The 144,179-nt window shown below is 41.5% G+C and overlaps 4 protein-coding genes and 1 non-coding gene across 10 annotated transcripts; all 5 read right to left on the bottom strand.

Annotated features, from left to right (window-relative positions):
- Positions 1-4,462: 4,462 nt before the first annotated feature.
- LOC127676649 (cytochrome P450 2C44) lies at positions 4,463-28,168 on the bottom strand. Of its 3 annotated transcripts, none has more exons than XM_052172309.1 (9): positions 27,989-28,168; positions 21,907-22,069; positions 16,825-16,974; positions 15,942-16,102; positions 15,263-15,445; positions 13,936-14,071; positions 12,152-12,339; positions 6,575-6,716; positions 4,463-4,993 (listed from the first exon to the last, which is right to left on the bottom strand). In XM_052172309.1, exons 1-9 carry the CDS (start codon positions 28,166-28,168, stop codon positions 4,812-4,814), a joined length of 1,485 nt encoding a protein of 494 aa, XP_052028269.1. In that variant the 3' UTR covers positions 4,463-4,811. The 3 variants fall into 3 exon arrangements, with proteins under 3 accessions (XP_052028269.1, XP_052028268.1, XP_052028270.1); XM_052172308.1 differs by having other exon boundaries at positions 13,936-14,077; positions 15,269-15,445; XM_052172310.1 differs by lacking the exon at positions 15,263-15,445 and having other exon boundaries at positions 13,936-14,077.
- Positions 28,169-36,902: 8,734 nt separating this feature from the next.
- On the bottom strand, positions 36,903-72,292 carry Erlin1 (ER lipid raft associated 1). 2 transcript variants are annotated; one of them, XM_052185334.1, is made up of 12 exons: positions 72,127-72,292; positions 71,819-71,942; positions 70,171-70,252; positions 66,000-66,046; positions 64,765-64,826; positions 61,468-61,593; positions 58,578-58,651; positions 50,095-50,153; positions 49,253-49,344; positions 42,569-42,658; positions 41,049-41,128; positions 36,903-39,098 (listed from the first exon to the last, which is right to left on the bottom strand). In XM_052185334.1, the coding sequence occupies exons 2-12, from the start codon at positions 71,929-71,931 to the stop codon at positions 38,877-38,879; spliced, it is 1,047 nt and encodes a 348-aa protein (XP_052041294.1). In that variant the 5' UTR covers positions 71,932-71,942; positions 72,127-72,292; the 3' UTR covers positions 36,903-38,876. The 2 variants fall into 2 exon arrangements, with proteins under 2 accessions (XP_052041294.1, XP_052041302.1); XM_052185342.1 differs by lacking the exon at positions 72,127-72,292 and having other exon boundaries at positions 70,171-70,265; positions 71,819-71,885.
- Positions 72,293-75,388: 3,096 nt separating this feature from the next.
- On the bottom strand, positions 75,389-114,024 carry Chuk (component of inhibitor of nuclear factor kappa B kinase complex). 2 transcript variants are annotated; one of them, XM_052185315.1, is made up of 21 exons: positions 113,854-114,024; positions 109,707-109,801; positions 106,680-106,794; positions 105,239-105,308; positions 103,776-103,864; positions 102,417-102,506; positions 102,178-102,302; positions 101,884-101,991; positions 100,880-101,015; positions 94,715-94,909; positions 92,994-93,096; positions 92,210-92,333; positions 91,385-91,536; positions 88,552-88,613; positions 86,846-86,955; positions 85,293-85,342; positions 82,139-82,235; positions 81,541-81,688; positions 80,689-80,822; positions 78,733-78,832; positions 75,389-76,616 (listed from the first exon to the last, which is right to left on the bottom strand). In XM_052185315.1, exons 1-21 carry the CDS (start codon positions 113,956-113,958, stop codon positions 76,587-76,589), a joined length of 2,238 nt encoding a protein of 745 aa, XP_052041275.1. In that variant the 5' UTR covers positions 113,959-114,024; the 3' UTR covers positions 75,389-76,586. The 2 variants fall into 2 exon arrangements, with proteins under 2 accessions (XP_052041275.1, XP_052041283.1); XM_052185323.1 differs by having other exon boundaries at positions 80,706-80,822.
- Positions 114,025-116,826: 2,802 nt separating this feature from the next.
- Positions 116,827-142,958, bottom strand: Cwf19l1 (CWF19 like cell cycle control factor 1). Of its 2 annotated transcripts, XM_052185278.1 has the most exons (14): positions 142,852-142,958; positions 140,140-140,224; positions 139,236-139,314; positions 138,430-138,531; positions 136,191-136,405; positions 134,406-134,524; positions 130,983-131,067; positions 129,216-129,356; positions 128,277-128,388; positions 127,323-127,402; positions 120,860-121,069; positions 120,033-120,152; positions 119,359-119,456; positions 116,827-117,443 (listed from the first exon to the last, which is right to left on the bottom strand). In XM_052185278.1, the coding sequence occupies exons 1-14, from the start codon at positions 142,872-142,874 to the stop codon at positions 117,299-117,301; spliced, it is 1,614 nt and encodes a 537-aa protein (XP_052041238.1). In that variant the 5' UTR covers positions 142,875-142,958; the 3' UTR covers positions 116,827-117,298. The 2 variants fall into 2 exon arrangements, with proteins under 2 accessions (XP_052041238.1, XP_052041248.1); XM_052185288.1 differs by lacking the exons at positions 138,430-138,531; positions 139,236-139,314; positions 140,140-140,224; positions 142,852-142,958 and having other exon boundaries at positions 136,219-136,315.
- On the bottom strand, positions 120,337-120,482 carry LOC127676596 (small nucleolar RNA SNORA12). The gene has a single exon (XR_007976052.1). It is a non-coding gene; the product is annotated as a small nucleolar RNA SNORA12 (small nucleolar RNA).
- Positions 142,959-144,179: the final 1,221 nt, after the last annotated feature.

Below are 144,179 nucleotides of genomic sequence, written 5' to 3'. Positions count from 1 at the left end.
TCTTGTCATAGGATGTGTTTAAGCCTGAGATCTGGGTAAATGGGGTCAATTTCTTATCCTCTGAGCTTCGGGGTTTCACCAGATGTATCTCACAGCACTGGTGGTTAAAAGGAAGGAAGACAGCCACCTGCTCAGTTGAGTGGAAGGTGCTATTTGTCATAGGCCCATGCCTCCCTGTGGGAGAATGCTTTCAGAATCTCCTGAAGATGTCATGCTAGGTCACAGGATGATCTTCAGAGCTGAGAGAGACTGTAAATTTACATAATACAAGTAACTATATATAACTTCATACTCATCCCTGATCATAGCTAGAGAGCCGTTGTTTGAAGTGCTTTGCCCTGGCTTCTTCATTCTGCTGTGATATTTTTCACCAGCAAGTAGGATAGATGGAAACTAAGAAAGCAAAGCCCCTGAACTAAAGGAGAGGAAAGAGAGGGACAGCAGAAGAGAGTCAGCTTGGAACAGAGGAGTGACCGCGGGGGGATTCAAGTCAGAGAAAGAAGAGAGTTGCAGGCTGGAGGGAGGCCAAGTTCTGGGCCATGAGAGATGTCCACAGGTAGTTTTACAGAAGTTTTGCAAGGTGCATGGTTGTTCTTCCCTGCCATATACTCAAGGAATCCTCAGTGAAAGTCTCTACTGCATGCTGCATGCACACATGAATGCACACACACACACACACACACACACACACACACACATCACACATGAATGCACACACACATATACACATGCACATCACACATGAATGCACACACACACACACATGAATGCACACACACATACACACAGGAATGCACACACACATACACACACATCACACATGAATGCACACACATGAATGCACACCCACACACATCACACATGAATGCACACACACACACACACACACACGCACATACACACACACACACCACATGCTTGCACATGGGAGGCTAGAGGCCTCCCTTAGGTATATTTCCTGGGTGCTCAGAGATCCACCTGCCTCTGCCTCCTGAGTGCTGGCCTTAAAGATGTGTACCATCACCAGTGGATGAAAACCTATTTCGTTTGCATAATCAATGCTGAAGTCTAATTAAAGCAAATGAAGGACTTGATCTCCGGTAATGCAGCAGGCTGATTCCACATGTCCAAGAGCATGGGAAGAGAGGAATCTACGTGAAAAGAGGCACAATTCCCAGGAGCTGCAAAAAACAAAAACAAAAACAAAAAACAAAAAACCCGAGGAGGGTAGGAGGAAGGCAAGGGATGCTTAATGTCAGTCATAATAATAGCCTGGCATGGTACACTTGGGATAATCACAATCCCAACATTCAGAGGGGAGTGGGGTGGGGAGAGTGGGGACAGGAGGATCAGGAGTTCAAGGCCATCGTTTGCCACATCACTCACCAGTTTGAAGCCTAGCTGAGCTGTGTGAGATCCTATCACAACAAACAAGACAAATACACACAAAGCCACTGTAATCATCAGCTCTAGAGGGAGCTGTTCCGAACTCCTCACCTCTAAAGCTAAGAGTACCTCAGGAACACTCTTTACACATAACACAGCTTAGACCTTCTTCACCACTGGGAAGCACCATTCCCGGGACACTTGTGGACATTTGTATGATGGTGCAACTGTCTTGCATCATATCCAGATAGAACCTTTTTTATCCTCAGTGAAACTTGGTCCCCAGTGAAGACCTGCTCCGTTTCCCTGTTCCTGCTTGGTAGCCACTAGCCTAGTCGGCCTACGTACCTCAGGTAAGTGTAATCATGTCTGTCCTTTTGCAACTGGATTGTTCTTTGATGTCCTTGGGGTTCTTCTGTGCTGTAGTATACATCAGAATCTATTCCCATTTAAAAGCAGAAAGTAACCAATTACAAGTGTGTGATACATTGTATCTATCTGCGGTTCTGCTGATGAACATTTCTGCTGCTTCCACCTTGTGCTGTTGGAAAAAAAGCTGCAGTGAGCATGTGTGTGTGTTAGTGTCTTTCCACACCCTCAGGCTTAACTCCTTAGGTTATATGCCTAGAAACTCTGCTCTACTTTTCAAAATAAGCTATAAGATGGAGCTTAATATCACTTTCTTTTTAAATAGTTGATTCCTCTTTTAGATTTCATGTGTACATGCCTGCATGCATGTCCGTGTACCATGTGCATACCTACTGCCCAAGGAGGCCAGAAGAGGGCATCAGATTCCCTGGAGTAGTATGAGTTACAGGCAGCTGTAAGTCACCACGAGGGAGCTGGGAACTGGGCGTGGGTTCTCTGAAGAGCAGCAAGTGTTTTTAACCACTGAGCCATCTCATCAGCCCCAGATTTTGTTTTTCACAGAGGGCTCTTAGGTTCACAGTAAACTTGAGCAGAAGGTACAGCAATTTTCTGCATACTATACATGCTCCCATACCGTGTTTCTGCTATACTATCTTTCTGCTCCTATACACTGAACAGTCCCTCACTGAGACCCACCAACATCACTCGCTGGAGTAGCACCTTTGATGCTTCTTCACTGACATAGCATCATCGCCCAGAGATCACCCGGAGCCAGTAGTTTTCATTAGAGCTTAATGTGTGTGTGGCGCTTCCCGTGGTTCTGGGTAGACACGTACTGTTCTGGCTCCATGACTATGCACCGCACGGAACATTCTCAAAGAATTCTAAAAGGCCCCTGTGTCCCCTCTATCCACAAGTGGCTACTTTCACCATCTCCAAGGCTTTGTCATTTCATTTCTTGTCAGTACCAAATAGTAAGTACCCTGTTGTTGGGATGTGCCAAAGTTGACCTGTCCACTCATGTGCTAAAGAGCAGCTTGGTTGATCTTACATTTCACAATTACAAACTAGAGTTGCTCTAAGTGTACACATGTTGGTGTTTACTCATTTGTAATTACATTGTATGTCTGTTGGGGTGGTGCAAGTGTGTCCAAGGAAGCCTGAGAAGGCATTGGATTCCCTGAGGCTGGAGTTACAGCTATCAGGTGCTGGGAACAGAACGGAGGTTCTCTACAAGGGCTTTGTGTGCTTGCACACTGAGCCGTCCTCTGGCTCGTATGGTTTCGGTCTAGCTAAAGCTTCAAATCTTTTGGGTAAAGGCAAGGACATCAGTGCTGGGTTGTGTGAGGGAGATACGCTTAGCTTTGCAAGAAACACTTCGTAGGAAACACCTAAGCTATCTGCCAGGGTAGCCGCATGACTCTGCATGCCGACAGCAGGGTCCTGTTACCCCAGCTTGGCATCTCCCTTGGTGTGTGTTCCAGATTTCTGCATTCCTAACCTCTGAGAACCTGCACTCACCTTGACCTAGCTCGTGTCCCTTTGATGAGGGGGGACACCTTCTCACTGGTTTGCCTGCTGTATATCATTGGGGGTGAGGAGTCTTGTTTAACTAACTCTTTTTTAAAAAGATGTATTTGTTTGTTTGTTTATGTATATGAGTACAGCTGCACTGATGGTTGTGAGCCATCATGTGGTTTCTGGGAATTTGAATTCAGGACCTCTTCTCGTTCTGGCCATAAGATTATATCTAAGTACACTGTGGCTGTCTTCAGACTCACCAGAAGAGGGCATCAAATCTCTTTACAGAGCCACTATGTGGTTAAGGGGATTTGAACTCAGGACCTTCGGAAGAACTGTCAATGCAGCTCTTAAGCCTCATATTTAACGTTCGTTTCAATTTCTTTTTTCTCTTTATTTCTTTGTTTATTTATTTATTTATTTATTTTGAGACAGGGTTTCTCTGCGTAGCTCTGGCTGTACTCACTCTGTAGACCAGACCAGCCTCTGCCTCTTGAATGCTTGGGTAAAGGTGTGCACCATACTGCCCAGCTCCATTTCAATTTCAAATCAAGTTTCAAGCGTTGAATGTTTAAGATGCTCATCCTTTCTGAGATGCGTCCTTGGAGAACCTTTTCTCCAATCGGTGGCTTGTCTTTTCATTCTCCTGCCTCAGCTCTATCTTTACAGTCCTCTCATTTCCAGTGTTGCCAGAGTGAGTAGTGGTCAGGCCTGGCTGTTGTTGGCTTTCAGCCCAGTGGCAGCTGCTGCTCACTGGACTCAGCTCGGCTATTTCTAGGGCAGCCATCATTCGTGCCCCTTGTGTGACCACTGTTCCCTTGGCAAGGTGTAGGCTTTCTGTCTCTTGCCCTCTTGTCCTTTGCCCATAGTCCCACCCCGGTGTCTGTCCAGATGGCCCAGTCATGACCATCTGCACCTTAGCCCTAGATAACTTCTTAAGGATGCTCTTTGGACCACATGCAAACCAAAGATGCAAATAGATGGGGCGAGGGAGAGTGCTGGGGATTACAATTGGATTCTTTATTTATCTTCTTATAGATTACAGGCCAAGAAAAGGGTTTGGGCTTTTCTTGTTTTTGTTTTTGTTTTTATTTTTGTGTTTTTTGAGACTTTAGATAGTCAAACATACAAAGAAACTATTGTTAGGGTGAGAATTTATTTTGTGAATATGACTCAAGCCACATAAATGAGAACAGGAGAATGTGTGGGGGGCATTATATTAATTTCTCTATTGAAACAATGGCAGAAAAGAATTCTATTTCTGAAGCCATGGAAGAACATGCGTTGCTCCTCACAGGCGATGTTTGATGGGGGCCTTGTGTGCCCGGTGTCTATCGTGCCTGGGGCCTGGTGAGGAACACAGACACACTGCCTGTGTCCTGGGAGCGTTCAGGACCCAAATTTTTAGATGGAAACAAATGCCCATGTGGTTTTAATGAGTGATGTCTCTGGCCTAGGCAGTACTTAGCATAAAAAGACTGTTTATAGGAAAAGGAAACAATTACTTTGGCTTGAATGATCACAGGGATAAACTCTTATCTCGGAACAAGGCATAGCTTGTAAGGTGGTGGCAAGTTGATAAACCCAGTAGCAACGGGCTTGATATCAAGGTCCCTTGGCTCCACCAGAGACTTTAGGGAAAACTTTTGCAGAATGGTGGTGAAGAACAGGAACAGCTCCATACGGGCCAAACTCTCGCCAAGACAGGAGCGCTTCCCTGGAAGGAGAAAACATCACAAAACACCAGTTAGCTCTCCCCACTTTCAAATGAAGCAGGAAAGCCATTGAAAATGCCCATCAGAACCCTCTAGAGGACAGTAAATTAGAACTTACAAAGAGTTCTAGGGGCCAGGGATGGCCCAGGGTTACTGTCCTGCTTGCTCTTGTAGAGGACCCAGGTACCCAGCACCAACCTGGTGGCTCACAAACAGCTCTAAGTTCAGATAAAAGGGCTCTGACACACTCTGCTGGCCCCTGCATGCTCATATATATCCATATACATAAAATGAAAAAAACTAAAAAACTTTTCAAAACACTCAAGAAATATTCATCTTCTATGCACTTCCAAGGAGTTATCTGAAAGAGTTAGCAAGGCTTTGAGGCCAACACTTGTGTCATTTTTTTATATGATATTGTGGGACTGGATGACACCTAGACCTGGCTCTATCAAGGACTGGTTAAGCAAAGCCTTATAAGCCTCATTTACAATGCAACTAGAAGATTTTCATGGAAGATGATTTAATATCTTTTATCACAGCATACTATGTAAAAGCAGATTATTGCAGACTGTACAGAATAAGCCAAGTTTAATAATAATCAATGCTAAATCCAACCTGTGCATTACATATACCATGGTACAGTTTGAAGTATTTGTGATAAGACCGTAAGCGAGTATCTCTATAATGGGAAATTGCAGGTAGTTTTATTTCCCTCTCTTCTTCTGGTTTACGGAATTTTTATGTTGGATATTTGTTATCATTGTAGTTAGAAATGATGCATATTAAACTTACTGATTTGTTATTTATTGATTTATTTTTGCAGGCCTACAGATCAAACCTGGGGCCATACATCCTATAGGCAACTGGTTTACCCCAACAATCTCCAGCTCCTTAAACTGCTTATTTAAAAAAAAAAATGCTAGGCCGGCAGTGGTGGCACACACCTTTAATCCCAGCACTTGGGAGGCAAAGAAAGGAGTATTTCTGGATTTGAGGCCAGCCTGTTCTACAGAGTGAGTTCCAGGACAGCCAGGGCTATACAGAGAAACCCTGGCTCGAAAAACCAAAAAATAAAAAATAAAAATAAAAATAAAAATAAAATAAATAAATAAAATTTATAATAAATAAATTTATTATAAATGAAATTTATAATAAATAAATTTATTATAAATGAAATTTATAATAAATAAATTTATTATAAATGAAATTTATAATAAATAAATTTATTATAAATGAAATTTATAATAAATAAATTTATTATAAATGAAATTTATAATAAATAAATTTATTATAAATGAAATTTATAATAAATAAATTTATTATAAATGAAATTTATAATAAATAAATAAATAAATGCAACAGTGAGTTTCTTCATCGGCAGGCAATAGTTGGCATCTGAATTTGATTAATGTTTATTTTCTTTAAACACTTGCAATTACCTGCCACACAATCTGTTATATAGACATAAATGTCTCTAGCTAGACTTGAGAAGTTAGGACCGTTTGACTCTGCATCAGTGGGTCACTCAAGCAAGACATCCTTCAGGGATGCTAAAAGATGCCTGAAACGTGTATATTTACCAAGGGAGAAGGGGACAAAGTAGTCTGTTTTCTTGAAGCAGCCATTTTTATCCAGAAAGTGTCCTGGGTCAAACTTCTCTGGGTTGGGAAACTCCTTTTGATCCAACAAGATGGAAGACAGTAACGGGAATACTGCGGTGCCCTGGAAACAAAACATGGAGAACACAGAGGTAGCCAATAGCTCACAGGCCGGTCAAAGCTCTGAGTAACAGTGGATTTAACAGGGAGATACTCACGGGCTTCCCCGATGGCCATCTTGGGTTATAGCTGCTACATGCTTACCTACCAGCACGACAGTTCTTTGTGGTAAAAGTGAGAGCCAGCATTCAAGAATCAGTTGCTGAAAATCCGAGGCAGCAGCTCACAGTGCCCACACATGCGCTTTTTGTGGAGCTGAAAGACTTACTTTGGCATGTTTATATTATTCCTTTCTGGATTCTGATGCAAGTGGAAGGAAATGAACCTCAGGTCTATACAATGGAACCTCATTTCCCTCCCTTGTAAAATGGTGTAATAAAAACAGGCCTTGTAGGATTAGATGCTTAGATTCCAGCATCTATAACTATGGGTTTCAGTTCCATGAGCGTGGGAGTCCTGGTTCGGTTTGTTTGTCTGTTTGTTTGTTTGGTTTTTGTCCTCTTGTCAATCGAGCAGAAAGAATCTCAACTGGGAAAATACCAGCCAAGGGGCGTTTTCTTGACTAATGATTGACGTAGAGAGGTCCAGCCCACCGTGGAAGCTCCACCCTTGGGAGGAGCAAGCGAGTAAGCCGTGTTCCTTCCCGACTTCAGCTGCTGCCTTGAGTTCCTGCCTGAGCTTCCCTCAATGGACTGTGACCTGGGATATGTAAACTAACCGTAAATAAACTCTTTCCTCCCCAAACTGCTTTTGGTTACAGTGTTATCGCTGCAATATAAAGCAAGCTATCAGAGAGGGAACTGCATGCGAGCTAGCAACAGTTTCTGGATACACAAGAATCCAAAATGTAATCAGAATCCAACATGCAAAGAATCTGGGGCATGTCCGGCAGTCCTTCCACGGGTGGCGTCCTGTGGCTTCGCTGCCGTCCTGTCCAGACACAGCGTGTGCCCTGCACTGAGCATGCTGTCACACCACACAACTCCAGAGAACATGACCTGAAACACCTCAGCTGAGATGCAAGACTACTGCAAGCCCTGGACTGCAATCTTCCTGCTGTAAGCACGGGTTTTCTGCGCTCATAGAAACAATGGCGTAACTAGGGGAAAACAAAAACTTTTCAGTCTTTTCTGTCTTCCTTCAGCCTACAAGTCTAAAATTAATGTATCTTTGAATTGTGTTAGAAAGGATGGTTGGTTTTAAAACCTGCTGTTTGAGTCACCGATTTGAGTGTCGCTAAGATATTGTTAAAGCAGTTTTGTAAGGGTGGGGGAGGGTTAATAATGTCTGAAATAGCAGTAAACAACCTGCGGCTTTTCTGTGCTGAACGTTTATGCAAAATGTCCCAGCACTGACAATTATAAAATCCAAATACCAGTTAACTCTGAAAAATCACCAGAGAATGCCCTCCTACCTACAGGATCAAATATTCACCTCACATTTCATTCTTTGTGTAAAACTGAAAACACACCGATGAAAACACACATTAGTATGAGCTGTCTCATACTATTAGTATGCAAATTTGGCTGTCTTTAATATGGTGTAAAATTATACCTATAGCAAAAATGGTTTTAAGTACATTTATGGGTTTATCACCAGAAAATGTTTAATGTGTATACCTATTTTCTAGGCCTATATGCAAAGGTCAAAGGTTCCCTGGTAGGGAAGGGGTGTGGGTGAGGAATGTTGAAGAAGCTTCGCCGAGATGACAAATGCTAAACGATGGTCGGCCGCTGTTTACACAGGAAGCCTCGCATCTGCCCGACACTGTGCTGAGCTGTTTATAAACCTCGGTGGACTCTCATGCCAACGGAGCACAGAGGATGCTTTTTTAGCTCGCATTATATAAACGGGGAAGCCGAGGATCAGAAAGGAGAAGTGTTTGCGTGTGGCCAGCAGCGCAGCTGCAACCAGATCCAAGCTCCGTCTGCTCGTGGAGCCCCCCCCCCCCCCGCCCCCTTTGGCTTAGCCAAAAGTTAGCTCTTTCTACCGTCACCTCGTGTTCCTTCAAATGTTTGTGCAAGAATTGCGAATGACCTTGCAGTACAGAACAGCACCGTGCAGGAGACTGTGAATTGTCATCTCGGAGGCTTACTGCTGAATGAGCTCACCCTTGCTAGTTCTTTCTGAGCTCAGGCTGGCTGGTTCAGATCTGCTGTTCTGGCTCAAACTCCTCTCCAAGCTGACTGATTCAGTCTGGCTTCTCTCAACTTCTCACTGAATTGGTCTGTGTGGCCTCAGGCTAACTCATTCTAATCTGGTTCCTTATTCTCTGGCCTCAACTGCCACTGCTAACCTGCACTGAATGGCGTCAACTCAGGAAGGAACTCCATTCCACTGCACTGGTTACACTCACACACACACACACACACACACACACACACACAAATACACACACCCCAGCTGACCAAACTCCCACTCACAGAAGTACAGACTGACCTCACTTCATTCTCCAAGGGCTGGTCTTAGCCTTTCGTCTTGGAGTTGGGCGTAGCCTGTCTCTGACTCATTCTGTCGGATCTTTCTCTGATTTGTCACTTTGTCTGCCCCTTAGACTTATATTTTGGGACCGGAAGGTATGTCCTAAGGGCCTGTCTGCATTCCAGACAGATGACAGACCTAGAAGGTCTTTGGATGCGATCAGAGCAGCCATGTTGCTGGATTAGAATTCCTCTACTGTTTATCTGTTTGTTTACATCCTCCTGCAGAGGTGTGCATGTGGAGGTCAGAGGGCAGTTCTTTCCTTCATCATGTGGGTTCCAGGATTGCACTCGGGTCATCACTTGGCAGCAAGCACCTCTTTACCTACTGAGCCATCCCACTGGCCCCTCCCTCCTTTCCTGAACTGACTCTTCACAGACTTCTCGCCTGATATAATCACTTTTACCAGATTACAGTTGTCCTCTGGAAGATTCCTTATGAAATGCAAGAAGACATACACAGCCCCCACTCTTTCCATAAAGAACCTTTGGTATTCTGTAGCTTGCACAATATTCTACTTTATAGAAATAGCAGGATTTTAAATGTTTGTGATTAGTGAGCATCTTTTTAAATAGGAATTTTCTAACCCTCAAATATAAAATACATTCTTTTAGTTTGTGTTTTGAGCCAGTCTCAAACTCATTATGTAACTGAGACTGGCCTTGAACTCTGATTCTGGAGTTATACTGGGGTTATAAGTGTGTGCCTCCACTTGTTTTTAAATACATATATTCATATTAATTTATTACATATAAAATAATAATTATTAATAATTAATTCCATATCAAGATGGTCATCTGTTAGTTGGTTCCAGAAAATGCATTGTTATTTTTATATATTAATATAAATACATTTTATATATAATATAAACATGTTATTTTTTGTAGATAAATTTCCCTTGCCTAATACAGAATAAGTCTTTTGATTTCTTAAAAGTTATAATATAATTTTTATATATTGTATATATTTATATAATTATAATATATTAGAAAGTCTTATTTTGAGGAAAATCTACACAAAATCAAAGTCTTAGTGGTGGGAATGATATGGAGCTGTGAACTTCTGGAGCTGGGGTCACACAGCCTTCTGCAGAGGTTGTCTTTGGTACTGCCACCAGCAAGAATGACTACTGTCCCTCAGGCGGGACTCTGCCAGCTCCACCATGGTCTGGACCACGCAGTGAGTTCTAGGCCCGCCAGGGCTACATGGTGAAATCTGCCTTAAAAGTTTTCTTAAATATCCAGTCCATATAGTTTGATAAATTAAAGCATGAATCCTCATAATTTTTATTTTCAGTCTATTCCGTCCTGTGGGTCTATTTTATATATTCATTAACCATTTATAATAACCATACATAAAAATAAATAAAATTTGTAATAAATTTTTAAAAACTGTGGATTTGGGTTTTATTTACTTGGTATTTATTTATTGCTGAAACAGGTTTTCTCTGTGTAGCCCTGGCTGTCCTGGAACTCACTTTGTAGATCAGCTGGCCTCAAACTCAGAGATCTACCTGCCTCTGCCTCCCAAGTGCTGGGACTAAAGGCATGCACCACCACTGCCCAGCTCCAATAATTTATTTTAAATATTTTAAAAATTTCATATCAAAATTGGAATCTGTTAGTTTGGTTCCAGAAAAAATATATGGTTATTAATATTAATACATCTTATATATGTAATATAAACAAGTACTTTTATTTATAGATAACTTATTTTCCTAGCCTAACACAGAATAAGCCTTTTGATTAAAAACTTGTATAATTTGGCATTCTAAACTTGAAAATATCTTTAAATCTTTAAAATCTTGCAAACTTCCTGCTTCCCCTGAGTACTTTTACCTTGTAATTGTTTTTTTTAATCAATGAAAGTTTTCTTAGTTGGACTGGTGATGAACACCTGTAATCGCAGCACACCAAGGATTATGGTTTAAGGGTTGAAAGATGGGGGTCAGTTTAGGCAGTGTAGTGAGGATTTGTTCTATTAGAAGGGAAGGAAAGGCCCAGTGATGCTCCTGTCTTTGCCCACTACAGTGCCAGGTTACATGTGCATGTTGTGCTTGGCTTTATACACGGGTGCCGGGATCTGAACTCAGGTCTTTGTGCTTGCACACCAAGTGCCCTCCCTCACCCACCGAGCCCCTTGGTTTTTCTTATGATGTATATCCTGGTTTTAGACTACTGAAGCCAAGGGCCAGTCCCACGTCAGCCGTGCAGACTCACACTTTAGCAGGCTAGACAGGAAGGGTGGCTTGAATTTGGTGGTGTTTTTGGTCACATTTGGGATCTTTTCTGCACCTTATGAGTTACAGAGTCCCTTAAATGTAAATGCCGAAGGCTTTCTGCATCCATGGCATGCACGGATTGACTGTGAGGGCAGCAATCGCCTAACTGAGTGACTGAACATTGCGATTAAAGGCAATGATTCGGCTCAACATTAGAACTGCTGCCCCTTCACAGTGAGGCCCTTTTTAACACCCCGCCATGAAAATCAGGCGAGCTTCTTCTGCATCAAAGGCACTGCTCATTTTATGCATGTGACGTGAGAGTAGGAAGGGGCCTGGGAAACTTCAGGTCAGCGTCCCACATTCTACAAAGCCGAAGACAAGGCCCAGAGGTGACAGAGTGTCTGCGGCTCTTCGTGTTCTTTGGGTGACTCTAACCTGTTTCTCTTCCAGCCCCAGAACTGAGCGCCATTGTTCAAGCCCGGAAGGTAACCATGGTATTAGAAGGGAATACCTCCTTCCCCTCCTTCCCCTCCTTCCCCTCCTTCCCCTCCTTCCCCTCCTTCCCCTCCTTCCCCTCCTTCCCCTCCTTCCCCTCCTTCCCCTCCTTCCCCTCCTTCCCCTCCTTCCCCTCCTTCCCCTCCTTCCCCTCCTTCCCCTCCTTCCCCTCCTTCCCCTCCTTCCCCTCCTTCCCCTCCTTCCCCTCCTTCCCAGTCATCTTTGCAAACACATCTAACCTTGGGGATGACATAGTGCCTGAATTTCGTGTCCCTGACCACAGCATGGGGCAGACTGGAAGGAAGGAGAGTGATGTATCGTTGAATCTCATGCAACACAGCATCGGTGTAGGGCAGCCTCATCTTGTCCTTCATGCTGGGGGCTTGGTGGCGTCCAATCACTCGATCGAGTTCTTCTTGAACTTTGGCTACAGAGACACAGTGAGGGCTCCTCAGGCCTATATTCCCAGGAGATCTGGAAATACTTGCGAGGAGTGATAGAGAAGGCTTTGGTAGGGGGTGAGCGGGGTTGGGGATTCAAAGGTGTGCTGCTAGGCAGCCCCGTTTTGCTGAAAATCCCAAAGATGTGGCACTTGGAAACAAAGGTTGGGGCAAGAATGCGCACAACTGCCATCGTGGTTAGGAAAAGACCCCGGCAGCCCCAACTGACCACGTGATTCCCGGAAAATCAGTCCTAGAGGGAAACCATTTGCTCTTTATTCTGCTGGGTGCATCTCTATCAGCTTCTCCCACTTTCCCGTACCTCCTGTGGGGACTGTGTTTTGTTGAGCAGTAAATACTGACTTCCTACAGCTTGTGCCCTGAGAAATGGCTTGAGGTTATCCTTTGAATTTCACTTTAAATTCGTGATTGAGACCCACCTGGTGATCTGTACGCAGTTAGTGGTTGCTGGAGGAGGGAGAATTGTCTTCAGGGGTGTAGTTGCCACCCACTCGCCTGTCAGAAACCCCTCACCTGATCCCTGTCAGGAACCCCTCCCCAGTGTCCTTCCAGTAACCCTTCCCCTCTTCCTGGATCAATAGGAGTGGGAAGTGGGAGAACTGAATAGTATCTATAAACATTATATACATGCATGTAAAGTGAATAGGATCTATATACATTATATACATGCATGTAAAGTGAATAGGATCTATATATATCATATACATGCATGTAAAGTGAATAGGATCTATATATATCATATACATGCATGTAAAGTGAATAGGATCTATATACATTATATACATGCATGTAAAGTGAATAGGATCTATATATATCATATACATGCATGTAAAGTGAATAGGATCTATAAACATATACATGCATGTAAAGTGAATAGGATCTACATACATTATATACATGCATGTAAAGTGAATAGGATCTATATACATTATATACATGCATGTAAAGTGAATAGGATCTATATACATTATATACATGCATGTAAAGTGAATAGGATCTATATACATTATATACATGCATATAAAGTAAATAGAATCTACATACATTATGTGTATGAATGTAAAATGAATAGGATCTCTATATATTATATACATGCATGTAAAATGAATAGGATGTATACACATTGTATACATCCATATAAAGGCATAATGAAACCCATCATTATATGAAATTAGTATATGCTAAGAAAAAGAAAAATTCCATCAGAGCTAAGAATCTGCCTTGAGGGGTTTGGTGCATTTTTAAGGCGGGAAGTAGAAGCCCACAAGATGAGAGAACGTGTGTGTGGTCACACAGGCCAGTGCTGGCAGGTCCGGAAGTGGTTCCAGCATGGAGCCCAATACATTTTTTGCTCAGTTATAGCTCGATTTTTGTCTCCTTTTCTAACATAGGAGGTTGGAGATCCATAAGTTCTGATTCTGAATTTAAATGATAATCTTTTAGTCCCTAAATGCCTCTCTTCCTTAGCAGCATCATGGGACACAATTCTGTCCCTCAAAGGCAAGGCCCTTCCCATGAAGCATAGCGGGGCCCCCAACCGCCTTCCTTGCTCGGTCGAGTACCTTGCACCTCTGGATACTTCAAAAGGAGCAGAAGCCCGAATCTCAGGGTGGTGCTGGTCGTCTCGGTGCCTGCCGTAAACAAGTTAGACCCACAGCTGGCCAAGTTCTCCAGGTCAAAATCAGATTTCAGGTTGTGCTTCTCCTGCAGGTGGAAGAGTTATGGGCTGTGTGAGCTAAAGAGGAGGCAACGGTTTCTTCCAATCCCACCACACAAGACTTTACTCCTGACAAGATGTCCCCTTAGCCTCATAACGCTCCAGCAGAGACTGGAGAGTTAACAGGCGGGAATTTCTCAGAACAACACCCTGCATACACAAATAGTTGGAGCATGATAAACTCTTGTGCAGTATTAATGAAAGAGACTAGTTTGATAAGCTCTGTTTGAGCCCAGTGCAGGAAGGTCACTGGCGCATGACTGGCCGTTTCTCTACCCAGCTGTGTGGCTGTTCTGTAACACTCACTATTGTTAGTAGCACTTGTTTGCTCTGTAGACCAGGCTGGCCTCAAACTCAGATTTACCCACCTTTGCCTCGTGAGTGCTGAGATTAAAGGTGTGTACCACCACACCTTGATAGTTTTCTTTTTCCCCAGAGACTATGGTCCTTTAACATTCATCGGAATGACTAGGCCCTTGCGGTGGACCTCTTTGGTAACACAAGTGAGTGTAAATCTCAGGAAACTCAGGGCAGTGGAACGTACAGCATTCTCTTCTTCTCAGATATCTCCTCTGGGGAACCTGGCAATGCATGTCAGTCCCCTCGGGTGGTAGAGTTTATTATTATGGAAATATGTGCATTTAGGATAGTCAACTGGCATTTTCCTCTCATCTTCATAGATGGCTGGGGGACTCTGTTTGTTTGTTTGTTTGTTTTTGAGTCTGGGTTTCTCTGTGTAGAAACACACTTTGTAGACCTGGCTTGACCTCTAACTCAGAGATCCACCTGTCTCTGCCTCCCAACTGCTTGCTAGGCCTAAAGGTGTGCACCACCACTGCTCAGCTTAGCTGGGGGACTCTTAACGTGAACAGTGCTGAGTTTCAGAGTGCTGAAACTGGCTTTCAGAGCTGGAGCTCTAGATGTGACTGTAGAACCATACTGTTTTCTCCAGTCACACTGCTTCCTGTTCCAGTAGCGCTCCAAGTACCAATGCCACGCCACAGCCATTATATTGGATATGCCTAACATCACTTACAGTTTATTTACAGTGTATTTGTTTCAAATCCTTTATCCAGCAATCCTTCCCAGGATTACAACTACCATCACATGTGACCTCTCTCCTGCATCTCCATGAGGGCTAAAATATATCAAGAAAAGAGGTTCTTCAGGGCCTGTACCTCCTCAATCTTGCTGAGGAAACAGTCGATGTAGTCCCGAGGGTTGGCAGGGTCCAGGGACTCCTGGTGCTCCCTCACTTTTTCCATAATGAAACTCTTAACATCATCCATTCTTTTGAAGAATTCTTTGTGCTTCCCAGGGATATACTTCATGATCGTCGGCCATAGGTTGTACATCTAAAAATGAAAGTGAGCAAACACAAAAAGGGTCAGTAAGTCCCGTGGGAGGAGTGGTGTGGCCAGCCAAAGGCAGGGGCGGGTAAGCAGAGAGGAGTGTCCCTCCCACCGATGGCTTGTCCTACCTCTGCTCAACCCCAGAGTCAGGGAGTGGAAATGTACCGAGAGGCTGTCCATGGAAGTGACTGGGAAAGTCCTTCTTGGATCCCTCCCTCCCTTCTGTCTTTAGTTTGCAGTGCAGACCATCAAACCCCTGGCCTCACTAACATTAGGCAAGTCTCTACGGCTGAGCCACATTCCTAACAGACCAGCTGGAGCAAGCTGAGAGGGCAAGCTTGCCCAGTCGCTGCACTAAATGTTACTCATTTACTCTGAATGCACAGAGGGAAGGACACTGTGCTCACAGGTCAAGGGAGCCCAGAGCCTTTTACTGTGCAGTAGGTTTCCAGTAGACCAGCGAGGACTGTGACAAACACGGGTAGGACCCAGGGCTTACCTGGCACCATATAGAGTTCAATTGGTGAAAATTTTTATTTAAAAGATCCATGAGGTTGAGGAATGTCTTGTCGTTGTATTGGAATCGGTCATTGAAAAGGATGGAGCAGATCACGTTGCAGGGAGCACAGGCCAGGATGAAGGTGGGGTCAAAGGGCTGAGCTGGTGGGGGAAAGAATTTCAACACTGAGACTCGTGGTCTGCGGGGCTAAGGATTGAAATCAGGGCCTCGCCCATGCCAGGCAAGTCTCTTTCACTGAGTTATAGTTCCAGTGTCTTAACAATGAGCCATCCTAAATTAGGATTGTAAGACCTGGCCTCTTTTCACAGGGCCTCTTCATACACATGGCTTATTCCTCTAAACTTCCTTTATTAGGATGTAAGCATCTTCTAGTCATCTTAATTAACATGCATATATTCGCATAAATAGTGTATATGCTATTAGTATATTCCATTGATCTTATTATAGCACGAGTTACTATATGCTCAGTATAGTATTATACTATAATTATAACACATTTTGTTATTATATGTATTTATAATAATGGCGACAAGCAATATTATGGAGCATTTATAAACATATTAGATATTATGCAAATGTTTTTCCTGAATCATTAAAATCTTTCAATTGGGTTTGATTTGCAGCCTAACTCTTTTTTTTCAAATAATGAAAAGGTATCTTCAAAACATGTAGTAATTTGTCCAAATGTAAATCTAGTAAAGATGGTTAGAATGCGAATCCATCTGAGGCATTGCAGAGCCCTGACTAACAGTTTTGCGGATGATGCTCCTGTTCTGGCTAATGTCTTCATAGACCAGGTAGACCCCGGGCCAAGGGACCCCTCAAGGACGAGCAAGGATTAGGGGCAGGCTGCAGGTTTCACCTTCCGTTTTCTGTAATTCCTCCACAAGGCACCGGGCTTCCTCCTGCACCCTCTCCTCTAGGCTTCTCTTCCCCATCCCAAAGTTCCTCAGCGTCATGAGGGAGAAGCGCCGCAGGAGTTTCCATCTCTCTCCTTTACTGAAAATAAGTCCTGGGCAGAGAAACAGAAGGGCAAGTGTCACGGATCGCAGAGGCCAGCTTCCCTGCGCCCCTCTCTTGCCTGCCCTGACTGTGCCTGTGCTCCTTATCCGGACAGACAGCAGGCAGGGCAAAGCACATGGGGGTACAGTTCAGTTGGAGCGTCTGTCATAGAAAATGAAAATCTAAGCTACGGTCAAAAGGAGGCCGAAATGAACACAGAGGGTTGTTGGTGGGGGAAGAAAACCCCCATCCGTGGAAGGGACTTTTATCTGGCTCTGTTAAAAAAAAAAAAATCAAAACTGCTGTGTGATCTCATGGAGTTCTGTTCTGACACTTGTCTTAGTTAGGGTTTCTATTGCTGCCATGAAACACTATGACCGAAAGGCAAGTTGGGGGTGGAAAGGGTTTATTTGGTGTATACTTCTAGATCATCTAAGGAAGTCTGGACAGAAGCTCAACCAGGGTCGGGACTGGGAGGCAGGAACTGAGGCAGGTTGTGGAGGGGGCGCTGCTTACTGGCTTGTTCTTCATGATTTGTACAGCCTGATTTTTTATAGAACCCAGAACTACCAGCCCATGGGTGGGACCATCCAGAATGGGTTAGCCTCCACCCCCTTGATCACTAACTGAGAAAATGCCTTATAGTTGGATCTTATGGAGGCATTTCCTCAGGTGAGGCTCCTTCCTCTCTGATGACTCTAGCTTATGTCAAGTTGACACACAAAACCAGCCAGTACAACTGACCCCTGGCCAACTTGGCACACAAACACATCACTTCCACATCACCACAAATCTTCCTTTCTTACTCACCTCCAGAATCTACATTAAAAAACATAAATAACTTTAAAAGTCCCACAGTCTTTACAAATTCAAACCCATTAAAATCTCAGTCTCTTTAAAATATCCAAAACCTCTTCTTAAAGTTCAAGGTCTTTCAGCTGTGGGCACCTGTAAAAATCAAAATTAGACTGAATACCTTCTTCAAGAGGGAAGAACCAGGACACAGTCACAATCTGAACCAAGCAAAACTACACTTGATCTTAGCCAGAAGGCCAAGAAGCAATAAAGCAAAACTAAACTCCAATAATATAAACAGCTCACTATCCAATGGCTAGGATCCACATATGATCTTCTGGGCTCCTCCCAAGGGCTTGGGTCACTTCTCCTGCTCTGCTCACTGTAGCACACACAGCTTGTCTTCTATGCTGTCTGGCTCCACTCCACTGCTGCTGCTGTTCTTGGCGGTCATCCCATGGGACCGGCCTCTCCAAAACTGCTGGGGTCCCTTGCTGCAACTGGGCTCCTCGTTCACCAATAGCCTCTCATAGGCTTTCTTCATTGTGCCAAACCTTAATTCTTTTGCATGGCCCCTTCAGTACTGAGCCTTTATCTGCCACTGGGGCTGCACTCTCACCAATAGTCTCTCCCAGCCTCTCCTGGTGCCAAGCAGGTCAGCTGCTCTCCATGCTTTCAAACCTAGGACCACCTGGGTGACTCTTACACATTACCAAATCCAGCTCCCAACACCATGAGTCCAACCATGGCTCTCTCTGGAACATAGCTTCTCTGTGCTCTCAGGAAACTTCTCAGATTTCATCTCAGTGATGCTGGGCTTTCTTTGCCTCCTCCTCCTCCTCTTCCTTCTCCTCCTCCTCTTCCTTCTCCTCCTCCTTCTTCTCCTTCTCCTTCTTCTTCTACTCCTCCTCCTACTCCTTCTCCTCCTCTTCCTCTTCTTTTCTTCATCATTTTTAAATCATTATTTTATTTATTTACATTCCAGCCGTTGCCTCCCTTCCTGGTCTCCCTTCCCACAGTTCCTCATCCTATTCCTCCTCCTTCTTGCTTCCAAGAAGGTGTTCCTTCCCCAAGACCCCTGCTTCTCCGGGGCCTCTGAGTCCAGATCAGGCAGTTCTTTTCTATATCTGTGCCATGGGCCTCAGACCAGCCTCTCAATCACTGCTGATTTCTTAGCTCCAGTTAACTGGCATCGACTATCCCAGTAACACAAAGGTTTCACTTTAGGGGTTCTGGTACCTTGTTAATCACAGCTGATTCTTCAGCCCACTAATGGCAACTACTTCTGGTGAGCAAATCAAAAAACTAAAGATTTGAACGGTTGCCACTAGCAATGATATAAATGTTTAGGGATCAAAGAGGTAGGGAAAATATTGAGTTGATAATTACCAGGAAATATTTCAACCATTTGATTAGTTACCACACATTGTGGCAATCTGTAGCAGTTGTTGTTCAAAGTCAACAGAAAGTCAGTTAGAATTTCAGCAGCTATTTCACTGAGCAAAATATTATTTACTGAGTTGCTACCCTTCCCCAAAATACTTTGGTAAGCTAACCCCCAGTATCTGTGAATGTGATTTGACTTGAACAGGGTCTTTACAGAGATAATCAAATTAAAATGAGGTCATTGGATAGTCCCTAACCCGATGTGACTATCCTTATAAAATGGGGACACACACACACACACATGATGTCACATGAACTTGAACACGGAGGTTAAGGTGATGTAGCTATAAACCAAGCTGTATTAAAGATTGCCAGAAAACCACCTGGAGCTAGAGGGCAGGGATGAAACAGATTTTCCTCCACAGCTTTCAAAAAGGAACCAACTTGCCAGGACCTGGATTTTACACTCCTGATCTCCACTATGGGACAAGGTTGTTTTGCTTTAAGCTATCCACATTTGCTGTTGGTTAGGGCAGCATGGGGACCATGAGGCTTCCCGCCTACATAAAGAACTACAGGCAACTAAGGGATGCTGAGATCAGAATAAATAGTTCTTCCCAAAGAAAAGCTTTGGGTTATCCGATATCAAATGGTCAGCCCCCAAAATGTATATAGACAAGTAACAGTATTCAGACTGAACAGGTTGTATTTATGTGTTTAGACACACACACACACACACACACATGAATGTAACAACAGTTAATGAGAAAAAAGTCTATGAATTTGAAGGAGTATAAGGAGAAGTATATGGGAAGCTTTGGAGGGAGAAAGGGAAGGGAGAAACGATGTAATTATATAATAGTCTCAAAGAAGATGAACAATATGAACTGAGGACACAAACAGCCAATGCAATCAACTGGTTTTGTCCAAAGAGAGGACAGCTTGGCTGCTGCTTCATTTGAACGAACGTACTTTGGTCTCGAGAGAGGATGGGCCAAAGCTCAGTCCCCTTGTACAGCCAGCACCCGGTGTTATTACATGTAGCTAGGGATTCATAATGCACTTTGAAAAGAGTTACTTCTCTTTATCTGGGATTTAAAGTTTGCAATTTTAAATGACTTGAGGGAGACGCTTGGGTTTTCTTTTATTGTATAACATTTAGTACATATACAGAGCTGTATAGATCGCACTTGCCCAAGTCTTGAAATACAATAAGGTGAGTTCTCTGTGAATCTGTATTCTACTGAGAATGGGACTATGACTGGGGTTGTCATGGCTACACACACGGCTCCCTTCTCATCACCATCCATGCTGTTGCTTAGCTCACAGTACCTGCCCATTCCAGGCCTTGTTAGCTGCTGCCCCCACTCTCCCCACCCCCACCCCCACTGTGGGAAGCTACACTCCAAGGACTGCTTCTCTCCAGTCCCAGACCTCCGAGCAATGGCTCCTGTCATAAAAGCTTCTCATATTGGTTTTAGCTCAGTCCTGCTCACAAGATGAATTTCCAGGTAACTTAGCCTGACTTGGTGTTCATCTCAAGGGTGCTTGTACAATCCATTGTACAATAAAATCATGTTCTGGCCTTCATCCTTGTTTTATGTTTTGTTTTGTTTTGTGTTTTAAGTTTCTAAATCCTCTGGGTTTTCAGGGGATAAGAAGCCTTTCTTTTATTCACTGTAAATATTCGAGATTATGTCCAAATTTATGCTAATGAACTGACTCCTATTGAACCCTGAATAATTCCAAGATGAGGGCTATGCTGGAAGACCAGCCAAGGAAGGTGGAAAGGTTGGGTCACTTGATGTTACCCTGAACTGCTGACCTCACAGTGCTGCAGGAGGCTCTGGTGACAGTTAAGACACATGACCAAGGTTCATGAGCTGGGAAGCTGGCTCCGTTGGAAGCTGCTTACCCCATAAGCATGAGAATTGAGACCCCACGCTTAGAGCCCCAGTACATAAAAAGCGCACACTTACAATTCCAGCATGGGAGTGGGAGGAGGCAGAGAAGGAGGATTCCAGGGGCTTGCGGACTGGCCTGGTCTAGCCAATTGGCAAACTCCAGGTTCAACGAAAGATGCTGTCTCAAAATATAAAGTAAAAAGCAAGGATGACAGAGGACCACTACACACACACACAGACACACAGACACACAGACACACACACACACACACACACAAACACACACAAATACAAACACACACACACACACAAACTCATGCAAACACACACACATATACATGCATACACACTCAACTCTAAGCATGCTCATATAATGAAATCTCAAGCTACACTCTGGACACCAAGACTAACTTGAGCTTCCCAGATATGCTCCATTCTTTAAACCCTCTGCATTTGGAATCCTCTAAGATCCTTTTGATATGTCTTCTCAGTATGTAATGAAACCGTGCCTAGCACCTTCCTAAGGTCTATGAATTATTGTACAAATAATTGAACCTGAAGCAGACATGGGAGCCCCCTAAGGTTTAGCCAGTTGATAAGAAGTGCTAGTGACCCAGCACCTCTAAGGTTCTGTTTGGCATTTGTAGTGAGGCCAGTCTGGTTGGGAACTCTGCCTGTCACCTATGTTATCTGTAATGACTCTGGGCCACTTGCATTGGAATCCCAACTCAGCATTGCAAGCATGTGGTTAGTTGCTATGTGCAAACCAGACATGGAATAAGTTAGTAATCAGATGTCTTTCCCCTAAGTACCCAGGTGTCAAGGGAAGTTCACCTGCACTTTGGTTTGAAACGTACCGCATCCCTTCTGGTTATCTGCGATAACGGGCAGAGGGCCTCTCTCAAGGAACTCATCCCCTTGATTGAGTAGCGCTTCCTTCACCGCATCATAGCCATGTAGGACCACGGTCGGCCAGGATCCAAAGTACAGAGTATAAACAGGCCCATACTCTTGGGCCAGCTGGAAGGAGACAGAAGCAGTTGCGTAAATGATGTTGTGAAATCTCTTTATTGGAAGCTCGTAAGAGAGTTTTGCACAGGGCTTGGCCTTTGCTCCATGAGTCTCATTTTAGGAATTTAACCCTGAGTATCCAGTCTATTTTATTCCTACATTTGTACAGGCAACCTTAGTCAGCAAATTTTCACTAAGCGTCTGGACGGCCGCAGACACCGCACACCCTAGGAGCCGTTGTAGAATTTAAAAACTACTGGAAGTGAGAGGAAAAAAATAGTCACATTTGGGGTAGGATATATCTAAGCACACATTCTACCCATGAGTGGAAATGTCCTTATAAGGCACAGTGCATACAGACATGGCGATAGTACAATGACTATACATGGTGAAAATTAAAAAAAAAAAAAGAAAGAGCCAAATAAATAACATCTGTCATCCAAATGCACAGTTCTATGGCAGTGATAAAGAACGTGGCACCGGGTGACAAAGAAGAGCTTAATAAAACAATAGGGAAAGATCTAAAAGTTAATACCACTTATATTAAATGAAAGATATATATACACACAGAATGGAAATATTTTTTCAGTCATAAAGAAGAATGGAGCTATATCATTGCAGGAAAACCAATGCAACTAGAAATAAAGTAAGTTAATTTAGTGTCAGGGGAAATTGGAAACCACAACTATGGCCCTGACCTACAATTCTATCCACCCCTCAAATTTATAGAAAATTGAGTGCATATATATGTTTACTATATATAGTATATATAATATTACATTATATATGTATGATGCATGTGCAAATATGTAGGGGACTGCATATTCCATAGCATATGTGTGGAGGTCAGAGGACAATCTTGGGTGTCAGTCTTTTGCCTAATACCTTGTTTGAGGCAGAGTCTCTTTGTTGTTTGCCACGATAATGTATCTGCTGGGTTATCTAAGCCACAAACTCCTGGGAAGTCTCCTGTCTCCACCTTCCATCTACTGTAGGAATGTGGTGGTTACAGATGCACTCCAACGGTGCTCAGCCTGCACCACTGTGCTCAGCCTTACATGGTTCTAAGGATCTCAACTCTGGTCCTTACATTTGCTTGACAAGAACTTTATCACTAAAACATTCCCTCAGCCCCCCAACAATCAGATATTTAAATGTAAATTTGTGTTTTAACTTCATTTAAAACTCGAGCATGTTTTCTTTCATTGGTGGGTTCTGTATTTTATACAGACACATAAAATCATATGTGTAAGATGACACTAAAAAAGAAGTTAAACTGTCCAGGGAGACAAGAGGGATTAGTGGGCGTGGGGAGGGGAGAGAAAGAAGATGGTGAGGTATGGGAGGAGTGTGTTCAAAGCATATTATATCCTTGCATAGAAGTGGTCCAGCATAATAAAACATTTTTGGTTTGTTTGTTTGTTTGGATGGATGGTTTGGTTTTTGTGGTGATTCGAATATGCTTGGTCTTTGGGAAATGGCACTATTAGGAGGTGTGGCCTTGTTGGAGTGGGTGTGTTCTTAATGGAGGAAGTGTGTCACTAGGTAGGCAAGCTTTGAAGTCTCCTGTGCTCAGGCTCCACCCAATACTAAATCCCCCCCACCCCCAGCTGCCTGTGGAAGACAGTCTCCTTCTGGCTGCCTTTGGGTCAGGATGTAGGGCATCTCCAGCACCATGACTGCCTGCATGCTGCCATTCTTCCCGCTATGACAATGCGCTGAACTTCTGAAACTGTAAGCCAGCCCCAATTAAATGTTCACCTTTATAATAGTTGCCTTGGGCCGGGCGGTGGTGGCTCACGCCTGTAATCTCAACACTCTGGGAGGCAGAGGCAGGCGGATCTCTGAGTTCGAGGCCAGCCTGGTCTACAGAGTGAGTTCCAGGACAGCCAGGGCTACACAGAGAAACCCTATCTCGAAAAAAAACCAAATCCAAAAAAACAAAAAAACAAAACAAAACAAAACAAAAAAAAGAGTTGCCTTGGTCATGGTATCTCTTCACTGCAGTAATACCCTAAGGCAGTTCCCTTGTTGTTTGTGGTTCTTGTTTCCAAAGAGGCTCAGAGGAGTCATAACACCTTGGCAACTACAAAATCAACCTAAGAAAAGTGTGTTGTACACAAAAGGAACTGCCGTGGTGGCCCAAGTCTGTGAAACAAAATTTTACAGATTGAGGCGAGAATGTCTCCTGGGAATTTGCAGAACACCCTGTACAGTAGCAGACAATCTCACTTGGCAATTTACTAAACTTCTAAAACTCTTCTTCCTAGTGGCCGGAACTAAGTATACCGAGCATATTAAGATGTAAAAGAATCCATCTTGTAGCCAAAATATTCTGCAACACTTTGCTCCAATCGTTTATGTAATTATGGTAGAAAAAGCATTTTTAGCCAGCTATAGAAGTTTCCTGGAGTCACAGGTTCTTTCTTGTTTTTTTTTTTTTGTTTGTTTTTTTTTGTTTTGTTTTGTTTTTTTTTGTCATTCCTTGCAGGGCAGATGGATTCCAAACAATAGGCCCAGACTAAGGATATTTACATATGAAGAACCTTATACAAGGTCCTTGCTGTACAAGTGGGTGTTGGGCAGGGTAGAAAGAATTTATATTAAAAAAAAAAGAATTTACATTTGAGTTGGTGCATAGCTCATAGCTACCTCCCCCATTCCAGAGGCCTGGCTTTCTGTCTTGCAATTGAATTGGATACCTCAAGGGACATCCTCAGACAAGTTAATCCTGTTCTGCCTTTAACTCTTGACCTTGCTTGTTATGCAGACAGGCTATCTCTACCCAGGCTCACCTGGTTAGCAATGGAAGCCTGTGAGGAACTATTTTTTGTTTTGCAGACCCCACCTAGGGAGTCGTGGGCAAAACAACATTTTTAGCTTATCCAGGTGTGATTCAAGAGACAGTAGATACTTTTTACTCAGAGAGACACTCGGAGTAGTAGTTAGTCAGTTAGCTCACTGAGCTGGGCCTAAGGGCAGCAGTCAGTTAGTTCACCAGGCTGGGGGCTAGAGGCTGCTACCGGAGCTGATCGCCCTGGGGCCTGCGGTGGCCCCGGGCTGGGGGCTAGGGACTACAAGGGCATGGCACGGAGAAGAATGCAGCAGGCAGACTAGGCGGAAGTGCTCCTGGGAGGACAGCACAAGCCAGGCAGCTTCCCAAGCTCTGCAATGCCGCCATCGTCACCAGGAAGCTAGGCCCGGGAGCCGTTCTTCCCCAGCTCCCGGGCTACCGCAACAGTGGAGCCAAGATGAAAAAGCAGTTTAACTGCATGTGCCAATTGGCCAACCAGACTATGGCCGGACTATGGGTAAACACCCTGTACTGCCCGACAAAACTGAAGCTTTAACAGATGAATGTGATGCTTAATTTGAGACGTTCACTTGACTGGACTAGAAAAATAAATTCAGATTCAAAGCGCCTGTGTGGTTGGGTCTGTCTGTCATCCCGCAGGACCTGTTTCCTCTCCTGTTACCCAGAATTTCCCCTCGGATTTAGTTCCCGACTGGGACCGGTCCATGGCACGAACAAAGTCCAGTACTTTATGGCTTTAGCTGTCATCTTATTGGGCAATTTCTTACAAAACTAAGCACACAGCAACCTTGTGTCCTTGCTCCAAAGAGCGGACAACTTAAGACAGCACAAGCACCTACACGTGCATGTTTGTAGCCATTTTATGTGTAGTTGCCGAAGGTGAATGAATACACAGGCTGTGATGGTTCAGACAGAAATGCCTGTGACGCCATGGCAGGAGGGGCGGAAGGCTCAGACCCTTAGTATTAAGCAGCAGACAACAACTGGAAAAGGTTTCCCGGCGTGTGACTCATCATCTCTATGACATTTTAGGAAATGCACGACTATGGAGACCGTAGAAGAGCCGCGGTTGCCAAGGCAACACAGGGAGTTGTTCTAGGACAGTGAAACTCTTCTGACATTTTAAGAGCAGATACATACCGCTCCACACATGTCCAAGTCCAGAGAGTGCACACGGGCAGCACTCACATGTAAATAAACTTTGAGCTTAAGTCATAATGATGAATTGATTCAGTTCCTCAATTATAAAAACAACACAAACAAACAAACAAAAAACCCAGAAAGCCTTCTGCTGGTGTGGGATGTAAACAGGTGATTCTGCGCAGGGGCAGGCTTTGTATCTAGGGCTTGGTCACGCCATAAGACTCCTGGTGGACTATGACTAAGTACGTCTTCTACTGAGGCCTGTCAGGAACAGGCCCTATTCCTGATGTTAGGGGTCCCACATGAAGACCAAGCTATGTGTCTGTTATGTATGTGTAAGGGACCTAGGTCTGTCCCCTGCACACCCTCAGGTCGGTGGGTCAGTCTCAGTGAGCGCCTAGGGGCCCAGGTTAATTGATTCTGTACGGTTTGGTTTTCTTTTTTGTTTGTTTTGTTTTTGTGGTGTTCTTGACCTCTCTGGCTCCTTCAATCCTTCCTCCCCCTCTTCCACAAGATTCTCTGGGTCTCTGCATCTGTTTCTGTCAGCTGCTGGGTTAAGGTCCTCAAGATGACAGTTATGTTTGGCGCCTCTCTGTTATGGCAGAAACAGCATTGACAGTGCCAGTGGTTGTCTCTCTCATGGCACGGGGTCTCACCTAGCCCCACTATAGCTTGATATGCCAAGGCAGGTTGATATGCATGGGTGGCTTTCCCTTCTCTGAGGAGAAGGGGAGGAGAGGGGGGAGGGAGGGAGAGGAGAGGGAGGGACTAGGAGGAGAGGAGGGAGGGAAAGTTGCCATTGGAATGCGAAGTAAATTAATTAATGAAAAAAATCATCTCCCAATCTCTGGGTAAAGTAGAGCCAATTCGATGGCTCAGCAAGTAAAGGTGTTTGCCACCAAGTTTGATGACCTCTATTAGATCCTTGGTGGAGAGAGTATCAATGCCTTCAGGGTATATACTAGCATCCGCATGCGTCCATAGAGTGCACTCTCAAGCACGTCAACACATATACTCACAAACTAAATCAATGCAATAAAATATAGTTTTAAAAGTAAAATATATTAGCTGGGCGGTGGTGGCGCACGCCTTTAATCCCAGCACTTGGGAGGCAGAGGCAGGTGGATTTCTGAGTTCTAGCCCAGCCTGGTCTACAGAGTGAGTTCCAGGACAGCCAGGGCTACACAGAGAAACCCTGTCTCAATAATAAATAATAATAATAATAATAAAATAATAATAAAGTATACTAAAGGTTTGCTTCTTTCCATCTCTGCATCGTTGTTGGCTCTAGCGAATGTGCAAAGACACAGCTTGTTTTCATTCTGTCTGTGTCACCCTTAATAAAATATGCCTGTCAAAGGAGGGGGTTGTCTACTGTTATGCATTAATACTCCCAGGATCTGAAAGACATCTTGTGGACTAATCTTTTCATCCAATAAATTATTTAGTTCAAAGATTTATAATCAGAGAACTCTTTATATGGTTTCTCCATCTTGAAGAATCTATTTTCACTCATGGAGATATTATCACTCCAACTGCAGCCGGGCCAGCCAAGCTGTGCTGTTCCCGCTGTGGGAGTGTTAGGGAGGGAAGAGGTCCTCTTTAGGAGAATCACAAAGTGTCCCACAGATAATTTAGTATAAAATACTAATGTATTTCCTTTTTGGTATTACATACTAATGGAACCAGCCTTTCATTTCAAATACGTTCTGATCCCAGAATCTTCTTATTTAGAAGCCAATTAATATCTCCAGGTAGGTCGAGGCCTCTCACTGTGCTCTGAAGTGATCCAGGTCTAAAAGGATGAGGGTTATTTGCATCTCTATAATACCAAAAAGAGCACCTAGAGGAGCCTATGCGGTAAGCAGATCTAAGCAGGCAGTGGGCTAGCCGGCACCCGTGCTGTCTGAGCAGGATGGAGAGACAGTGCTCGCCCTGGCAGCAAACACCCGAGGATGACAGCCCCCTACCTTGGAAAGCGATGCGGGGATGTTCTTGAGGTTCAGTTGCAGTATATTCCCGATAATTGGAAGTGGGGTGGGGCCAGGGGGCAGTCTCCCCCCAGTGCTCATTTTCATCCACACTGAAAGGAGGCTGAGGCATGTCACAGAAACCACGAGAGCCAGCGTAGTGAGTCCCAGGAGCTCCATCTCAGCCCCGGGATGTTAACCAAGGCAACGCTTAAGCCCAAGCCTGAGTGAGCGATAGGTGGGCGTTCCCTGCCCGGGCAAAGGCTGCTGAGAGTTTTGGACTTGGGGAAAAAACAAACCAGAGTGGGGTTGGGTTTGTTTGCTGGAGCCCGAGACCAGGAAGGGTTACTGCTTTTCCTTTTACTCAGAAAATCTGTAATTTTCTTCTTTTTTCTTTTTATGTATGGGATGTGTGTGCACGCGTGCACGCGCACGTTTCTATGTAGGCCAGGGGACAATCTTGGATGTTGGTTCTCCCTCCCACCTTGAGACACACTCTCTATCGTTTGCATTTGCCTTTGCTAAGCTATCTGGCAGTTGAACTTGTGATTCTTCTGCCCTCCACCTCCCTTCTTGCCACACGCACCAGGATCACAGATGCGCACGACCACACCTAGCTTTGTATAGATGTGCAGATTTGAACTCAGGTCACGCTTGCTCAGGGAATGCTCCCCCTTGAGCCATCTCTCTAGCTCTTGTATTTTCTAAGACACTACTGCATGTCCTCCTTCTCAGCACTGAGAGCTCATTACATACAAAGCTGCCCTTTATATCTCATAGGTTTCTAAGACCATGGCATTATTACATTCACAAACTAGAGCTAAGAAGCTAGGTTGCAGGCTCTGAGATGGTTTGGAAGAGTTTTCCTTGGAGAGCAGGTCACTCTTCAGTTAAGACTTTTGTGTCCACCAGCATGTAATTGAATGAAACATGTCATATAGCGTTCATTCTTAAGGAGGGATGAAATTCTGACATGTGCTACGAGAAAGAGGGAACATGAAAACTCCATACCAAGTGAAAGAGTCAGAAAAGGGAAATTCTCGTGATTCCACTCATGTGAGTTATCTCGAACGGACAAACCAATATGCTCAGGGAGTGGGTTCGAGAGGTTACTATGGGTTGGGAGGAGGAGGGAGTGGGAGGCTATTGTGTCATAGGTACAGAGGTTCTGTTTGGGATGTTGGAAAGCTTCTGAAAATGTTGATACCATTCTTGGTCATACAGCACAGTGCATGTACCTAATGACACTGAATTACATGCTGTAAGCATGGCAAAATGGCTCTTTTTCTTTAGATGAGGTTTTGCTATGTGAACTTGGCTGCTTGAACTTATGGTTATCCTCCTGCCTCAGACTCCTGAACACTGGGACTACAAGTACATGCCATCATCCCAGGCTAAAATGGTAAAATTTATGTTGTGGTAAATTTTACAACACTAAAAAAAAAGTATTGATAGTTGAAAAGTTATCTTGTTTTTATTTGTATCTAAAATGATCAATCTCTGTGCACGCTGGGCTGGCCTTGAATGCACCCCCAGTTGTAGGCCCTGGAGCATTGGGATTGCAAGTACCACACTATGCTTAGTTCTTCAAAATAACAAATCTTCTGGTTGTTCGAGTGTATGACTGTTTCATGGTCTAATTTACTGATTTTAAAAATCTAAAAGTAAGTCTGCTGTAGAAATAAACCGTAAATGCGCGTAGCACTAGAATTCTTAGTTAAATGGTTACATCTTGGCTCATGCTCACCTCAGCGCCAGTCCTGGCTTGCCCACAGCAGATCGCCATTTCCTTTCAGTTAGTTGACAAGCGTATCTTGGTTTTGTTTTGTTTTTTTTTCTTTCTTGTTTTGTTTTGTTTTGTCTTGTTTTTTGTTTTTGTTTTTGTTTTTTTTTCCGAGACAGGGGTTCTCTGTGTAGCTCTGGCTGTCCTGGAACTCACTCTGTAGACCAGGCTGGCCTCGAACTCAGAAATCCGCCTGCCTCTGCCTCCCAAGTGCTGAGATTAAAGGTGTGCGCCACCACCGCCCAGCTCTTGGTTTTGTTTTTTATTGAGACAGTGGAATCCACAGAGTGGTAAGGCCATTTTAAAGCTTTCTAATCTATCAAGCCCTGACTATAATCTTGGAAAGCTTTGCTTCCAAATTTTCTTTCTAGTCTTTGGAGGAACTCAGCAAGGCGTGAGAGGATTTAGGAGGCCCTCCATGATCTTTGCTGCTCTTCCCTCCTGACCCTGCCTCTGGGGCGCCTCTTAGGTGCCCCATCCCTACCTGTATAGTGTTTTCCACTCGTCAAAGGATCTGGGGCTGAGATTTTCATAGTATCAGCTCAACTTTCTTGTTAAAAAAATTACAGCCAGAGATATACTTTAAATAGTGGTTTGTTCTTTTATAATGACTAGCAATATTTAAAATAGATACCAAACTAAAAGCTAGAATGATTTCATGACTCCTCAAGGAAATGCCACACTCATTTCTCTCCTCAGATTAAGGCAACCACCTACTTTGATGTGTATAGATTAGCCTGCTTGAATATTTGATATAGTTGGACTTTTACAGTATCCTGCCTTCACTCAGCTTTCAAGGTCCATCCATGCTGTAGCATGTCACTGTCCCATTCCTTTTCATGACATGACAACGGTCTGTCCAGTCATCAGCTGTGGGATATGCCTCAGTGTTCTTGGAATCACTGGGTCATGTGATAACTATTTAACATTTCGAGGAACTGTCAAAAAGTATTTATTCCAAAGTAAATTACAAGCTGCCAGCAATGTATAAGGATCCAATTTCTCGCCATCCTTTCTCCTTGTCATTTTAGGCAGCCTACTGTACTTCCCTAAAAATGAATAGCTCTGTATTACTGTATTTCTGTTGCTGTGATAAAACACCATGACCAAAGGCAAGCTGGGGGGGAAAGGCTTTGTTTCATCTTACAACTCGTAGTCCATCTTCCGGGAGTTCAGGGAGGGAACACGGAGGTAGGAACTGATGTCCTGGAGAAGCCACGAAGCGATGCTGCTCACCAGCTTGCGCTCCGTGCCTGCTCAGTTCATTTTCTTATAGCATCCAGGACCACTAGCTCAGGGGTGGCACTGCCAAGTGAGCCGCGCCCTCCCACATCTATCATCCATCACTAAAATGTCCCGCAGGCCAATTATTCGGGACATTTTCACAATTGAGTTTCCTTCTTCTGAAATTATTTTATCTGGTGTCAAGTTTACATAAAATTAGCTGGTGCAGACACTAAACACTTAAAACACTGACTTTATGGATATTTGCCTATATGCATGCAAGTGCACACTTGTGCAGTGCCCACAAAGGCCAGAAAAGTGACAGGTCCCCTGGAACTGGAGTTACAAAAGTGTGTGTGCTGCCATGTAGGTGTTAGGAACCAAGCCCCAGTCCTCTGGAGGAGCTCTTAACCCCTGAGCCATTTCTCCAGCCCCAACACTGAGCACTTTACACACTCTTAGCAGACATTTTGTATGATCCTAGAGATCCAAGGGTGTAGATAGTTCTGCTAAACCCAATGTGATAAGCTTGTCATTCAGTGGACTGGTGTCTCACTTTTCTAACACCAGGTTCTTGCTGTTTAGGTGGTCTTACCTTAAAGAGTGCACTCTCCCACAAGACTCTTGAGTCTAAGGACAGATTGTCTTGCTGGGTTGACGGTTGGTCTATTAACTTTACATCTAGCTTTCTGGACACACACCAGGTTATTCTTTAAATTTTTGTTGAAATTTAACTTCATGATCGAACTGTTTCTTCTGTTGGGTCAGGAGGGTTGCTGTCTCCACTGAGAAGGGTTTTTTTTTTTGGAGGGGGATCAGGCCACAGTAATCATTTATGCTCATTTCTCGCTGAAGAAACTAACTCTTATGCTGGGTTGAGCATATGTGTGGACTGATTACAGGTTATGGTCTTGAGGGATTCCTAAAGTAAAAACTGTTAAGGTGCTTGCATGAAGTGGAGATGCAACCAGGGGAAAGTGAGGTGACATCTGATGGAACTGTCTGTCCAACACAGACAACTCAAATTCAAGCGGTGGTAAGGCTGAACAGAACTGGGGGAATCAAATACACAGTTTCTCTCAATTTCCCTTATATGCCTGAACTGCAGGGTCAGTTTAATATAGCTATTAAGATGCAAATCCTGGCTTACCAGTAAGTGGAGAAATTTTGGAGGGAAAGCCAGTTCAAACAATTTTTCTGCTTTCTATTCATGCACCAAACACTTACTTTATGTAAGCTTTCCCCAGGAAGGGGGTGTGATCTGGGGAAGGGGACTTTTTCCGGCCAACATAACTTTATACTACTGGAGCAAGAAGGCTTCCTACCTGAACACAGTGTCCACAATGACCATTTTTATGCTATTCAGTTCCATTTGTTTCATTTAATGGAAGAGTCCTGTTTGTCCAGGCTCCAAATTCAGAGCCTTCAGTGTCCTTCAGAGCCTTCAGTATCCTGCTTCAGTGATTGGCAAGGTTAAGGACTGTGGTAAAGACCCTGGTTCTATGGTATAGACCAAAGCTTTACTTTGCATCTTGTTATTTATGTGGTTTCTAATCCCCATCTGTAAGATGATAGCAGACCCTCTAAAGGGCATAAGGATTTAGAAAGAGAATACCTACAGATGAGGACCTGTGCTTGTGAGCAGAAAGCGTTACTAATAGGGGCTTGCAATGTGAAGGGTCTCATGTCTCCTGGTACTGTTGAGGTGAGGGAATCCAGGAAATTACATTTTAAATGTAACGTGGTTTCCCATCGCTTCAAACACATCACGCCATCACCCTTTTGAGCTGGCTGTCTTCCATGCATCCTTTTGAAAGTCACACGTCACTTCCTAGAAACCATCAGATGCTGTTGCTGTTCATTGAACCTGCTGTGTGACTCACCATTAGTTCCATACTTGCTTATTTAACCTGTTCCCCCCGCCCCCACCTCCAAGGATACATGCCCGTTTTGTTGCTTTAGCAACATAGTAGGTGTCTAATACTTACATGAGACTATAATTTTCATTTCTTTCTTCAGATTTGAAGTTCTTGTCATATAGATCTTTCACTTGCTTGGTTAGAGTCACACCAAGGTATTTTATATTATTTGTGACTGTTATGAAGGGTGTCGTTTCCCTAATTTCTTTCTCAGTCTGTTTAATCCTTTGAGTAGAGGAAGGCTACTGATTTAATTTTATATCTAGCCACTTTGCTGAAGTTGTTTATCAGTTGTAGGAGTTCTCTGGTGGAACTTTTGGGATCACTTAAATATACTATCATATCATCTGGAAATAGTGGTATTTTGACTTCTTCCTTTCCAATTTATATCCCTTTGACCTCCTTTTGTTAATTGCTCTGGCTAGGACTTCGAGAACTATATTTAATAGGTAGGGAGAGAGTAGGCAGCCTTGTCTAGTATCTGATTTTAGTGGGATTGAAGTTTCTATCCATTTAGTTTGATGTTGGCTACTTGTTTGCTATACATTGCTTTTACTATGTTTAGGTATGGGCCTGGAATTCATCTTTCCATGACTTTTACCATGCAGGGGTGTTGACTTTTGGATGATGGTTTTACTGTGTTCTTGGATTTGGCTTGCGAGAATGTTATTGAGAATTTTTGCATCGATATTCATAAGGGAAATTGGTATGAAGTTCTTTGTTGGGTCTTTGTGTGGTTTAGGTATAAGTGTAATTTTGGCTTCATAGAATGAATTGGGTAGTGTTCCTACTTTTTGAAGATTAAAAAAAACAAAAACGGCTGGGCGGTGGTGGCACATGCCTGTAATCGCAGCACTCTGGGAGGCAGAGGCAGGTGAATTTCTGAGTTCGAGGCCAGCCTGGTCTACAGAGTGAGTTCCAGGACAGACAGGGCTATACAGAGAAACCCTGTCTCGAAAAAACAAAAACAAAAACAAAACAAAACAAAACAAAAAACAAGCAAACAAAAAACAAGCAAACAAAAACCTAGTTAAAAAATGAATTATAAGAAATAGCGGCAAAGTCAGGTAATATTTCCAAAGAAACAGTTATCATAGTCCCTTTTGTGCTATAATGGTATTACAATCAATATAAATTGGCTCTTGGTAATAAAGACTAGGAAGCCCTAAGACTGAGGGACAGCAGTTCGTTAGCTGTCTTCTACCAGTACTTCAGCAAGCACTGGTTTTCTCTTATCATTCTTTACAAATGCTAGACTAAGGATTCTTCAAATTCCTAAGTCCTGTTTTCTTTTAAAAAATTCCATCTTTATATCACATCCTGCCTTGTGTTTTGCTATCTGTAGCTAAAATGAGCAATAGTAGCTGCTTCAGAGTATGCACTGGAATCTTTTCTAATGGAGTGGGGAGTAGTTATTGCTTGAGTGTCTACTCAGCGTGTGCCAGGCTCTGGGCTCCCCTGCACAACAAAGAAAAGAAGTAATGTCTTCCACTAAATCTTAGAGAATGATCTTAAGATTCCTCTTCCAGAACGCCTTGCCACAGTTTTTTTCTTTTCAGCTCAGAATGATAGCCTTCAGTGAAGCTCCCAAGCCTCAGTTCCCACTTCTGTACCCTCAGGACACTCTTCGCCATGCTGTCTGCACTTACTTTCCCCACAACTCTCCTTGCTGGTCCCTCACAGCAACATTCCTTATGTTCTCCAAATGCCTCTGCTCATTACTGCACTCCAAAACCATGTCCACATCCCAGATATTTACTACAGCATCACTCCACTCCTCTGGAAGCTTTGTTCATCTTGCAAGTGTTCTACAAGAGCATTGCCAACCAGTTAATTGACGACCAACAGCAAACTCCGACAGTCCTGGAGGCTGGAATCCGAAACTGAGGACAACGCCTGCTGAGCACGCCTTCTTGCTCCATCATCTCACAGCAAAAAAGCAGAATGTAAGAAACACTAAGAAGGTGAGAGAGGAAAAGGGAAGGAGGGAGTAACGCAAGCACACAAGCAGGGATGAAATCCTCTTGAGAGAGAGAGAGAGAGAGAGAGAGAGAGAGAGAGAGAGAGAGAGAGAGAGAGAGAGAGAGAGAGAGAGGTGGACTAGAGGCTGTTCTTAACACATGCTTTTTAAAGAACATACTCAAGTCATAGCACACAGTAAGAAAAACAAGAAAAGTGTCATTATGAGTGTCATTGTGGCCTGTGTAACTAAAGGACACCTGGAGTGAGAAATTGACTGTTCTACGTCATTACACAAAGCTAAGAGAGCAGAAGACTGAGACACTGGCCTGGGTTACTGGACTGCCCCTTGAGGTTGTGGCCAATGTTAATCTAGTTATCTCACACCTTGGCTCCTGAAGATAAATATCAACGTGCTTTATTTCATGCTCACACCAAGTACTGTGTCATTCTCTACTGTGGGCATTTCAAGGTTACTCAGAGACAGAAACATACTGATTTCTATAGATGAGATTAACTTACCCTACAAATTACCATATGGAAATTACTACACTGGGCACAACAATGTTGCTCAAGAGATGCCCTCAAGAATGAGTAAACCATTTAGAAATGGCTGGTAATTTTCCATGATTATTTCATGTCTTCATTCATATGGACTTAACGTAGCTTCTAAGCCCTTTTGTTAGACTTAAATACATTTTCCTGCACTTCATAATCATCTTTCCATTTTTTTTTTTTTTTTTTTTTTTTTGGTTTTTCGAGACAGGGTTTCTCTGTATAGCCCTGGCTGCCTGGAACTCACTCTGTAGACCAGGCTGGCCTTGAACTCAGAAATCCGCCTGCCTCTGCCTCCCAAGTGTTGGGATTAAATCTTTCCATTTTCATGAAACAAAACTGATCAAGTCTCAAGGATCAAGCACCATCACAGCAGCTAGAACTACATAAATCCCCAGGCAACAATATAGTCATGGTCACCGCCTTTATAGAGCCTAGGTTTATGTGATGATAAGACTCCAGGCAGGTAATGAGGCAGGATGACTATTCAGACTGGGTAAATGGAAAATGCTAACTGAGCACAGTTCAGGGTGAACTCTGATGAGGAATCCTTAGGAGTTGGCGAAGGAGAGCTGGTGCCACAAGAGAGGAAAAGCAGGCCAGGACAGAACATTACAAAGGGGGCTAGAGGGAAGGCACATTCACAGACCTTAGAGAGTGCCTGGGAAGGACAACACAGTCAGATTATAAAGCTCCTGGGCCATAAACACTGGACTTAATCATTTTAAAGCAAGTAGGAGTCACACCTGCTAATCCACATTTTCTTACAGGAGTGGGCAGAACCCATCTTAATACCAAAGCCTACAGGATAACAAGTTCAAATTAGCCACAGCTCCCTGGTCTGTGGCAGCTAATGTGGGATAGTATGGTGTAGTCCCCAAAGCCCAATAAAGGGACTCCTTCCCCGGATCTTCCAACTACTATTCCTGCTAGCCCAATAGCATTGTTGCAACTGTCTCCCCAAGAGAGATAGATGTTCCCCAGGCGAGAATCTAGGTCCAATCCTGACTCATACAACATCTGAATTAATGAAGTTAGTCATTCCACAACACTACCACTTAAAATGTATACAAGCTACCTCATGCCTTCTTTAATGTAAATCTGTTTTCCTTCTAGGAAGACTCTAAGGGGCACAATGCCCATCTTCCTTCTTCAATCTCTTGTTCATTTATCCCAGAAACAATAAAAAATTTGATGACAAATTCTAAGAGTTAGGAAAAAGTGGAAATGTTACTTTAAAAAAATTATACCTAATAGTCATTATTTTGGAAAAAGTACAAACCTCTACAGCTAAGTTCAATCAGCAAACACACTGGATCCCTAGTTGAAATGGGCAAGACAGCATTAGAGCATGCTATAGACAATCTTAGAACATGCTACAGACAGCCTTAGAGCATGCTATAGGCAGCCTTGGAACATATTACAGCAACAGAAAAGTATGAAGACATGGAGAAAATAAAACACACACAATCACTGATAGGAAAATAATTTTATTTAGGTTTTTAAAAAAAGTTAACTTTCACATATAAATTTAGACTTAAAGGTTACAGTGTTTATTTACCAAAAGGAAAGTCCCTGAAGGATGGTCAGACTCAGTTCACTGAGTGGGCACAGGGAAGCTCACTCCATAGGGAGCTCAAGTGGAAGTGCTTTCTTTAATCTTTCACAGTGGCACTTCCCTGTTCCTCACCAGGGCCTAGGACTGGTGAGAAAACCCACAACCATCACATTGGGGCAACAGCATTTCACTAAATGGGAATAAGAAACATCTATAGGAATGAAAGCACAAAGCTCAATGATCCAGATATCCCACAACAATCATTATTTATCTGCAGCAACAATATAACAGGAGTATTTGTATAGTTTAAAAATTCTTGTAAGGGCCAAAGAACACAAAATCTGTTTAAAGATAATTTCTATAATTAAATGAGGAAAAATTATTTTCTCCACATTACAAATGCCTCTACACTATAAGGCTTAGGGAAAAAGCCCATTCAAATCTGGGCTTTCCTTCCTCAATAAAATGTTTGGCACGACCCTTTAGCTGCTGTGAGATCAGCGGCTGAGGTTTCAGGAAGTGGCCCCACTACTTTTCTGCCTGGCTTCAACACAGTCGACAAGCTGGGCAGACTCAGATCTACCTGTGCAGCACAATATTCCAGGGAAGTTATGTGATGGGCAAACGGCCTGGATGGAGTAATCTCCTAGAGCCATGAGCTAACTGTGTCATCTTCTCATGGAAAATAAATTCAGTGGCTGCCCAGGAAGTCAGAAGAATTCTGATCTCCTAGAGAAAGGGAAAGCTGGAAAAGCAACTTTGATTTCCGCATCCCAGGAAGGAGACAAAGATGACTAGGGATGCTGTCTAGGTCACGTGGTTCTACACTTTGTGAACCACTTTAAGGAGAATCACTGTGTTAGCGACCATGGCAGCCCTAGGACCTTGGCCCTTAGACAGAAGTGCTGGGGTAAATGAATGTGCCCCAAATCCAGTTTTAAAAATAAAAACTTGCTGCAATTATAATACTGTGCAGTGAATTAGGAATTGCACACTGCTCCTATGTTTGGTTAAAGCCTTGTCCCAGCTTTGGTCAGCCAAAAGGTGACATCTAAGCAGTTGTCTGCGGCTAAAACCGGCACTTTTGTCACACGTGGGTGGGGGCAGTGAGGATGATGACATCACCGAATAGAGGAAACAAAGGGCCTCACAGCTTTGGTGCAGTGCAGGCTTTATCTCCCTTAAATTTCAGCTGCTTTCTATATCTGTGAGCCTACTAATGCAATGGACTAGTGATTGGGAATCTCTGTGAGGAACTCTGGTTGGGTGGCAAAGTGCGTGTCCCTGTAGGCCACCAACCTGACTAGAAAAACAGAAAGGTACAATTTGTATCAAGTAAATAGTTGTTCATCTGGAAGATAATTTCCTAGGAACCCAGAGATCTGGCTGTTAACCACATGGAGGAATGCCGGAACTAGACTTCAAAGAGAGCCTGGTCCCAAGTGTCTAATGACACTTGTCTTCTTTAACTTACCATTTTCTGAAGGTCTTCTCTCTGGCCTCCTAGCTCTTGAATGTCTGAGCACACATGTCCTCTGGGACCAATGTAAACATTATTCAATAGACCTCAGCTTTTATAAAACACAGCTTGTTATATAGTGTTTGACATTCCAGTGCAGGCAGTATCTTAGCATCAGACTTTCTCTCATTCATGAGTACCGGTTTACAAAGGAACACATACAGGATACTTGATAAAACTGTGGCTGCAGAGATTAGTTGAGTGCCAGACAGCTGGGTCTATCCTGTAGTCAGCTGGCAAACCAGGACTATGACAAGAGAATCACAACAGAACACAAATTCTCTGTGAATCTTAAGAGTCCACATAACCACTGTTCCCACTTAGCCCCTTGGGTCGCATCTTGATATGGGAGAACATTTCCACCTCTTGCATCAACCTGTGTTCTCCTTGTTTTGGATGGGGTTGTCTCCAGAGGGTTCAAGAGTCTCCTCAGGGGGAAGGGAACCTTCTCTTCCAGTCCTAACATCAGAGTATTTCAAAGCACAAGAGGAGTCCACAAACATGTTAGGGATGTTGCTGCCAAAGTAGATCTTACTGTTAGAAGCAATGGCCTGGTACTTCTTGAGCTCCAGATATTCTGGCGTCAGTTTGTGCTGTGTGGAGTAAACAAGAGCAGAAGAATTAGAACAGTTTGGTGCAATAGTCATCTCTTTTTCTCTACTTGCTCTCCTGAGTAACATGACTCAACTTGGAATGTGTGCCAGTGACTTTATTTCATTTTGGAGTGTGGCTATCCTATGAACAGTTAAGTTCTTAACTAAAATGCCTTTTAATGTAGGATAAGCTATTTTTTTTAATATATTGGGGATCAAATAACACAGTATTCCTTTGTAGCTTATAAAGTAGTTTACATGCATTTTCTATTTCATGTAGCTCAACTCAACCAGGAAATGACACAGAATTTCTGATTCTCCTGCAAGAGGTAAATAATTCAGCAGATCAGTGTTAGGGCTTCCAAGGAAAAGCCTAGGTTCACAACTGTTTAACCAGGTCTCTTAGTGACTCAACTTTTTCAACCAAATTTGAGAATTGGAGTATGTTTAGAAATCACCTAAGCTGGCATCTTGCCTTTACACAAAAGTTGGCTGTTTAAATCATTTGTGATAAGACAGATGTTTGCCTACCACCAGAACTGCTTCTACCAACAGTAAGTATTTGAAAAAGGCCCTCACATATTTCAGGCTGGCCTCAAACTTGCTATGAGGCAGAGGATGACCTTGAATTTTTAATTCTCCTGTTTTTACCACCAGATTCCTGGGATTCTAGACATATGCCACCACACCCTGGTTTGTGGTGTGAGGACCAGCCATGCCAGCTAAGCACTCTATCAACTGAACTGCATCGTCCACCTCACTACTAGTATTTTGTGTCGATAATTTCAACCAAACATGTTTGGTTTAGAGCCGTGTCTGTTGTTTCTTACTTTCCCCAGGATTACTCTAGTTACCTGCTCTCCGTCTGGAGTCTGTCCTATCCTTTGCAGTGCTGATTACTCTGCACTTTAGCATCTTTAGTCACTGCATCTCCACCCTCTCCAGCTGATTCTAATCCTCTGCCAAAACACTGCAATTAAATCTGACCATACGGTACAAGTAAATTACTTCTTATAGCCCTTTTAATACACAGATATCTGAGTAGCATTTCTCAAGATGGTATAAAATGACTACCCTTTTCAGAATAAGTTTGATCTTAATAATAAAGTCTTTTATTTTAAAAAAGACTTTACTTTTGTTCATATGTCTGTGTGAGTGCATGTGGACATGGCTGTGTAGGGACAGAGCTAGACTCTAACCCTTTAGAGTTGGAGTTGTGAGCCATCCTGTAGGTGCTGGATATTGAACTCCGATGCCCTGAAAGCGCAGCACGCACTCCCAACCACCTCTTCAGTAAGACCCTGACGCTTCCCTCTGGCCAGATCGCCAACCACCAGCTTGTACTGGAGGACGTGTGAAGTGCCCAGCTTGCTTTCATCTGTCAACATTCCACTCTGCTTCCTCTGAAGTCAATCTGTTTCTAAATTTACAGTGTGGAAATGCGTGTGAGAGCAGATGTTAAAACAAGTTCTATAGGTCTGCAGCAGGAAGGGAGGGATGCAAATGTACCATAGAAAACGGACAGCCTTCAACAGTGGAAAAGTATCTCATCCCAGAAACTGCACGGATGTCTCTGAGAGCAAACCACACAGGACTTCAGCCTCTGTCCTGGAGAGCTACCTTCCTGGAAAGCTGTTCTACACTAGTTTGCTCTTTTCCTGTCATTTTCTTAAGCCCCTCCCTTTTCAGAGCCCTCCCTACAGGACAGGTGGTTTCATGGCGTTTGACAGATGCTCATGCCCCTGCTGGTCTTTACTCTTTACTTTATAACAATAGACAATGTTCCCTCCCTAGCAATGGATAGCAATATGTCTTGCTATGCAATCGGTCAACGATGGACTGGCTACTACCCTTTTCTGACATTAAATACTGCTACTTCTACCACACTAGAACCCATGAAATTGAATGCACACCAGAAAAGTTACTAGGAAGGACATGAAGAGTGGTCACCTTGTTTGAGGTGGCATATTTATGTGCAGCATAATACTCTGCATCTGCTTTCGCCTTCTCACGGGCCAGGAACGCAGCATCTAGCAAATAAAACAATAACGCATGTTTGCAATGAAAGAAAATCGCCACCCTATTCCCTCATCTGGGTCAGAGTATCTTTTTTTTACTGTTTAATATTTCAATTGTTTGCCTCACTTTAAGTTATAAATTTAACAATTTATAAACTCTCAGGACTCAGGACAACTCCTTTTTAAGGGGAATTAAAGTTCATCACTGTTAACCAATAGCTTTTTGAGTTAACTCATTTTCTGTTCTAAGTGGTTTCTTTGTCCTCTACCTCCCTCTAACTTCCCATCCCAGGGCCTTACCCTCCACCCAGGAAGGGGTCAGGCAAAACCACCATAGGCATATTAATACAAAGAGATTAAAGCACACACACACAGACTGTGGTCTAAGAACATTTACATTAGCATATGCAAGGCCCTGGGTTCAATAACGAACAGATCACTATATGAATAAAGATATTTCACTACAACTGGAGTGTATCTTTTTCCCAGCTACTCTGTTGTTATTGCTGTTGGCATGTGTCAAACTGGTGGTGGTTAAATTTATTATTTTTAACATCAAAAAATTATGTGTTTATATATTTAAATTTTGTGAGAGTGAAAGACACACACACACACACACACACACACACACACACACACACGACAGACAGAGAGAGGACATAGGAGAGAGAGAGAAAAGAGAGAGGGAGAAAGAGAAAAGAGAGAGAGAGAGAGAGAGAGAGAGAGAGAGAGAGAGAGAAAGATATTGTACCCAAGAGAACAGTAACCCTAAAGACAAGAAGAAGGTATTTGGGTATTTGATCATCTGGAGCTGTGTAGTTAAAGGCAGTCGAGGACTGCCTAACATGGGTCCTCAGAACTGAACTCAGATGCTCTTCAAGAGCAGTATGTGTCCTTAAGCACTGGGCTATCTGCTCTGCCCTTACTGTGTTCATGCCTAAAAGCTTTTCATTTCATTTTATATATGTGGGTATTTTACATGCCACGTATCTTAAGCATCATATGTATACAAGAAGTTATTAGATACCCCTGGGAGTGGAATTATAGACAGTTATGAACTATCATGTGAGTCTGCAGATTGAACCTGGTCCTCTAAGGAGTAGTCAGTGTTCTTAACCACTGAGCTATCTCTCTAGACACTATTGTATTTTAACAAAAGATTTTGAGAAATTCCTATACTTCATCAGAAAATATAGTAAGAGCTAAGAAAGACTCATTGTAGAAAACGAAACGAAAGGCTGAGATGCCAAGTCACAGACTAAAGTGAGAACTAAATTATATAGGTTTTGTTGTTGTTGTTTGCTTGCTTGCTTTTTTGTTGTAGAGCATCAGTGTAGCTACTTCCTCCAGACCAGCATGTCCTATTGCTTTCCCCGACAAGACAATCAAGAACTGGTCCTGAGGCAGAGAGGCAGTTTAAACACTCAGAACTTCAGCCTTTCACTGTTGTACCTTCAATCTCAGAAATGCGCTTTTCAGTTTCTTTCTCCATCACTTTCTGTTGAAATCGAATTTTTGCTACTTGTGCAATCTTCTCTGCTTCTATAATAACACAACAAAGAGAAACACACTTAGAATCCACAGTATAAAGTGTAACCTTAATTATATGTGGCTTTATGGCTAATTACTTTCAAGGTTTTATCTGTTCTAGAAACAACTTGAGAGGAAGGAAATTTCCTTCTTTCTTTACTGCTCTATTTTGGTAGTGCACACTTTGTGGGAAGAAGGTTACAAAAGGTTAATAGTTTCAGTCTTTCATGAGACTACAGAACAATGGTTCACAGGCTAGAGGTAAAGACCAGTACAAAAGTGAAGCAATACAAACTCATGGCAACAAAGGACATGGACATATAGTGGCAAGGGAATTAAACAAGAGGACGTGTTGTAGGAAAAAAATGGAGATGACCTGGTAGGGATATGCCATGAAGCATAAAAGAGATAATATAAGGAAAAATGAAAAACAAAACAAAACCTCATATACAGGATACAGCCAGACAACAGGAGAAGACAACAGAAAGCCTGTGTTTTGAGTGACAGGATCTACTATTAAGGGGCCATCAACAACATGATATAAAGAAAATAATATCAAAGAAGGAAATGAGTTACTTGTGGGAACAAATGCTCATAGTGAACATGGTAGCAGCCACACCCAAGTGCACCCAGGAAAACTAAACACCTTCAGTGAACAGCTGTCCTAACCAAAGCTCCCAGACCAAACAAGAAAGGTTCTAATTACACTTGAAATTCTATCTCCATAATTCTTAAAATGACATCTCAATTTTCCTTTTCAGACAAAGATTATAAGGGCTATGGTCTTTTATGGTCACAGGTTACTCATCTGAAGATTCAACCAAATACAGATGGAAAATACTCAGAAATTTAAAAAAAATGTATACTGAACATAAACATTTTTCTTGTCATCACTCCCTAAATGGTACAGTATAACAACTATTTCCACAGAACTTTCATTTAATAGGTCTAAGTAACCTAGAGGGGATGTAAAGTATATTGGAGAATGTACCTAAGTCAGATGAAACACATTCCATTTTCTATGAGGGCCTAAAACACCCGCAGACCATGGTATGACACCCCCAAAGGTCCCAAGAGATACTTTAGCATATCTTGTCTCTGGCTTCTGGGGGAAAACATAAAACAAGAAAGAAATTTTCCAAAATTTCTCAGAAGGCAGCATCCTTTATAAATTACCCCAGGTCTTAATAGAGTGAAATCAATCTGTATTATTCTAGCTTAAAAATAAACTTCGATATACCACTCTGCATTTCATGGGAAGAAACCAATGAACAGCATGACCAGACTTGGAGCTCCAGACCAGTGAGAGTAGACAAATGAGAAAATCCCTTTCAGTGCCCTAAACCGTCATGTAAAACAATCAATTTGCCTCAAACACACAGCAAGTTCATAAGCAGCCAAGAAAGCCCTCAAGAGCCAAAGATTTGTATGTGGCAGCTCTGGGGTGGTCATTTCACAAGAAAGAAAGGCATGTGGGCAATGCTCCAAACAGGACCAGATAAGGCCCTGTACATCTGAACTGAGTTCCAAATAAAGCCAAGACCTCCAAAGGCTACAACTCTAGACAGCCTGGACTAAAGACCTCCACCTGCTGGCTTCACGAGAGCTGGAGGAAAAGCGGTTATTTTCAGAGCAGAAGAATGAGTACCCCAGAGAACAACAAGTGCAGCTGCATGCTTGGAATCCAGGAGTCCTCAGCAACGACGAGTGTACGCAGTGAGGAGATAAAACATGGGGAGAGTGACAGAGCAACCATGGCACGTGGCACTGGAGAAGACAGGTGAGCGTTAAAGCATTTCAAAATATTATTCAAGAAAAGGACAGAGAAAATGACTAACTTTAGATTTTACTGATTCAGATACACAACAGTTTACAAGTAATGACTAGTTGTGCATCCCACATACAGAATGTAAAACTTCTAGTCAAGTAAAAGAAAGAAAATGAATAGACACAATTCACAATGGAAAAAGAAGAAAAAATACATGAGAAATAGCACATAATTGAGTCATAACAAATCTAAATACAGTAGCAACTACAATAAATATAAAAAGACTAAAACTCACCAGTTAAAAGACAGATTCTCACATTGGATAAGATAACAAAATCCAGCTATATGCTGTTTATAAGAGACACACCTAAAACATAATGACATAGAAAAGTTGAAAGTAAAAGAATGAGAAGATACACCAAGAAAACAGCCAAGAGAACACAGCTCTGTTATGAGGCATAACCATACAGCTATCACTAGACAGCATTGAGTCTTATGCCACAAAATATGTTTGGGGATAAAGAATGGTATAAACCAGTAACAAATCTCCTGAGAAATTAACAATCCCAAATGTAAATGCCCTTCATGATATAGGCTCAAAATAAAGAAAAAAAAGTCAACAATGAGTATAGCAGAATGTTTTTAACACAATGTTCTCAATAAACTGATAGTACCAGAAGACAAAATGAGAAGAACACAGAATATGTGATCAATCATCACAGAAACCTGCATCCAACAAACACAGACAATATATATATATATATACACACATGGGGCATTTACAGAAAAGGGCTACAGAGCAAATTTCAACACACAACTTGATGGCCCATACAGCAAACTGTAACTGACACTAAAAATCAATAATAAAAAAGGTAGATTCTCAAAACTCACCAAACCAAAAACTGAAAAAAAAAATATATATATATATATATAAGCTAACTCATGGATTAACAATGAAATTATAATGGAAATATCTTAAAAGGAAAATTGAACACATATAAGCAAAAGAAGAACCAGTAAATAAATCCCCCAAGACCAAAGCAGTACTCAGAAGAAAATGTATACTCCTACATGCTTCCAACTAAAAATAAACAAACAAACAAACAAACAAAAACCCAAAGCAAAACAAAAGAACCTGAAACCAAAAAAAGAAAGAAGGAAAGAAAGAAAAAAGGAAAAAAAGAAGGAAAAACTAGAAGTCAATGGTTTTAAGCATCTAATTCTAGAATTTATTTCTTAAAGAACCGATGAGTAAATTCACAGTGAAGAAGGAAAAAAAAATCAAAGACATAACACCGGAGAGAAATAAATCAATCAAGCAAGCCAAAAACCAAAAGCAGTTCTCCAAAAAATAATCAGTAAGTTCAAAACTGATCCAAAAAGAATGTGCAAACAAACAAAATAAGGACAGGGAGGGAATGGCAGAGGCTTCAAAACTGCAGAGAAGGTCACAAGCCATATCCCCACTTCAAGTATTATATAAAATAATATTTATACCAAATAGCAAATATACCAAAGTACAAGTAAACAAAAGAGCACACACCACAGTAAACCATACTGTGTTATGGGCTCCATGAAGCCCATTAGAAGGATACAATATGCACCATACACAAAATGTTCTGGGAAAGAAATGCTCTTCAAGTTATTCTGAGTTTGGAAGACACACAGCACACAACAAACTGCAAACCCCAACACCAAACAAAATACAAACAGGCAAAACATGGTAATAGTCTATAAGAAAACCGTAAGTTGATTTCATAAGAAACAAACGTAAAACTTCTTAAAAATTATTAGTAAGCCTTACAAGAGATTGTGGTGCACTTTCCACATAATGCCTGAATAGGTTTAATAGAGTAACACAAAGAAAATCTAACAATACAATCTACCATACTAGCAACTTAAAAATCAACCCCACATATATAGAAAATAATTTAGTTTCAGTAATTCTTAATAAGGGCCCATGGCAAGCAAAGGCGAAAGCAAACTTCATTAAATAGCAAATGTTAAGACAGCAATTATTATCAGAACTATAACAGCAAAATGCCTGCTACTGCTACTTTTGGAGGCCAAAGCTTAAAGCAGTGAGACAAAAAGAGATGAAAGGTGTGATGTTTCTATGTAGAAGAGAGTAGACTTACTGATATCTAAAAACAATACTATTGCTCACAGGAAACCCAAGGCTACCATTATGGATACGAGCATTTTCAGCACTGTGGCTAACTAAAAACCAATGGATAGCTACACAAATAAAATGACAAGCTAGACAAAGTTCCTTTGTAAAAGAGTGTACTTATTACAGGAACAAAAAAAATTTTAAAGGGCTACACAGGAATGAACTGTGTTTCTTTCTTTTGCTTTTTGAGGCAGTTTTCCTGTAGCTTTGTCTGTTCTGGAACTTACTCTATAGAACAGGCTGGCCTGCCACCCCATTACTAGGACCAAAATATGTGTGTCACCACACCAGGTACTAATGGAATGAATTTATAGCAAATATCAGGGACTTTAAGAATACTATACTTTTTCCAGTTTTCATGTGTGTGTGGGTACATACATGTAGAACACATGCATGTGGGTACATAGCATATGGAGGCTGAGGTTGATACCAGGAGTCACCTCTGACTCTTCCATTTTACTTAAGGAGGGGTCTTCTCAATGAAACCAGAACTTGTCTATAAGGTCTTGCTGCCAGTTGGCTCTGGGGAGCCCATCTACGCCTAGGAAGGCTGGAATTACAGATGGGTCACCAAGCCCTCCCCATGTTTTCATGTGTTTCTGGTTTGCACACCTGCTTACACTTTATACCGTGAGTCATCTCCTTAATCTTTAATATGATATTCTTTAAAATACATTTCTCATAAATAGAAGAAATTTGAAAGACTCAGTATCATAAATACTTCCATTCTCTTCATATCAGCTTACATTCAGTGCAGTTCAACAAAAATCCCGACAGTATTTTACAGAAGTGAGCTGGTCCTTATAGTCTCCTGGCTGAATACAGGGACTAGTTAGTCCAGGCTAATTTCAGAATAATTAAAAATAGTTAACAATTACAGCCAAGAGGAACAGCTAAGGAAGAAGCAAGAAGCCACAAGAAGCAACAGGGAAGACAGAGCAAAGAGTTAACACAGAACAGAGATCTTTGACCTGGAATATCTTACTATATAACATGAATGGCATTCAAAAAGAGGAAGTAACGAACTACTCAATAGTCTGAGATAACTGGGTTGCCATTTGGAAGAAGTAAAGCCAAATCTCTGTCAAATTAACATTAATGTAAGTCCCTTGTGAATGAAAGGCCCATACACAAAAAGCAGAACTTTAACTGTTTAGAATAAATGGTACTGGTGGAGGCAAAAGAACTCATAAACAAAATAAGACAAAACCCACCAGATTTGTGATGAACTAGACTATGTGAAAATCAAATATCTGTATCTCAAAGATACCTCAATTCAAAGATAGAACCCTAAATCATTTGCAAAGCATAAATCTGGGGAAGGATCAGAAATGAAAAAATACAAAGAACACCATAATTAGTTAGAAAAAGTCATCAGAGAACTGGCTTAAGACACTCAAAGGCAGTAAACCTTAAATCCAATACACAATCAATAATCTGGGATATTAAAGCTGTCCATTCAATAAATTGGCATGCATGCTTAAAATCTGGCAAGTCCAAGGGGTAAGGAGGACATAGAAAGGAGAACTCAGCCTAGCAGTACAGAAGCCAGAACTCAAATTCTGCTCACGATAGTCGAGTTGGAAGAACCAGGGAGCAAGCAGTTTGGCAGCAGAGAAACCAGAACACACCCACACACTGGACTCAGCAATTGTGCCCTGAGGATGTTTTTTACACTGGTGCTTCTCAACTGACCTACTCCAAAGCACCTTTTCCTTGAATTTAAATCTGTTAGGAACTAACAGATTATAAACTATAATAAAAATGAATTATTAGAACTGGACTACTCAGAGTTCCCAGGGACTAAGCTACCAACCAGAGCATACATGGGGCAGTCCATGGCTCCCTCTACATATGTAGCAGAGGACTGCCTCATCTGGCCTCAGTGAGAGGGGATGCGTTGGTCCCACGGAGCTCTGATGCCCCAGAGAAGTGGGATGCCAGAGAGGTGCAGGGGGCACCGGGTAGGGGGACAACATTTGAAAGGTAAATAAATAAAATAATTAATAAAAAAAGCAAAACTTGCAGCAGTGTAGGGGAATACCAGGACAGGGAAGTGAGAAGGGGTGGATTGGGAAACAGGGGGAGGGAAGAGGGCTTCTGGGGCTTCTGGGGAGGGGGAGATCCAGGAAAGGGAAAATCATTTGAAATGTAAATAAAGACTATATCAAATAAAAAAAAGTAAAACTTACAAAAATTTAATGGTATGAAAATGCTTTAAGAATTTCTTAAATACTCTCAGGAATTGGACAGTTTCAATGGCTTAGGAAAAAGAGCTGGTACAAGCCCATCCCACACTCTCCTCTGAGTCACACTGCTCTAGGAAACTCCTGCATGTGTGCACGGAGAAACTGAACAGGCAGTCAGCAGACAGCAGTGCTGTAGTAAGAACACACTAGAAAATAACTCTTCAGCAGGAGTTGACCGAATGAACAGATTCCTGTTCAGAGTGAAATCATACCATAAACTGAAAACGACCTAGGCTACTTCATTACCTACAGGCTTCACTTACTTTAAAGGTTTAAGGATATCTGCATGAAGGTTCCAGATTTCTCCACTACACATAACGCTGTCTTATGTCCCTTCACTGTCCAACATGAAATTGATAAAGAACAGGACAAAGTCACAATACAGAGCCATCCATTTCACAAACAGATCCAAGTACCTATAACAGCCCTTTTCCTTTCTGTCTCAGCTTCTTTCTCCACAACCTTTTGTTTCTGTGCAGCTATAAGAAGTTTTGTCTTCTCTGCCTCCCTGTGAAGTAAAACATACAAATCAGAAAGGGTTCTGCCTTTCCCTTCCTCCCACCACCTTCCCTCCTTTGTGGTCCTGAGGACACAGTATAGTAACATACAGGTTTGAGAGTGTAACTCAAGCTTATTCTGTATATGAGCCTTCTGAATAAGGAGAGAGAAGGGAGGGGGCAGTGAGAGATGGAAGGAGGAAGGGGAGAACCCATAGGATTCATCTATTAGCGGGACAATCATATATAAAGTTTAAGATACTTTCCTGATCCTTCAAAAATTATTTCTATTAGCAGCTCAGATTTATAATCTACCTCTCAGCCTGATACTTCATGCTTTATAGTTTTAAAGCATAGCTCTACAATCAACAGAGAAAATAAAACTGCACAACAAAAGATAACACTAGAAACAAAAAGGACTCAGAGTTATTACATTGCAGAGCAGTGCTATTCCCTCAGACCCTCAATCAATCAAATCTCTCTCTCTCTCTCTCTCTCTCTCTCTCTCTCTCTGTGTGTGTGTGTGTGTGTGTGTGTGTGTGTGTCTGCATCTTTGAGCTTTGGAAATGTCCACACGTAAAGAGAAATCCAGTAAGAATTTACTGGGAATTAAGATACAAAAGGTAGTATTACCAAAGTACAGAAAACAGCTATGTATCCAATCCCAGATTAAGCATTTTCCATTTTTCCCCTAGATTGTTATATTAATATATAAACAGTTCTAAATAGAAATACCAGGACCCCCCATGAGTGTTACTCACATTAACTCAAAATTTCTTCTTATGGCTTCTGGGATTTTGGGTTTTGTAACACGCACAGCCTAAAAAAAAGTGAAAAGCAAAATATATATGAAAAATAAGTATTCAAACTAGGCATGGTAGCATACATATCTAATCTAATGGCAGCAGGAGGATCAGAGGGGAGCTCAAGGTCACTTTGTGCTCCTCAGGCAGACTTACCTTAGAACAACAAAACTCCAAACAGATGGCAACAACAAAAGACTTTAACCATGCCTTCTACTGGAGAGCTCCTCTGAAGACTCTCCGTAACAACTGTAGTGCAGTTCTCCACTCACAAAGGATCCCACTCTACACAGTGCTGTCATACCAAGAGTCAAAGATGAACTACCTGTTTACTTAAATGGTGCCTGACTTCAAGAGAAAACCACCTTACTTCTGAAAGAAGTCAGGACTGGGAAAGCTCCCCTTAGAAAATAGTTTACAAACCTCTGTAGTTGGAGAGTTTTGTTTGCCATTTCAAATATGCAAGCCAAAGAAGAGAAGTCAGTTAAAGGAACAAAGTTAAGAGGTTATGTTAAAAGAAAATGAAAATCCTAGGCCAGTGTGCAACTAAATTCTTTGTCCAGTAAGCCAAAGGTCACTTCCAAAAGTTACAATCTGTTGGTAATATGTATAGAAGCATCCCAAAGCTTTAGGACAGAGGTTCTCAACCTATAGGTCACAACTCCTTTGGGGGTCGCCTATCAGATATCCTTTGAGTATCATAGGGGTCATATATCAGAGAATTTTTACATTATTATTTGTAACATAGCAAAATTACAATTATGGAGTAGCAATTAAATAATTTTACGGTGGGTGTCACTACCACATGAAGAACTGTATTCAAGTGCTAGGAAGGTTGAGAACCACTGTTTTAGGAAACTAGCTGCTCAGAGTGTGCACTCTTTCTTTCTTTCTAGAGTCCATTTAGAACAAAGTTTATCTGTATTTGCCGACATTCTTTACTGATACTTTGCTGTTCTAATCACAGTGGACTTTGGCATAATTAAGAGTATCTACTTGGAATCTGTTGCTTTTGAAGGCTGACTTTACTAAGCTAAGAACTTATCTCTGGAAGCTTTTATATTTGCTAACCAAACATCCTGCACCTATCACTGATACTGCACACACATAACTTATGATTTGATCTCTCTTTGAAAACTGGATAAATGTTTAAGTAACAAAGCCTTTAAGCACATGAATCTTATTTTTTTAACTTTCAAAACTTCCAATTTTTTAAAAGACATTTTATACTTATTTTTGTGTGTACATGTATGCGAAGTCAGAGGAAAACTTGCAGGTTCTCTCCTTTCACTAGGTGGGCTCCAGACAATAAGGGCCTTTCAACAATAAGTAGTTGCTAAGCTATTTATTTCATCAGCCCATAATTTTCAACAATCCTTTCTTTCTCAGTTCACCCAGGGTTAATTTTTTAACCCTATCTATAGTAAAAATAACATCTCCTTTGGCAGCTAAGCTATAGTACAGACCAAGTAAAGACTTTATTTTAAAAGCCTAGAAAAAATGCCTATGAATTTGCTTAAGTTTTTCTAAAATGAAAGAATTCTCTAGCGTTGTAGAAAAAAATCACAAGGTGATTTTAGACCATAAGAAACAGCATCATGAGTTAGAGTCCCAACCATAAACACACAAGAGAGCATTTGCCAAGCTTCTGATGACCTAAGAATCTCAACCTCTGAAGGCTGGAGAAATGGTTCAGTGGTTAAAGAGATCCAGAGAACCCAAGGTTGATTCCCAGCACCACACGATGGCTCAGAACTGTAGCCAGTCCCAAGGATTCTCAAGTCCTCCCTGACACCAGGAGTGCATGTGGTGCATAGACATACTTGAAGGCAAAACACCCAAATACAGAAATGCTGAATGCTGCCTGCAATTGCATAGCTCTAAAAACCCACTGCTTTCCCATCTGCAAACAAAAGTAAAGACCAAACAAACAAATAAAAAAAAAAATTTCTCTCCCCTGTTCAACTTCTAGCTCTTACTGGAGAAAACACCTAGAAAAGAACAGGATGAAGTTAAGCGACTTCTTCAGTCTATCTTTGAAAACACATATAAGTTCTCTACTACTACAGCTGGTACACAGAGATCACCAATTTCTGGGCCAAATTTCCAGTCATTTGTAAAATATCCTCCAGTTTCCTCCAGGGAAAGGCCACAGCTTCAAAGTTGGTAGTGGCTTTCAAAGAACAAACACAGAATACTTTGTAATCTGTAAGTTTATAATTCAACACATAAAATAAATGGTAAACGTCCAAACTATTGGCTAGACAAAAGATTGGTGGATCTATTCTCTCTAACCCAAAGGCAGAGGTGGAGAAAATCAAGTATTTGACTGATCTTTCTTTAGAGAAGTGCAGGCATTTTGAGTTAAGCCATGTTTGCATTAGTTGGGCTCCTGGGAGAGAGGGGGAGGGGTCTAAGACAGTAGTTCTCAACCTATAGGTTGTAATTCCTGGCAGGGGTGTGTCACATAACAGATATATGCATATCAGATATTTGCATTATGATTCATAAAGGTAGCAAAATTAGACTTATAAAGTAGCAAAGAAATAATTTTATGGTTGTAGTTACCACAACATGAGGAGCTATGATAAAGGGTTACCAGCATTAGGAGGGCCGAGAAACATTGGTCTAAGGGCCTCCACAATTTCTGCCTAAAAGGGCAGCTTGGTTCTTGGCTTTACTTTACCAGCATGCTCTCTCCTTATACAATGTACTTAAGAATAGGGAAATTTTCAATGCTTTCATAATTGTTAATACTAGCTCCTCAAAACTGCCCCTAGAGACCAGTGCCCCTCTGAGTCCCTCACAGATCCTAGTAGATGGGCTTCTTGCCTAACTTCTATAGCAACTCATTTGCTTTAGAGAAACGTATACATCCAAAGAACCCAACAATCGGGAAAGATGAGCAGTATGTAGGACATAATGCTACTTGGATGACACTGTCCTTTTGAGAATAAGAGCCTCGGATGCGGCTATCTGGCTTTTATTCGCCCAGGAAATAATGCATGGTGAACTACTCCTAAGTCTTCTCATTATTCGAATTGGCTTGATGAGCCAGAACAGTCTGAACAGTTGAGGAAGATATCTTGTCTGGCTCACCTAGACAAATCTCCAAGGCCAGAATGAACCAAACCATTTAATGTCTATAGACAGGAAAATGTTTTCCAGACTGGGCAAAGGTAGAGCTAGTCTTCAGATGCTAAAGCAGAACTCATAAGCTTGATCTTGACATCATATGGATCTTGACAGAATGGCTACCACCTTAAAGACTCTCACATCATGAATTTAAGTTCATGAGAAGATCTGATACAGAGATGGATAATGCTGTGTAATAGTTCCTTTCTTTTACAATAAATCTTAGTAGCGTTCCAAAATATAGTTTCTTGAACTTTCCAGTGAGATAATTCTTTTACCTGTTGCCTGAGGTCCACAGGCATATTATCCCCTGTGACCTTATTCTTCTGTCTGTAGAAAGCTGCCTCATGGCTTAGTGGAGAGAAAGGTGGCATGCTAGGCCCTTCTTTAGATTGCCTGGTTCCTCTTGACACTGATGGACTACAAGGAGTAGGTGTGGAGGGGAATAATGAACTGCAGAAGTCCTTTTTGAGGTACCCACAGGTCACCCAAACTCTTGGCAAATATGGCTGTGCCCAGTCTAGAGATTCATAAGGTATAAAAACTAGGGTGGCTGAGATGCAGCTCTGACCCATCCTGGGAGGAGTTAATGGATTGGAGACCCTGGACTATAACGCCCCACCACTCAGAGTCAAGCACAAGGATTTTAAGAGCAAGCATTCAAAACATCTGTAAGTGGACAAGGACATAGTTCAGTGGTAGAATGCTTGCTTAGCATCTAGAGTCCTTGGGTTGGGGCCTTAGAACCACAAACCAAGCAAAAACAAAACTTAAGCAACACAGCATTTCCTATGTGAAAGAGAATAATCAAATCTGTAGGTAATAAGGAGGACTATCATACTAGTCTGAGGATCACAGTGGGATAGAATAAGGCTCTGTGTGACGACATCAGCCATCAAAGTAAAGGACTAAAGTAAGGCAATAAAGACAATTCAGTGGCAAATTCAGAAGTCAAAAATTTAGAACCAGAATTTATGAGATAACAGGTTTCACGGTGTGAACCCCAGACATAAAGGTAACTTCCAATCTGAATGACTATGACTCAGAGAGAAACACAGGCATACTATATTTAAAGACCTGTCAACTATCTTTTCAGCCTTATAAAAAGAAGCATAAAATAGGAATACCTTGTGTTTGTGTGTGTGTGTGTGTGTCTGTGTGTGCAGTAATTGTACAAATAATTGGTTTCATTCTGAGACTTTCATAGTGGACCTTTTAAAGAATTTGCTGTTTGAGGCAGAACACGCTACAAGCTTGCCAATCTTGGGAGACATCATATTCAGTATAGCAGATACCATGAGTTAATTGAATCATAGATTATTTAAGGAAAAAGAGACAACTTATCAAAAACCAATGACTAATAAACACATACACAAGGGTGCACATGTGCATGCATGCATGTGCACACAGTGGCAAGAATAGTGAAGAAGATGATGAAATCAATTTACCTGTTTTCAACTCAGTGTCAGCATACAACAACTCATTCTGTTGAATAGCACAGAAAGCAAGTATAACCATTTTCATTATTCTCCTTTGCCATCATAATTTTTCCAGAAAAAAAAAATGGGTAGAATGACAGGGAAGGAATCAAGACCGGCTGTCACAGCCAGAGCTTCTTGACAATAGAAATACTCAGCAGGTGTGTCTACCCTGTACCAACTGCTCTTTTCTCTAGACACTGGATACAGCAGTGAACAACAAAGCGAGATTGCTCCCGTGGAATTAAAATTTTTAAAGAGACAGGAAACAAACAATAAAAGGAAATGAGAATGCTCCCCCAGGGAAGGGGGACAACATTTGAAATATAAATAACCAATAAAAAAAAGGAAATGAACGAGAAAATTTCAAGTAATTATGAGTACTATGAAGAGAACTTAACTAGGATGGCCTGAAGACCAGGAAATCAGTAAGTCTAGAGGAAAAACAAAATCAAGACTTTGACATAAATATATTAATTTAAAAATAAACTAATGAAAAACTTAATTAGAGACAGAAAATTCAACAAGGTAGATATATTAAATTTCATTTGGGATATGAATTTTCCCCCTGCATCAGAAATTATATAAGACACAAAAAATGGTGAAATCAAGTAAACCCATAACTATATTTTATAAATTAAACACTAATTTAGGTAATTGATAGTTTAAAAATATCAATAATAATGGCAGAAATATTAAAGGCCACTATTGCTACATACATGATATACCTTACCAAATTTTAAAATTCAATAAAAAGTTAAGTGAGCACAACCAACAAACCTGAAGGTCTAAAACTGCATTCCAAGTATTATAAGAAAACAATATTCTGATAAAAAGACAAAAATAATAAAAATGACATATTTCAAGGCTACAGTAATTTTTATGTTTTTAATATAAAAATATGCAAATAAATTCAAAAGATTTTTGCTGCTGGCAGAAGATCAAGTAGAAAAGGGGAGAGTGACCCCAAAAAACAGAAGATCACTGTCACCACCCAGTTGGGATAGAAAAGAAATTCAGTCCCACCTCATAATTAATGCTAAAACAAATTTCACATGAATCAAAGACTTCCATCTTGAGAATATTAATGTAGGCTAGGTAGTGGTGGCACATACCTTTAATCCCAGCACTTGGGAGGCAGAGGCAGGTGGATTTCTGAGTTCAAGGCCAGCCTGGTCTACAGAATGAGTTCCAGGACAGCCAGGGCTACACAGAGAAACCCTGTCTCGAAAAACAAAACAAAACAAAACAAAAAAAGTAATGGTTTCTTAATGCTATCTAAATTAGCCTTACATAATGTAAGAAGCCACTAAAATGCTGTAAGACTTATTTTTGCAGCAGACAATTACAAAGAGCTACAATTGGTCAAAGGGCAAAGAGAAACTTACCATGGGATGACCAGGCCCAATGGATACATTTACAAAGTAATTCCTACACCCAAGGCTCAGCTAACACTGCAAAAGAGGAGCAGAAAGATTGTAGGAGCCAAAGGACCAAGAAGCCTGCTGTGAGTAGGGAATCTAACTTCTTCACTTTTGTAAGAGACAGAAATAAAAGTTATACCACCAGGGATGGAAGCCACCCACATAGCAGCTAACACTCACCTAACTCCTGCTCTAGGGCTCTGACGCCCTATTCTGGCCTCTGAGGGCACCAGGCACAAACACAGTGTAGACGTACATGCAGACAAAACACCCACACACATTAAAACAAAACAAGAAAAGCAAAGCACAGCAAATCACCTAATCACCAACTGGGCTAATGAACCGAACACAGTTCTAAGAGGCATCCACCCAACAAATAGAACACAGTTCTAAGAGGCATCCACCCAACAAATAGAGGAAAAACACTGAGGCGAGGGGACCCAGTGCTCCTAATCATAACTTTCTTGTTAGGACTCCTTTATTAGTGTATTATCCTTAATAAACAGATACCAACAAGAAAAGAAGTACTCAACTTTGAAAGATTTTAAAGACTCTCTGAAACTCTTAGGCCTTATAAACATTTTAGCAAAGCAGCAGGATACAAAATTGATCTCCAAGAATGATTATGTTTTCTATATACTAGTAATGAACTTAAGAAAGAAATTTGAGGAGGGGGCATGGGATAACATTTATAACAGGATAAAAAAAAAAAAAAGAAGAAGAAGAAGAAGAAAGAAACAAGCCAAAATTAGGGATAGACCTAACAAGGAAGCAAAAACTTTAGACACTAAAGAAAGTAACTAAAGAACATACGAAGGGGGAGGGGCCTCCCCTGCTCATGGACAGGGAGAATTAACATTGTGGAAATTGCTGTGTCACAGATTTAAATTAGTGCCTAAATTTCATATGGAAGAAATATCTCCCATCTTGCTACCAACAGCCAAAGGAATTAGTAGTAGAAACAACAATGTTCAGTTTGTGTATAAAATATCCCAGAACTTTTTTTTTTTTTTTTTAGTAGAGAATAGAGTTTATTCAGAGCAGGGGATAGGAGTTAGTGGTAGAGAGAGGTAGAGAGAAAGGGAGAGAGGGAGGGGGGGGGAGAGAGAGAGAGAGAGAGAGAGAGAGAGAGAGAGGGAGGGAGGGAGGGAGGAAGGGAGGGAGGGAGGAGAGAGAAGAGAAGTGGAGTGGAAGCCGGCCATAACCACGTGGAGGGGGGGAAGAGCCCAAGGGGCAGAGAGGTGAGAGAATGTGGAAGAGCAGAGAGCAAAAGAGAAATATCCAGAACTTATGCAGAACCACTACATATCAAGTTAAAAAATCTTCCAGAAAATGGGCAAAGGATATGAAGCAACTACTAGTAGAAGATGAGCATTGAAAAATATCAAAAGATGTTTGACTTCATTAACAACCAAAGAAATGCAAGTCAAAAAGAGAAGACTCGCTGGGCTGTGGTGGTACACGCTTGTAATCCCAGCACTTGGGAGGCAGAGGCAGGTGGATTTCTGAGTTCGAGGCCAGCCTGGTCTACAGAGTGAGTTCCAGGACAGCCAGGGCTATACAGAGAAACCCTGTCTTGAAAAACCAAATCCAAAAAACCAAAAAGAGAAAAAAAAAAGAGAAGACTCCCATCTATCTATCTCCGCGGGGAAGGCCAGTGTATATTTCAGAGTCCAAAGCTAGTGATGTCACAGTGGCAGTGCTAATAAGTGTGTATGTGTGCAGTCACTTTAAAAGACAATTTGTACATCAGGAGAATATCTCATGGTTCATAATACTAATGATAATAAATAAATAGCTGGGAACCGAGAAATGGCGAAGTAATATGAAGAAGGGAATTCTTAGTAGCTACCGAGATTTCAGCTACATCTGAGTGACACAATGCCTGGCATGAAATACTTTTCTCCTTTTTTCATAAAATTTAATGAAAATTTCCAGATTTATTCAAAATCTTAATTGGATCAAAGTCTTTAGACATGCTCTCTTGAAATTGCCTCTCACTCTTACAACACTCTTAGAGAAATTACTGCCCAATGGATTACCTGTGAACTAACATCTTGTGACATCTATTTTGTTTAGAACTGTTGTCTAATTCTCACATCTAAACTCCTTTTTCATGATGTTATTGAAAGCATGGTATACTTTTATATTGATTATTAACCATTATTGTTTAAAAATAACTCATACTTGGTAGAAATATGAACTTAGTTCCTCTCCTCATAAGAGCTTAAATTATCTTCTTAAAACTTTACAAGAAAATATCACTCAGCATGCTTCTCATTTCTGCATGGAGGTAAAGCCAAATTACCACAGTGATTTGGTTAAGAACTGCATAACCAGTCACATATAAGCATTCAAATGACAGCCCTGGAAGCTTCCCCAGAAAGCTTAGGAAATAGCTTACCTGGATAGTGAGACCTGGGGCCATGGTGTTTAAATCTTTTTGCAGGGCCTGCTTCAGGTTTTCATCTATTTGATCTGTTTTTGAAGCCAAGAACAACAAATCTCATGATATTTGGTTATTTTTATTTAACAACAAAACAAAACCAGTCAGGAGAGACCCTGATTCCAGTCTTGCTCTGTCACAGAGCTTAAGCAACTTGATAAAGTTTATATCATGGATACATAAGATGAATACAAAGCATTTTTTTGAGAAATTTCACACTAAGAAAGAAAGATGACAAACAGCCATTCTAAGTTTACTCTGGAAATGTTTACCTAGTAAGTTCAGTTTCACTTTGGGTCAATGTTTATTGAATAACTTAACTCACACTTTCACTAGATTAGTAAGTATTGACTAAGGCAATTTTTTGAATAAATGAAGGAGGTGAGTCTTTAGTTTCTTAATGCCTTATTCCTTTAATAGCTCAGGATTGATCTAAACTTACAGTCACCCTGCCTTAGCTTTCTAGGTGCTAGGATTATAGATGTACCACATCTAGCCTATGTATATTGATTTTCATAACTTTTCAAATTAATCTTTACATAAAAAACCAGATGTCATTTCTATTGGTTAACACCTTACTATCACCTTGAACTTAAAAAAGAATTTAAGTACAGGCAGTGTGGTGCATGCCTTTAATGCCACCTCTTGGGAGGCAGAGGCAGGTAGATTTCTGAGTTCGAGGCCAGCCTGGTCCACAGTGTGAGTTCCAGGTCAGCCAAGCCTATAGAGAGAAACCCTGTCTTGAAAAACAAAAATACAAACAAACGAGAGAGGCAAGTCTTTGAAGAACAGATCAATTAGACCATAAGAAGCTATCACTTTACTTGATCTCCCATCGATGAATCACCTCAAGGGTAGTTTCACCATTACCAAAGAAAGCAACTAGTGACATGAAAAGTCAGGCATTGCAGTGGTTGTCAGTCATCAAAAGCAAACGACTGTTTAATTCCACTTTCTTTACACAGTGTGTTATTGGCTCTCCTTCCTCTGTATGGAGTCCGGGGACTGAACTGTGGTCATCAGGCTTGATAGCAAGCACCTTTACTCCCTTAGCAATCTTGTCCGCCCCTCAATTGGTAAACTTTAAATTGATTAACCATTCCTATACCTCACACTGAGAAATAAACTAAAATTCCATGAAGAAATGAACACCAAAGGCAATAAACGTGATTCCCTGGTCAGAACTTACATAATCTCAACTGAAAACTTTTACAGAAGAGAGGTAACAGCAGGCCTGGGTCTGTGGCCCTCTGTACTCGGAGGTTTGGATCTGGAGAACTCTCATACTATGACAGAGCTGGTAAAAGTGCCATGCTGTGCCTGTGTCTACAAAGGAGTTTGTGCTGAACACTCTTTCCTTAGGGAGCCTACAAGTTTGGCAGGCAGAGGGTGTCTGTGTGATCAACCCACACTGACATTCCAAGGCGCTGAGTGGCTAAGAGCTTGCCCAGCAGTCAGCATTTCACATGTGCTCACAAGATGGTACAAGGGAACCAGGCACACCCTAGGACTCCACAATGAGAAGAGTCTTAGAAACCACGTGCAGTTTCTCTTTTAATCCATACTATACCTTTTACTTTTGCAGAGTGTTATCCTTATTCTTTGTGTGTAATAATCTTAGTTGTGAATACAACTAACTACATGCCATGTCCTGGCTGTCCTAACAAGTCCTGAATCCAAATTGCCTGGAAGTGGATCTTAAGGAACACCCGTGTCTTTTGTTGTGAGAAAACGCCATGGTCATAACCAACTTGAGGAGGAAAGGGTTATTTCATCTCCCAGCTTACAGTCCAGCATGAAGGAAATCAAGGCAGGGCAAGTAATGGAAGCGGAAGTCAGAGGGGAACTGCTTAGGGCTTGCTCAGCCTACTTTTATATAGCATCCAGGACCACAGTTAGCTATGCCCTCCTACATCAATCATCAAGTAAGAAAAGACTCCATGTGCTTCTCTACGGGCCAATCTCATGGGGCATTTTAATTATTGATGCTCCCTTTCCCAAATGACTCTAGCTGATGTCAAACTATACAACTAGCCAGCATACTCACAAATATATGTTTAATAAGCTAGCACAGTAAAAACAGAATATAGCATGTGAATAGTCATTTTCTAATTCCTACCAAATTGTGTGAGAACATATCACTTAAGTGGGGTCATGGTGGTACATGTGTTTAATCCCAGCACTTGGCAGTGCTGATCTCTGTAAATCTGGGGTCAGTCTGGACTATATGGTAAGATAGTGGAGCGGAGGGAGGGAAGGAGGGAGGGAGGGAGGAAGATCATCACAAGACAAAAACAAAGACCTTTAAAGATACTTGATCTGGGTCTAGGTCTGGAGAGATGGTTCAGCGGTTAAGGGCACTGACTTCTCTTCCAGAGGTCCTAAGTTCAATTCCTAGCAATCACATGGTGGCTCACAACCATCTGTAATGAGATCTGATACCCTCTTCTGGTGTCTCTGAAGAGAGCTACAGTGTACTCACATACATAAAAAATAAACAAATACACCTTAAAAACAAAATACTTGGGCTGGAGAGATGGCTCAGGGGTTAAGAGCACTAACTGCTCTTCCATAGGTCCTAAGTTCAAATCCCAGCAACCACATGGTAACTCACAACCATCAGTAACGAGATATGACACTCTCTTCTGGTGTGTCTGAAGACAGCTACAGTGTACTTACATATAACAATAAATAGATCTTTAAAAAACAATACTTGAGCTCTTAAAACTTCAGACAAAATACTCAAATGTCCCAAGGTTTACTAACATTACAGCATCAATACTTAAGTTAATAAGATTTTTAAATTGTTAACCATCTGTTTATACATTTAAAACAAATTACCACTTACCAAACAATTCTATGTAAACTTCTTGAAGTGTGTGGGCACTGCAAAACTGGTTCAGCTCATGGTGAATTTTGTTGAAGATTAAAGTCTTGTCATAGTCTGCAGTATAGTTCCTCACAATGTCAAAAACTAAAGGAGAATAAAATTCATGTTTGTTTCACCCAACAATGACCCAACTATCTTCAAATTCAGCAATGAAAAAGTGGTATATTATCCATGAGGAAAGTATGGACACAACGGTAAAAACATAAGGTACAACTCACAGACCCTACATTCCTGGGCTTGATTTAACCTATTTCCTTGCATTCACAGCATTAACAGAAGACCCCAGGTTCCATGCTAAGGAAAGGACAGGTGTCCAACCCCAAGGAAGGGATGGACATCAATCAGATGTGTACTCAAGCAGCAGTGTGAAGATGAACTGAGACACAGGAAAGCATAAGCAATTGCAAAGCAAAGCTCTAGCCAAGAGATAAAAAAAAGACAGAACTGGGGCTGGCTCGGTGGTTAAGAGCACTGACTGCTCTTCCAGAGGTCCTGAGTTCAAATCCCAGCAACCACATGGTGGCTTACAACCATCTGTAATGAGATCTGATGCGCTCTTCTGGTGTGTCTGAAGACAGCTACAGTGTACTTACATATAATAATAAATAAATCTTAAAAAAAAAAAGACAGAACTGAAGAACATCAAGAGTAAAAGGAAGCTGCTGCAAATATAGACACATGCAACTTAAAGTATGTAAAATTATACATGTGCATTTGCAATGTAAACAAAGAATATAGAAAATAAAAAAATACATGTGCATAGTTAATTTTTAAAAGGTGTTTTTTTACTGAACCGACACTACAGAGATCAGTATAGAGATCTTTAACTGTTATAGACCTCAGCCATGCCACTCCTCGGGTATATTCCCCTAAGGGACTCTACTATAACATCCATGCTTATTGATGTACCATTCATAACACAGAAGACAGATCTAGCCTAGGTGTCCATCAACAGACTTGTGGATTGTTAAGTGTAGTAGATATACACAATGGAATTTTATGTAGCTGTAAATTAAATTGAAATCATGGCATTTTCATGATGGATGGAACTGGAAACATTGTGTTAAAAGAAATAAGCCAGATTCAGAAAGAAAAACACTATGGATTTTCTCTCATATTTATAGCCTAGATTAATATTGTGCATATGTGTGTGTATCATACACCTAGAAAGAAGCTCATGAAAGGCAAAGGACGGGGAGAAAGGTAAGAGTAATGAAATACACATGACATGTGAGAAGGGAGGGTTATCTAGAGGGAGGGGGTCAACTGGGGGAGCCACAGCACATGGGAGGAGAGCCATGGGGGATGGGAGATCATGAAAACAACACAATAAAATCCATTACTTTATATGCTAACAAAAATCTTAATCAGTTTTAAAAGGCTTTTATTTTTTAAAAAACTCTGGGATAGCAGGGAAAGAGTTAACATTTACTAGGGGGAACTTTACATTAGGCAATTTATACACACTGGTGTTTAATTACCCCTGCCACCCCTCCTAATTTTCTATTTGAGGAAACTAAGAACCAGAACCTTGCAGAAATATCCCCAAAGGCAACATACCAGACTGTGTCAGAACCTGTGCTCTTACTATAAAACATGCTGCTTTCTCCATTTGTTTTCATATCCAAACATTTGCTCCACTGGCCTTCCTACATAGGATATTAGATACAACTGAACTCTAAGTCATACTTGATAAAAACATTTGTTGATAAATAACTGCTAAATATATGGTCTCATCATCTTCTAAATAAACCAGTGATCTAAAACTCTCCTCTCTATCTCTAGGGAGAGAGCCATCAGTTTTTCTCTTTTTCAATTTTGAATCATATCCATTCCAGTGAATTATGATCATAGAACATAGTCATTTGTTGCTCTCTTGTTGATCCTCTGGAGATAGTGAAAGTCTACAAATGCCTAAGACTCTTCTATTTAAGTAGTATCTGCATATAAACTGTACATACTCCTGTATACTTTACCATGTTTAGGTGATTATACAGTATCTAATATAGTTACCATGTAAATAGTTACTATGCTGAACAGTTTGGGGACTAATGATAGAGGGGAAAGCCCACATGTTTAGTATAGAATCAGCTTTTCCCCTCAATGTTTAATACTTGCTTGGTTGGACCTGTGGATGCACACGCCACAGATGCAGAGGGCTGACTGTAGATGAGAAACCACGAGGAAAACAACCATCAAAAAATATCATTCAAAACTACCTGACAATAATATACTTACAACTCTTTGCTCTGAAATCTTTCTCCTGTGTCTGTACAGTGATATGAACTTTAACATGACCCTATATTTCAATATATGTTTTCCCCTTTCTATTATGACTTCTCAAGTACAATGAAAACACCTTGAAGGCAGAGGTTACCATCTTCACATTTTTGATGCTCTTGCAAAATACAAGGCATTGGTTTATTCGGCATGCCAACTTCTTAACAAGGATGAAGGCCAGATATCCTCAAAATTCGCAATTAAATTCTTATGTGTTCATGTGCTACACACACACACACACACACACACACACACACACACACACACACACACACGAAGACCACAAATCAGTATCAATCTCAGGTGTCATCCCTAGGTCTCCTCTCACTAGTAGGGTGGAGCGGCTGGCCTCTGCACCTCGGGACCTTCCTAAGTCTCAGCACTGGGATTACAAGCACACACCACTACACTAAGCTCATAGACACTCAGGATTGAATTCCAGTCCCCACGCTTGTACAACAAATGTTTTACAAATGGAGCCATCTCCCTCCATAGCCAAACATTTTTAAAATAACACATATCCACTTTATCTCTGAGGTGATCATCTTTTACAGAAAAAATGCTTCCTTATACTACACATTTTCAGACTGCTTTGCAAGTTATGGCAAATCACAACTAGAAAGTGACAAATGAATGTGACGCAAGAAAATTGATCAATTATAGATCTTGAGGATACAAAGAAATTCTTCCCCAACAAAATGGATACAATGCCATTTTCTTTTCTAGAAACATTTGCTTTCAGAAACAGTAAATTCAGGGAGGAAGAGCTTACTAGTTTCCGAAAACTAATTCTGTCCAGAACTTGTGACCTGTTTGTACCTCTATTTCCTGCAAATGTAATACTTTCATGATCATTCTTTTATAGTCATCAGTGATCGCTAAGGGAGTAAAACTTTAAAAAGTACCTTACTCCCCTTCCTCAGTTGTAAATACCCTGGTTATAATTATAGAAACACAGCAGATAGTTACCATTACCTGCATAAGGAGCCAACATATTAACCACTTCTATTCGGTCAATATAGATCATGACTCCACCACTAAAAACAAACAAGAATGGAAAGTGTAAGCCAGAGCCAAATAAAAATAATAAATTACAACACAGAAGTTACAGATAGACCAGGGAGAACTTGATCATCTGACTTAAAAACATAGGGAGAACCTGACAAAGTAGCTTAAAACATCAGAGTTTGGTCCCTTTTACAATGGATCTGTCCCTCTATAGATGTCAAAGGGGCCTTTGTGGGTTTGTAAAAGCAATACTTTAAGTCATTTAAACTAGGTAATTAATTAAAAAACTGTCTCGTACTTCACATCCTTACTTGATACAATTTAATACAGTAAGTATAATATTAATTAATACAGTAATTATATTTTAGTGATATACCAGCCTTGTTCCCTTTCTTGGCCTCAACCTTTTTAGGACAACAATAATTAGAGGCCTTTAGACCAAAAGTGTAATTAGGAACTTTATTAGAAACATAAATTCTATTAAAGACCTACTTACTGACTCAGAAACTCTCAGATGTCATTTAACATTATAAAGAGAAGAAGTGAAATGATTTTAACTAATCTTTTATTGAACATCAATTCAGAGGCAAGTTCTGGGCCATATAGACAAATTCTAATCCTTACAATAATTCTAACATAGGTCTTATTCCCTGACTTAAGGGAATTAAGCTTAGAGAAGCTAATCAAGGCATCAGAGTAGGGCAAAGGCTATGTAGAGTCTATACTTTCTGCTTTGTTTTCCTGTCAATTAAAATAGCAACACAGTGTGATAATGCTAACATACGATTAGTCTGCTAGCTCTGAAACTCCATTTCAATACCATCAGATAGAATGCTCTCACTTGTAGCTTCATGACAATAACTCTCAGTACAGAAGTTTCTGTTGCTATCATGTCTATATAGTAGTGTGTTAGTCAGGCATGGTGACATATACCTATAATTTTAGGGTTTCGGAAGCAAAGGCAGTAGGATTATTTCAAGTCTGACGCCAGCCTAGTCTGAGTACTGAGTCTTGGGCCAGCCAGGGCCACATACTCTGAGTACTAAGTCTTGGGCCAGCCAGGGCCACATACTAAGAGTCTGTCTGATTCAAAAACAAAACAAAACAAAGCGTAAACAAAAGTTTCTCAAGTGACTACAGCTCTAAGAACTTCCTCAGAACTACAGAAGTAAAGGGTGATGGGTCACTAAGGGGAAGCTTACCTTGTTCCACAAGGCACATTTTTAACTTCATCTGTTTGTAGTGTTGTCTGGGAAGAAAAAAAATAGCTCATCAAAATCTATCTTTAAAAACAAAACAAAAGCAAAAAACCCCTGCTGATCTGGCCAGGTATTCCAGCACCCTGGAGAGCAAAGACAGGTGGGTCTCTGTGAATTCAAGGTCAGTCTGGTCAACATAGTGAGCTCCAAAACTACATAGAGAGACCTTGTCTTAAAAACAAACAAAACAAAAGAACAAACAAACAAAACACATACTGCTGATCCCAGAGAACGATCTCTGGAAAGCTGCTGTCAGTAAGTACAGGAGAGCCCGCCATGCTTTTAGCCTTCAAAGACCAGTTGTTAAGTTAGCCATTTCTTGGGCTGGAGAGATGGCTCAGCAGTTAAGAGCACTAACTGTTCTGCCAGAGGTTCTGAGTTCAATTCCCAGCAACCACATGGTGGCTCACAACTATCTGTAATGGGTTCTGATGCCCTCTTCTGGTATGTCTGAAGACAGCTAAAGTTTACTCACATATATAAAATAAATCTTTTTGTAAAAACAGGTAGCCATTTCTCTATCCATCTAGAAAGACTTGAGTACTACATGTCTTATAACTAAGGCTGGAAAATTTTTCTTAAGCATCTTATGTGTTTAGGGTTGGCCTGAGATCACAAATTACACACCTCACTTTCAGCAGACACTATGACCAAGGTCTATGCTCTGAACTTTCATTCCTGGATATTACTGTTTACAATGATGGTAAATGACATTTTCCCACACAAGTACTTTATGAACCAAAGCTATCCTTGAACTCAACAGCACAGCTAGTGGCTGCTTTGCTTCATGACCTAGTGCTCTCACAGGTTTTGTTCAGTTTCCTTTAATATGAGTGCCAGCGCCACCACTGCTTCTTCCTTCTAGTGAACCAATAATCTGGTTTTAAGTGGTTTACCATATCTCACCTTTCTTCATAACCTGAGGTTTCACATAGGTTAGCAGTGTATTCTGAGACACATTACACCTTGTTAAGGACACAAAATATGGTCCCTGATATCTAAACATCACAACCTAGCACAGGAAATAAAATTCTTAGCAAGAGACATATCAGTAGGTACAAACATAACAGTATAAATAGAGCTCTTAGGTATTATGCTACAAGGAATAAAATACTAGTCTTAAAAACACTCGTAGATAGTTTATCAATTAAAAGTACTCAACACTGTTTCAAAGGCCTGATTTGTGTTTCTAGGCCACACAAAGTGGCTAACAACTGCCTGTAACTCTCATTCCAGATGATTCCACTCCTCTCTGGCCTCTGCAGACACTAGAGCATATAGTACACACACAGACAAGCAGGCACACACAGATAACACAAATTAAAAAACTAAAAGACGTAGACTATCTCTGAAATTAAGTATTAATAGGTATATCTTGAAGAGGAGAGTAAGAACTTAAGAGGGACCTCTCAAGTCTAAGTAATGTCCTATTCAAATACACACAGCAAGGACAGAAGTACACACCCAACAGAGACCGGCTTGCCTAAATCAGAAGGCACTATTCAGATGAGTGGTAAATTCTGGGAAAAGAACACAGTGTTATTAGGCTGAAGGCCTTGAATATTTGCTGAGCAGTTTAAGCGCTCTTTAATCCATGTTATGGACAACCATAAAATGAATCTTTCAAAAACATTGTCAGAGCTGGGAGTGGTCATGCAAACCTATAATCCCAACTATGTGAGCGGCTGAGGTGGGGGGAGTGCAAACTCCACTAACTTGGGAAGCAGCAAGGCCCAATCTGGGGAAAGAAAATACAAAAGACTTGCCTAGTATGCTCAAAGCTCTGGGCTTAAGCCCTAGGGTTGATCTTTTAGCACTGGAAGGAAAAGGTGTTTTCCTTAATTCCTCTGATCATGTTATTCAGCTTACTGAGTGAGTGGCAAGAAAACCAGGTAGGAGGCTAAAGAAGTAACTTGTCTACAGTAACAAAAACTGGAAGACACCAATCTTGGAGACATAACAAAGGAAGGAGTCAATCATTGGTTGAACATATTAGTACGATGGTAATATTAGAGATAATTCTGCATAAAGTGATGGGAGAAGACTAATAAATGAGTTCAGTATATTTTATTTCTTTTAAAACAAACTAAGGCAATTTCCATTATTCTGAATCAACTTTCAAATCAAGAAAAACTAGGAATTAAACAATAACTTTCAATTTCATGTCCTATGTACTGCTATACATAATTCTTTCCCAAATATGAGAGAACTATTACATTGGCACACGTGTAATCACAGACTTAAGGAGACTGTGTTGTGAGTTTGGCTTTAGCCTGTACCAGAGAACAAATGCTAGGACAGCCTTGGCTACACAGTGGACCCTGTCTCAAAAAACCCTAAGAGAGAAACAGTGAGTCTACATTTACTTTGTAAAGTATATAAAAACTGAAGGTTTTAATATAATTTCTCTAAGCAATGCTTTCTGTACTTATATATAGCACTTCACATCAATGAATATTAGTCCCTTCAAGTGCTATGTTAAATCATGTTTAAATAGAACTGCATCCTCTAATGTTCCCCAAATTCTAAAACATAAATTTATGACTCTGTTCTTAAGAGAAGTTCCTTAGAAGGGTTTTGTTAATGTAATTTTTGCCTAAAATTCTACTTTTTCTTTTTTACATAAAAAGGTCATTCCTATTTTGTAACACTGCCTCTAACATTTAATTTTTAATTAATAATCTAAACAGAAAATTATGATAGTTTATGTTGAAATGTTTTTATTACTCTCACTTATTTCTGATAATCACACGGTATATGGTTAAAAATCTATTTACTATTATTGCTTATATCTACTTTATGTTACTGCTGTACCATACTGCTTAACAGTGAATTTCAGGAAGGCAGACAGATTTGCCTGGCTTTGAACAAGATCTAAGAAAGAGCCCGATCTCTCAGTCTGATGATACCACTGTTAGCTTTGGGACTATCAAGCACTGTTGGTGAGCTAAGGTCAAAAGAGAGAACTGGGATGAGCCTAACACAGGCCAGCAAGACATAGGCAACACAGGAAGGAGGAAGGCACGGTGAGTGAGGAGGACATCAGCACCCAAGACTTAAATCAACACAAAGTACTAGTTACTGGGTACATCGGTCACACTAACCCACTTAGAGAAAGTTATATAAAATAATTGTTCTAAGAGAAGAGGTTTTATAACCTAAAACACTTCTCTTCTTTCTTTTGTTTAAAACTATATCAATTCATTCTATTACAGTGATATTTAATATGTTAATTGTATTTCTATACATAAGATATGGTTTTAAAAAAAAGAACCTTCAAAAGTCTGAGTAAGATATGGGAAGCCAATCTGGAAATCACTGTGACTAGAAAAAGTGTCCACCCTGCTTCACTTTAACAGGCACAGTCCTTCCCTAAGCCAGTGAAAAGGGACAGAAATCAAGGAGAACTCCCTATTCACAGTTACTCTCGCTGAGTAGAAAGTTGAAGACTAAAATGATAATATTAATAATACTAGCTTCTCCCATTTCCTGAAAAATCTGCAGTTTTTAAATAAAACTGAATTCAAAGGTTTATGATTCCACTGAGTTTACAAAATTAGTTAGAGCCCAATCCTATTTTTCAATCTTATTATATCAAAGTATACTTATTAAGTATGCCCTATGACCAAGATAGTTTTTACAAGAACCATATTGTTATTTCAAACATTCTGAAACGTTGTCAAAGTACCACATTCATTCAGGTTCCTTATAAATCTGTGCTTAATGTACCAAGCAAAAATGTGAGGCTGAAAAGCTGTGTATAAAAATTAATTCCTCCATGTTAGCAGTAGGCTGAGAGCCTTCCTTTATAGAAACCAAACAGTTCTAAACCAAGAAATCACCAATTTGTATTTCTAATTGTGTTCTCAATTCTTATTTTGTTTTGGCTGCAGTAACAGAAAACCTGCTAATGCCATTAACCAGACGGCAGCAGTCAGTCTTGGCAAGGTGGTTTGAAATCATTACTTGTGCTCTGACAGTTGTACTATGAACTTTCATTCCACATCTGAGTAAATACCAACATTTGCTTAAGCAATAAGGAAATCCATCTCCACCCACAAGTGTGGTAACTCCTGTCACACCTGTCTATCTGGAATCCCTAGGAGTCACTCACCTGCACAGATCTGAATGTCGTAATGAAAGGCAACATGATATGATAGCCCGGTCCACTGGGGCTAGTTAGCAAAGCTCCTCCCCTGCAAAAAGATGCTTCAGTTGACAAAACTGTTAAGATCTCTTTTCAATTTAAAATGTTATAATAAGCATTCACTATTACTCATATTACTAACCTACTACCCTCTCAACAGAGTCAACAACTGCTACTTAAAACACCCATCGCATTTAAAAATGTGAAACTTCATCAAAGTCCACTGCCAATATTGCACCCTGTTTCATAAGCTCCACCAACACCTCTGGGTCTCTAGCACTGCTCTTGGGTTCAAAAGCTCCTCTCTGGTCTTTAGCTTTCCGATAAATGCTTATGGAAAAATTCTAATGACTCTCAATTAAGGTTCCTTAATTGCACATAACAAGAGACAAGTCAAAACAATACATTTAATCGCTAAGTTTTAAAAAGGAGAAAAACAAACTTTCAGGAAGAAGAAACTTTCTGAGGCTAATGGTTCTTCCTTCAATACATGAGTAAAATCCTGGGAACATGGTTTCTGTATAAAGGTAACAAAACCTAGATGGGCAGCAGAAGGGTTGAGATTACACCAGAGAGATGGGTTTGTTTATCAAACTCTGAAACATGTGAGCTGTGAAAACAACTGCAAATTAGGGACAAATACAACAAAAAGTCCTATTTTACACAATGAATAGTAAATTCACAAATGATCATTGTCATAAGTCATAATTAAAGAGATGAACCTGTTCAGGTTCATTAGCCATTTTTTTAAAAAGTGGACTCTATATGTTGTCTTCGTGGTTTTCCTGTCAGAAGGACAATGACAAACTGGATGGAAATGTGGTCTGGGCTGGCATTTCTTATGCTAGAACTCCATCTGTTAAGACATACCACCAAAAGTGTGTATTTTCTAGGATTCTGGACGGATCTAAAAGTAGAAATACCAGTTTAGGGGGCATGATGGAATACTAAAAAATCTGCTTGCTTCAGAATAAACCACTATTTCAAGTTCTCCACAAACTGACTTCTCTTACCAGTCTAGACCACGAGGAGCTGGTGGTAATTTATACTGAAGAATAGCTATGCCAAATCAAGTGGATGGTAATTGAGTCCACACTCTTCCTCACCTTGACTTGAATAAAAGTGAGAAAGATGGCCTGCAAATGTGGCTTTTGTCTCTTGACCTTTAGGGATACTACACTGCCATGGTCATTAAGACATTGGGGGACATAACCAGTCAATGGGAGGTTTTTAATGAAGAAAAAAACCAACAACTTAGTGTTGGGAAGAACTGTTATAAATAAGAGCAGAGATCCCAAAAAACATCCACAGTGGCAGACTAAACACCTGTACAGTTGTAGGGACTATGAGAAGTCATCTCGGCTGCAGTGACCACTTCAGTGCCCCCTAGGAGGTCTACACTTCTGCACAGAAAGAACTTGGCACTAAACTGCCCGACATCAGAACGGTGCCCGGCCAAAGGTTAACTCCCAGCAGCTGGGATGAAGCCACTTTGCAGGGCTGGAAGCGCTCCCCTGACACCGCGGAAAAGAGCAACGTCCCAGACTCCACTGTGACCATTGGACCCTTTCTCTGTGCTCTAGAACCTTCGACGGCTGCACAGGGCGGCGCTCACCTGTAGTACACGGCCAGGTGTCCTTCCTCGATCTTGTGGATGGCGGCGTAAAGGAGGATCGCCACCAACCCCACCACTGCAGCCACCAGAAGCCGGGCTTGAGTCATATTCATCCTCGTTCCTCCTGAGCATGGGGAGAAGAGGACCCTCAGTCCCTTGAGTGACAGGCCAGTCCCCACCCAGTGAAGAGCCCGCGTACGGTCGCGGGCTGAGGCGGGAAGCCCCGCGCTCCAGCCCCTGGCTCTAGCTCTCCCAGCGAGCGCTCCCCTCACCACCCCCCTGCGCTGGTGCCCCCCGGCTCGGCGTACGTCGTGACACCTCTTCCCCGGCTCCCCAAGCGTTAGGTCCCGACTGAGGAAGGCCCTGGTCGCGGGCACTCGGAGAACCGCGACCCCGGAGCCTCGTTTCACCGGTCAGTGACGCATCGCCCCCACCCGCACGTGCAGCCGCCACCCGGCCCCGCCAACTGCTGCCAACAGCCCGCCCCGCCCACCTGTCCGGTACTGCGGCTGCGCGGGGACGCACGCGACGCAGCCCCCGCCCGCGATTCGTGAGACGGTGCGCGGGCGGGACAAAATTGGCCCGGGCGCGCACACAGTGTAGTGATTCTGAGTCCCCCAGGAGGAATAAGTTACCTGAAGTGCGGTCTCTCAGACAGACGCTGGTCATTACATGCTAGTACGCTGAACCAGCCCCTCATGTAGGGATTGTCCCTTCATCCTTTTGTGGTCCGTCTCTATTCCAACTGGCAAGTACATTCTACAGGTACACACCCCGCACTAGGGAAACTACCAGATCAGTATCAAGGAATCTGGTTTGAGTTCAGAAGAGGAAACTATTCAACCAGTATTAATCATTCAGACTTGGGCTGAATATTTATTTTGTGCCAGAACGCTACACCAGAGTGCTTTCTGGAAGCCACCCAGAAACAGAACCAGAATGATATACTTATGTTGAATGTGGAGGTCGGGATGGTCTTGTCAGGAGGCCAAAACCAATAGTGAACGCTTGACTTTCCATGATGCAGATAAAGTTGAAAGAAGTTGTATGGCAGGCTAGGCTAGAACCAGATTTACAAAGTCTGGGATCCATTTTTTTCTGCTGAAAGAGGAAATGGATGGCAGGAAGGCAGCGACTTCATTTATCGGTGTTATTATGCCTGCGTGTATGTCACTACGTGTGGACCTGGTGCCCTCAGCAGTCTCAAGAGGGCATCGAATCCCGTGGAACTGGAGTTACAGACTGTTGTGAACTGACACATTGGTGCTGGGAACTGAACCAGGGTCCTCTGGAAGAGCAGCCAGTGCTCTTAACCTTTTCTCATGGCATTTTAACATTCTATACCACATGGACCTGGTGAGATGGCTCATTGGGGAGAGGAGTTTGTGGACGTCCTGATGACTTCATTTTTACCCTAGATCCCACACAGAAGTGAAAAGCAGAGAACTGACTCCACAAATTGTCCTCTGATCTCCACACACAATAATAATCATAAAAGGTTTAGGGGATAAACCCACACCATGTGCATGTATTACAAAACAAAAACTATCAAGGAAAGGGTAGAGTTTAGAGATATATGAACACATGGGAAATAAGGGCATTCTATTTCACTAAGGGTAGACACCTAGCAAAGGTTAACAAGGTTGGAACGATTACCAAACTCCTGTGCAGGAAAATGCCAGCAAGCAGTGCTTTAGGGGCCTTGTGTCTGTAACTGGCTGAGAGTGAGAACAGGAAACTGGGAAGCAAACAACAGCAGACACAAGGTTATGACGCTAGCAACAAAGAAAATGACAGGCAGGAGTCAGTTCCGGGCTTTGTGAGAGCACATCTAGCCACATCCCTTCAACACATGCACTAACTTGTTATCATGCATTTGATTTTTATTACCTAGGAATGTATGGGACCTTGTCTGTTGCAGACCAATATTACAGTTTAGCTATTTTCATCTCCTCTGGTCCCCTTCCCCTGCCAAAAAATAAGCAGGCCGTGGTAGCACATGCCTGTAATCCAAGCTGGGAGGTGGAGGCAGGAGGAGGGAGAGTTTCAGGCCAGCCTGTCTCAGAAACAAAAGAAAAGAAAAGGAAGCTGCAGATAGAGATCAGCAGTAGAGCTCTCTCCCGGTAGCATGCTGGGCTCAATGGGAGAGTTGGGAACAAATTTGCTGTGAGACTAGTACCTGTGCTTTACTCTTCGTTCCTCGTAATGTTGCCTATAGAATAAAGGGCATACAGTTGATAACCTAGGATTTTAATTCTGAAAGTTGCTACTGAACAAAAAATAAAAGTGGTCTACTAATTCTTCAGAAGAGCCATCTTCTAATATGTTCTGCCTTATATCACCTGTCTAAATCATGAAGATTAGAGAAGGTCCTAACATCACTCCACTCATGCACCATCAAAATGGACCTCCAAATATGGCAAATCCTTGTGCCAATGATTGTGATAGTGTAAAAAAAATGCACAATTTCTGGGGAAAAAAATTGAACGATACTTACACATTAAGACTCCATTACTGAACTGCCAGTATTAACTTTCAAGTCAGCCAGGGGAGGTGACACACTCCTGGGAGGCAGAGGAAGGGTGTTACTAAAGTTTGAAGCTAGCCTGGTCTAGTAGGCTAGCTAGGGAGCTCCAGGCTGACCAGTGAGATCCTTCTTTAAAACAACAAAAATAAAACCAAAAGTTCTTCTGACCTTTACATGTAGGTTAATATATTCTGAGCAAGTAGTACCCAATAAATGTTTATTTATTATTAAGAGCCTCTAGATTCTAGAGCTAATGAATGGAGAGTTTGCCTATCATTCAGCTGACAGGGATAGAATTACCAAGGTAAAGACACCTTGACAGCTGATGATTTAAAAGACAGAAGATAGCCATGGACATAGCTGACAAGATAGCCGTGTGTGCTACATATAAGTAGCTAAGACTCTGGAGATTGAAGAGTGCTAGGATTCGGTGCTAGGAGAATGGCAGCATAATAAAATGGGATGGGAGGGCTATACAATCAGGGTAAATAAGATCTTAGTGTTTTTAGACACAGAGGAGTTCTAGCACCTTTTAGGTAAAAACATTACAGTAAGGAAGTCCTTTAGCACTTCCCAGTAAGTCTATTTAACTCCAGAAGAAAATACATGGTTGGGGAAATGGCTCGATCAGCAAAGCATATGATTTGCAGGCAGGAGGATCTGAGTTTGGTTTCTCAGAATCCATGTAAAATGCCAGGCATGGTGGCAGGAACCTGTAGTGGCAAAAGTGGACAGGGAAAGGCAAGACCCTGTGACTCACAATCTACCCAACCTACCTTAATTGACAAGCTCCAGGCCACCAAAAGACTCTCAAAAGTTGGGCCATATTCCTGAAGATTATACCATAGCTCTCCCCTGGCTTCCACACCCATGTGCACACATAAATAACAAAGCGTAAAGAATCTATCCTGTTATTTGGACTCCTGACCTATCACATGACCCTTTACATTTTCTTAAACCATAATAGCCTATGGTACTAAAATGAGTAGAGATTCAAAAATATTCAAAAATTTTAATTTTAAAATCATTTAATATGCAAAGTGAAAAACTAGAATATAAAAGCATTTCACATTTTTTAAAACAAAATAATACCTTCCAAATTATTTAACATAAGGCAGAGATCCACAATCTTTTATCTGAAACCCTTAAGTCTAGATGTTTCAGAATGAGAAATGTTCAGATTTTAGAAAGGTAATTCAGTGCATATACCATACTACATCAACCCTCAAAAGAGTTTGTGGCAGCACATCCCAATAATCAAACACATTAATATTTATGCAGCAAAATAAATGAATATTCACACTAAATGGGATAAGCAGATCCAGTGTCAGATCAGAATAGATCCAGAAGCAAATGCATTTTGTTACCAAGCTTATGAAAACCTTGTTTTCAGAACTTCTTGGATTTTGAGACTATTAATTACAGATAAAGGAATGCAGACCTTTTGAAACTTGTATGACAAGACATAAAAGATTGTTTAAACAAGTGACCCATTTTTACAAATGCAAAAACAATATAACCTTCAAATACATTATAAATTAACAGGCATCTTCTCTTTGATATTATTACATGTACACCTTAAATACATATACATATAGCAAACAACACAATTCATTATGGTCAGCTGATATCAAAGGCACATATGTCCAATCCCTTACGTAAGAAAAGGACTTTATTAACTGTGTGATTAAGGATGGAATTCATCTAACTCCGTGTGATGCCAAGAAGAGCACTTGCTGAGAACACCACAAGCAAGTCTTGAAGAAGTGCAATTTTACTTGTGAGCAGTCTCTTCCACAGAAACTCCATAAATAAACTTTACTTAAAATGAACACTGGATGAATTTTTCATCTCTGTATACTAATACCATGTTGGGCCTTATACCTAAAATTGAGACCTTTAAAAGATTATCTTTTTAATCAGCTACACCAGTATTTTTCCAATTTTATAAGATAAGTAGGTCACTAATGATCTCCCTAATTAGTTTTGGTGTTAAAAAGAATAATTAATTTCACTAATTTGTTATAAATCCTTATTTGTTCAGAGATCATAATTATTAAAAACAAAACAAAACTAAACTAAACACCAAGCTCCTGTGCTTGTAAAGTCATTCGTAGTTTCTGATCACAGCCATCTCCTCCACGGACTGGTATGTGAAGAATGGCTTCAGCAAGTAAAGATGACTTTGGAGAAAGTGCTGGAACAGCTTCACAGGCTCGAGGGCAGTGAACAAATGGCGAGTCACTCTGCTAACCAACTCCAATCAAGACTCTAAAAGCAGGCATGCCAAGTCACAATTAGCAGTTATCCAAATGTAGAGTTCACTTTTTAAAATTGTTTTAATGTTTGAACATTTTATAATCAAAATTCAAAAAGTTAAAAACTACAGAAGTTAGAGTTTGAGTTTAGCTTTATCTGGGAATCTCAAAAATATTTTTTTTAAATAGTTTAAAGTTATAAAAATCTGAGTAAAATATTCTTAAGTAGAAAGACAAAGAGTTGTATTGAAACTAAATGCAGTGAATTTGTTAAGATTGTAGTTTCTCCCAGTTTTAACAAATCAATAGTTCAAAGCAACTAAATATTTTTTTAATTAGATATTTTCTTTATTTACATTTCAAATGTTATTCCCTTTCCTGGTTTCCCATCCAAAAACACCCTATCAAATCCATCTTCCCCCTGTTCACCAACCCACCCACTCTTGCTTCCCTGTCCTGGCATTTCCCTGTACTGGGGCATCAAGACTTCCCAGGACCAAGGGCCTCTCCTCCCTTTGATGTCCAACAAGGCCACCCTCTGCTACATATGCAGCTGGAGGTATGGGTCCATGTATACTCTTGGTTGGTGGTTTAGTCCCTGGGGGTACTGGTTGGTTCATATTGTTGTTCCTCCCACGGGGCTGCAAGCTTCTTCATCTCCTTGGGTTCTTTCTCTAGCTCCTCACATGCTTGATTATGTTCACAGCAGCCTTATTTATAATAGCCAGAAGCTGCAAAGAACCCAGATGTCCCTCAACAGAGGAATGGATACAGAAAATGTGGTATATTTACACAATGGAATACTACGCAGCTATTAAAAACAATAAATTCATGAAATTCTTACGAAAATGGATGGAACTAGAAAAATATTTTCGTGAGTGAGGTAACCCAATCACAAAAGAATACACATAGTATGCACTCACTGTTAAGTGAATATTAGCCCAGAAGCTCGGAATATCCAAGATACAATCCACAGACCAAACAAAGCTCATGAAGAAGAAAGACCAAAGTGTGGATCCTTTGGTCCTTCCTTGAAAGGGGAACAAAATATTCATGGGAGGAGATTCAGAGACAAAGTGTGGAACAAAGACTGAAGGAAAGACCATCCAGAAACTGCCCCACCTAGGGATCTGTCCCATATATAGTCACCAAACCTAGACACTACTGTGAATGCCAACAAGCGCTTGCTGACAGGAGCCTAATATAGTTGTCTCCTGAGAGACAACTCTGCCAGTACCTGACCACAGAGGTTGATGCTCTCAACCAACCATTGGACTGAGCACAAGGTCCCCAATGGAGGATCAACTAAATCTTGATACAACTACTTTTATTATTAGCTTAATGGATCTTATATGCATCAAATACAGTAATTATAGAGTAAAACTATCATCTTACTGAAAAATGTATTGTTGAAGCAAAAGGGTACATGCATTCACACTGCAAAGAAAGCTTAATCTGACTGTGGATGCAACTGTGATGCTCAGTGATGACATGATGCTACTTACTACACACAGGACAGTTAGTTTTGCAGAGTTGACATAACCTAGAATCACTTGGGAGGAGACTCCCAAGGACAGCTGGGATCAGCCTGATTTCATTAACTGATATGCAAACACCCAGCCTAAAAGTTGGCAGCACCGTGCCAAGGGCTGAGCCCTGTACCATATAAATACGGAGAAAGTGAACTGAGCACTGCCAGGAATGCAGACATTTATTTCTCTACTCTCCTGGCTGTCGCTGTTACTTCTACCTATCTCAAGTTCCTGCCTTGACTTCCCCATAAAGGTACCCTGTAACCTGTAATTATAATCAAAATAAACCCTTCTCCCCTAAGTTGCTTTTTTTGTAAGGTTAATTTATCACAGAAACGAGGATAAACATCCCTGCATAATAAAGAGATGGCAATTTGAGGTCCAAAATATTTCTCAAATGTTCCTTCCTCTGAGTTCTATTCAAATACGTGTATGTATGTATGTATGTATGTGTGCATGTATGTATGTATGTATATATCCCACTATATGTTTTACAAACACACACACACCCCAAATACCAGACACAGCCAACATGGAAAATGAACCTTTTGTATCCATCCTTTCTCAACTACATTCCCATCTCCACAGAACACTTACCATCATACTACTGCTCTGGTCCTCATTTGCTTCACGAATAATAGTACTTAAATGGCCAAGACAGTTCAGATTTTCTTCTATCATTTGTGCTAACGTCTCTCTGAGGGATGAAAGAACAAAACCATTTCAAGTTTGGCAAAGGAGCCCTGAGCGTTGCCTACGTTCTGACCTCCTAAGTCAGGATAAGCACTTTCTGGAAACATCACCCCAGCAAAGCTGGCTGCTGCTGTCTTCAGTTTCTCCCTCCCACTCAAAGACAGCATCCCACGTCATCTAAGCCCCTGCATCTGCCTACTCTAGCAAGTCCACTGTAGCTCTAACCAGATTTTCTTTTGAAATAGGTGGTACTGGCAGCAGCCTCCCACCCTCCCTGCTGACAAGGTACCATTAGGGGAAGGTCCCTTGGTATAGACAAATGGAATACATTTTTGTTTGTTTGTTTCTGGATTGTTTCCTTTTACAGACAGTAAAACACCAGCATGCTCACTTCACACACAAACATGGGAGAGAGATTCAAAGTGCAGTCTGGTCTCCAGAGACCCAGGAAAGAGAAAAACTGGTTTGAAAACACAGATAGCAGCAATGAAAACAAGCAAGCCAACCGATGAAAACAGCCGACGGAACGGTGACCCACAAGTACCCTGGGCTGCTGTATGGGAAGGCGGCCTTGGTCCTAGCTTCTCCCTCCATGCCTCCTCTTCCACATCCCCCGCCATCATGCTTCGCCAACCCTCAGTCCCTCCTGATCACACCGTAGGCCATGGGCAACAGCCACTGGCAGCTTAAAACTAAGTACTGATTCAGAAAATTTCATCTAACAACTTCCTAATCCTTAGTAATTAAGTACCAGAGGTACATTATAATTAAGATCTGCTTTCGTTTATCAGGAAATGTATTTTCTGATAAGATATGCTGTTGGAAACAACCACAAGCTCAAATTTAAAGTCACCTATAGAGCTGATATTTTGGAAAGCATCCCTACCAAGCCTAGATGCCTGTAATGAAAACAAAGGATCAGGATGCACTAAGTTTGCCCTTCAGCTTTAGAAGAGGATTCTCTGACCTCTGTAAAATCATAACCCCCACTATGCCTGCTTATGCATTCATACCAGGCCACATATTTCGTGGCTCTGAGATCTACCCTGGAACCTGCTTCCTTTAGACGAGAAAATACCTGGTATCAGCTTGCCTTCCTTCCTGCCATGTGCTTGTTCTCTCATAAAAGCAGTACAGAGTATGCCACTGCGTGACCTCCCGAGCAGCCATGTAACATGAGTGCATGTCTGCAAAACTAATTATGGGCAGACTTCCGGGAAGTGCTTGGTGCTGTGGAGGTCTCCACGAGTTGTGAGAAAAGCGACAGTACACAAGCTAGCAAAGAGCCTCTTGACCACGGCACACCTTATGCGGAGAAAATAACAGAGACGGACAGTCATTCAGCTTTTAGCAAGAGTAGGAACTAAAGACAAAATGCAGGGCTTGATTTAAAGTACTGAAAAATTTTAATTTAAGAAACAGACCTCACTACTATATTAAAAAGAGAACTTGAGTACCAAAAACTACAACCCAGAAAAAGCATAATTTCTTGTAGAGATAAATGGTTAGGGAAGGAGTACAGTTTGGGTAAAGAAAATTGATACGTGGGGACAGAAACGGCCCAGGGCTTGGATTGAGTTAACACTTCTTAGGAACACTCACTGCACTTACTGAAATTTATTTCCCAAGCATTTACATATATTGTTCAACTGAATTTTCACAGTAATTTTATAAGACATCTCATTTTAAAGTGAAAATATATGAACTCTTAAAAAAAAAAAAAAGTACTACTCAGTACTATCAAAAAGAGATAGTCAAAACTGAGCCCTGGTCTGAAGGTACTATTAACCACCATGCTTGCTGCCTCTTCCTACCCTTTCCCCTGAAACACAACTGCCTATTGTTACAAAGTAAACCCACCCATCTTGAGGAGTTACCACACATGTCAGAGGTTGTTCACGGTCTGCTAATGTAGGGGGCAGCCATGCCGATACTGGAGGGGTTACTGTGCCTTCTAGACTGGATCCTACAAGAGAGCGGGCAGAACTCTGCGTCTGAAGGAAAAAGCACATACACACACAGTAAGTTGCAGGCAAGCACCTTTTGAGTCATACCATCTTTTTAAAACCATACTCGTAAGATTTATAATTCAATTATTACTTGTATACTAGTATTATGAACAAAACTTGTCTCACCTCTACGAACTATACCATAATTTCTGGCCCCCTTCATTCACTGACTAAAACTGAGTGTATCTAATTTCACAGACTAAAGCTGAATGAATCTAATACCTCTAATCCAGTTTTTGTTTGGAGGAAGGGAACAGCTGAACAGGGTTGACTGATTAACAAGTCAGATGCAGTGACTCTGAGCTGGGCTGGGCAACCATAGTGATCAAGGGTATGGAGGAGTGTAACGGGGACCAGCTGGGTATGGTGGCTCACACTTCTAATCACAGCAACTGGGTGGCAGGGAAATTGCTGGGAGGTAGTTTAGCTTCCAGTCTAGGCTAGAGAGCTTTTGTCTCAAAAGAAACAAACAAAACCACACACATACCACCACCACCACGCCCAGCAGCAGCAGCAGCAGCAGCAGGACTGGAAGGAGAGTGAGAACACAAACATCCTGTCTCTATAATTACTTGGATACTGAACAAGGAACATGTAGACCCAATATAAAGTATATTCAAAGGACATACCTTAAAGCAATTAAGAACCTTCTCTGGCAGAAAATAACAGTAACTCAGTATTACATTCACTAATAATTACTTACACAGGCTATTTTAAGGAGGTGCCAAATTTCTTTCTGCCTCTTTCCCTGCATAAACATGACAGTATTGTCAGCTTCTTTGATGTTACTGAGGGCCACTTCCACCTTGGGGAGTAGATCAATAATCTTCTGCTTGCAGCCCAACAACTTGCTGTAAAGATTGAGTCAGTGTCAGATACCTGTCATATCTCTCCAGACTGTATACCATATGCCCAAACCCACAGGAAATAAAGCACAGCCAGCATATTCTTTAATGGATGATCTCAAAAGCAATGAATGTAGGAACTAGACAGATAGCTCAGAGGTTAAGAGCACTGGCTGCTCTTCCAGAGGACCTGGGTTCACTTCCCAGCACCCAGTCACATCTGCAACTCCAGTTCCAGATCTTAAGCCCCCTTTTGACCTCACACACACTGGGCAAACATGCAGGCAAAACATCCATACATATAAATAAAATAAAAACTAATGCATATATCCAGGGCTTACATATCACCATGTTTTGTAAGATACTGACAATTATTATTTACCAAAAGGGAATATTATAATTTTTAAGGAACACAAATATAATGGCATTTAGGAGGAAATGAAGCAACAATTCTACCTCAGGTGACCAAACAGCTCCTTGAGAACACGGTCCTGACTCTGCACGGTGTGCACAATGATCTTCACCATCTCTGTGCTGTCACTGTACGAGTGATCTACAAACAACTTAAGTTAGTAGGTTTATAACCTCTTTTGCAGAACACATCAGTTTCCAAACAGGAAGTTCCTTAACGACTATTAAAAAGCTGCCAAGTAGTCTACAAAATTTCTCCATCTGTTGTAGAACACTGTCCTTGAAGTGTGGCAATACTGTTGCCTTAGCGAGCTCTCAGAAACTGATTACAGAGGTAAGGTGAGGTTTGCTAATGGTCTCCCAGGAACCAGACAGGGGTGCAGGAGTCCTTACCCCTCCTCAAGAACCTAAAAGAGATTATCTCTTGCAGACAGACAGAAAGAGGAGAAATTTTCCTCAGAAGTGTAGTTCCTGAAGCACCTCTAAGTAATCCTGATGAAATTCCGATTTGCCAAACAAGACCATTGTCTGTCATTGGCATCCTATCTGGGGTAAATGGTCACATGCCCCATGAAAAAATACACCACTTAAATTAGCACATGGATTTAAACATTTTTAAATTAACTATGATTCTAAGACATTGAAGTATAGTTCATTGACAGCTATGCACCAAAAAGTAAACTGCTAAGGCTAGGTACAGTTGTCAAGAGCCACCGCTGCTCTTCCCGAGGACCCAGATTTGTATCCCAGCACTCACACAAGGTGGCTCATAAGGGCCTATAATAACATCTCCAGGAGAATCTGACACCCTCTTCTGGACTCTGTAGGAACCCCCACACAAATGGAATACACCTACATGTACAGACAGAAATATTTTCTAAAAAAGTAACTTTATGCATGGTTGTATGTTTATTCTTAGAGACTTACACAGCCTGTGTTTGAGAGAATAGTCTGGTTGATTTAACCCATACTAACCCAAATTCTGACACAGATGCAGCCCTTGGCTAGAGACTAGTTCTCTTACATGATTAACACTGCTTACTTAGAACAGTGGGTAGATCAGGCTTTCACTGCACTAACAGGCTGCTTGGAATTTCCTGCTAATCCATCTGTTTACAGCTCAGAAAAATTCCATCTGAAAAAAAGGCTGACTTAAACCAAATCTGAAGTACTAATAAAGAGGATCAGCAGACACCTGAAATTCAACTTTGAGTTTCAAGAGGTTTGAGAAGGTTGTAGGCCTGGAGCTCAGAGGAAGACCAGTGCCTGCCAGGCACACACAAGGCTCTGGGCTGGATCCCCATTACTGCAAGAGGTGGTGGGGGAGAGAAAGTAAAGGAAAAGAAAAAAATCTGTCCTTTCTTCATTATTCCAGAAACAACCTCCTCCACAGCCCAGATTTGTTCCCATAGTGTCTCTGTCTCTCTCTGTCACACACACACACACACACACACACACACACACACACACACACCCTCACTGAGCAGACACAAGATTCAGAACACCCACATGGCCACCTGTAACTCCAGGTCCAGTTATCAAACACTCTCTTCTGGCCTCCATGGGCATTGTACACACATGGTGCTCTGATACACATATAAGTAAAACACCCACACACAGAAAATAAAAATACAATCTCAAAACAAAACAAAAAACCCAGTGCATGCATGTTGATTTTTTAAAGAACAATATATTATATAAAGCTGCATATGATGCTATATGTTTATAATTTTTAAATCTTAAACTTGAAACTTTATATAAGTAATACAAAACTTTTAAAATAAAAAATATATTCCAGAGCACAGATATCCCTGATTACTTATGAAATCCTTCAAAATAAATACATTTTAAATAAAATAAAGGTGTTTTACCACCTGTTTTCAAAGAATTTTCATAAACATGTTCTCAAATACATTGCTAAAGGTTACTGAGTTAGAAGGCTAGGTTTTTACTTATTTTGCGCAAAAGGGGAACAGAAACAAGGAGATGTACTGGAGATTATTTAGTCAGTAAAATACCCAATTTAGAATTCAAGGCTTCTGGTTTCCAACCTACATTCCTCCCAACACCAATGAATGCTCTATATGTGGCAGTATTCAATATGAATTGCTCCCCTAAGGATACAAGCAGTGCCCACTGCTGGTGAAGGCAAGGACAACAGCTTCTGCACTGACTAAGGCTTCTCTTCCCATCCAGAACCCTTTGTGTGCAATTCTTTCTAAGCTCTCTAAGTTAACCCGTCTTCCCCCTCCCCATTACTCCCTTTTATTGGGGGTGGGGTGGAGTGCTATTTCTTCCTCTTTGTTGGGGAGAGAATATATGTACAGAGGTTCAAGGTCACCTTCACTTATCATCCATGATGGATAGGATATCTCTCTGAATCTTAAGCTTGCTGTTTCAGCTAGACTGGCTGGCCAATGAGTACCAGGAGCCCATGTGTCCCTGTTCTCCCAGTACTGCTGGACCACAGGGGTATGCTGCCGTGTGTGTGTGTGTGTGTGTGTGTGTGTGTGTGTGTGTGTGTGTTTATGTGTGTGGAATCACAGGGGTGTGCTGTCGTGTGTGTGTGTGTGTGTGTGTGTGTGTTTATATGAGTGTGGGATCACAGGGGTGTGCTGTCATGTGTGTGTGTGTGTATTTATATGAGTGTGGGACCACAGGGGTGTGCTGCTGTGCATGTGTTTATGTGAGCATGGGATCACAGGGGTGTGCTGCTGTGCATGTGTTTATGTGAGTGTGGGACCACAGGGGTGTGCTGCTGTGCATGTGTTTATGTGAGTGTGAAACCACAGGGGTGTGCTGCTGTGCATGTGTTTATGTGAGTGTGGGACCTGAACTCGGTTCTCATGCTATCGGAGCAGTATCTACTTACTGACCCAATGCCAGATTCCCTGTTTTTTCTTTTCTTTTTTTCTCCTCTACTTTCTTTTTCACTTTATTTTTGAAACTTATTACTTCTCGGCCTTTTCGCTAAGATCAAGTGTATTTTTAAAACTTTTCTACTTCAATATCCTTATTACTTTCCCCTTCTAATCTCTTAAGTTTTTATAAATTTAAAGCTATTATGCCACAAATGTTGCAAAAAGAATATCAAAACAGGATCTTACTATGAAGTTAAAAAAGCATTACAATCCGCCCACTTTATTCAGTTAGGGTGTTTCTTCAAATACCTCTACATACTGTGACTGAAGAGCCTTACCAGTAGGCCTGTGCTTTAGCTGCTTATAGAGATCAATGGCACGCTGTTCCCTACAAAAGAGAAAAACAAAAACCTTTCTGTATGTGGATTAATAATACATGGCTTGAATAATATTGGTTATTAGGAAAAGATCCAATTTTTAGCAAGTATAGAGCATCAAAGAATATTTTACAGAACATTCTTAGAGCTTTAAAAAAAAAACCCACTGTGTCTCTGTGTATAGATGTCTCTGTGTGTGTGTCTGTGTCTCTGTGTGTCTATGTATGTGTGTGTGTCTCTCTCTGTGTGTGGGTGTGTGTTTCTCTGTGTATCTCTCTCTGTGTATGGGTGTCTCTGTGTGTGGGGGGGGGTGGGGGTGCCTCTGTGTGTGTGTGTGTCTCTCTTTGTATTTGTATGTCTGTGTGTGTGTGGGGGGGGTATATGGTTGTCTCTCTGTGTATGGGTATCTCTCTGTGTGGGTGTCTGTGTGTATGTGTGTATCTCTCTGTGTATGGGTGTCTCTGTATGTGGGTGTCTCTGTGTGTGTGTCTCTGTGTGTGTGGATACCTCTCTGTGGGTCTCTCTCTCTCTCTCTCTCTCTCTGTCTGTCTGTCTATCTGTCTCTGTGTGTGTATGTGTGTGTGTGGGGGGGTGTCCACTTGCATATTCCACAGATTCCACGGGAGGAGGTCAGGAGACAACCTTGAGTGTCAGTCCTTGCTGGCTACCTGAGTCAGGCCTCTGTTGTGTGCTGCTGCCTGTGCTAAGCTGGCTGGCCTGCAAGCCTCCTGTGACCCTCCAGTCTGTGTCTCCCTTGCTGTAGAAGCACAAAGGTTGCAGACCTGAGACCACACCTCCCCTTACGTGTGGACTCTGGGGAATTCATACTCAGGTCCTCAAGCTGGAGCAGCAAGTGCTTTGACATCTCCCTTGTTTCCAAAATAAAGTTTGTGTATGCTTCAGATCTGCTCTGCTCTTCCACCACAAATATAATATCCATGCCCCAGAAACATGCGGGAAACTATGGCTTTGTGATCAGAGAAAAAATTTGAAGTTTCTAATCTAGACATTTAGGAAATTAACCTCAACAGAGGAGTTAGGAGATTATATTCAGACCAACAGGGAAGTAAATGGGGAAACCATCTGTAATTTAAACAAACGTTAAACACACACCACACACACACACACACGCACACACACACACACACAAAGGAGATTTTCTTTTAAATCATAGATTACTAATCCAGAGGGTTATTTCCCAAAGTCCCTATGACTAAGAAGTATCTTCCTTTTAAAATAGTCTAAGGGCCAGAGACACGGCTCAGGAGGTAAAGGTGCTTGCAACCAAGCCTACAACCTGAGTCAATTCTTGGGCCCACCCTGGCAGAAGAGGTGAATCGTCACCCTTTCTGTCCCTTGATGTGCTGCATGACACCTCTTCCCAACAAAACAGACGAGTGTTAAGACAATCATATCACAGAAATATATTAGAGGTAAGAAAAACCCAGATATAAGTAGGAAGGACAAAACAAAAAAGTATAGGATCAAGACCAATAGCACAGACACATTCTTACAGAGATTCCATCAAGTCCCCCTGGCGTCTTCCATAGGGGCTCTTCTGCAGCTCCATGATTTCAGTGTGCAAAGACATAATTTGATCCTCAAGGTATCCAATGACACCAACCTAAAATATGACACAAACCAAGAAATGACAGGTGTACTACCATATAAAACATGGCATGGGTCTTAAAGGTAGAGCATGATCTGCTGTAGCGGTAGAACTGAATATTTTACTATAACAAGGTAATTTTGTTAAAGCTAACTGTTTATTTAATGAGGCAGTAGTATTACATAGCCTAGACTATTCTTGAACCTATAATTCTCCTGTCTTACTTTCCTGTGTGCTGGGATTACAGCCTAAAGCACATTAGACTGGTTAAAGCTATTTTAATAATAATAATAATAATAATAATAATAATAATAATAATAATTTACTAACTTTTTGGAAACTCATAGGTGCATATAATGTACTTTGATCTTCACTCCCCGCAACTACCCAACCCCTCGCAGATCTCCCCTCTAGCCCCTTTTCTCCCCTCTCAGCTTCATGTCTTTTTTTTTTTTTAAATAATCCATAGAGTCCAATATGTGATGATCATATACTACTGAATGTGAGGCCAGACAACAGGACATAGTCAAACTATTAGGGACCACCTCCTTAAAGAAAACTGACTTCCTTTTCCCCAGCAGCCGTAACTGCTAATAGTTCCTCAGCCATGGTGGGAACTTTATTACCTTTTTGACAGTCTTTCATATAAAAACACCTTATGCTAGGTGCAGTGGTGACACCTTTAATCCCAGCACTCAGGAGGCAGAGGCAAATGTATCTCTGAGTCAAAGGCAGCTTGGTCTACACAGTGAATTCCAGACCAGCAAGGGCTATACAGTGAGACCTTGTCTCAAATAAATAAATAAAATAAAATAAAAACACGCCTATGTCTCCCTTCCAATGGCAGTCAACTACTACCCGTATTTGCTTTGGCATCTGGAGAAGCAAAAGAACAGAAATGCCATTCACAAGACAAACTAAGTGGCCAGTGAAATTACTGCCATTTTTTGCAATATCAGTCCCACAATACCAACTGCCCTATTCACATCCTCAGTGTAAATATGAATTGGCACCAAGGGAAGTGACAGCACAAGACCATGGACATACTGGAGAAGAAAGGAATATACCACCTAGGGAATCATCTATTCCTCCCTTAGAAGGTATATGTTCTCTAAACCTATATAGTTTTGAGAATGAACCAGGGTACTATTGATAATTATGCGAAGACATCAGGTATAAATAGAACTGTCCCATTTAAACTAGATGTGAAGCCACCTTACTTAAACCAGTAAGAAAAATTACTAATGATACATCTCATTATTGACTTCCATTTAATATTTACAAGCCTATTAGAAAAGACTACACCTCATATATATGTGTGTATGTGTATATATGTATATACACACATATATGTATATATGTATACACACATACATATGTGTATTATAATACACACACACACACACACAAAATGGAAACTAGAGTTTAATGAAGATACCAATGCCTTTCTTTGGTTTTATAGCCCATAACCTTCAACTCTTTTCAAAGCATATATACAAGGTATTTGTCTAAATTTCAGGAATGAAAAGATAAATACTTTTTATATGTCAAAATCAAAGATAACTTCTAATGGAGACATTAACTACACAGAATGATCTCAATGATTTTTACCTCGGAATAGTGAATGGCCTTCTCTTCCATTTCTTTCCATGCTTTCAGCATTTTTTCTGAAGCTAAAAAGAAAAGAAAAAAAAAAAAAGAAAAAAAATCAAGTCTAAATTGGCTTCCTTAAATAATTATATCTATAAGCATTAGCCTGGCTGTATCTATCAATATCAAAGATACATAATGGGTTTAAAGTGTCTTTCCCACATAGGCATCCTATGCTCCTAAGCCCCAATACCATAGATGGAAACCTCACTGGAAATAGGTCAATTTATAAAGTTAATCACCTATGTACGTACTCACACTGGAGTAAGCTAGACCTTCCCACAGAGTGACTCTTTTTCAGTGTCCTTAGAGAGAACAGACTGGGGGAGCAGGGCTATACAGAAACACAAAGGAGAAAGCCACATGACAACTAAAGGGATAAGTCAAAGAGCAGTAAGCACGGCTGGTAATCCTAGGGAGTTAGGAAGCAATCTTTGTTTTGCAAGTTTCAGAGGAATCAAGGCATTACTAGGACCTTGATTTTTAGATTCTAGCCTTGAAATTCTGAGTTTTTACATCTATGTTGTTTTAATCCACAGAGCAGTTATGGAAGTTCTAGGAGAATAGTATATATTTTTCCCCCTAAAAAAAAAATCTTGCCAGGCGGTGGTGGCTCACGTCTGTAATCCCAGCACTCTAGGAGGCAGAGGCAGGCGGATCTCTGAGTTCAAGGCCAGCCTGGTCTACAGAGTGAGTTCCAGGACAGCCAGGGCTACACAGAGAAATCCTGTCTCGAAAAAAACCAAATCCAAAAAACCCAAAAAAAGAAAAAAAAATCTTATCTTAAAGCAATTTGTTTCAGAAAAGTTAAATGTTGACTAGGAATGTAGCTTAGTAGTAGAAGAGTTGTCTAGTGTACATAAAGCTTTGAGTTTGGCTGCACCTGTTTTAATTCCAGTTTGAGAGGCAGAAGCAGACAGATCTCTGGGAGATCAAGGCCAGCCTGGTCTATGTAGTCAGTTCCAGGCCACCCAAGGCTACATAATAAGAACCTATATCAAAAACAACACAAGGGTCTAGGTTCAATTTCCAGTACTGTAAAAATTATAAAAGTATAAAAAAATTATATAAAGTATAAAAAGAAAAGTCTATCACCTTTACTCCAAGTGTTCTCACGAATGTGATTGTTTTAAGATATATTCTCTAGTCTCTCACAAGTAAGGCAGACAATCTGATCTATGCATGCTTTTCCCCACAATTTAATTATCACTGTGGTGGTTTCACATCACAGGGCCATGAGAATGGCTCCCACAGGCTCATATATTTCAATGTTTGGTTCTCGGTTGGTGAACTGTTTAGAAATAATTAGGAGGTGCGGCCTTGTTGGAAAATTATGTCAGTGGAAATGAACTTGGAGGTTTCAAAAGCACACACTAGGCCCAGTCTTGCTCTCTCTGCCTCCTGCCTGCGGATCAGATGTAGGCACTCAGATCTCAGCCATGCCTGCCTGCCTGCCTGCCTGCCAATCGCCATGCTGGTCATGGACTCAACCTGTGTAAACAAAGCCCCCAATTAAATGCTTTCTTTTATAAGTTGCCTTGTTCACTACAAGAGAAAAGTAACAAGACAGTCACTGTCAAATATTCTACTGATATGTTAGTATCAGCACAACTAGATCTATTTTACTATGTTAACTAGTATGTTCACTAGTTGTACAGTATGACAAGTCAAAGATGCTTTAATGAAATAATTATGCTTTGTCATTCACAAGAATGCCCATAATATGCAAATAAAGAAATAGCACTGGAGAAAAAACATATTCACTAACTGGACACTTCTGATCACTAACTGGACACTAACTGGATATTCTGAGATATCCATAACTTTGTCAAATAAAAAGAACATATTTCTTTAAAAAAAAAAGACATGTTTCATGAAATCAGCAAATTCAGTTTATTTGAATTTTAACTCTTTATGAATCCTTAACACATGTGAGGAAAGGAAGATAAGGTTGAGTTAGAAGACTGTGTTCAATAAGAAAACAGTAGCTAGAATGCTATAGCAGATGGGCTAGAAAAAAAAACCATGACCTTGGAAATTATATGTATTGTTTGTATGTATGTATGTATGTATGTATGTATGTATGTATGTGTGTGTGTGTGTGTGTGTGTATATATATATCAGAAACACAAATTAATTTTAAGATTCCCCTGGCTGTGTTCCTTCACTTGGGCTGCTACACTGCTAGAACAAAACTAGAAAACAAAGGCAAATGTACTCTAGGTGGCAAATATACCATGGGAATTTATTTCTTAGTGCTTGAATCTGAGGAGATTTGACTCATTGATGGCTGCCTTTTGTGTTCTCTCATGGCAAAAAGGGCAAGGGAATCTCTCTTAGTCTTTTGTTAAAGGAAATGATTCATCCATGAAGATTCCTTTGGGACTTAATCATTTCCCAGAGTTCCTACCATTATCTTATGGATCTTGATTTCAGTACCCCAACTGGGGGAAGCACACATTTCAGTACAATATTTGCTAAGAAGTCATCTCAGTATAGACTCTGTATGCCTTTTTAAAGTAAGACTTAAAAGTCACAGTCTTAAGTCTCTTCTGTATTATTCATCTTCTCTAAGTTAAGTAATTTTGCTACAATTATGAAATAAGTCGCTCAATTAAGGAATTAAATGAGCTAACCAGCAAAACAAAAAACAGACATCAACAGTTTGATGACTTAAGTTATCCCATGTGTTGTTCTGCTGTGAATTTAGATAACTGGCTATGTGTCAACAAAAGAACAGATGGTTTTGAGAGACTAGACAATTCTTACAAATACATTACAGCCAAATACTTACATATCCCATAAGTCATCTGCTCACTATATCTCTCCAAGTCAAGCTGAATGCTCTTGCGAAAAAACTCCAATTTAGCTTTGAGTTGCTGTGATGCTGAGATCAAAGTATTCTTCATTTTTGTCAAGTTAGCATTATATCTAAGAAGACTTAACCTAAGCCACAGAAAAACAAAACAAAATTATCAACATTCAGAAACATTGAATAACAATTTGCAAACATACAGTATCCAAACTCCAAAACCTAAATTTCTATAATTCATGAGAAATAGCTGACCTATTTCCTGCCTGTGATGTCTGTGATAAACAATCTTCTTCAACTAAGATCACTCAGCAACTATTTCCAAGTCATTACAGCTGAATGATTTTACACTATTCATAAGAAATCTGTAAGTTTGATTAGAATATTATTAGGTGACAGTGCAGCAGGTGAAATGCCTGCCTTGCACCCATGAGTACCTCAGTTTAGTGCCTGGTAGTGTGTGCCTGTAACCCAGGGCTAAGAGGCTGGCGGGGAGGGGGACACAGATGCTACGAGCTCACTGCTTAGTCGGTCTAACTCAGTGAGCTCCAGGTTTAGTAATAGATCCTGCCTCAAAGCTTAGGTGGGAAGACAATAAGGGAAAGATACCTAGCATCAACCTCTAGCTTCTGTGTATGTAAATATGTATGTAAATATATACATGCTCACAAACACATTATGATTTTTTTAAAAATTTGAATGCCCAATATTTTAGCCTTGTACACAATCCTTCTCAGTGAAACCTGGCAATAATAAATCTTGAGTACATGACACACATGGCATTATACTTAAAAACAACCCACTTACATTGCTGCTCGCTGTCCCTGAAAGAGCCTGCTGTAGTCTTCTTTTAGTCCAGATACATAGTGCACTGCTTCAGCCCATACTTTCCGCAGCTGTATAATTGGCAGCTGTATTTTGCTGTCTTGAACTGTAAGTAGAATGGTATTAAGGGAGGTAAGCTACTTCCAAGGACATTATAGTTCATTCTTCGTGAGTTCCTTTCCAAATATTAATCCCATAGATGCTAAAAGGAATCTCCCGCCTGCCCTTCTCTAAGGGCCGCATGACTGACACAACTGCTTCTCTCAAAGAGCTGGACATTATTCCTGAATGATTCTATTTTAACCTTGCTTCTTTCCAGTCAAGAATACACCTTCTCTTTCTACTAATCCAAATTCTTTACTTCTTTCAAGTTTTAAATCAAGTTCCATCTCCTCCCCAGTCTACCAGTTTTTTCCGGTTCTGAAAAATAGCTATTATGCCCTGAAGCCACAGCTCAGCTTCACAGGATAGGCTGTGTGTGCACAGATGTGAGCACATACAATGAAGGGACAGTTACAGAGCAGGCTTAACTAATAGTGGCTTTCACTCTCCTCTCTATAGGCCCCAGGCTCAGGAAGGGAGGTCTTCCACATGATGGGGCTATGATGATTTAAGTCTACCTTCACACCTCCCAAACTACATTAAATCCATTTTCAACCACATATAGAACCTCAGATACTGATACTAACAAAAACATTAAAAGATCATATCTACTAATCATGTTATTTCAAGATTCAAGTTCAGTCACTAACTGGATTCTACTTACCAATATAATTTACACAATCAGATAAACTCCTGGATGCAAATGGTCCTTCATATACAGTCTTACTTTTATCAAACAAATAAACCATGTAGCTATCGCAGCCTCTCTAAAAAGAAACAAACCGAAATTTGAAGATTCTTGCAAACTCAAGATTTATAAATCCTTAAGCACCCGACTCTCTTCTTTGCGATGCCATGGACAAAGTCAATGTGCATTCACATGTGCTTTATTTATACACTTAGGGCCCAAGGTTTACTTTAGGGGAAAAGAAGATATATTGGCCAAAGTGAAAACTACAGAACCCTAAAGAACAAACTCAGAAGGTGTGGAGGGGGCAATGGAATTCCCGTGATGACAAAGCAGGAGGGGGCTGTCTGGGGAGAGAAAGGCCAACAAAAGAAGAGCAAGATGGACGAGGAGGTATAAGAAAAATTATGGTAAATAAATGTACATTAAATGCTGTAGCAAACACTGTCATTTTGTTTGCTAAAAGAAAACAGAAAATAATAAAAGTTTTTCTAGTTTTAGCAATCAAGTGCCAAAAAAAAAAAAAAAAAAAAAAAAACACCAACAAAAAACAAATACAGAAGGCTATATATCCACAGAATAAAATGCTATGTAGTAATCAAAAAGAAAAGATTAGGTGCCAGAGTAATCTCAGCACAGGATAGGGTGAGAAGACTGGGCTACACAGAAAGACCGCTTTTCAAAAAGGCAAACAGGAATGGAATAAAATGCTTACACACACCATACCACTGAAAAAGCTCAAAATATAATGCGAGTTGGGGAAATAGTTCCATCAGTAATGTTATACAAACACGGAGACCAGAGTATGATTCCCCAGAAACCACAGTTTAAAAAGAGTTGGGTATGGTGGCTCCACCAGCTTAGCCTTATCAATAAGTTGCAGCCAATGAGAGAGTCTGACTGTGGTTGAGGAATGGCACTGAGGCTGACCTTTGTCCTCCACAGGACATATGTACATGTAGACTCTCATAAACATACAAACCCTCAGAAAGACATACCCACACACATACAGGCATGCAAATCTACAAAGGCAGAAAGTAGATTAATGGGATGGGTAGAATGGAAATCTAAGAGGTAATGGACATGAGGAACAGAAATATTTTTATATTGATTTAAATTTATTTTTATAAAGTCTGAGTTACAGTTGAGATGGGTATGTTATATATATACATCTAAATATAAGAAGAAACAAAATACAAGTTACAATAATCTTTTTTAAGACACAGTCTCTCCACAAAGCACTGGCAGGCCTCAAACCTACTATGTAGACCAGACTGGCTTGGCCTCACAGGATCTCCCTGTCAAATACTGAGAATCAAGGGATGTACCACAGCTCCTAGCTGTATGTGTGCATCACGTTTTCATTCTCAGTTTCTACAGGATGCAAGGATAACTACAGTCTATATAATAGTTATATATTTTAATGTAAGTAAAGAAAAAAAGTTTGCAAATTTCAACATACAGAAATGGAAACAGTTTCACAGAAAGAATGAAATTGTTTCTCTTAGAGTTCAATCGTTGTACAGTATGCACATGTATTGAATAATTATAGCATTATCCATAAATAAATACAAAAACTAGTCAACTAAAAATTTAAAAAAGCCCTGGGCAGGTAGCTCAGGCCTGTGATTTCAGTTTCATGAGGCAGGAAGATCGGAAGTTAGACCCTACCACCCCCTACCCCTCCAAGAACTTACAACTCCATCTAGAACACACTGAGAGGCTGGTTTCCGAGGATCCAGAGAAATTCCTGTCTCTGACAGAAGTTCTTGAGAACCTGTATTTATTCCTGTCTCCCGCTCAATTCGAGACTGTAGTGAATGAAGACTTTCATCACATGGCAACAGAAAGGAAATGATTTTTGCAGAAGTCATATTTAGGATGTGCACTATCTGTATAAATAAAAAAACATGTTTATTGACCATTTATCACATAAACAATTCCGTGAAAGATACCAAAGGGGGAATATAAGCACAAGAATTATTTCAGTTCTAGATAAGGCTCACTTGTTCTCCAAAGCAATAAAGTCTTCTATACTTACAAAATGACAATTTACTAGAGCCAGCCCCAGGTTTGTTTTTCTAAACAATATAAGGTTGTGGTTTTGGTGTTTTTGTTTGTTTGTTTGACTGGCTGGTTGTTGTTTTTTTGGGAGGTGTACATTTTGACTTATTGATAAAGGGTTTCTCTATGTGGTCCTGGCTGTCCTGGAACTCACTCTGTAAACCAGGCTGGCATCAAACTCAGAATATCCTCCTGCCTCTGTCTTCCTGCGCTGGGATCAAAGCCATTTACCACCATGCCCAGTATTTGAGAAAAATACTAATTTTCTTAAATAACATATTGAAGTTGTAGGGATGCACAAAATTAAAAAAAAAGAAAAAGAAATTTTAGTTTAAAAAACTTATTTCAAGAAACATTATCACAGCCCTAGAAGGAAATGCTCCCTTTGATAAAGTATCTCATAAGTGAAACCCACAGAGTAGAGAGCTTCCACACAGCATCCCTGAACTTAGATCCTCAGACTTCCCTTTTCCCAAAGGCTTCTCACACAACTGAAGAAGGTAGAGCTGGGATCTGAACTCTTAACTACCTCACGTTGCCTCAAGAAACAATCATCTAATAGAAGAGACGGGTTTCTTTTTCAACAGGACAAAGTATTATTATTCTCCTGAAGCAACCAAATCCTGGGGTGGTAATATCCCTAAGGGCCCAAAGCTGGACAACAAAACAGTCTCATGGTCACTTAAAGGCACAGTGAGAGAAATAGAACAGAATTTTGGATTAATGGTTCTAGAAAAAAAAAGCTATACACACATACATACATACATACATACATACATACATACATATGGTTGAAGAGACAGCCAAAGAATGAAAAAGTATTTCAGCTAATGTCATCCCCGTTGATCCTGGGAGCCTCTTGGTTCCCTGGCATCTGGGATTTTGGATGGCTACCCCCAGTTCCCCTCCCCACTGCTACTCACCTCTTTTCAATTTTCTGACCCTCTGTATATCATCCCCAGCTCCTCCCATACCTGATCCTGCTCCCTCTTTTTTCCCCTCCTTCTTCTCCCCCTCTCTCCCTCCCAAGTCCTTCCCACCCTCTATCTCCCGTAATTATTTTGTTCCCCCTTCTAAGTAGGACTGAAGCAACCACACTTTGGTGTCCCTTCATTTTGAGCTTCGTATGGTCTATGAGGTTTTTTTTTTTTTTTCCTAATATCCACATATCAGTGAGAACATACTATGTGTGTTCTTTTGTGACTGGGTTACCTCACTCAGGATGAATAAAAAGTAACAGAATAAAGGAGGAGCTCAGGATATAGTTACATTAGGAGCACAAAGGGGGTAAAAAGAATAATTTAAAAAGAAAACTTTTATGCTAGGCATGAAGCACACCCCTTTAATTCTGGCACCCAGAAGGCAAAGGCAGACAGCTAGCCTGGAACGTGCTATGTACACCTGCAGACTAGACTGACTTTGAACTCAAAGAGATCGGTCTGCCTCTACCTTCTGGAGTTACAGATGCTTTGTAAGCTCTCTGATGCAGATGCTGAGAACAGATTTTGGGTCCACTGTAAGAGTGCATACATTCTTCAACAGCTATCTCTCCAGTACCTGAAGCATAAACTGTTTTAGATTCTGTAAAGTGTTTTCTTAAAGAAAAATATTTCAGCAACTATTTTGTTGCTATGAAATCAGACAATATATGCCTTCCTGGTACAGTATATCTAAAAATGTCCAACAATACTAAACAGCTTTGTAGCTCATGATTCTGTACTTTTGTTCATTGTATCCCGTGCCTATAAGTCTCTCCTACTCTTCCCTTTCCCCTATTAACTCTAATTTTACAAAATTTAGTCCTAGTTCCAGCCTAGGAAGTATACTTAAAGCCTCCTGAATTTTATGAACAGTACTCCACAATTTCCTTACTCATCTTATGTAGCCCTGGCTGGCCTGGAACGTGCTATGTAGACCTACAGACCAGACTGACTTTGAACTCAGAGATCTGTCTGCCTCTCTCAGCCTCCTAAGACTGATGCTTTGAGGAGCTAGAGAAATGGCTCAGCGGTTAAGAGCACTGACTGCTCTTCCAGAGGTCCTGAGTTCAAATCCCAGCAACCACATGGTGGCTCACAACCATCCATAATGAAATCTGGCACCTTCTTCTGGTGTGTCTGAAGACAGCTACAGTGTACTTACATATAATAAATAAGTCTTTAAAAAAAAAAGGACTGATGCTTTGAGAAAGGTTATCAATTTACTCAATAAAGAGAAGGTAAATATTTGCTAAGACTCACTGACAGAGCAATAGTGGTGCTGTAAACTAGAAGCTTATGAAGCACAAATAACATGAGACACCTTCCCCACACTCTACAGCAAAGGCTTGCAGACTCCTCAGGGAAGGGAAGAGGATGAGCACCAGGCACCACGCAGATGTTGCAAATATAGCAAAACACTAATAAATAAAGTAAAATAAGTAAGGCAGCTGGGTATGGTGGTGCACACCTTTAATCCCGGCACTCAGGAGGCAGGCAGATCTCTGTGAGTTAGAGGCCTGCCTGCTCTACAAAGCAAGTCCAGGACAGCCAGGGCTACAGAGAGAAACCCTCTCTCAAAAAATAAACAAAACAAAACAAAACTAGAAAATAAAGATTGAAAAATGTAAGTCTAAGAATAACTATTTTAAAAAGCAGGGGTGATGCTTTGATTAGTGTAAGTTGGGTGGGTGGTGGGGAAGGACCCATATGTACAACTAAATATTTTTAAAGGCAATACAGAAATAAGAGGCTAACCAAGCTCTGCACTGCTTACACACCACAGAATGATTTTTTTTTGGCACAGTACAAGAGAACCAAATTGAGAAACCAGTATCAGGCTAGGCATGGTGGTGCAGGCCTGAAATCCCAGCACTAGTGAGGCAAAGGCAGATGGATCTGAGTTCAAGCTATCCTGGTCTACGGTTAATTCCAGGACAGCCAGGGCTACCTAGAGAAACGATCTAGAAAAACAAAAACAGAAGGCAGATCTTTCCAGTGTCAGCTAAGAATAATAACAATATGTACTCAAAATCCTACTTTTGAGTTGATGTCCAGATTGGACTTTACACATTTATGAGTTCTCAATGTGATTTGAAAGCCTGACTGTGGGTCTCAGCTTCTTAAACTGTGGGTCATGACTCCATATATAGAAGCACATAACTGAAGGTCCAGGTCACAAAGAATTTAGCTACCATAAATGTGCACTTCTGAATGCACAACAGCCGTTAATACCAATCCCTCACAGTATCTGCAGCAGGACCCATTAGTGTCCCATTGTGCGGCATCACTGGAGCCTTGCTTCTGAACATAAAACGTGCACTTCACCCTGTGCCTGCCCTCCCTTGATATGAAGCCAACGACTGCTTCTTGGATTATGTAAGCTGAGATCTTAGATGACTGCATGATATGGACTGCAGCATCTTTTAATGTACATATAATCTTCTGTTTTTATAAAAGCATAATGGTTTAATTAGAGAAAACAAAGATTCTTAATATTTTCCTACCATTATTCCTTATCAAGTAAGTATCAAATTAATTATGTTAAGATTGTATTTACTATAAACTTTTAATTTTTAAAATTTTTTTAAAAAGTTATTAGGTGAATTTTGGATTGGGATTAGGAGAGAATTTCCAATTTGTGCAGTGTTCCTCAATATACGTCTGTCACTATGTACTGAAGACTTCTGTGGAGAAGCATTCTCAGCAATAACCATAAAATCAAGGCCTCAGTCAACTCTGAAACGGCTACTGATGTTCTCTCCCACAGTAGCAAATACTCAGCCAAGACACTTCAGGTAAAAATAAATAAGCACATCCATTTCATTAATATGTACATTTTTTACATTTAATAAAAGGTAAAATTATATATGCATATCAAAGAAACATTTTAAAATAAAATTCCTTATGAGTAAATGTCTGATTTCATATGTGCTACCTATATATTCTAGCCTGAAAAAATTTCTCAGACAAAATGTAAAAAAATGTTTAAGAAGTTCTGTTATAAAAAATAAATAAATACAAAAAAAAAGAAGTTCTGCTATACAGTCAGTAATGATTGCAAATGAAGTTGTTTCCAGGTATATGATAACCTCTCATTCACATCAATAAGTATGTATTGAAAACCTGATACATGCCCTCTCAGTACTAAATGCTAGCATTACAGCTATTAATAAAACAAATTAACCAGTAAATCATTATAAATATTTATTTATTGTATAAATATATAATTTATCTTAATATATATTTATACTTTGGTTATAAATTTCATATAAACTATATATTATATAATAAACACAATAATTTGTTCATATAGGTATATATTATACAGATTTTATAAATATATATTTATACTCATATATAAATGTATATTTCTATACATAAGTGACTATACAATATATAAAATATAATTTATAATATAGAAATAGAAAAATAAATATATGAATACATTATATAAATAAATAATAAAACAAAAATTAATAAAATAGCATTGAGGAAGAAAATCTAAAAAGTTGCAAATAAAAGGTAAGAAATACTTAGAGAACATAGAAAATATTAAGTGACTAATTGTGTGACAGAGACCCCCTAAGAAAAAAGTAACTGAAGATATACTAATCAACATATGTGAAATATGCAAAGTATAGTCATCCTGGGCAGAAAAATAGCACGTGTCGAAGCACAACTGTAGACACAGGATTTGATGTCATGAGCAGCAGTGGTGACAAGATGGACCTGACTGAGGAGGGAGAGGTTAAGAGATGCAGGCACAAGATGTGCTGATTACGAGCAGATCCGTTTAAATGTAACTTGCCAAGCAAAAGGAAAATGTGCTAGTTTCTTGGACATAGAAATAAAAAGGCTTTCTCAGAAGAGGCAGTTCATGCTGCATTGACTGCAAGTTGTATCACAAGATACAGATTCGAGCAAAGTGGGAGCCTTCCTTACCAAGCCAAACCCAGTACAATTAAATCTAAAGAAATCAAGTGGTAACGGCACCAGGCAATGTTATAAGGGGAAATCCCAAAGACACCAGTGTAGAGGAAGTTTAATCCAGCAGCACTCCTGCTCTGGCAAAGGATCACATCCAAGGACCTTCCTGGTCTATGTGATCCAGCTGGAATGCAGATATGCTCCTGGATTACAGTGTAATCTGGCTGGAATACAGACATGCCCTTAAAACACACACCTTTAATCCCTACTGATGTAGGTAAAGTTTGTTTGTAGATGGAAACAGACATGTTGGAAAGTTACATCTAATATAGTGGCAGACAAAGTGATGAATCAGAAAAAGACTTGACAGAATGAGACAGAGATAGGATATGTCCAAGTCTCACAAAAACAGACAGAAAAGAGGAGAGAGAGCAAGAGGAGGCAGTTTTACTTGGGCAGTCTACAAAGACAGGGTGCAGGTGAAGACAGAGTGAGCCAGAGAATGAGAAGCCAGAAGATTAGAACAGAACTAGTTTGAGGCCAAGCAGAGCAATTTAGTCAGAAGCAAAAAGAAGCCAGTTTGAATCAGTCAGCTTAGAGAAGAGTTTAGGCCAGAACAGTTAAGTTCAACCATCAAACCAGAGTTCAGAAATAGCTAGAAAGGGTGAGTTTTTTAGCAGTAAGCCTCTGAGACAATTATACCTGGTGAATAAAAGTTATTTTTACACACACCTGAAAAACCTGGCTAAAGAAATAAATTATCCACTTTAAGGAAAAAATACTCATTTTTAAATGGACACCAGGAAAAAGATAGCTGAAACAAAATTATGCTCATTTTCAACTTGTTAAAGTCAATGCAGATATTCTAAACTGCAGCCCATTAAAACTGACCTTTAAATTGAGAATGTGATCCATTAATACAAAGCATCTTGGCTGCTTGGAAGTAAGGTCAATAGGTCCCCCTCTCTGCTGGGGGTCCCAACTCAGCATCAGCTGTAGCCAGCTTTCCATTGGCTCTACTATTAAGCTGGAAAATTAATAAAAAACATGTGAACATCATTATGTTCCCATTACACGGGACAACTTTACAGGTTGCCCATTGTCTTGCCATGACTTAACAGTACCACCTTATATCTTACTTTCAAATACTTCATGTAATGACAAGAAACAAAATTTCTTCCATAAAAAAACAGCCACAATTCCTGCATCGCTTCATGACTGGCAAATCCAAAACTGAGTCCAACATTTAATCTTCAGGGAAGCCATTTAATTCCTTATTCCTTGGGTTTTCTTAGCTTCTAAGGTAAGGTATTGGTAATAGTCTCAGTTCCACATCTGTGTTATCCAACAGGATAATCACTAATTGCAGTACTTTTTTTTTTTTTTGGTTTTTTTTTTTTTTTTTTGGTTTTTTTTGGATTTGGGTTTTTTTCAAAACAGGAACTCACTCTGTAGACAAGGCTAGCCTTGAACTCAGAAATCTGCCTGCCTCTGTCTCCCAGAGTGCTGGGATTACAGGTGTGCACCACCACTGCCCGGCCCAGCCAAAAGTATGGAGTTCCCGCCCCCCCCCCCCCACGAGACAGGGTTTCTCTGTGTAGCCCTGGCTGTCCTGGAACTCACTCTGTAGACCAGGCTGGCCTCAAACTCAGAAATCCACCTGCCTCTGCCTCCCAAGTGCTGGGATTAAAGGCATGCGCCACCACCGCCCGGCTTGAAGTACTTTTTATATTTACTACTTATTAAAATTCAGTTTCCTAGTCACACTAACCACTCTCCTCCAGGCATGTACCTCACGTGACAGACAGACAATGCTTTCACCCTCATGAATAGGTCTGTATAACGCTACCTCAAACAGACAACCACTCTCAAAACTTGTCTCATCTTCCACTTACCTACAAAGGCTGTTTGGCTGAGGTAAATGGCTACTAAACCGAACTTCTCCAGTCATCTCTTCACATGCAAATATACACTTTGGATCTTTCTTCTTAATCTTTTCATGCCTATAAAAACAAGATACATTAGTTGAAAACCTGATTCTCACAAATACTCTCAAGGTTTCTCACCATGTAATCTCATTCAATTCTGAGTTAAAAGATAATTTAAACACTATAGAAAGAAATAGAAAAATAAACAACCAGAATATTTCCATTACCATTAATTATGCCAAAGTTCTCATCATGTCTTACCAGGTAAATGGCTGCAGATGATGCAAAAATGGCCTATATCCAGCAATACATTCAAACACCATGGTCCCAAAGCTCCAATAATCCACAGTGGCTGTGTACGGCTTATTTTCAAAGAGCTCTGGGGCCTTAAAATAGAAACTGCTTTAAGTGCCAACATTGTAAGAAGAGTTACTATTGTTTTGAACTACTTAATAACAAGGAGAATTTTAAATAATCAAATCAAAGAAATATTGTCTCACCAAATACTGCAATGTTCCCACAAAAGATGTACAGAGACTTCCTTGATCAACATCCTTGGCATAACCCAAATCAATTATTTTATGTATTATCTGTGAATAATAAGACATACTATGTATTAAATTGTTGAACTATCTGTAAAAGGCAGGCTGGGGATGTGGTTCAGTAACAGATTGCTCTCACTGCATGTATAAGGGTCTAAGCACAGCAAAAAATTAAACAGTGAACTATTGCGAGGGCTCAGTGATAGAGTCACCTGACACCAAGTCAGGTGACCTGAGTTTGAACCCCAGGTTCCACATGAGAGGAGAGAGAACTAACTCCTGCAGGCTGTCCTGTTCCCTGAATACAAGTTACTGCACATGCATGCCTGCATGCCTGCACACACAATAAATAAAATAATTATAATTTTTTAAAAAAAAAGGTACCAATGTTTTTACAAAGTGGAGAGAGGATGGTAAAGAACCTGGGCTCTGAGACAACACAGGTGCAAAGTCTGACAGCCTGACCACTATCTTGACGTGTCATCTTTCTGTTGTTTATCTTTGAGACAGGGTCTCACATCAAACTTACATCAACCCTCCTGCCTCAACCTCCCAAAAGCTGATATCACAGATGTCAGGTTATATGCCTGGCTAGCCATATAACCTTAATCAAGTTATTTAATCTCTGGCAGTTTCCTACACAACGAGGTCAACATTCCTAGTCCAGAGATGAGCAGAACAGGTGCTTCTCTACGGAGCCACTGTTCCATAGAGAAGCTAAAAATGTAACCACAAACTGCAGTTCAGGGACTGGACAGTTGGCTAACAGTCACAAGCACCTGTTGCTCTTGTAGAGAACTTGAATTCAATTCCAATCACGCACACAATGGCTCACAGCCATCTGCAAGTTTTGACCCACGGACTCTTGTTTCCTCCACAAGCACTATATGTGGTGCTCATATACATAACAACAATAACAAAAATATGTCTGGAGCAACAACAATAATAAATCTAGAATTAAAAAACTCTATAATTGCTGGGCGGTGGTGGCGCAAGCCTGTAATCCCAGCACACTGGGAGACAGAGGCAGGCAGATTTCTGAGTTTGAGGCCAGCCTGGTCTACAGAGTGAGTTCCAGGACAGCCAGGGCTATACAGAGAAACCCTGTCTTGAAAAAAACCAAATCCCAAAAAACAAACAAACAAAAAAACCAACAACAAAATAAAAAAACCAACAACTCTATAATTCAGTGAAGACAATAGAAAAATATTAAAGTACTATGTGTATATAATTAATAAGGACACTGAAGTCTCTAAGGACTTAATGTATCAGGGAAACTATAACAATAAGCATGAACATTCTTTAGGTTTCACCTACCTTCCCACCAACATCTTGAAGAACTATATTTTCAGGTTTTAGATCTCGATGTATAATTTTGTTTTCATGCAAATATCGGATCCCAGATCCTAGATAAAATTTCAAGTGTATTGTGAAGTAACAGAAAATACTGTTTTAAAAATTGTATCACATTTTGTTTTTATTGCTAGTGTTTTGAGACAGTCTCATGTGCTCGGTCTGACATGGAATCCCTATGTAGCAGAGGATCACTTCCAATTCTTAATTCCCCTGTTCTACCTCCCAAGTGCTAGGATTGTAGGCATGTTCCAGCACACTCAGTATTTTTTAGACAGGGTCTCTCTATATAGCCCTGGCTGACCTGCTGGTCTTGATCTCACAGAGATCCTTCTACGTCTGTCTCACAATGTTAGAATAAAAGGCGTGTGCTACCATGTCTAGTAAGAGTCAGTTTTTAGCTCACATTTTGTACAGATCTACACTGATGTAAAAAGTCCAGAGCCATTATGGAGATGGCTCAGTGGATAAAAGTGAGCGCTGTGAAAGCCCAAGGACCTGAGTTCAAACCCCGCCACTCACATAAAAAAGTTAAGTATGACTTTGTGTAATAATAACCTCAGCAGGGTTAAAGGGTGGGGGAGGCAAGTCTCCAGAGCTGGTGGTCAGCCGGCCTAGACAGAACATGGAGCTTCTAGTTCAGTCAGAGACCCTGTCTCCAAATGACCAAGAAAATGAGAACACTTGCCATCCTGCCCTTGCCTCCAGATGCATGCTCCTGTTAGAGTGCACCAACAATCTACCACACACGTACCACACAACAATCTCCCACGTACCACACACACACCTCAACACCCCATGTACCATGTACCAACACCCCATGTACTACACAAACACCCCCCACACTCTCCCACATTTATACGATCTACCACAGCTGCATCATTAGAGCAGTTCAGATTTTCTTCACCAGAAGTTTAATAACACCAAATAAACACTGAAAAATTATAATATATACTCATTTAATTTACTGGAATCAACATTAAAAGCAAATGGAATGATCAATTTTTGAGGAAATACCTGTAACCCCTAAATCACACTCTTAAACTAGACTTTACTTGAGGCCCTATCCTCCTAAAGATGCAATTCCTCTATAAACAACACTGCTGCATCAGTGTTGGGGGAGGAGGGAGAGGGGGAGGGGAAATGAATGCTGTTTCACGCCACTTCTGTTATCACTGGAACATCTATTAGACACATCGCCAAAACCAAACAACAAACAAAATCCCCTCATATAGAAACAAGTGCCAAATGTACTAGTTGTCATTAGCATCATAAGAAATGGCTATTTCTAATTTTTTAGAGATGATAAAAATCCATATGCTTTGTAGAGTATATAAACAGTTCTCCTTCATGTCTGAGTAGTACACAGAAGTTTCTGTGGACCACAGGGCATCAAACTGCAATGATACTTAGTATTAGTTACATACCTATGTCGCTCAGTAAAGAAAGTATCTGGCTTTCTTTAAGTCCACAACAATTTTCTGGTTTGTTTAGTAGCTAAAGAAAAAAAGAAAAAAAAGAAATCTACTATTGCTGAGTAGCAACAGCAAAATCATCAATCACTATACTGTCAGCGAAAAGTCAAGTAAAAAAGTCGTAATAAAGAAATTATAAGGACTGGGTATAGTGGTGCATGTCTACACAGCCAGCACATTGGAAGACGAGGCAGAACCATGGGTTCAAGGCCAGCACGGGCTATACTGAAATTCAGTTTCAAAAATTACAACAATGACAAGAGATATAAGGGTAAAAAATAATCATGAAATCCATACTGAGGTTGAATACATTTTATGAGGAGGCTCATAAGAAGTAAAGATAAGTTTTAAAAAAAGAAAAAAGAATAATAAATAATAAAATAAGAAGTAAAGACAAGGCAATGGCACTTGAAATTGAAAATGCTGAGGAAGAGATACATTTAAAATCACACAGAAAGAATGATTATAATACAAAAGGCAACGTTTTAATAAGCCCACAGATGTTGATGCTTTTATTTAAAATGACCAGCATGGAAACAACAATAAAAACAAAAGCATGTTCTAGGCCAAGCATGGTGGCCCACACCTTCAATCCCAGCACTCAGGCAGATACAGGCATATCTCAAGGCCAACCTGGTCTACAGAGTGAGTTTTAGACCAACCAGAGGTCCATAGTGAAACCCTGTCTCAAAACCAAAAACCAAAAAAAAAAAAAAAAAAAACCCAAAAAACCGCATAAACACACTAAGGATGTATACAGTGATTAGGTTTTTATGCCAACTTGGCACAAGCTGGAGGAAACCTCATTTGAGGCAATGCCTGTTTCAGCCTGGCCAGTAGACAAGTGTGTGGGACATTTTCTTGATAAGCAGTTAATGTAGCAGGGCCCAGCCCACTGTGGGAAATGCCACCCCTAGCCAGGCTGTAGCCCTGGACTGTATGAGCAAGCAGGCCACCGAGCCATGAAGAACAAGCCAACAGGCAGTGCCCCACGTGGCTGCCACTTTAGCTGCTGCCCTGCTTTTCCTCAGGGGTGGACTGTGATCAGTGCACAGAGAAACTTGTATTTTCCCAGGCTGCTTTTGTTTGTGGTTTTTATCACAGCAAAAGAAATCATTAAGACAAAGGTTAAAAAATATTTTCTGTAAAAAGTCAAATATTAAGTACTTCAAGCTATAGAAGTCATAAAATCTCTGTTCTACTACTTAATCTAGAGCTATTCATAAGCAGCCATAAACACGCAGAGTGCTGTGCTCCAATAGAAGTGTATTTACAGAACGGGTGGCAGGATTACAGCTGTCCATCCTTATTCTCGATGACTGCATCACTTATGACTCAGAAACTGCTAATGTTTGTGCTTCACCACGTCAGTATCTCAGAACAGCCACACTACCTTCCGAAGGTCCCCTCCAGAACAGTACTCCATCGCTAGAAGAGGCACATCGTTAATTAAAAAATTCAGTTCCTCAGGGACATCACAGGCCTTCACAACATTTGCATGGTTCAACCTAACAAGGAAAAAACATTACAATAAAAAAATGTTTTCCAATGAAGAGGGACTTGATTTGAAATGATAACTAGTGAGACAAAATTGGTTTTATTTGTAAAACTCTAAATTCTGATTGTATTGCATTTAATCTTAGCTAAAAAGCTATTGATTTCTGAATTGTCTGATTAAAACAAATTAATTTATAAGAAAAATACCCCTCGCTGTGGCTATTCATTTCTGCGTACTAAGTAGTATATTCTTTACATATATCAACGAATTTACCTGTCACAATAATCTTAATACAAGTATGTTTGTTAATGGCATCATTCAAGAGAAAACTGAAGCACAAATTGGTTAGGTATCATAAGATCATGTGACAAGTAGGCTGTCAATGAAGATTTAAATCTGACCCTGAAGAATACTAAGCATCTAAACAGATTTCCTTCCAGTTTAAACACAAATACATTTGTTCCAATAATTATGAATCACAATAATTTACTGAGTTCAACAGTTTTTAATTTTTTTTTTAATGTTAGAAAAGGGCATTGGATCCCCTGGAATTTGAGTCACAGACAGTGTGGGAACTAGAAACTGAAAATGAACCTGGGTCTTCTACAAGAGGAGTAAGTGCTCTTAACTGTTTATCTTTCTTCAGCCCCATTTCTTCTTCCATGGTTGGTTGATTAGTTGGTTTTTAACAAAACAATCTTAACCTCTGCACTCATCATCACAATGTAATAGGGCCCTAAAACAGTACAGAGTCTCCTGTCCCAGGAACTAAAGAAACTTGAGTGCGGATTACGGATCTGAGAATTAACATTATTTAGTGTTCCTGGTGACTCTGCCACTTTGTCAAGCTTGAAAGTCAAAATAAAATGAGTTGAACACAAAACTCAAGTCAGACAATGCTCATTTCAACTCTAGTACCAGCCATGTGACTGTGTTTCTTCTTTCTTATCTACAAAACACAGTAATACCCAAAATAGAGGTGTGCTGACAACTACAAGAATGATCTGTAAAATGTATTACTGGTGGGAGCACACTATTAAAGTTACAGTATATCCACTGTTCTTTCAAAAGCTCAATTCTCGTCTCCTTAAGCATATACCCTCTTCTTAGTAATTCAGGCCTAACAATGCACCGGGAAACAAAATCCAACATCTAAGGCCACTTTTTAAGAGATATGTCAGCTTTGTCCTTGCTCACCTCATTCAGAGGACTGTTCTGGGGAAGCTTGTTACACTATTAAACTGTGTGCATTTCCCGACAGAGAGGCACCCTTACTGAAGAACTGTCGCCTCTGGCCAGCAGCCACAGGAGTGAGCCTGGAAGTTAATACTCTAGCCTTGGTCAAGCCAAGGCGATGTCTCAGGAAAGGCCCTGAGCTAGAACCAGTTAACTCTGTCACAAACTACAGATACTAAAGCTATGAAAGTTTTAGCTATGTTTTGAGCTAAGAAATTTTGAGATAACTATAAAACAATGGATGCATCATTTAATAAAAGTTAAGTTCAAAAAGAAATTTGTATATACTAGTCACAAAGTTGCCCAATATTCAAGAGAAACATTTAAAGAACTACCTAACATAAAGTTTCCTTAGCCATCATGTGACAGACTGTTTAAAATAAGAACACACAAATTTAATGACAAAATCACATTCCCAAAAAGGTCTTGAGAAAAGTGGGCTCCTGACCTCTTTCCCTGCTCCTGACAAGGGCTGGGCTGTGGAACTGAAGACCCTGAGTGATAGCACACACTTACTGAAGACCCTGAGTGATAGCACACACTTACTGAAGACCCTGAGTGATAGCACACACTTACTGAAGACCCTGAGTGGTAGCACACACTTACTGAAGACCCTGAGTGGTAGCACACACTTACTGAAGACCCTGAGTGATAGCACACACTTACTGAAGACCCTGAGTGGTAGCACACACTTACTGAAGACCCTGAGTGGTAGCACACACTTATTGAAGACCCTGAGTGATAGCACACACTTACTGAAGACCCTGAGTGATAGCACACACTTACTGAAGACCCTGAGTGATAGCACACACTTACTGAAGACCCTGAGTGATAGCACACACTTACTGAAGACCCTGAGTGATAGCACACACTTACTGAAGACCCTGAGTGGTAGCACACACTTACTGAAGACCCTGAGTGGTAGCACACACTTACTGAAGACCCTGAGTGGTAGCACACACTTACTGAAGACCCTGAGTGATAGCACACACTTACTGAAGACCCTGAGTGATAGCACACACTTACTGAAGACCCTGAGTGATAGCACACACTTACTGAAGACCCTGAGTGGTAGCACACACTTACTGAAGACCCTGAGTGATAGCACACACTTACTGAAGACCCTGAGTGATAGCACACACTTACTGAAGACCCTGAGTGGTAGCACACACTTACTGAAGACCCTGAGTGGTAGCACACACTTACTGAAGACCCTGAGTGATAGCACACACTTACTGAAGACCCTGAGTGATAGCACACACTTACTGAAGACCCTGAGTGATAGCACACACTTACTGAAGACCCTGAGTGGTAGCACACACTTACTGAAGACCCTGAGTGATAGCACACACTTACTGAAGACCCTGAGTGATAGCACACACTTACTGAAGACCCTGAGTGATAGCACACACTTACTGAAGACCCTGAGTGATAGCACACACTTACTGAAGACCCTGAGTGGTAGCACACACTTACTGAAGACCCTGAGTGGTAGCACACACTTACTGAAGACCCTGAGTGATAGCACACACTTACTGAAGACCCTGAGTGATAGCACACACTTACTGAAGACCCTGAGTGATAGCACACACTTACTGAAGACCCTGAGTGGTAGCACACACTTACTGAAGACCCTGAGTGATAGCACACACTTACTGAAGACCCTGAGTGATAGCACACACTTACTTTTTCATGATCTGGATCTCATGGCACCACCGCTCTCTGTTTTTGGTACTTAGCTCTAACCGACAAGACTTAATTGCTATTTTGAGATCAAATTCCTGTCAAAATAGAAAATGCAAATAAATTAGGTTCTTCTACAGGTTTACTTACAATCAAAAAAAAAAAGGTCAATCCAGGAAAATAACACTCTTTCTAGCTTAACTAATTAAGCATACTATCCACAGCTCCCTTTAGCCAATGTTAGTTACATGAACCATATTACTATTACACCAATGATTTCAAACTGTCAAACACACCATAGTCCATAAGCAAAAACTGACTGGGCAGATTCTCTTCAGAAGATTAGATATACTACTAATATTTTGGAATATTGTCTCCAACATACTAATAGGAATATATTAAGATCCCATTTCCCCAACAAATCCTTTCTCAAGTTTAATCAAAACAAACAAGGGCCCTAAACTCCAGTACAAGCAGAATGAAGAAGATAATTCAGGGCTCCTTAGCTTCAAAACAAAAGAAATCCTTCTCATATGACCAGATCTACTGTATAACAAAACCAAACAAAACCCTCGAAAACTAGATCCCAATCTTTACACTTCAAATGACATGAAAAATCATCCAAAGAATGGTACATCAGTTCACACATCTATAATAAACCAAAGACCTCTTGCCTGAGACTAGTAATGTCACTGATTCTAACTGAAAATTAAACTGTCCTATGCACATCACAGGAAACAGCCAGGTATCATATTCTGGCAACACCAGCAATGCAGTCAGAAAAAAAAAAGGCTATACTATGTCAAAAACTCCAAAGAGCTTCACAAATGTGACATCTCTCACACAATCCTAAGGTGTGTTAAAAGCTGTGTGATCAGTGAGAACAGTACCCAGAAGCCAAAAGAAGAAAGGGGAAGCGGGGAGCAAGACTTGGCTTAGATGGAATAGTCTGACCTAGGAACCAGGAGGAGGAAGAAAGCTAAAAGGTTCCACAGTTTCTAGGGAAGGGTTGGGCTAAGAGACTATAAGCTAGCTTCGCCACCGGGCTCACTCCTTTTAGTTTTGTTATAAGCAGACAGGTACCTGATAATAGTTACATCCTATATAGAGTGCTATCACAACAAGGACAAAAAGCCCTAGATTCTGATATGAATGAAGCAGAAAATTATCTATTTGACATAGGTCACAATCACAAGAGATCCTTCATCTCCTTGGTTTATATTTCACCTACTCCAAGAAACTCAATCTTTTAAAAGAGAATATTCTCTTGGGAACTTTATAGTTGCCAAACAACAACAAAAAGATGTTTTTTTGTTTTTAAATGAGACTGAGTTGGGTGTGTTGACTCCCATAGACTCATGTGTTTCAATGCTAGGCCTCAGAGTGGCACTATTAGGTGTGGCTTGTTGGAGGAAGTGTGTCACTGTGGGGCAAGCTTTAAGGTCTCCTAAGATCAAGTTACACCCACTGGGAGGTCCACAGACCTTGCTGCCTTTGGGTCAAGATAGAGAATTCACAGCTCCTTCTCCAGCACCTTGTCTGTCCGCATGCCACCATGTCCCACCATGTCCCACAATGTGGTAATTGACTAAACCTCTGAAACTGTAAGCCAGCCTCAATTAAGTGTTGTCCATTATAAGAGCTGCCTTGGTCACACTGTCTCTTCATAGCAATAAAACTATAACTAATATGTATGGTAATATGAGTCTACTGTTTGTGGAATTTGGAAAAATGAGGCAGAAATAAAGTTTGAAAACACTAATTTCTTTACTCGAGGGAGCTTTAAAATTGGATTCCTAATTTGAATCACAATTCTCCAAGCAAAAGAACTAATACATGCAGCATTATCAATAGTTATGAACAAAGTGAAGTTGCTCTTCAATATGCAGATCGAAACTTCTAGGACCTCTAGAGAACACTGAAATCTGTACAATCCAGTCCATTGCGTCAAAGAGCTCAGTAATGCACAAAATTTAGATAAATCTATGTTTTAGTTTATGTTTAGTAGATGCATTCCCTGCAATCCCAAACCCCACCCTGCCCATGATTGTTTTCAGTGTGTGGAAGGTTGAATCTGTGCTACTGAGGATAGAACCTAGGGCCTTGGAATTGTATGTTGCCACTAAGTTCTATCTCTAGTCCATATACTTTTTTTTAAAAAAAGGGTCTCACTCTATGGCCCATAGTGGCTTTGAACTGAAGGTAATCCTCCTACCTCACTCTCCCAAGCCTTCCCACCATGCCCAGCTTCTATATTCTTTAATGGATTCCATGGAACTAGGTTTTTCAAACACCCCTTGCCAAAGTTCTCCGAGGTGGTGTTTTGAATAGGATGAGCCTCCACAGACTGATATGCATGAATGCTTGACTCACAGAAAGTGGCACTGTTAGGAGATGTGGCCTTGTAGGAGTGCCTGTGGCCTTGTTGGAAGAAGTGTGTCACTGTGGGAGTCTATCTCAAGCTGCATCCAATATGAGCCACAGTTCCCATCTGCTGCCTGTGGGTCAAGATGTCCAACTCTTGGCTCCATGTCTGCCTGTACGTCGCTAAGCTTCCCGCCATGATGATAATGGACTAAACCTCTGAAACCAGCCCCAACTAAATGTTTTGCCTTATAAAAGCTGCCTTGGCCATGGTTTCTCTTCACAGCAAAAACCCTAATACATCTTTCAGTGTCTAGGGTATCAAACTGTACTTATGTCCATTTCTGAGCACAGGGTCTTCTGTAACTGACACTGCCCTTGAGCACACTATGAAGGCCACCCAGGCAGGCCTCAAAGCACAATCCTCTTTCCTCAGAGCCCTAGGTATGAGGACTACAAGCAGATGCCACCATGCCCATCTCTGAAATGGAAAGCTCCTTCAGAGTAGAAAATATTACTCTTGTTGATTTGGGCACCATCAGCACCCGATATAGCAATCAACTAAATCATTTTGTGTCCTTTCTCCTGTCCTCAAAGGTATATACATGAAATACTGGAACTACTTCTACCAGTAAGTATACTGAAGATATCACTAAGATGTCTGTACTTGGCTTATTGTTTTTCCAATTAAAATGTATTCCTCATATATGATGTTCCAGTACACCGTTTTTATCTTACTGCTCCTTTTGTAAAAGTCCAATTAATGAGGGTTGTGATAATATGACAGTGGAGAGCTATCAGCAGACAATTACAGCACCTACCTAGTACTTACTAAAGTCTCCATTATCATCTGACTTAACACTCAAACAGATCCAGGATGTATGTATATTCTTCTAAATACTTTACAGTCCACAAATCCTATACTGCAATCATTAGTGTTCAAGATCTATTCCTTACATCCTTCAAGAAAGCAAAAACCCTCAATAGTAATGCGCTGGCTTGTATTTATATGATTTTTCTGGAGAAAAGATGCATAAGTTTTATTAACTTATCAAAAGACTCATCTCAAACACGATTAACTAGAGTTGATGATATATAACCCCATGCTAGACCATTTGCCTAGCATGTACAAGGTGCTGTGTTCCACCCCTAACATTAACAACACATTAAAGTAAGCAAAGTGACTGTTAGTTTGAAGTTCTTTTAAAGGCACGAGTAACTGCTGTTGCAACGGTTACATGTTTTTCGATAAATCAAAACAAATTTCCTGAGCCTGAAATTAGCTGTCTTCTGCAGAACAAACCCTCATCTTTCTATTTCCTTTCCTTTGAAGCAAGGAGCATTTTCATGACCTTACTTACCTCCACCCTGGTCTTTACCTGAAACGCTCCAATTCCAAAGTCTGTCAATGTTTCCAAAGGTTCAACTCTGGACACCAGGAAGGTTCCTCGTCCACTCCAGTCTCCGGATCACACCACTCCCGAGTGGGTGAGCAGGCACACGGAGACACACACAACACACATACACAACACGCACGCACCTGCACTCGACATTCGTATAGATTCCCCATCACCACACACAGCTGCAGCAGCTCCCTGTCACTCACTGCCCAGGGACCTCAGACACACCTGGAACACGGCCACCCAGGCTCACGAGCACAGGATGATCAGCCGCACCCGCTCACGGCCCTGGGTCTCGACCACCACTCGTCCCACCTTGACTGACAGCAGGTGTTCCAGGGACGCCCAGACAGAGCCGGCGCCACTGCTCCCGCCCCCCGCCTCACCCGGTGCTGGTACAGACTGACGTTCCCGAAGCCGCCGGTGCCGAGCCTCTCCCGCATCTCCCAGGGGCCGCCCGCGCCCGGCCGCAGCCCCGGGGGCCGCTCCATGGGGCGGGAGCGCCAGCCGCCTCAGGCACCGCCACCAGTGCAAGGCCGGTTCCGAAGCTTGTGACTCCTTCCTCTCGCGAGACTGCGTCACTTCCGCTAGCCTTCGATGGCAAAGCCCCGCCCCCAGCTCCTCGGATCACCCTGGGATTGGGCTGGGCCCCAGCGGGTTGCCCTGTGCCATTTTAAGTACCCTGGGCAACTTCCAAGCTGTGAGGACCATCATGCCTGCAGTTCTTATTTATTTTCTTTTTGTCTGTATTGATATTTTTAATTAGTTCTTTGAGGGATTCATACAACGTATTTTTATTTTAAAATATATCTCTCTCCAAACCCTAAACTACTTACACATTTCATCTTTTTTTTTTTTTTTTTTTTTTTTTTTTTTTTGAGACAGGGTTTCTCTGTGTAGCCCTGGCTGTCCTGGAACTCACTCTGTAGACCAGGCTGGCCTCGAACTCAGAAATCCGCCTGCCTCTGCCTCCCAGAGTGCTGGGATTACAGGCGTGCACCACCACTGCCTGGCCACATTTCATCTTTTTGAGAGCCCTGCCCTCTGCTCCTCGAATCCTACCACACTTGCTGGTGGGCACCGGTTAAGGCCACCATAAGAATGAAAGAAAAGTGCGCTGAACGCTCTGTTGCTTCAGTAGCCTTCTGACTCAGAATCTCTCCTATAATCCCAAACCACCCAAGATGTGACGTTATTCCAGAGTGAGAACTCTCCTGTGGACTTCGTTGAGTCCCTACCGACTTGACTGCTGATCGGCCTTGTTCTTTCAGACTTGCCAACACAGTGGTTCCGGGTTGGAATTGTTTGAGGTGTGCCACAGGGACTACAAAGACAAGCTGGAGGAGCTCTCGGTGCAGAGAGGCATACTTCTGAGTGGTGCCGGCTGCACAGGGAACGTCAAGCCATTTGAGTGGGTTATCTGCTTCATGGACTCTAGGTGTCTCGTTCTGAGACAGGATCTCAATAGGGTCCAGCCTGGTCTAGAACTTGTTATTCCTCCATCTTCCCAAGACTGGGATTATGGGCTTGGAGCACTCCACCGGGCTGAAGCTAGGGTTGCTAATAACTCAAAACGTGTAAGAGCCAGCAGAAAATCAAATTCTCAATGTCAGCAGGCAAGTCAATGTTATGGGTCACTACTAGTGAGCAGTATATGATAAGCTGGTTTCTATTATTTTCATATCTTTCGTGGAACTGGAATATTAGACTTGAAGGTAATAGGAATGGGCCTCCAAGAGAGCATCTCTATAGCAGAGAAGACTGTCATGTAACAGGATGAAACTCAAAGGAGTGATGAGGTCCCGTTTCCACAGGTGGGATGTAGTTTCATAATTTGTTATCAAGAAACACTGGAAACTCCAGCTAAGATAATGATTAGGTTAATCAAGCTGGTTTCTATAGTGAGTTCACTTTTTAAATATTCTATCCTTAAACTGCAACTCAAGATTTATTGATATATATTTTATTCTTGAGGGTTTTTTGGTTTGTTTTGCATTTTTGAGACAGTGATAATATAGCCCTGTCTGACTTGGAACTCAGTATATGTAGACCAGGCTGGCCTTAAACTCACTGATCTGCCTGCAGAATGCTAAGATTACATTTTTTAACTGTAAAATGGTTTATGCCAGGCTCCCCAATCTTCAGGTTTCCAAGAATGTTTTAGATTTTTGTTGTTCAGAAACAAAAGGGAGGTCAAGAAATTTTTATAAGAAGTGAAACTGTTCTGTTCATGGTCTACGCCAGAAGCGCCCAACAAAAACCAATTCCTGTCGTTTCTGACATGCAGCAATCTCCTGTGATCACACTGCTGCTTCTCCATGAACTGCTCACTGGGCTGGTTTCCTTAAATCAGTCATCTTTAGGATGGGACTGTGTTTGCATAGAATCTCTTGTGCAGTTTATGGCATCATTGCCTGTCAATAAAAAACCTATGGCCAAAGAGCTGAGGGAGGATTAGAAGGTGGGACATGCAGCAGAGAGAGAAAAGGGTACTGGGGGGGAGGGGGAATGTGCGGGGGAGGTACAAATGGAAGAAAGAATTCTGGGAAACAGGCAGGTGAGGAAGCTGGAGGGAACCAACTACTTGGCAGGACTTGGGGTAAACGAATGATTAAGTTATGAGTTAGCTGGGGAACAAGTCAAAAGCTTTTGGCCTAGAAATTTATTCACGAAATATTAAGTATCAGAGTCCCTCTTTGGGGAACAAAGAGGTTGGGTGGAGAAGCTCTCGGTTACGGTGTTTGTCCTTTTTATTTTGTAAGTTCACACTGGTCTATATCCTGATAATTCCCAATGCCCAATCACCAACTTAGATCTGCATGAGTTTGAGTCCAGAGTTATCTACCTGCACTGTGGACACATTTGTGAGATAACTCAGGTAACTTACACACGTGAAACATCGAAAATGCATTCAAAGTCCTATCACCAATCCTGATCTTTCTGAGTCTTAGAAGCATCTAATGGCACTCTGGACACATCTACTGGGTAACCTGGGTATTTTAAACATCTAAAACAACACATTCAAATTGAACTCATCTTATGTCCTTGATCTACCACTTCCTTTCAAAATTAGACTCTAAACTCTGAACCAATGGGCAGCACCTTGAGGCATCACTAGCTGTTCTCCTGGACTTAGAACACGTCCTAGCACATCAGAGTTAAATATTTAAAAGACAGAATGGACTCTTTTAGGTGACGAAGATGCTTAAGAAAGCAATAGCAAAGGCCAGGCTTGGTTCCCTTCCTCAGACTGATTTGCCGTGTCACTCTGGGATAGGGGCTGGGGATAAAATTCTGGTCTCCATCACACACATAACTCTATTTCAGTAGCCATAAGCAACATAAGATATTTGTCAACCTTAAAAAAGCGTTTCCATTTTATTATTTACAAGATTTGGGGGGTGAGGGTGAGGATGGGGAGGTGAGATGGGTTGGTCTCGCGCCATAAGCCAGACTGTCCTGAAACTCACTATATAGTCCAGACTACATAGCCTTGAATTTATGGCAATCCTCCTGCCATAACCCCTCAATTTCTGAAAATAGAGGCATGAACTACCATATCCAATCTGAAAGGTTTAAAAGTTTGTGAGGCTGTGGAGGAAAAGACCTGTTCTTGGAAATACATAGATGTTCTTTTAACATATCATTGCATCTCAGAATGACTTCTTTTAAACAAGTCAATCAGAGGCCTCCTGCTGCAGGCGGGTCCATGGGAATATTCTAAATAGTGGCAGGAGGCGGCCCCCATGAGAGACAGTAGTTTCACTTTAAGAACAGGCTGGAACAATCTCCTGTGCCAATCGGTGATTTGTAGTGTGCCCTTCCCTTTGACTAGTCATCCAGAGTGAAGTCAAAGGGCTCAAAGTCTTTCCGGAAGCAGCGAGCCAGGGCCTCCTCCTTGTCCTTGCTGGTTTGACACTGCCTCCAGTCAGCCTTCTCAGGAATGTTGAGAATAGCTTCACTGGCCAGGACCTCCCTGCAGTACAAAGAAGAGAAAACGAGAGTGGTAAGGGAAAGCCGCCCTTCCTGTGCTCCGGCAGCTCTCCTCAGAGCCATCTAAAGAGTATGCAGAGTGTTTCCAGCTCATACTGTCTCCTGCCCTGACACATCTCTGCCATCCTAGCTATTGAAATCATTGCCATGTTAATGTCCTCCCCCACCCTATTTATTTCTCCTTTCCTGGAACAACTTGGAACCACAATATTAATACTTAGGGAAGGAACACCACATACAAATGAGAGGACAACCCCTGGTTCCAGAAAAGTCAGAGGCAGAGTTCCAGTCCACGCTCGGATCACTCATGTCTAGGACTTGAATACTACTTCATCTCTTAGCCTTGATTTCCTCACTTGCAAGATTGCCTTCCTTATAGGATTTGATAAAGAAGCTATATAATCACAGCACATGCCCAGCTGCGAGTCTATCTTGCCTTAAACTATAGTTTTCACATAGCGAGTACTGAGTTTGCTGAGGGCACGGTTCAGAGTCACATGTTACACCCATTCTGACTGAGAGTTCTACCTGTCCTCCTGGCCCCTCCCTCATTTGTATGAGTACACGAGAGAAGTTCAGTGTGAAGAAAATAACTTATATAGACACACATACAAGCAGATTCTAAGGTGCTAGGGAGGCAGAGGTAGGCAGATTTCTGAGTTCAAGGCCAGTCTGATCTACAGAGCGAGTTCCAGGACAGCCAGGAATCCACAGAGAAGCCGTCTCGGAAAAAAAAAAAGAAAAAAAAAAGGAAAAGATATCACAAGAACAGATACTTGTTCTCATTTATCAATTATTTATTTTAAAAAAAAAACTATATTTGTTGGACTTATCCAAAGGGGCGATCTCTTGAAGGCTTTCCAAATGAGTCTAGGATTGGCTGAAAGCTCATTCAAAGCCCAAGGGCAAACCACTGGGAGTGGTCAAAGAACAGCTGCAAATCAGGGATCAGCATCAGACAACGAGCAAAAGAGCGCACTGTGTGCACGTTCTGCTTCCCTGCACGCGGGCTTCAGAATGATGCAGAATAACAAGGTTAAAGACCTACATCACTTAGTGTTCACCACACTAAGGTTTGAACCTTCAACTGTGACTGTGGGCGTGCTACTCAACTTACCTTAGGTACAACATCCGTAGAGTAGCCACTAGCCAGGTGTGGCTATATAAATTTGAGCTCCCTTCCACTTTCCCTTTAATTTTCTTTTACTTTATGCATTTATTAGTATGTGGGTTCATGCATGCCATAGCACTGTGGTCAGAGAACGCATGGTTGGGCATCAGTTATCCCCTACCATGTAGGTCCCAAGGATCAAACTACGTCACCAGGTGTGGCAGCAGGCTGTCTTACCTCACTGTCCCTCAGTCTCATTTTCAAGTATCCAACAGCACATGCAGCTTGGGATTACTGTATTAGTACAACTTTCCAGTACGTTCCATGTCTGCATGAAGTTCTGCTGGAGTGACAGGATGTAAACCACACAAATGCAAAGTTCAAGGGAACAATGCCTGAGGGTCTTGCCTGGGTCTGACCCAGCACATGCTCCATGGCCACCCTGTATTGCACCAGGAGTGCTCTCACGGTGTCTGCCCCTCTCATGGTGTCTGCCCCTCTCAGTCTCCCTTTCCTTCACTATCAGCTTTCACGGAGCCTTGCATTTGGTAGGAATGAGCCCTTCCTTCCTTCTCTTAAGTTTCTAAAGTATAATGTTCCTCAAAATTTGTTCCTGGTACTTCTAATTCCCCAGCCCAAGGCTGTAGCAGTGATCTGCCCTAAGACTCCAAGCTTCTCGGGGCTGGGCCATTCCCTAGTTGGTTTTCACGGACTGTCCACGCCACCTGCCACCACATTTATAACAGGTCGAATGAAATACAACTAAATGCAGCAAAAACATACAAACCTTCCAAATTGCAAAGGAAAATTCTTTTTAATTCTGTGGAAAAGCTTTTCTCCTGTGTCGAGTTCAACATAAAAATACGCTGCTCCTGGCTGTGCAATCTGAAGTAAACAGAATTGTATAAGGACAAATACATTTTAAAAAAGTGCCACACACCACAGGAACACCAATATATTCCCAGTGGTACCCATCCTTCTAAGATCCCATCTTAGGCAGTGTCTAATTTCTTTGTTTGTATATGTGTACCTATTCCCATGTGTATGTGTGGGATTACACATACACGTCCACGTGCCTGTGGAGGACAGAGGATGACACTAGGTGACTTTTCCAGGTCTTGCCACCTCACGCTTTGAGGGGGGTCTCTCTCACTGGAGCCTGCAGTTTTCCAATTTCGGTGGAGATGCTCTTGTCTCTGCCTCCTCAGCACGTGGGTCACAGGCACATGCCCTGGCTTGTGACCTTTACACAGCTGCTGGAGATCACTCTCAAGTCCTCAGAGCCATCCTCCCAGCTCCAGAAAAAGTCAATTTCCTTACTTTTCTAGGGAAGCACTGAGACTTTGCTATGATGACGTCTTCACCTCTCATCTTACCACTCTCCTGTATTCCATACCTGGTTCAACATGCCAAGAACCAGATCTTACTCTTCCCTGAACATTACCACCCCTTCCTATTCACCTGTTTGATGTCTGAGTGTTCTGGAATTTCCAACAGCTCTATCTGCTGCTCTTGGGCCTGGGTAATGAAGGCATCTTTAATGTCATCTGTAACACAGCAGCTGAGGGGCACAGGAATGACCTGGGTTGGTGTAGAGAAAAAGAAGAAACTCTTTGTATTGGTTCCAAAGAAGTTGAGTCTTTAAAGTCTTGAGGAAGAAGCAAACCCATCACTGGGGTGGAGAAACACCCCTCAGCATAGATTCTCCGCAGGCCAAACAGCCTCCACTGAATTGGCTGTAGGACTTAAACTTATGAGAGTTGTTACATATGGGAGCCAATCTGTTATTAGGAAACACTCAAGAAAGACTTCTTTGTCTCTAAGCCATTGCCAGCTCCTCCATAATGTATGTGGCAGAGTCAGGCCCATTTGAACACTTAACAAATGCGCCAGGAAGACACTACCACCAAAGAGACAAATCACTCAACTTCCAAAATACTAGCCCCAGGCTAACTGGAAGCTATTTCCTACCACTAAGCCTTCATTCACATGAACTAGCCACATCTCACCCAGCAAAGCCCATGTGTTCCTCTTCCTTGGAAGCTTTCTTAACTATCCACTCTTTTTACCAAGGGCACACACCATCATGCTGTTCAGTTACCTCCAGCATGAACTTCTCTGGGATTATCAGTAGGTATTCCCAGTTCTCTAAATGACCACTATTCAAATATTATCATGAGAATAATATTAAATGCTCTAAGTATTAAAATTAAATACTGAAGTCATTATTATTTATCAATCACAAGGTCCCCACAGTGATTTTCAAGTTCTTGGCCAGAAACTCGTACCTGAAGCTGGAGGTGATGGCTCTTATAATTTCTTTCAAATAGAACACAACGCTTCCCTCGACTCTTAAAGAAGCGTTTCAGAGTAGCCTTGTATTTCTCCACTTCTTCCACCACCTCTGCTGACAGCTCCACAACTGACTGGTAGTGTCCAATGGGCAGGATAAGGACATGGTCATCAGATAAGCCTCCTTTGGCCAGGGCAAGGTAGCACTGAAGAAGAATCACAGAAGCAAGATAACCAGGCTGCATGCATGATCGTGCAGAGAGAAAAGCCCACCCACAGTGAGCCTGAGGTACGGAGAGGCTCATGATGTTCCCTCCACTAGGACAGGGCAGCCTCAAATTCAGTCCTGTCGGCCAAGCATCCAAGCTCTGGGCTACAGCCCTGGACCAATACACCCAATCCAATACACCCAATCCTATCCAAGATAGTCTTTCATTTGTTTTTTGTTTTTTTGTTTTTGAGATAGGGTTTCTCTGTGTAACAGCCCTGGCTGTCTTGAAACTCGTGTTTTAGACCAGGCTGGCCTGAACGCACAGAGATCTATCTGCCTGTCTCTGTCTCCTGAGTGCTGGGATTAAAGACATGACCCATGATGCCTGACCAAGATATTCTTAATAGAAATTATATTTTAAAAGATGTGATTTTAAGGTTAGAACAGGAGCTGGAAAGATAGCTCAGTAGCTAAAGGCTCCAGCTGTTCTTCCAAAGGAAGAACAACTCCTCCCATCCCCATGGTGGCTTGTAACCATCTGTAATGCTAGTGTCAGGGAACGCCATATCTGGTCTCTGCTGGCAACAGATATATACACAGTACAGCGACATACCCATATACTTAGTTAATACATACATACATACATACATACATGGATGCATGCATACATACATACATACATACATGATTTTAAGGGCTAGAAGAGCATTTTAAGTATCTTCTAAAAAATGGGATCAGTTTTAACAAATTTCCATGAAAATAGCAAATGAACTAGGGGCATACAAGAAGGGTTTTGGTTTTAAATGCTGGAGTTTAAAAAGACTATTTGGGGTACCCCTCCAGGATCTAAACTTTAAAGCAATTTTCAGTTACTATCACTTTCTCTTCAACCACAAAAAGGTAATACTTCTTATTTCAAAATGACTCCTCCCTCCTACCCCAAGGGTATCCAACCCTGCATCTCCAATACACTTCTGGGCTCACAAAAGAGCTAAGGTAACATGTTCAACATGAGTCTTTCTACAGCTAACTAAAGTCCACAAAGTGAAAGGAAGGAGGTATATAACTCAATAGTATGGAAAGAGAAACCTCAAATTCAGACATATACAAAGAGGCAGGGAACTCTGTTTTTCCAACAATGGCTGTCAGTCCTTAATAGCAACATACATATATGCATACACATAAAATAAACCTTTAAAAAAACAACCTGTAAATCAGGTGAGGAGACTCACGCCCTCACGCCAGCACTTAGGGAGGTCAGGAGGCTCATGCCCTCACGCCAGCACTCAGTGAGGTCAGGAGGCTCATGCCCTCACCCCAGCACTCAGTGAGGTCAGGAGGCTCATGCCCTCACACCAGCACTCAGTGAGGTCAGGAGGCTCATGCCCTCACACCAGCACTCAGTGAGGTCAGGAGGCTCATGCCCTCACACCAGCACTCAGTGAGGTCAGGAGGCTCATGCCCTCACGCCAGCACTCAACTGGTAGAGAATAGGAGTCCAGCCCCAGCCCTGGCCACTCCAGCAACAATAACACAGAAACAAAGTCATTCAAATGTGTGGTGCTGCTCTAACAGTCACCATGTGACAGGAAGATGCTCTGAATGAGCAGGCCAGAGGCCAAGGACTATCAATACAGGCAAATACATAGGGACTTACAAAAACTATACTTTTAGTGGGGTGGTCCCAAAGCTAAGGCCGAGTGAGAAGGTCCAATGGTAACATATAAACTTATAAACCAAAGCATGCTCCTCCTTGATCTACTGACAGAGAACTAAACACAGCCACAGCTGGTTTCCCATGGGATTTAAGTTTACCAAAACCTCAAGGAGCAGGACATACTGACACATATTTGTAGTTCTACCTACACTGGAGGCTAAAACTGCGGGATCTCAAATTTAAGGCCAGCCTAGGAAACAGAGGAAGAGCCTCACTGCCAATAACCAAACAACATCCTCCTCAGATCCTCAGAGGCATTCAAAGGTTGTATTAACATCCATTTGTTTGAAAAGGTTGCTCACCTTTATTTTCTAGCCTTTACTTTGTCATAGGCCACGCCATGGACATCAGCTTTACACTGTGATGTGTATTCTTCAGCTACTGAAAGGCCAGACTAAGCAGGTGCCCGCACCTCTAATGTCCGCCAGTTCTCCTGCACCACTTCCCACTTTCCCAATCTGTCCCACCCCTTCAAGCTCTTCTAACCTGCTTTATACTGAGTGGCCGCTAACCATGTAAAAGGATAAAAGGGCCTGAATGAACGTCCCCTATGCAGAACACATGGACTTGGGATCGTCGTTCAGACTGGGCAGACTCTCCCCTTCCCACCCATTAGCGTACTTCCTGAAGGAAGGAAAGCACAGCGACGGCGGAGAAGCCCAGAGGAACATGTAATAAGAGAAAAGCAAGAGAATAGCTGCAAGAAAAAACTGGATGGAGCCCAGAAAATGTGCAGCACAGGGCAATGCAGATTTGCCTACTAGGTAGGCACTGGTCCAGGAGAAAATTCTCGAGGCCTGCTGCTCTATGCTTGGGAGCTTGGTCCAAAGCATGCCTTTAAGACACCTTTTACTGGCTTCAGACACAGAGGAACAGTTTCCTTCATTATCTTCTGTAGGTGTAAATAGTTCTTATTACCATCCTGCCAGACCTCTGCCAGGCCTCTGCACCAAATCCTGGCGGGTCCAGCTCAGGTCCAGCTCTCAGTGTCGCCACTAAGCCAATCTTTCTCAGCTAGCTCTCACAGCATCCCAGCTGTGTTTCCTCTCCACCACAGACTCTGTAAACGGTGCGAGTCCCAGGCTTCTGCCCAGCACCCACTCCTTCCAAGTATCCTGTAAAGCATGACTCTTAAACTTGAATAGCTAACCAAATATATTTATGTATATAAAACTCCCAATTACATAATGCCAATTTACAATGATAAAGTCTATCCCAATATTTCTAACCTCTCCAAAACACAAGAAATATGTCAGAAGCCATCTGGATATCAGCGTCTCCCCCTCTCTCCTCTGCTAGTGTGGTCCACTGAGCCTCTCTCCCTCCTTAGCTCCTCCTCCTCTCTCCCCTCCAATCAGTGCCCTCTCACTGCCTCAATGTGAATGGATAAGAAATATCTTGGAACAATCTCCAGGTCCATTTCCTGGGGAATGAACTGTGGAAAGCAAAAAAAAAAAAAAAAAAAAAAAAAAAAGGAACATTTTCCCCAAGGCTTAGAGGAGCAGGAGGCCAAGCCATCGGCTCCAACCCCTCCTCCTCTCCCACCCCTCCTCCTCTGCCATGGGCTCTCAAACCCCTTATACTTCCCAAACAAAAGGCTGCACACAGCCTGCCTCACTACCGAGGAGACTGGCAGAAAGTAATCCAGTGAAGGGGAGCCCAAAGCTGATCAAAAATGAACACACCCACAAAAGGAAAAGCCTGCCAAGCTTGTTCTCAGAGTTCATCCACGGCCTCACAAGCCAACTGTATGTGTCGCAGGCCTTTACTCCACAACACCTCCCTGGACAGGCTGCCAATAATTAAGATGCAAGACATAAATAGGTGAGCCTAGGCCTCTTCAGTTCAAAAGGAAGTGAAAGATCAAAGTGAAGATTCTGGTTGGTCTACGGGAGGCCACAAAAAAGGATGAAGAGGAAATCACCTTTAGAAACCAAAACTAGAAGAAATCAATGAAAACCAGATGAACACCAGCAGGCTGTAGGAAACTTACACAGTAATCTCTCCTTCCACCAGCAAGCAGTCTGCAGGAGAGTTACACAGTAAGCTGGCCTTCAAGAACATCCAGTTTAGTCATGGGGGAATAGAGTGTAACTGTAACTCTGGTGATTAGTGGCTTCAGTAAAAGAAAAAGATTTGTCTTTACAGATCCTTAACTGAGTTCTCTGAGAAAAAGTATAAAACTGAACAACTTCCCTGAGATACACAGTGTTTGCCATCTAAAAGGATTTCAGATCAATCCGAAGTGGAACAATCTACTTCCACTCTTTGATTTGGGAAAACCCCACCTGTAATCTATGCCAAAAGCCTATACAAGAACATGGAAGAAGGGAGCTTCTGCCTTTGTCTGTTGGCTTTCACACTGATAGCATGTCTATTCCTTCACTAGCATTAAAGTCTACTTCTTTGGGATCCCAATGCTTTACTGAAGGCCAGCTAAGATATCCAGCCTCATGGACTGAACACCGACTGGATTCTTTGACCTGCCATACGTAGACAATTATTGTTGGGCTAGGTGGACTACAGCCTGTAAGTAATTCTAATAAATCCCCATTCTATGTTAATAAATCTCTATATAAAGATTTATTGGTAAACTGAACTTATAACTTTAATCTTTCTTATGTTTAATGAACCTCAGTTCCTAGAGGTATTTTTGGTTTGTTTCTGTTTGTTTTTGTTTGATTTTAAAGAAAAAGCCTCACTTTGTTTGCTTGTTTGTTTGTTTGTTTGTTTGTTTGTTTTTAAAGAAAAGGCCTCACACTGAAGTTCAGCCTAGCCTAGAATTCTTCAGGTACTTTAAGCTGATCTGGAATTTGTGACAATCCTCCTGCCTCAGCTTCCTGAGTGCTGAGATTCAGGTGTAAGTCACAAGACCTCACTAACAATATCAACATTTTATATCTAGTATGCATCTATAAAGGACACACGCCCCCCTTCTCTTTTCACTATTTAAAACAGGGAAACAGAGGAATATTTAAGACAGTGAGAAATTAAAAGAATCAACTCAATATTTAATGAAACATAGATGAATTTAAGACATATACTGAAGATTTATCCTATGCAGGGAGACAGAGGAGTTCTGAAACTGATTCCATAAAATTATAATGCCTATAATCAGAAAGGCAGACAATGGGCTAAGGATGTATTTCAATGGGAGAGTTCTTGCCCACCATGCACGAGACCCTGGCTTCGGTCTCCACCACTCTCAAGAGGGAAGAAGAAAGACTTTAAGCAATATTGACATGAATATGGAAGGCCAAATTCACATAATGTTGCTGATGGGAGCATAAAATTATGTAATTTTGAAAATTAGTTTGACAATTTCTTTAAAAGTTAAAACAGAGCTGGAGAGAGAGCTTAGCAGTCAAAAGCACAGACTACTCTTACAGAGGACCCGGGTTCAATTCCCAGCACCCATGCCAGGTTGCTCACAACTTCCTATAGTTCCAGCCCCAGGGGTCCAAGGCTTGAATCCTCAGGCTCCTGCACTGGTATGCACATACAGCAACACACACACACACACACACACACACACACATACAGCAACACACACACAATTAAAAACAAATTATCTTTTCTTTGTTAAGTTTAAACACAAATTTGCCAAATTATTGAGACATTCTACTTTTTAGTACCTATGCAAAAGAAATAAAAATATGAGTATATGTTTCACAAACATATGCAAAAATTATCCAGAAATATTATTCTGAGAACTATAAAATGGTAATAAAGCAACTGTCTATAAAGCGATAAGTGAATGGATAAATAATTATCTGCACAACACTAATTGGCAATAAAACATTTATACATGAATTATACTATGAATATAACTTAAAAACATGATGCTAGTCAAAACAGGTAGGCAGGCACACACACACACACAAAATGCATTACATGATTTTAGTTATATGTCTAAAATCCCACAACCTTACAAAGATACTAAGTATGCAAGTGGTGGCCAAGGCTGAGAATGGATACTGAGATTCATATAAATGTTTAAGAAATTTTACTGGATTGATAGAAGTACTCTAAACCTCTATTTCATATTTTCTTTTTTTTTTGAGACAAGGGTCTCTCTGTGTGGTGCTAGCTGTCCTGGAAGTTGCTGAGTAGAAAGACTTGCCTTGAACTTAAGCAATCACCCACCTCTGTGTCCTGAGGACTGGGATTAAAAGCATGCAAGCTCACATTGGGCATCTAAACCTCTATCATGTGATGGCTGCACAGTTCAATATGCTAAGTATCAATGAAGTGTACACATAAAATCTGAAAACTGTCTGGGAGTATGGTTCAAGCCTTTAATCCCAGCATTTGGCAGAGACAGAGACAGGAGGAACTTTGTGAGTTGGAGGCCAGTTTAGTCAAGTGAATTCTAGGGCAGCCAGGGCTACATAGAAAGACCCTGACTCACAAAGAAAGGAAAGGAGTGGGCGGGGTAAACTTGATATGTAGATCACATACTGCGGAAAGTTAGGAAAAACCAAGTGACAGGCATTTCCTTCTGTGCTGCCCGTCTAGGGAGTTTACTCACATGGGTGCCAATGTTGACCACCAGATGCTTTTCCACTTCAGGGCTAGCGAGGCAAAACCAACAAGGTCCTGGAGGCTGAGCTTCACAGGAAAGAAAGGCAAGCATTATGACGGGCCAATCACAGCGGACATAATCACCCTTCACAATCTCCTTGGGGCCGGAGGGAAGGCTTAGCAGGTAAAAGTGCTTGCCACACAGGCCTGCCAACTAGAGTTCCATACCCAAACCCACAATGAAGGAGAGCCCACTCCAGAAAGCTGTCCTCTCACTTCCACGGCACAGCACAGCACAGCACGCAGGCACACGCAGCAACAATATTAACAAACACTTTCAACTGAGAATTTGTTGTTATTCACTCTTGTCTGCCATACTGCAGAGACTGCAAAGACTGCCATGATGGGAGGGACTGGTGTTTCTCACGACAATGCCAATGCCTGGCAGCACCGTCAATGAAACTACCCCTCCCTTTGAAGCCCTCGGAGTTGATTGAACCATAGGTAGATGGGCCACAAACAGACCATCTAGTGACTAAAGCAGCATACAGACTGGCAATGGGCTACACGGAGAGAATGCTGACCTGGGTGGGGGTGGTCAGGCACCCCAGTTCTAGTCCTAGCTCTGACGTCAGCTAGTCACACAGCCATGGCTCTACCTCCCTAAGTTTAGATTCTCCTCTTTAACACAACAGGGTAAAGGAGGAGGATTTCAATGAAGCCTCCTCAACTTGGGTCTGCTACTATTGCATGAACTCATGTCAGTTTTAGACTTGCCATGTTTTACACAGTCAGAAGAGTCTCAGCCCAGAGTCAGGCCATTTTTTTATATGATTCCATCTTCACTTTGCTCCTAGTGGCTCCGTGAAGTTTTTCTTTGCCAGAAGATGCTCTTAAGCAATGCAACTTTCCAAATAACCCCCAAAGGGTTACTGCCATCAAGGGAGACCAGGGTACTCACGGGGCCTTCGAGGCTGCTTAGCATGAGGAGACTTGTTATCCCTGCCTGTGGACGGCCGTTTCCTTCCCTGCTTCTGATTCAAATCGAAGAAGAATTGACAGGCTGACTCTTCCTGTAAGGGTCAACGGGCAGGATGTTATTCAGCGAGCCCGCGGACAAGTGACCAAGCCGCAAGCAGAAGAGAACGTCCTTGCCTCTCACATCCTTCCTCTCAGCACTTCCTTCCTATTCTAGGGAAGACAAGTATATCCCAACCCTGCTGCCTGTCAGACTCTCAGGCCCACATCTTAGCATACTTATCCAAAACCATTACCAACTCTATCTCTTCTGAAAAAGAAGTTAAACACAAGATATAGAGCAATTTTTCTCTCTAGGCTGGAGCAGTATGAACCTAATTCCATTTATCTCCTTTTTCTCCCAATCAAGACATGAGCAGCCCTGAAATTTCAGAACGAACCACGTCTGATCTAACTTCTACTAGAAATTATCATAAAATCATGAATCTCTGCCACCAACAGCTCCTTGCCTAAACACCGAGAATAATCAACTTCAAAGAAAAACAATATGAATCACCTTATTCAAAGACTCAGTATTCATCTGTTAACCCCAAATACAATTTAAAAATTGAGCTTGATTTCCTCTTCCTCCCTACCCCCCTTCGGTTTTTCAAGACCGAGTTTCTCTGTGTAGCCCTGGCTGTTCTGGAACTCACTCTGTAGACCAGGCTAGCCAAGAAGTCAGAGATCCACCTGCCTCTGCTGTGACTAAGGTGTGCACACCTACCACTGGGCACGATCTTCTAAATATTAGCATGATTTGCCAAGAGAGAAAACACTAAGAGTCAAAAACTGAAGTTGTTCGATGCATGATACTATAAGCAGGAAAAACCCGCCTACAGAGAGCAGCTGGCCTGGATTCCAGCCCACAACTGGAACTTACCTGCAGGGCAGAGACTTGTTTTCCTGCGGCTGCTTGCTTCCCGGATTCTCGGTAAGGGTTCTCAGTGACGTCCGGAGGCTGCTTCACCAGCTCTGCAGCAGCCATCAGCTTCAGGGGAACAATACTGAAGGCATAAAGATACTCCAGAAAAAAAAGAGTGTAACCTTAGGAAAAGGGTGTGTCTCACTGTGATCAACCCATGTTATGACAACAACTTCTCTGAAAGTCTCCGACTGTTTGGTGCTACAGCAGTGGAGCAAATGCCAATCTGGTGGCCCATGCGTGGCTAAGGAGGGCTCACCCAGTAATGAATTACAGATCAAAGCTCCAGCCCTCAGACAGACTAGGTTCCTCACTTGGAGATGGGCACAGTGACAACCCTTACTACAAGGCTCAGGGGGACTTGCTCTGCAAGTCTTGAAAACAAACTGTTCCTGCCACTGCATCTTCCGTACAGGTGACCTTTGTCATTAGAACAGTAGAACCCCGATTCTATCTTCTTTATGAACATTCCAACTGGAAAGATTAGCCTCCCCCTCTGACACAATTCTCTCATATGCTGATACCTTTCCTTAGGGACTAGCAGCAAACAAGAAAACAGTTCATATATATTTTATAAATCTTGGGCTAGCGGCATAAGATGAAAAATTGTAGGCATAAATACATGTTTTACCTCAACAAAATCATGGAACTTGAAGCTATAAATGGAACTTGAAGCTATAAGGATAGATGACCTTCTATTTAATTGAGGGCCAGGGGGATTGATATTTGATCAACCCAGTCAGAATATAGAAAAGGGGAAAAAAAAACATTCACTGCTGGGAAGGTTATGGACCAGAACAGAGTTCTGAGACGAATGGTGCTTGTCAAGTTAACACTGTGACAGGCAGAGCTCTGTGAGTTCCAGGCCAGCCAAGGTTACATAATAAGATCCTGTAACAACAACAACAACACGTGCAACACCTTATGCATCTCTGAGACTGAGTAAGAGACGAAATCACAGAACTCTGCTCAGTTTGAAAGGTCAACTTAAAAGTCTAGCCCTGCTAAGAATGGGCTTCAAAGCTTAAACTACAGAAAAGGGCAGGAGTTTGCTTGTCTTGTGAACACTGGCTCTGACGTGCTATAGAGGAGCAGTCAGCCACAGAGGGAGACCCCCGCGTCTCACTGATTACTCTGTCTTAGCTGACTCCCTCAAGAGTCCAGCTTTTAGCATTAGCAAAGCCTTCCCAGGGAAGTGAAATGTACAACCTATTTTTCTAGTTTATTTTCTTTCACATCTGCACAATTTTCTAGGTTCCAGGTATAACTAATAATTCAAAGAACCAAGAAAGTACTAATATACATACATACATACATACATACATACATACATATATGCATACATGTTTTGTTTTATTTGTTGTTGTTACAGAGTCTTATTATGTAACCTTGGCTGGCCTGGAACTCACAGAGATTTGCCTGTCACTCCTCCTGAGTGCTGGGCTTAAAGGTGTGCCTAATTTGGAGAATATTCCCGACAGGATTTTATTATTGCAGCTCAATGAAGCTGCTAGAAGGAGGTATGCATATCACCCAAGGCAAGCACATGGATGTGGAAGGAAAGGAAGGCCGTTTCCTGCACAGTCATATCCCAAGGAACCATGCCTTTCTCTAAGACCTCTATAAACCACTCAAGGAAACTTAACCTTTACAAGGAGTCACTGGAGGACTTCAGAGGCCAGAAGGTCTGAAGGCCGAGTAACAACCAACCATTCAAATCTTTACCTTTTTCTTTTCTGGATTTCCAACATTCGCCAGTGCTATGAAGCGAGTGGCATGCTGTGCACTCTCTTGTAGAACAATGTGGTTTCTGAAAGAAAAGTGAAAGGAAACAGATTTCCATTACTTTACAAAACAATAGGGCTCAATATGGTGTGTTCATTCGGGAATCTTTATACTTTGCTTTAATTTCTCCCCTCCCAGGCTGCCTGCTCCTGGCTCTCTTCCTTCCTTCTTTCATGTCATCTTAACAGGATTAGAGACAGTGCTGAGGGATGGAAAGGAGGATTTTCAATGCTGCTGGTGGCAATGTGAAGCTGAGCCTCATTGAAGGACCCGGCACCACTGGGTACACCAAACTCACAGCCACCACCACAGGACCCGCGGCACCACTGGGCACACCAAACTCACAGCCGCCACCATGGGACCCGCGGCACCACTGGGCACACCAAACTCACAGCCACCACCATGGGACCCGGGCACCACTGGGTACACCAAACTCACAGCCACCACCACGGGACCCGCGGCACCACTGGGCACACCAAACTCACAGCCGCCACCACGGGACCCGCGGCACCACTGGGCACACCAAACTCACAGCCGCCACCACGGGACCCGGGCACCACTGGGCACACCAAACTCACAGCCGCCACCACGGGACCCGGGCACCACTGGGCACACCAAACTCACAGCCGCCACCACGGGACCTGCGGCACCACTGGGCACACCAAACTCACAGCTGCCACCACAGGACGCGCGGCACCACTGGGCTCCTGCTCAAACACCTCGTCGTGCTTACTGCTACCTTCTGCACTTGAAATAGTGCAGCTACCTAGCTAGCCAATACATGAATGGGTTTTTAGATGGCACACATACACAGTGGGATAAATAAAAACAAAAACATGGTATCTGCAAAAAAAGGGCTGAACTAGAAATCTTATATAAAGAGTCACAATCTACATAGAAAGACAGATACTACATATTTTCTGTAAAACCCAGATTTAAAAGTGTGTATGTGTGTGTGTGCACATGCACGTGCACACGCATGCTCTTACATGAAACCAGAAAATGAGAGGAAGAGCTCTTAACTGAAAAGGGGGATGGATAGAAACAGGGTCATGGGCTATCAGTTTACTTTTGAAGTGTAATTATGAAGTAGATAAGATTCTATAGGGTCTTGAGAAGAGCAAAAGTCTTGAGTTCACTTCAGGTCATGACCTTGGTGGGATTTATGTATCCCTAACCTCACAGGACCAATGTAGCAAAGAAATGAGATCACACCTTTGAAAAGAACCAAAACTCCTACTTTTGCTTTTTAAAAGTTGTAAAGTGAGCAAAACACTGATTTCTGGAGCCAGATGATGGAGGTGTGAGCGCTCTCAGATGATGGGGGTGTGAGGGCTCAGAGATGATGATGGAGGTGTGAGGGCTCACAGATGATGAGGGAGGTGTGAGGGCTCACAGATGATGAAGGAGGTGTGAGGGCTCAGAGATGATGAGGGAAGTGTGAGGGCTCACAGATGATGGTGGAGGTGTGAGGGCTCACAGATGATGAGGGAGGTGTGAGGGCTCACAGATGATGATGGAGGTGTGAGGGCTCAGAGATGATGATGGAGGTGTGAGGGCTCAGAGATGATGATAGAGGTGTAAGGGCTCACAGATGATGAGGGAGGTGTGAAGGCTCACAGATGATGGTGGAGGTGTGAGGGCTCACAGGTGATGAGGGAGGTGTGAGGGCTCACAGATGATGAGGGAGGTGTGAGGGCTCACAGGTGATGAGGGAGGTGTGAGGGCTCACAGATGATGGTGGAGGTGTGAGGGCTCACAGGTGATGGAGGTGTGAGGGCTCACAGGTGATGGAGGTGTGAGGGCTCACAGATGATGATGGAGGTGTGAGGGCTCAGAGATGATGATGGAGGTGTAAGGGCTCACAGATGATGAGGGAGGTGTGAAGGCTCACAGATGATGGTGGAGGTGTGAGGGCTCACAGGTGATGAGGGAGGTGTGAGGGCTCACAGATGATGAGGGAGGTGTGAGGGCTCAGAGATGATGATGGAGGTGTAAGGGCTCACAGATGATGGAGGTGTGAAGGCTCACAGATGATGAGGGAGGTGTGAAGGCTCACAGATGATGATGGAGGTGTGAGGGCTCACAGATGATAAAGGTGTGAAGGCTTACAGGTGATGGAGGTGTGAAGGCTCATTTTACTACTCTCTTATGTAAGAACACATGAAAACAGTGAGACTAAAAGAAGTATGTTCTAAGTTGAACAGATATGCATCAAACACTAATACACAGTATACTTTGATTTTTAAAAATAGTTGACATATCACAGATCATGATAAAACAGTTTTGTTTTGCTTTATTTTGTCTTTCCATGTTTAAAAGTACTCTACGCTAATCAACATTTATAACTAAAGGAAAACAAATATGAGTAAAAGAAACTTCCGAGGTATTGGAGGGTGAGTATCAATACGAATCCTTGGTGGGCAGAGATAAACAAAAGTCTCAGTCTATAGACCAGGCTGGCCCTGAACTCACTGAAACCCTCCTACTTCAGCCTCCAAGTATAAGGGTTACAGGCAAGAAGCACCACGTCTAGTTCAATGTAAGTTCTTGATTCACAAATCGGAATCCCAAATTCCGAAGTGACTGCTGACAGTTGAGCATTCCAGACTAAATAAAGAATACAGACTGATGTGAACTGATGAAAGCGGGACCTAACCAGGTGCAGTAGCACATGTCTTTATCCCAGCACTCTGGAGACAGAGGCGGGTGGATCTCGTGAGTTCACAGATAGCCTGGTCTACAAAGTAAGTTCTAAAACAAGCAGGACTACATATCTATGGTCCTGTCTCAAAAAAAAGAAACAAACAAAAAACAAAACACCAGGACCTAATACTCTATAATGATCACCCAGCACTGTAATAGTAAACCCTAAACTTTAAAGAGTCTTAAGAGTCTAACTCCTTTATCTTGTTAGGAAACTTAGGAGTGTGGCGCCTGGATGGGCAATGACCTCCGGAGGGTCACATGGATTTGAACACTTGGTCTCCAGTTGGTGGTACTATTTGGGGTGGTTTCTGGAACCCACTGGGAGGTGGAGCTTAGTTGGAGGAAATATGTCACTGGAGATGGGATTTGAGGGTTTGTAGCCTAGGTCCACTTCCTGTGTTATCACAGATAAAGTGTGATCAGCCAGCTTCCTGCTCCAGATGTTTTGCTAAACTAAGCTACGCCATGCCTTCCCTCCAGGACAGGTTCTCCTGGACTTATAAACAAACCTTGTCTTCAGTAGGTTGATACTTTCCCACAACAACAAAAATAAAACTAATACAGTGCCTTAGGACTTGAAGTAACCAAGACACATGACTAACAGAGAACAAGAAGATGGGAGTTCACAGAGACAAGCCCTGAGATGTTACTCACCGGTATGGAAGTCTCTCATAGTACGACTTTTCCAAAGCAGCAAAATGATACCTCGGTTTCAAGCTTTTGGCAAGGCTGGAGATCAAGGTAGAGCCACACTTTTTGGTGTCTACTTCTCCCTAGTAAATGGGAACTCGGTTACTGACACAGACTCAGGAATTATAAAGTAATGTAAAGAAATGAGAGAACATTTTGAAATATCTTTCAAATTTATACACAGATTCGAATTTACAGTGAACCGAATATCTAGGGCAATCAAACATCTAAGAACATTGGAATATTATAATTAGAGAAATGAGGGTACAAAGTAAGGCAATCCCTCCATAACCTCTAAAACAAACAATAAGACTCCTTTTTGAAAAGAGGTCTCTCCCTGCAGCCTACATCTGCATAATACGCTTTACAGTGCACATGTGTATCTGACAGAGTAAGCCATGGTCAATGCAGAAAGTAAACTTAAACACTAGCACTCAGAGAGAGCACCCAGGGTCCAGCGAAGTCAAGGGCCTCATAATTGCACAAGCTGTTCTTTTGCTCAGTCAAGGAAATGGTACAGCCACACCTATGTTGAAGTGCTTTAACCTAGCACTCGGGAGGCCGAGGCAGGCAGATCGCTATAAGTTCCAGGACACCCTGGTCTATGTGGCAAGTTCCAGGAGAGCCAGGGCTACACAGAGACCCTGTTTGTCTCAAACAAACTAAACCAAACAGAAGCTGGCAAGTCAAATATATTTTGCCATGGTAGATTTGTTCACAGAACACTCCTAGCTCTTGTCTTAAGCTTGACTTCTTCAAGTGATTGCTAAGGAAAGGTAACGGGCCTCGAATTTGGTTGTAGTATCACAAAGATAGCTAAGTATAGTTTTCTTCCACATAAAAATCGTATATGGTTGTTTATAAACTTTGACCAAAGTCTCGACCCCTACTGCCCCGTGCTGACTGTTGCTCTCCCAGAATGAGGGGCTGGCTTCCTTTCTACAAATGAAGCAAGCACAGGCCGGTAGGGAAATGACTCGCCCTGATGACACTCGCATCATGCTGACTTTTATGACATGTAGTGCCAAGTCAGGAAAGACTGATCTACACACAGGACTCTCTGGGACTTCACTGAATTCAGGATCTAGTTGTGAGGGTTTGTTCCCACATTCAGTCTTACATTTCCCTCCACTGAGACTCAGCTGATGCTTTCTAACCTTACACAAATCTTGGGCCTTATTATGTCACAGTTTACCAGTAACTGCCCCTTCTCAGGACTATTAATAAAAATACAAGGGTGGGGGGCTCCAGGGCATCCCAGATTAGTATCCATAACAGAACTCAGGCTCGGCACCTTGTTCCTCATCTCTAAATATTTACACGACTGGACTCAATCTCACAATGACCCAATTCTGAAATATATTTTGAGAACCAAACCCAATATTCTGGACTGGAAGGGGAAACAAATGCCACAGGATGGAGGCCAATAGCTGTCCATCTCTCCCCTAGGAATTAATAAGCTTACAAAATATACAAAGAAGGCCAAGGGGGGATACGTGTAAGAACATAATTCCAGGAACCATTTGCTTAATTTTAAGATCCACAATCTTATCTGCAAATTATATTTTTATGAGATCAACTGTTTTTGTCAGTAGATGTAGCTTTTAGAATCTTGAAATTTTTTCACAAAATGTTTCTAATAAAAGGCACTAAAAGTTAACATATTCAAAATAGAGAGAAAAACTTTAAAACCCCAACTTAAGCCAGTGTAATTTGCTTTAAAATTGCAACTGAACAAGCACTACTCACAGAGGAATTCCCAAAGCTCCCCACGTACTTGGGCCATGGGGACGTGAGTAAGATATCAACACCCTTAAACTGGGATGCCGAACACAGCATTGTTCTCAGGGAAGACACATCCTTGGGATTAAAACTGTAGGCTGGGACTGGTTCATCTAAGGACTCTGTCCCACTGAGGTATACAATCTGCAGCCCTGAGCTTCCAGTGAAGACACCTTTTCGACCTGGGTTGAAAGAAAAGAGAATGAATTTTCATCAAAGCTGCAGGAGCAAAAGTAGCACTTCCTCTCTCTCCCAAACCTCCATCTCTTGGCTCGCTGCCTTTCTGCTTGTCTGAATGAGTGTGACTCCTACAGCTCCACTCAGGCTCCAGGCTGGCTGGCTCTCACAATTTTCCTGTTTCCTAGTTTGAAGACTTCTTCTGTGGCAGTGGCTGGAGCTGCCAGTGGCCTCGGACCCCACACTCAGACTCTAGGAACCTGGTGTCGAACCCCTAGAGCACCTGGTCCCCAGACCCCGTGCCCATGCCAGCCTGTCTCCACAGTACCGTCACCCCCTGACCTCCCCTCTCTCTACCTCCCTGACAGCTGGACCCTCTTCTCAGCTTTCTTTTTCACTGTTATGTTACCAACTCCCCAAGTTTTATACTAACTGAAAAGTTAGTATACTCTAAAAAGAAAGATCAAATTCTAGTCAGCTGCAACGCTTCAGGCTATCACTGGTCCGACAAGACCACTGCTGAGATATGTGACTGTGTGGAGTTCAACAAATAAAGTGGCTGACAAATACAATAGTGTTCACAATACAAACTGAAAAAACACACTGAAGAGTGTGACAAGTTGGACTCATGTTCAGATTTCAAAATGTCTGTCTCACAACTATAGCTAAAAATAAGTAAGGTATAGAGAAGGCTCAGGCATTAAGAGCACCGGCTGCTCCTTCAGAGGTTCTGGGGGCGGTTCCCAGCACCAACAGAGCGGCTCACAGAAGTCTGCAATTCCAGTTCCAGATCTTCAAGAGTACCAGGCACACATTTGGTGCACATACGTATATACATACAGGCAGTGCACCCTTATACAGAAAATAATAATACATCGTCTTTTAAAAGGAAGGCAGGTAAGACAGCCCAAGGAAGAAGGTGTGCTTTGCAATCTAGAACCCGGGGTCAATCCTTAGAACCCACATCAGGTGAAAGAAGAAAAATAACTTACAAAGTTGTGCTCTGACCTCCACATTCACACCATGGCAATGTACATACACACACACACACACACACAAAACAAAAAAACAATAAGCACAGAGATTAGAGATACGGTTTAGTGGCAGAAGACATTTTTAGCAAATGTGTGAAGCCCTGGGTTTAATTGCCAGTAACATAAATAATAATATAATAATAAATCTTAAATCATATGACAAAAGTTTCCCTTAACATCCTGCCTAAAGGAGTCTCGTGAATGGAGAAAGCTAAAATTGCTTCTATGGGGGCCACAAGTGCATAGAGGACTGGAGGCAATGACAGACTGTGGTGGGAATGGTGAAGGAGGCCATTTCTAACACAGGAGACACACGACCACAAAGAATGTGAAGGAGCCATCTGAGAACATGAGGAGCTGAGTAACGATCAGGTAAACAGCAGACTAAGGCAGACAGTGGGGAGGGAACAACATCAAAACTTGACAACTGCCTTAGTCCTGACACCAAAGAAATGCAGAGGGCTATGAGCAGCTTTAACCTGGAATTAGAGTGTCCCTTAAAACAGAAAAAAGACAAAAGGAATGAGAAAAAAAAAACAAGGATGAACACTGCAGACCTGAGCTGGCAGAGCACCAGACTATGCCTAGAGTAAAGCGAGTTAGAAGCCAAATTATCACGTAAGGTGATATTATCCAGCAAGGCCGTGTAAGTTTCTTTTATTTGAATATAACATATACCTTAAGTTCTCCATATATTGTGGGCAAGGGATTGGTCACTCTTGTTGGCTGAAAAAGTGGTCCAGGGCTTGGGAATGCAAGGAGATTGAGGGGAGACAGAGAAACAATGAAGAAGAAACATCACCGCCCAAAGGGCTCTAGACACAGACTGTGAGGAAAAATCTTCCCCAAAGGGAATAACAAAACAAAATTCGTATTCTCTCAAGCAGCAATGGCAGAAGAATCCAGTCAAAACTTTTCCTGAGAGATTAATCCCTGAAAATATTTTTACTAAATTCATTACAATCAATCAATCAATCAATCAATCAATAACTTACCCAGGTAAGTGATATTTTCAGCCAATTCATAGCCATCAGCATCCTGGAAATAGTTTACTGTTTCCTGATTATTGGCACCCAGCACATACGTCTGAATAGGAGCTAATGGGGAAAACAGATATGTTACTGGAAAACTGAGAAACGTTTCCTCGAAGGAAAGATAGCCATGGCAACAGTAAAGAGCCTGTGCATGCCTTCCACAGCCAGCCTGAATGTGGAATCTGCGCATCCCTAAGGATTCCTAATCCAATTCACTACTAAGTGATGTCACCAGACCAAAGAACTGCCATCTTAAAGGGTCAACATATACATAATAATGAAAAAAATAGTCTAAAATAAAAGCACTTGATAAAAAAGCATTTAAATTGAAAAAAAAAAGAGAACAAAAAAAAGACATGCTTAGCTGTACTTATTGAGTTCCTGCCACTCTAAATGAGCATTCTTTCTTTGAATGAAACAGAATAAACTTCAAAATGTGAAAAACACGGATCTTGTATATATGCATTCTTTGCAGCTCAATGCAGTTTAAGAGGGACATAACACTCTTGATTATTTTCTTTTAGACAGTCTAACCATGTAGCACAGGCTGGCTGGTCATAGATTTAGCATACTCCTACTTTAGCCTTTTAAGTATTAGCATTGTGGGCATGTGCTACCAAGACCAAGAGAGAAACTCCCCCAAAGCAGCAATGCTTGCCAATGCTTGAGAGAAATCTTCAGCCACTAGTACATGAGAAACAACACAACAACTCCAGCCCCTGAGATTTTGTTAGAAGCTGTATAGTAAGTAACCATAATTTCCGTACCTTTCTTGTTGCCAGTCTTATATTCCTCCCACTCAGCATCTTGGGTAGAGCCAAAGAAGTTTCCTACACACAACAGCAGCTAAAAGGAGTTTTTAAAAGATATATGAGATTAAAACAACAAAAAAATTAAACAGTATATTATTGGCTGTAATATTCAGCTAATTACTCAGCTAATTTAATAGTCTCAAACCAAGTATTTATTCATTAATTTAAATAACAATAATTTTATGAATTATTAAACTTTGATGCATTGTTAATCACTCCAAGTTGAGGGTGGGGGAGATTAAAGGAAACAAGCTTAAGAAGGCAGAATTTATGTGCTTTCCAAAAGTTCCCAGGGCCTCTCTATCCTTCTTCCTTGGAATACACAGAGGTGCTGAAACAGATACTTAGGGAATCCATCCATGAAATATAAAACTTCAGTATTGGATGTCAGAAATACTTTAAGAACACCACATTAGCTACCCACTGTTTTTACTTATCCCTTAGCCCAACAAACGAATTCCCCCTAAACCTATAATACTCTCCTGTATCCTAGGGCTTCATAATCTATGTGGCAACTGCACACCACATTCCCTTCCAGTTCTGTCCTTAGTGAAGCATTTGCACATCTATAATCTGACTTGATCTGTAGCAGATCTGGCCTTATGAAACCCAGGTGTCAGGGCTGGCTAGCTTTGTTCAGTTTTTTTGTTTTTGCTTCAGTAAGAAAGTAACAAGATTTCGATTCCAACAGTTTAAAGAAGTGAATACTAAACAGACCCCCCTCCTCCCATCAATCCCCAGCTTCTTAGTGCTCATATTAAGAACAGAAAAAGGGAAAGTCCATCATAAAATTAACAAAGAATCAGTACTTTAATGCTTGACTACAGTAGTGAAATTTCAGTAAAAGTGATCATCTTACATCAAAGTTTCCACTTTTCTTCTGAATTGTCCGAACTCTATTGAATAAAACATCGAACTTTCCTTCAACATCTCCACAAGCCAAGCTGCAAGCAAGAGACAAACATTATAGCAATTCAGGAGACACAGATGGATCTGCCAGGCTTGGTATACATGTACTTGTCTTCTGGATTAGAGATATGATCCAGTCCCAGCAGGTGTCTTCTGACTTATGGTCAATATCAACTACTACGAGCCACCAGGCAGATTTTTCTGAGTATCTCATCAATACCTCCAACTCACCATATCTAAAAATCTAGCTCTTCATGTCTTCAAAATTGAGCCAACCCCTTCTGATTCCTAAATGCTGTGGGTGGGCTTATCAACAACTTGGTCACTAAGAGTCAGTTAATCCTTTATTTAATCAAAGTCCAGGTGAGTCTCCGGCCAGGGTTCATGCCCATCCTACTCCCCTCACGGCCTGTTCCTTGCTACACGGCTTCAGTCATCATTCAGCAAACACCAACTGGACAACTACACTATGCAAAGCTCAATGGGCCAAATACTGTCCTAAGAACATGTCAGAATTACAGAAGCACTGAGACTCATGCAAAGCCTCAGTGAGTTTACAATAAGGGAAGGGAGGCTCCATCCCTAAGATTATATGGAAAAGGCTCTGACGGGAGGCAAGCATAGAGCAGGAAGGAGGAAATGACAAGCGCGGAGGTTGATAAGGTGGATATCCCGAGCTGTGACTTGGTCTAACATCTAAGTTCTGACTTTTAAAATTCTTATTTACATCATTTCTGTTTGTTTTTACTTTAAGGGAGGTATTATATTAAGAGGGCATATATGTGCCACAGTACTCATGTGAAGGTCAGAGAAATACCAGAGCAAGTTCTCTCTCTCCACTACGTGTGTCATCAGGGACTGTACTCAGGTCACCAGACATGGCAGGAAGTGCTTCTACTTCCAGAGCAATTTCACCAGCCCTTACTTATTTTCGTAACATCTTTTAACTCAAATACTGTAGTATCTATTGTTTTGTCCGTTTGGCTCCCCAGTGTTCTTTTATCGTTCCTCCAATTGAACAGTTTCAAGGAGCATGATAACACGATTGTGCATGTCTCATCAATACTTCTAATAATAGAGAAGGACGGTCTGGAGGGATAGCTGAACTGCAGTCGATGTGCAAACAGAGGACATGGCCAATGGAAACAGGAAGGAGAAGTGCAGATGAGAAACTCAGAGTCTGAAGACAAGCTAAGGAGGGAAGTGGGATGGGAAATGGGGGAGGGGCAGGAATGGAGGGAAACAAACCTGAACAACTGACATGGGGTGGCAGAGGCAAGGTAGACTTTTCAGATTCCCTAGTGCTTTCTCTGCTTCAATTTAATGTTCCTTCCTTAAAACACTACAAAGTGCCTCATTCCCTCTAGAAACAGTTTTCCTCCAGTCCTGACCTGTCTTTCCAGTACTTTCTCTAAGTTTCCCTAACTGAATTCTCCTAAACTGCAGACTGATCACTCTGTCTCTGCTAGAGCCTAGCAAAGTTCTCTTTCCTAAGAGCCCCACTGTGCTCAACCTCAAAGCTTTTCCCATCCATCAAGGCCTTGTCACTGTAAATTCCTGGTGGGCGGATAAAGCCACTTTCTCAAAATCTCAGAAACCCATATACCATTTCAGAACAAACTCTGTCATAACTATCATGCAGTCTAATTTATTCTCTGAGAGCCTCTAATATCTTTTCAATCCCTGTTGATTATCAATTCCTGGCAGGCACAATGAATATTCACTATCTGATCTGGGCCCTTTTTCAGCATTTTCTGATCCCAATGACTGAAATCTATGACCTTACAGTGGAAGTTTCTCAGTTAAAACATCACCAAGCTCTATGAGTACACCTATTTAATAGACTATCAATTCCTGAACTTTCTCTCTGCCATTACTTTACCTAATCCTTGTTGCTTTCTACTTTGGCTCTTATTTGTTACCCAACTTTAAAGCAGGATCACTTTCCATAACGAAAACTAGATCACACTAAGGAGTTTTTAAACGTTTCGCTGACTTCTCTGCGTTAAATACAATAATACTTATCAGAGTTAAATCCTCACTTTCTCGTGAAAGCCTTAATTCCTTCCACTAAGCCAAATATTGTTATTATATGTCCTCCAGAACTTCAACCTTTTCTCTACCTTTCCGCATTCATTAACGCTTGTTACTCTAGACTATCAGCTATCAAGGCAGGAACTCGTTTGTGCAACGTTTGTCCGCTGTTCAATACAATAGTCTTTCTGAATGAAATCATGTCTTCTCTAACCGACCGCGCCACAAAAGTACGCCAGGGCTGAGCAATGTTTATCTTGTCTACCAAAACCCATCCATGCACCCGATGTCTGCAAGTATTTGGCTAATCAATACATGCCACGACGGGAGAAATGAAAGGGAGACCGTGTGTCGCAGGTAGAAGAGGCCTAAGTTTTTCTTAGCTCAGCTCAGCAAGTTTTTAGTTCTCCCGGAGAACCTCTGAAGATACCAGGGCGAAAATGAACTGGGACAAGCGAGCAGGACGCCTCCTCTCGCGCTCCTAGCAGTCCCGCGAGCCCCCCCACGCCCCGACGCCCCGTATTCCCCTTCCGGTCTGGAGAAAGACCCCCCCACACACACACTCCTCCGCCCGCCTCTCTCCCTTTCTATGTGCCTAAGTGTAACGATGGGATGCAAGGTCACTCACACACGCAGCGGCTTCTGAGCCATCGGTAATGACAAGCAGTGCTGGGACGGCCACCAAAAGCTAGAAACAGCACTGCGCGCTCAAGGTTGGAACGCCGGGGCGCAGATATATGACGTTACACCTCTCAGCCAATAGACATCACCTAGCTATGGTGAGTGTAAAGGGATAAAAATCTCTCCGCGGTTTTATTTTTAAGTAAAGGTAACTCTGAAAAGAGTGAAAAGGATGGAGGAATTAAAAAAGGGGGGGAAATGTATCTTTTTTTAGAAACTTGTGGAATTACTGAACTGTGCGCGTGCGAGTTTGTATTCGTGTATGTGTGCGCGTGCGTGTGCGTGCGCGCGTATGTTGGCATCAGAAGAGGATGCTGATCCTTTGCACCTGGAGTTACAGGAGTTTGTAAGGCCTCTGATATGGATTCCGGGATCCAAACAATGGATCCTGTGACAGCGAACGCTCTTGAGACCTGAGTCATCTTTCCAACCCTGGCTGGGTTTTGGTTTCTTTTTGTTTTAGTTTGTGTGTGTGTGTTTGTTTACACGTGTGGGCACACGCTTGTGTGCATGCAGGTTCTTGTGAAAGTCAGAGGATGGCATAGGAGTCTTCTTCCAGTGCTCCAACCTTACTTAGTGAGATAGGGTATCATTTGAACCCAGGGTTCATTGGATTAGACTAGTCTAGGAAGCTACATTGCCCAAAAGATCCCCTAATTCTGCTTTCTGAACGCTGCTAGGATTCCCCGTGGCCCTGAAACTTACCTGTCCAGACTTATATGGTTCTAGGGATCCGAACTCTAGTCTTCATGTTTTGTTATAAGGGTGACTGAGACACCTCCCTAGCCCTTAAAAATTTTTTTCAACGCATTGAAAGAATTACAAGCACAGCTTCTATTCAATGTATCAGCATGTTGCTAATTTTGCTCTCGTGCTCATTTCTCCCTATGTACCCAAGCCCAATCAGTTCCAGTGAGTTATAAGAAAGTGAAGTGCAGATTTCAGTGTGCACCTCATAAATAAGTAGAAATATCCTTCCTTAAGTTACCTTAATATTAGTACACTGAAAAAGAAATTAAATTAATTCAGTAACAAGACCTACGGTATATGGATGTTTAGGAGTTCTCTATATAATTGATTGTATACGTGACGACTATTTTCATTCAGGAATTAAACAAATTTCACATTTTCATAGGGCCTATCTCTAGTCTCTTTTTGCTTTGGAAACTTGATTTTTCTAAAGGGGCAATGCCAATTAGGAACAGTGTGCTAAGGACCTGGAAACAACTTTCCTGACAAAGGAAAGACACCCAAGTTATCAGAAATCAAATACGT

This window comes from Apodemus sylvaticus, chromosome 1 (genome assembly GCF_947179515.1).
Source record: "Apodemus sylvaticus chromosome 1, mApoSyl1.1, whole genome shotgun sequence".
NCBI lineage: Eukaryota > Metazoa > Chordata > Mammalia > Rodentia > Muridae > Apodemus > Apodemus sylvaticus.
This window is presented reverse-complemented; position numbering and strand designations above follow the sequence as displayed.

What these genes read in the sequence shown, in the direction of transcription:
- LOC127676649 (XM_052172309.1), bottom strand. Translation starts at nt 28,168, where the DNA reads ATGGAGCTCCTGGGACTCACTACGCTGGCTCTCGTGGTTTCTGTGACA. An exon ending in TCCCCGCATCGCTTTCCAAG is followed by an intron (nt 22,070 to 27,988) that starts GTAGGGGGCTGT and finishes GTCTCCTTCCAG; the next exon opens with CTGGCCCAAGAGTATGGGCC. An exon ending in TGAACTCTATATGGTGCCAG is followed by an intron (nt 15,446 to 15,941) that starts GTAAGCCCTGGG and finishes TTTCATTTTTAG; the next exon opens with ATGTACAACCTATGGCCGAC.
- Erlin1 (XM_052185334.1), bottom strand. Translation starts at nt 71,931, where the DNA reads ATGAATATGACTCAAGCCCGGCTTCTGGTGGCTGCAGTGGTGGGGTTG. An exon ending in CCCCAGGTCTCACTATCCAG is followed by an intron (nt 50,154 to 58,577) that starts GTAAGCTATTTC and finishes ACTTTTTTTTAG; the next exon opens with GCTGTGCGTGTTACAAAACC. An exon ending in AATATGCCACCTCAAACAAG is followed by an intron (nt 39,099 to 41,048) that starts GTGACCACTCTT and finishes TACTCCACACAG; the next exon opens with CACAAACTGACGCCAGAATA.
- Chuk (XM_052185315.1), bottom strand. Translation starts at nt 113,958, where the DNA reads ATGGAGCGGCCCCCGGGGCTGCGGCCGGGCGCGGGCGGCCCCTGGGAG. An exon ending in TCAGTCTGTACCAGCACCGG is followed by an intron (nt 109,802 to 113,853) that starts GTGAGGCGGGGG and finishes CTATTTTGACAG; the next exon opens with GAATTTGATCTCAAAATAGC. An exon ending in GGGGACTTGATGGAATCTCT is followed by an intron (nt 85,343 to 86,845) that starts GTAAGAATGTGT and finishes TCTCTTTTGTAG; the next exon opens with GGAACAGCGTGCCATTGATC.
- Cwf19l1 (XM_052185278.1), bottom strand. Translation starts at nt 142,874, where the DNA reads ATGGCTCAGAAGCCGCTGCGTGT. An exon ending in GGAGCTTTGGGAATTCCTCT is followed by an intron (nt 134,525 to 136,190) that starts GTGAGTAGTGCT and finishes CCCATTTACTAG; the next exon opens with GGAGAAGTAGACACCAAAAA. An exon ending in AACACTCAGACATCAAACAG is followed by an intron (nt 119,457 to 120,032) that starts GTGAATAGGAAG and finishes TGTTTACTTCAG; the next exon opens with ATTGCACAGCCAGGAGCAGC.